Genomic DNA, 103,302 nt, shown 5'->3' on the forward strand with positions numbered 1-103,302 from the left:
GCGAACCATCAGTAGAGAGGGTACTGCCCAAACACTTGGACTGATCCACATTTTTCAGCTGTGTACCTTGGATAGAGATGGTGGCACTGGGGTATTGGAATAAGGTACTGGGTGGAATAAGACTTCCATCTAGCTGAGACTGATAAGGCCAAGGAGCTGGGATGCTTCAGAAAATCCATCAACAATGGCCTGAAGGTTATGTCATGTCTACGGGCCATCAGGGCATAGTCATCTGTGAAAAGTGCCTCAATGAGAAGTCTCTCCAGTGTCTTGGTCTTAGCGTTCTCTTCAAAGATCAAAGAGAGAGTCATCGACTTGGTAGCAAATATATATCCCCTGATCCAAGTCCCTTGTGGCATGGCGGAAGACACAGGAAAAGAACAAATTGAACAGCACTGGAGCAGGTATGCAGCCTTGTTCACTCTTGTCATAAATATAAAGGGAAGGGTAAACCCCTGTAAAATCCCTCCTGGCCAGAGGAAATCTCCTCTCACCTGTAAAGGGTTAAGAAGCTAAAGGTAACCTCGCTGGCACCTGACCAAAATGACCAATGAGGAGACAAGATACTTTCAAAAGCTGGGAGGAGGGAGAGAAACAAAGTGTATGTGTGTCTGTCTATATTCTGTCTTTGCCGGAGATAGACCAGGAATGAAGCCTTAGAACTTTTAGTAAGTAATCTAGCTAGGTATGCGTTAGATTATGATTTCTTTAAATGGCTGAGAAAAGAATTGTGCTGAATAGAATAACTATTTCTGTCTGTGTATCTTTTTGTAACTTAAGGTTTTTTGCCTAGAGGGATTCTCTATGTTTTGAATCTAATTACCCTGTAAGGTATCTACTATCCTGACTTTACAGGGGGGATCTTTTTTTTTATTTCTATTTACTTCTATTTCTATTAAAAGTCTTTTTGTAAGAAAACTGAATGCTTTTTCATTGTTCTCAGATCCAAGGGTTTGGGTCTGTGGTCACCTATGCAAATTGGTGAGGCTTTTTACCAAACCTTGTCCAGGAAGTGGGGTGCAAGGTTTTGGGAAGTATTTTGGGGGGAAAGACGTGTCCAAACAGCTCTTCCCCAGTAACCAGTATTTGTTTGGTGGTGGTAGCGGCCAATCCAAGGACAAAAGGGTGGAATATTTTGTACCTTGGGGAAGTTTTGACCTAAGCTGGTAAAGATAAGCTTAGGAGGTTTTTCATGCAGGTCCCCACATCTGTACCCTAGAGTTCAGAGTGGGGGAGGAACCTTGACAACTCTATTTGAAATTTCACATGCACGAGAAGAATCACTATTGGAGAGCACCTGCACTTTCATGTGCTCATGAAATGGATGATTATGTTGGATCATATTAAAGAAGTTCTGTATTAAAATCACAAATGAGTTTGATTCCCCATAGTTTAAATTCCAGGGTATTACTAATTAAGAGGTCTCTTGGTTTTTGGTACTGTTTCTCTCCCTCTATGTGTGAAACTGGTAAGCTGCTAATTGTGTTAGTACATTCTAAGACAGAGTCTGTTCTCAAAGCAATTCACAGAGAGAGAGACTCAAAGCAATACTCTAACAACAGAAACAGCACCCAGAAACTCCCCGCCCTTTTGTTGTATTAACAATTGTGATTAAAATAGAGATAGAGGATGTATGTGGATGGATGCTTGGTGTGGATAATAACTGAATGATCAGGGAGGTGCCAGCCTAAGAATCCAGTGTCCATTGGCTGAAGAAGGCGTCAAGTGGAAATAACCAGAGGACCCCCCCGGAGGGCAGACTGGAATCCACCCAACAGCCTCAAGAATGGGAGAACCAAAGAACAAGATAACATCTAGCAGCACGGAGCCGTCAGGAATGTGCTATCTGCTGATTGATTCAGCAACAGCATAATGAAGCAATTCCCATAGACTGACATAGGAAGAAATTCCTATAAAAATAGACTCTAAAAAGTGAGAACTTTGGGGGCTGATTCTGCAAAGCAACTTCCAGGAGCATCAGATGAGCATCTGACAAGGCCCTGCTCCCTCCTCATGTCCAGGCCACCTGGCCAGTGGCTTGGCATGAGCAACTCTAAGGCTGGTAACTATGATAACAACCTTGCAGAACCTGTGTGTGTATGTGTGTGTGTGTGTATGAATGTGTGAATAAATATGAGATTGAATGGAATGTTATAGCTATAACTAACTGCTTACTATGATAACAACCTTGCAGAACCTGTGTGTGTGTGTGTGTGTGAATGAATGTGTGAATAAATATGAGATTGAATGGAATGTTATAGCTGTAACTAACTGCTTACTATGATTCTTTCTGTATTCACAATAAATGTGGTATTTTGCCTTTTTCCCTTTAGTAAGATCCTGCTGGTTTTTAATTTATTGGTACAACAATTTGTATGAACCTTCTTGTTCATACAAATCTACACTAGAATAGAATTGTCTAGTATATCTTATTAAACACTGTTATGAGCCATCTTTTTGCAGTCTGAAAGGACAGCACAAAATGTGCTGTGGACAAAATATGCTGTATACTAGTACAAGCCCCTAGCAAACTTTTTAGTGCTGTGAAAACAAATAATAGTATACTTCAATTGCATGTGTTACCTGCCATCTGTGTTAGGCGTTTACCCCACTTTCACATGTGATTGCGGTAAAAACAGATGTTGTTAGGTCCTTGGACATTGACATGTTCCTTTCAAATATATGGCCCTATATGTCGTAAAGATGAATGTAACCGTTCTTATTGCTAATGCCACGTGGCAATCCGGTGTGTACAATACTTGGCAACTTGTGGTCGTGCTTCATCAAATCAGACTATCTGCTTCTTTATATGTCCATTTATGGAGTCTGCCCATCCTGCCGTATGGTGTATATACAGACTTTTCAAAGACTGTTCTCTCCTGCCATTAACTTCTGTAAACATATAGTATACTACAACATTTTAAAGTGTATTTTATTAACTCAATTACATCTTTATCATATTCTCAGAGGTACAATGTATCTGGTTTCTGTTTCCTCCTCTCATGATAACTGGGATTTGCCTATCAAGGAACAATGTTTCACTTTTCTTTTTTCTTTTAGTTGGTTCATCATCAGTGAGGAAGCCCCACTTAGCCATCACTGTCTTCTTTCTCAAGTAACTCAAACTCTATCTCACTGTTAACTCTTTTTCTGATAGTCTCTGGGGCCCCATATTTGACAGAGGTGTTGTTGGGATTTTTTTGGTTTCTTGGGGGGAACCATTCCAAAATGGCCCCCTTTGCAGCACTCTGGGTCTTAGAAAGTTGAGTAGTTTTTCTGCTGTGGGCAATAATGTGATGACGTCTCAATAAAATGTTCCATGCTCTTCGACATCTCAAGAGTGGTAGGTTGTGCTCTCAGAGGGCTATTATGGGGGATGTACTGTAGTTCAGGACACAATCATACTTATACCAGACTGATTTTTTGGAGTCAAATGATGGAGTAATTCCAGGTTACTGTGTGAGACTCTGAAAACAGCTGTTTTATTAAATATCTTAGACCCACAGCCAATAAAACAACCATAGATGTAAGTTTGCAAAATTGCATAATTTGTTCCCTGCTCTTGTCTTACATTGTTGAGAACTGTAACTATTATGTCAGAGCACACTGTGATTTATAGGGTATCAGGAGTAGCACTTCATCCTCAAGTGAAAATATAATTGTTTGCAAACAAGTGTTTTCTACTTATCATTTTTGTGTGTTTTAGTACTTGGAAGCTGAGGACACAAATCCGCCTCACTTATAATAGATATAAATGTAATACCATTTATTTCAATGGAGTTACTCCAGTTTTATGTTGTGGTAGCTAAATGAGAGCAGAATTTGGACCCACATCTTAGCTCTTGCAAAATTGCTGTAGCTGTGCAAAATGTTGATTATAAAACGTAGAGCTGCATGAAATACATGTTTTGAAAAGAAACATGAAGCTACATGTCAAAGGTTGCTAACATTCATAAATCCTTTGAACACGGCTTGGCCAATTTATGCTTTCTGCAACAAAATAATGAAAACTTGTTTCCTCTTTCTCTCTCATTTTTTCATTTGATTTGCAGCTCCAGCACAACTTGCCCACTAATTAGCTTGGTCAGTGCCTGAACCAGCCAGCAGAGCTTTGAATATCGGAGAAATGTGAAAGATGATCACATAATTTTAAAAAATTATAAAGCTTTTCATTTCTGGGCTACATAGGTCTTAGCAGATGCATCATTCCTGGACAATATAGGCTACTATAAGACTGAATTACTAGGTATAAATTTTACACATGATTTACTCTCAGCTCATTCATAGAGCATTTGCATGAGAATGTGTTGTCATACCTGTTGTTCTTTAGAGTATGGTAAGATCCTTGTTTTGTTCCTTTAATTGTCCTTGAGTCAGGGTTCTGGCAAGGCTTTTGGAGAATTCTTCCACTGTTTATCAAAAAATACTGTTTCTTGTAACTTTGGGTATTTCTGGGAATATGTGGGTGCAATATTAAAATAAGCTGTCTGTTGGCATTCATGCAAATTAAACTCAATTGCTTGAATGTTCATGGAAAGTAAATATGATTAGGGGACTGGAACACATGACTTATGAGGAGAGGCTGAGGGAACTGGAATTGTTTAGTCTGAGGAAGAGAAGAATGAGGGTGGATGTGATAGTTGCTTTCAACTACCTGAAAGGGGGTTCCCAAGAGGATGGATCTAGACTGTTCTCAGTGGTAGCAGATGACAGAACGAGGAGTAATGGTCTCAAGTTGCAGTGGGGGAGGTTTAGTTTGGATATTAGGAAAAACTTTTTCACTAGGAGGGTGGTGAAGCACTGGAATGGGTTACCTAGGGAGGTGGTGGAATCTCCTTCCTTAGAATTTTTTAAGGTCAGGCTTGACAAAGCCCTGGCTGGGATGATTTAGTTGGGGATCGGCCCTGCTTTGAGCAGGGGGTTGGACTAGATGACCTCCTGAGGTCCCTTCCAACCCTGATATTCTATGATTCTATGAAGGCCATAAGCATAGTCCAAGCAAATACATTTTTCAATTCACGAACACGGTTGTAGATGCTCTGGGGCTTGGTATTCACCCAGGTCTAATCGATTAAAAATAAAATCACCCCCCTTCTCTGTCCCACTGGTTAAGTTGCTTGTTAATACCTTGATTGTCTCTCACTTTGACTATTGCAACCCTCTTTCTGGCTTCACCTTTTCCTATCTTTGTTCCCTCCAGTCTATTTAGAATGAAGCATCTACAATGATCTTCTTTGCCCAGCACTCAGATCACATCACTCCCTCTTCAATTCTCTCTACTGGCTTCCTTTCACCTTCTGTACCAATTGCACATTTTTCTCTCTCATCTTCAAGGCACAACCCCTGCTTGCCTTGAAGATGAGAGAGAAATAAACTTGAAATTTCTGTCCTCTAATTTCTCATTACTCACCTTCTCATCCTCTTTTTGCTTTGCCAGTGAAACCATTCCTTTTGTATCTTCCTCCTCCTCCTCATCTTTGTAACTTCTATGCTGACCCTTATGCACTCCCTCCTAGCCCAGTGAACCAGGCACCTCTTTTGTCTTCTTCCAGATCCACCTTAATATTCCCTTATTTCCTTGAGTTCACAGATACTAGCCCTGGGCAGTAATAATTCCCTGACACCAATTCATTATTAAAATGGCAGTAAAAACGACACTCTAAATTAGCACCATCTTCTGTCTCCCAGTATATTGGGACAAAAAAATCTTTATAAAAATACAGTTCTACTGATACAGAACACTGTGGAAATGCCATCTTCCTCTTCCACAGATTTGGTCCTGGGACACCTTCAGGACCATATCTGCTGACTTGAAAGACAAGTGTAGCCCTGCAGTCATTACAGCTGAGGGAGATTGAGGTGGATTCTCTTCCTGCTTTTGCATCATCAGCAGAATAGTTTACTAAGCCTTGGTTGTGCCATTTAAAGACAGTCCTGGGTTGGCAGCAACGTGAAGCCACACCACCCTGTGGGAAGCTTTGATAGGCATTCTGCTTTGGAAAAATTACCCTTCAGAGCTCTCCTTGATGTGCAGGGCACATTGTATGGACTAATACATGGAGTCTCTATCTTTCCCACTCTGGGGCAATATGCACCTTTGGGGCTGAATGGAAGAAGCAGTCATTATGCTCCCCTGAGTGAAGGATTGTATTGTTACAAGCTTTTATACAGGACATATGCAAGTAGGGGATGAAAGCTCCTTGCCCAGTCATTTCCCACTCCCTCTTCTGCCCACACATGAGGATAAACACAATCTGGTTCGAAGTTCTGATAAGTAACACCTGTATAGCTCCCACTGAAGACAATTTAAGTTATACTGATGCCACATATGGCCTAATTTAATCTGCAAAACTTTTATTACTGGTGACAGTTCATATGAAGAAAAATCCAATTGCACTCAGATCGTAAGCTGAATTTGCAGTGACTGAGACATAATCAATGTGGAACCCTATTGTGCTTCCCCAACCCCTAGTCACTACAGGTTTTTCAGGCCAGGGCCTATGTCTTTCTTTAGTGCAGATTTATACTGGTCAGCTCTTAAAAATATTATCATTATTAATAAAATGATTTATTATTAAACTAACATTCCTAAAATTCTCACTTTAAATTTTACACCTTGAAAACTTAATATTTTGATTTAGTAACTCAAATGGGCTGTAAAAGTACAGGCAATCCCTGGGAGCCTCCTTGCAATCTGGTGTGGGTGCTGTAGGTGTATCCCACCTTAACTTCCCCAAGTAGAGCCGCAATCGATTGACTTTAACAACCCAGTGCAAGGGAAAGCCAAAGATTTTTTAACAAAATTCCATGGCCCCTTTTAATCAGATTTCCAGGACAGGAACCATTATGACAAACAGTTAATCAGGACCCTGATTCATGGCTTCCAAACATACAGTCCACACCTAAGTCTCTGAGTAAGTTTAGATTTGTCTCCTGCGAGATGTTTCAGAGTAGCAGCCATGTTAGTCTGTATCCGCAAAAAGAACAGGAGTACTTGTGGCACTTTAGAGACTAACAAATTTATTTAGCTTTCCGACGAAGTGAGCTGTAGCTCACGAAAGCTTATGCTCAAATAAATTTGTTAGTCTCCAAGGTGCCACAAGTACTCCTTCACCTGCGAGAGTAACTGCCACCCACTGTATCTGTAGCCTTCCCGGCTTCCATTTTTTTCCCTTCCCCAACCCCCTTTCTCTGGTTCCTATTCCTGTTCATAAGGACAAGGTAGGGCCTACTTAATTATCTTCATGATGCTGGCTGTAGGGTCCAGCCTGTCACTTAAAGGGGTGCCCTTTTCCCAATACACTCTTTCACACAGGAAAAAAAAATTCCTAAAGCTTCTTCTTAAAAGAAAAGGAAATCATTCCTCTTGAAATCGGCTCATGCTCTTACGCAGCAAAAGTAAATAATAAATCTACATAAATTCACATCCACCACAAGGTGGCAGTGCAGGAATGGTTTTTACTCCAGTCTCTGCTCTGGTTGAGCATGAGAAATCATTCTGCTAGGTAGAGGTAGTATTGTGCTCATTTAACTTCGCTAGATACAACTCTAAATGCCTATATAGTAATTATTTTTATTATGATTACAAATGAAAGATGCTGAGCTCCTGCCGTTCTCACTAAAACTGGCTTTGGTTCATTATATCTTTCATTTTTAAAAATGTAAAAGAAAATCTTCTGTTGCTTCTCTCTGTCTTCCCTTTTTGTCAGTCTGGGCTGTAAGTTCTTTGGGCAGGCAATTATCTCTCATGAAACAGTCAGGCAGACCTTCCAAAAGTCCCAGGTGGTGGGATGGTCCCACTTTGACCCCCCCAATTTTCCCAGTCCCAGTTGAAGTGGACCATTCCCCACATTCAGGGCTGCCAGTGGGAGGTAAGCAGTGTGCCCTGAGTCCCTGGTTTGACAGGCCGTCCAAACCAACTGGAGTTGTGATCTGGTGCACAGGGTTGCAGTGACCCTCAGGTCTGGCCCGGCAGCCCCGCTAGCTCCATCTACAGAGGGGTGGCCAGGCCGGCCCTGAGTGGCCCTGTGTCATGCTTTAGCCATTTGAATTGTTGAGAAGTATGGTAAAGTAAGAGGAGAGCACAGGCAGTGTAAGAAAAACTCCAGGTCCATTCAAAGATAAAATCAGTGCTAATGTACATCACTATCAATGTTCAGAGTAGAAGCTTCCATAAGAAGAATCAATTTGGTTGGGAAAAGAGGGGTAGGGAAGAAGGGAATTCCAGTGCTGCTGGCAATAGGAGTGAAAATTTACATTTTTAACAGATTTGTTCACCCTAATTTTTCACAATGTGCACATCATTTAAAAAAAAATGGTGGAAAACTATGCAAGTCTCAGCTCTGGCAGGCTAGTTAAATTGTATCTGCACTTAATGATTTCCCAGTCTCGTGGAAATTTCAAAAATCACCTACTTTATATAATAGCCTAACTTGGAGAATACTAAAACCACAAAGTTGTGCTTTCACAAAACTCTGTTTTTCCCCAGCTGTGTAACATATGCTTAGTGTACTATGTGCTACCCAGCAGATGTCCCTTGAGAGCACAACATTTCTTATCTGACCAACTGTTACATCTACAGGGGATTTCTAAAACATATTTTGGGGACTTTTGGAAAAGAGCTGTTAGTACAGCCTGTTTTGCCTTTTCAGAAACAGTCACAATTGAGGCAGAAAATAACACTATAACATACAGCTTGAGGAATTTTACAAACTAGGTAATGCACCAGTTAATAAGGAAAATGACATGGGGAGAGGAAGAAACTCTATACTGTTCTGCTCCTGAATTCCTTCCCTAGTGAGTGCTCAACTTGTAAATAAACCAGGACAAAAGGATTTCCAAAATGTGGATATATGCCCCTCTCTGTTTAAAAGATGATGGCGTGTTCCCACTAGTTTTCATTGTAAGCTCTCTGGGGCAGAGACCATGTTTTTGTTCTGTGTTTGTACAGCACCTAGCACAATGGGGCCTTGCTTCAGAACCAGGGCTCTTAGGTGCTGTTGCAATACAAATAAATAGTAGTAGTAATAATTTGGAGAGGATGCCTTTTCCCTTCCTGTAGGAAGCGGTTTCTCAGTACACCCATGAGCATGCCCAAACCTTTTGTTTTGTTCTCAGGGCTTGGTGGAATGTCTGATGGCTTCATTAACCTACCATCAGTCCCCAAAAGGTTCTTTCTGCTCACAGCTTCCATGTAGTATAGTATAGTGTGCATGTGTATGTCTATATTATATAAAGTGAATTTTAAGGGCTTGTGAATCTGCCGTGCTGTCAGATTCAGTTTCTAACTTAGAAACCTGAGCCACATACAGGACCTGAACAAATATAACATGTCCCTCCCTGATCAGCATCCTGAATCTTCAGACTGAAAACAAACAAAAATTGGCTTCCACTGGCTAATTAAGAGGTACCTTTGTGACTAATCTATTTGCATATTTGAATAAAGAGAAGCCTTTTCTGACTTACAGGAACAATAGAAGAAAACCATGGCTTTCAAACACAATTATGCAGAGAGATGCAAAACAGTGATATTACATAAACCTACCAAACAATGGCACAAAAGAGTTCAATATGGTAACATAAAGGAAGCATATTCAGACTCCAAAGGATTACACAGTAAGTATCTGTTCTGAATTTATAAATAAAAGCACAGGCCATGTGTTGGTACATATAATTTATCAACCCAGATGTCTTTGTGAGCAGCAAGCTATCTAACCTAGTCCTACATTAAATGTCCTTCTGGTGGGGAATTCACAGACCCAAAATCTCATTCCAGCCTAGTGCTTAGGAATAGCAGATCTATTGTATGATGGCCTGCTTGTGTCAGGAATCCAGTCCTGCAGCAGAGCTAGTCTCTGGGCAACCTAATAAGCACAGATAGCTTCTAGTAGACTGCCTGACTGGCTGTACCGCCTGACTGGTGGGAAGTCCCTCCCACAGTCCGGTCCGGTCCGGCCCAGCCCCACTGGAGCTGCCATGGCTGGGGAGAGGAGCCCTTCCGCTGGCCCCAGTGGGGAGAGGCACGTGCACTCTCCCCATCCCCAGCTCAGGTGCTGGTGTGGGGAGAGAGAGCTGGGGGGAGTCCTCTCTCCTCGCTGTAGCCCTGGGGAGAGCCTGCACCCCAAACCCCTCATCACTGGTCCGACCCTAGAGCCTGCACCCCCAGCCAGAGCCCTCACCCCCACACACTCGAACCCTCTGTCCTAGCCCTGAGCCCCCTCCCACACCCCAATTCCCTCATCCCCAACCCTACCTCAGAGCCTGTACTCCCAGATGGAGCCCGGAGCCCTCACCCCTCCCCACACCCCAACACTATTCCCAGCCCCGAGCCCCTGCCAGACTCCAAACCCCTCCGCCCTACCCCACCACATGAATTTTGTTATGTGCACTAATATGGAGGTGATGTGTCACACATCACCACCATACTGGTGCACATAACAAAATTCATTCTGCACACGGGTGGGAAAAATTAGAGGGAACACTGCTTAGTACTGACTCCTCCTCCAACCACTGGGCCTAACTGCTCATGTGCTGGTGTCCTACAACTTGAACCCATGAGCATTTCCCCTTTGGGTGTGGCTGGGCTGTGAAAAATTCAGCCAGTTTCTCTATTGATTCATCATTTGTCAGTGGTGAGCCAGTAAATCATTTAACAACTGTGCAGTTTTATTCTCCTATAGTACGCATCATTCTATCAAGATTATTGGGTGGGGGCCCTTCTTTTGGGGCCTTTCACTGAGGCCACTTTTGAGTTGCTATCAATATAGCACAAATGTTCTTCATTGTCTTGTGTGTTTTTGTATCGTTCATTCTCTTTGTGGCCTAGGTTGCAGCTAGAGAGTAGGGTCATCTTCAGCATTTAATAACTTACGTGACTTTTGTTTGTGTGTCACCCGAGCAGCTCCACTTGTCAAGGAAGCTGAAGGGTTTTGGAATCCCTTCTATCACAACGTGAAAAAGAGAGAGCCCCACCCTAATGGTATGATTTCTAAAATGTGAAGGAGATTTGAGGAAGCAGAGGAGGCAGCATTTCATTTTTCTCTGTGGTGAATCCCTCTGGCCATCACGGAAATGACACTGATAGGATCAAGTTGGAGCACAAGTCCTGCTAGCATTGTTATTTATCTCACCTGGAAGTCAGCCTTTGCGTAGCTTACAGGTCCATCCAATACTCTTTGTTGGTTTGTAACAAGAGGGAAGTCTACAGATGGGGAGGAATACAAAGTGACGATTTGAAAGAAGGAATCCAGTTGGACAAAAATGTACAGTCCACCTTAAAAATGAAAATGAGGGGGAGCAGAGTAAAGCTGTATTATCTATATCCATTATTCTGTTCGCCATGGTAGTTTACAAAAAGACAAGAACTGTAAGACATGAGGCAAAGGGGGAGGAACTGATCATGAAGAGATTTTTTTAAAAAAATAAGTAAGTAATCTTTCAAAAGGCCTTCATAAACATCAGTCTTCTCTCCTTGCACCCTCAGGCCAAGAGATGTTAGTTATTCCAAAAATCAGTCTTCATAACATGATAGATAACAAACAGTAGTAGAACTACCAATATTCATGCTCTGCTTCAGTGCTCAGCCACACTATGTTTTGCTTTCCCAGCCTCTATCCCTCTTTGTGTGTCGTTATCTGTTTAGGCCCCATACCTGCCAAACTTGCTTTGATGAATAATCCATAACGTTGACGTGAAAGGGATCCCTTGGGTTAGCCTTGCAGAGTTGGTCTGTAAGCTCTTCAGTGAGGACACCTTTTCTTTAGGGTTGCCAACTCTGACTGAAGCTATTCTGGGAGATTTTTTTCCCCCAACATGGCATAATGTTGTTTTCTTAAAATATCCTATTAAAATCTCCTGGATTGCTTTCACTAGTCACTGGGAGATCGATGCCAATTCCGGGAGACTCCAGGCCAATCCTGGAGGGTTGGCAACCCTATTTGTCTTCATAATGATTTGTACATCACCTGGCACACAGTTGGTGGAGGTACCATCCAGATAATAAATAATAACAGCACCATCCATTCTTTATTAAAACAGTACATGACATTTTTAGGAGAGGAAGTGAGAAATGATTTCTCCAGGTGAAAGGATGATTTTAGGTAGCCAGAAGTTAATAATTTGAGTTAAAATTTAGCCTAGAAATGGGGGTATATATTATACCTTAGTCCTGTGCAAAGTGGCAGGCAGTTTCTCATGCTCACAGATGTTCTGGAGTTCTGTTATGTCCTATTGAGTAGGAAATGGGGCAATTTGCTTATGAATTTTTAGAAATATTTTTGTTACATTATTTTGAGATCCATGAAATAGGTGAACTGTGAATAACATTATATAAACGTGTGATGTCTGATTTAACAGCCACTTGAAAATGGACCTATGCTTGCCCTGAAGCAATCAGAGCTCCTTTATGTGTGTGTATCATTGTGTGCTTAGTTACCTGTATCTCTGGGTGTGTACGATATAAATAAAAGCATTTATGGACTGAGCACGGTCAGTAGGCTTGGTTTTCTGGGTGAAATTCACTTGATTTTATGCCATAGAAGCCCAACAGTGTCCCTGAGCAGAGCCCCCTGCAGGGGTGTACTTATACCCATTTAGCTGAGAGTTAGGGTTCATGCAGTCTTAACTAGTCTGGCGCAAAGGGAGACATTGGCCAAGGAAGGGGCCATATGATCTATGCTTACTTGGAACCAGTAGGCTTAAACTACCAGCCAGGGGTGCAGAGAGGAAACTGTTGCTATTATAGGCCATTGGTTGGAATAATGGGTACAGAAAGACTTGAGTTGGGCAGGGCTCTGCTTTGCTGTGTGTACAAAGTCTGTTTGCTGGGGCTTTGTGCATGCTTGTGTGAATTCACCCTCTATTTATATATAGCTTGTAATCATTGTGTGAATTCTTGGGGCCTAATAATGCATCCCATTCTGTGCGTACTGAAAACCATCAGTTGTGGGGTCAAAAGCAATGCACGATCAGGTCCTTATGCTTCAGAAACCATGATTAATAATCATTCTATAAATGGACTTTATACTTCACTAGTGATTTTTGTTTCGCTCTGCCCATACCATTCTGTAATGGCATCAATGTTTCTGTTGTAATTAAAGTACTTTGTGGGGGGGAGGGGGAGAAGAGAGACTAGAAAGGAATAAAGATGAAACAAAACTACACCTGTCAAACAGCATATATGATGGTGTGAGGTGCTATAAATCTTTGGACAAGGTTTAGGAAAGCGCTAGATGACTCACTTTGGGCCCTGCCATGCGTAATATGGCAAACAGGTGGCAATAAAAACTTTATAGCACCCACAGCATCACATTATGTATAATGGTCTTAATTTTACACGGTGTAACTTTTCTTACCTTTCTAACTCCAAAAGTTTTCTAGAAATTATTCAGCGTGATTAAGTCATAACAGTAGCCCTTTTTTCAGTAACTACTCTGACAGGCTATTGGTGTGATAATTAGTCTCTAGTGGGAAGTCTCGCTGGAAATAATTTCGATACAGAAAATAAAATCACCGAAATGATTACGATACAGCTAGAGGAAATATCAAGCTGTGACTTTTTTTCTCTTAGTATCTATTTTTTTTAAATCATTCTCAGATGTATGCAAAGGCTTACATTCATACACCAATCACATTCTAATTTTGTGCATTTCATCTGGAACCTTAGCAAATATCTAGTAATTCACAATATTGTGCCACTTCCAGAGTGCTGAGATAAGTAAAATTTTCCAGCCAAACATGTGCATGCAGTTATATTATTTGACTGATTAAGAAGTTCTTAATAGCTGTTCTTCATTGTCATAAGAATATAGTAACTACCCTTTATTCATTAATTCTCTTTCCCATGCCTTTATCAGTTTTTAAAATCAGCCAGCATGAAAAGGATAACATGAGAGACAGGTTTCTTAGTCAATGTTCTGGTGGAAGTGTACATTGTATTCTTACCCTCCCGTCTCTGCCTGTAATGTACTCTCTGTACTTTTTGAGAAAATGATGCACATCTCTTAACAAATAGCAAGGGGAAATGTGAAAGTGTTCCAGGAGTAGTTCTGTAAAATATCCTGTGGCGTAGATCAAGGAACAATTAATGAGAAAACAAAGTTTCTAAAATTCAGTTTGCTGCAATTCTTTTTTTTTTTTTTTTTAAGTGGTTGTTGCAATTATAGTAAAAAGCTCTCGTGGCATTCAGTACTGCATACACACAGGCCGCAGCTATTTCATTCTAATGGGAAACAAAATTAGTTCATTTAAACTGTGTACCTGCTGACTTTTACACCCAGAGTACTCGAGAGCTTTCAATTAAGATAAGTGGTTTTCCTGTTTGTAAAATATTACTTCATTTTCCTGACTTTGATAAAAAATGTTCCCCATTCAAATGTTCCAAGCACCCAAAAAGGTAAACACACAGTTGGAAAAGAATAAAGGTCAACTCCTGGTCAGTGGTAGCAGAGGCCTTGCCCAAGTAGGACTCTGAGCACGCTGTGGCTGTGCATTGTTTCTATTATTATTCTTATTTGTCTCCATTATTAGACTCAACTAGGAAATTATAAAATTGTACACGTTTGTGGTGGGCGAGGGAAGAGATGGGGTGACTGCTAGAAAATACACTGTGATAGACAAATTGGAGAGATAAGATATGAATAAATATCGTAAATAAAATATATACAGGAGAGGCCTTTTAAACATGCACTCTTAACTGTAGATAACTAATTCCTTTGATTAGGTATTCATGGTCCAATGCTCATGGAAAACCAGAATTTGGAGACATTGACCTCCTTCAGTTTCACTTGAATCCTCCCACACTCCTATCATTGCCTGACCAGTTTCTGTTTAAGTGAAAAGGCTGAGTAATTTCATAGTGTTACTGTGTTTGTTCAAATGTTAAACTGCTTGTTTGCATTGAGACTTGGAAACGTTGTAGTGTTGCACAAAAAATTACATTGCATCTTTGAAGTCCTGGTAAATTTAATCACATTCGTGCTGCTGGCCTCTTACCTGCTTTGCACAGCTGAAGCTACCTGGACTTCAGGGGTGGATTGAGCCCTCCCAGGCATTTACACAGGCAAGATACCCATGAGTAGTACAATCGTTTTATGGAGAGAAGTGTAGTCAGTTATGATAGAAAAGCCACCCTAGTTAGCTAGGGTTTGAAATCCGGCCCAAACAAACAAAGAATTCATCAGATATTGTCTATTCTGTAATCCCAGCAACCAGTGAGAATGCTCAGCATAAATACATTGATTGGCTGTTGGAGTTGTCAGTTGGATCCTGGTCACACTATACTGACTGTTGTAACTGTTTTATTATGCTGGCTGTGCCAATGTATTGGCTTCTGAAGCTATGGCTTAGTCCAGGAATAGTATGGTGGACAGCTATTGCTGGCACCTGTATGTTCACCTCTCAATCTAGCTACTAATGTTGATGTTTATTAGTATTACAGTAGTGACTGGAGACCCCAGACAGTTCCTGTCCTGAAGAATTTACCGTCTAAACTACTCATGGATAATAACTCCCTGTGAATCTGTAGCTAGCTGAAATTAGCTTCCTGATCCAAATGGAAAGATGATCTAGTAGCCCTCATAGGGGCACTGCTGGCCTTAGATTTCAGTACTGACAAGCCAGTCAAAGCCTGAAATGGTGTGAGCAGTGGCAGCAGATGGGACTGACGGAGAAAGCTGTTAGCACCTGTCAGAAGGAAACAACATTCCTTCCTTTCCAAACTAACATCCTTTGTAAAGGCCTGATCTTGCAAGGTACTGAGCACCTGTAACACCTATTGTTTGTAATGGGAACTCATGGCATTCTGCTCCTTCCAGGTTCAGGATGTTAAGGATTTAACTGCCACACAATGTTTAGTTTACACACAAGTGGGCTTGGTCTTAATGGAAGTGGAATCACAGGTATGGGGAGGAGTCAGTCATGCAGTCAGTGTTGCTCTGTGAAGGCTTTAGAATTAGCGAGGTTTTGGAGAGGAGACTCCAGTGTAAGCCACTGAAAGAACTACAGTACCAAGCAAGAAGACCATTAACATTGGGGTTGATCCGGAGAAGCGTTGAGCTTCAGTTTCTCCTGTTGAAGACAATGGGAATAGTAGGATTAGGCCCATAGTCAGTATTTGAATTTTGAGAGAGGGTGTGTTGGGAGACTGACTGTTGTAACTGTGAGCTTTTTTTTTTTTTTTTTTGAGAGTTATTGAACAGAGGGGTTGAAACAATCTAAACTGTAGCCAGTCAGTGTAACTCAAATTTATTCCAGTTATTTAATTGGACCAATGCCAGCCTATTCTATTTGCATCCTGTGTCAATCCCGAAGTATTAGTTCCTCAATCAGGTCAGTGCCAGTGTATTCTATGGGCAAACTGTATATCCCAAAACATTTATTTCTTAATTAAGTCATTGCATGAAGTGTCTGTGTAAGTCCCACATTGTTATAACCTATATTAAGTCCTTGTATTTTTATCAGATTTAGAGGCATGGTTTCTTTGCTTGGCTACTCCTAATATCTTCTTCTTGGAATCTCAGACAGCAGTGACCAGGCAAATAATTTGCATATACTGTATCAAATGTGCAGAGCTTTGGCAGGGATGTGGGCAGATATGTCCAGTGCATTCAGCTTTGACCAGTAGTGCTCTACTAATGTAAAACATACATATGTAGATAAAATAGCCGCTATAGATTTGTCTCCAAATTCTTATAATCTGTCAGTTTTATTCAACTGGTACTTCTCTGCTATTGAGCCATAGAAAAGACCAAGAGCTACAATTTATGTTCTTTTAATTCCAAACTAGATTTCTTCTAAAACAGCAAAATGGATCTTAAAATGGCTAAAACACACTAATCAGACTAATCCTGATCAGTCTGTGTAATCCAATTTTCCCCCCTGTCACCCCCAGTCGAGATTATGGGCCAGATTTACAGCTGTACTTATTTACTCCAACTGTGAATTTGGCTCTTCATTTTCCTTCAAAAGAGCACTGATACTATAGTACTTCAGGAATTGTCTGGATTTGGATTGAATTTTAATTTTTTTGTTTTAACTTGTTTGTTTTGGTTTATTTAATTTTATTTTTATTCCGCCGTCTTTTGTAAATTGCTGTAGATCAGGATGACAAAGGATGTATCAAATAATAAGGGAAATGGGACCTGAATTCAGGAGAAAAATTGGGGCAGGGGTGTGAGGAAGAAGATATGCAAAGTTACTGAAAACAGAGATTTTGGAACTGGGATTTTGGATGGACAAAACCTGCCCACACAGATGCTATGGGGAGATGTGAATACCTGAACTGAAGGAGGGGAAGATGATGTTGTTTGATGCATCCTTTGTCATCCTGATATACAGCAAACAATACAGATTCAGCACCACTGAAATGTAGTGTCTGTTCATGTAAATTCACCGAGTTGTTTTGGAGAAAACATTCTGAAAAAATCATAATGTTTTTAGGGCTGTCAAGTGATTAAAAAAATTAATGGTGTGATTAATCGCACTGTTAAACAGTAATAGAATACCATTGATTTAAATATTTTTGGATGTTTTCTACATTTTCAAATATATTGATTTCAATTACAACACAAAATACAAAGGGTACTGTGCTCACTTTATATTTATTTTTATTACAAATATTTGCATTGTAAAAAAACAAAAGAAATAGTATTTTTCAATTCACCCAATACAAGTACTACAGTGCAATCTCTTTATAATGAAAGTTGAACTTACAAATGTAGAATTATGTACATAAAATAACTGCATTCAAAAATAAATTTTAGAGCCCGCAAGTCCACTCAGTCCTACTTCTCATTCAGCCAATCACTCAGACAAACAAGTTTGGTTACAATTTGCAAGAGATAATGCCTGCTTCTTGTTTAAATGTCACTTGAAAGTGAGAACAGGTGTTTGCATGGCTCTGTTCTAGCCAGCATCACAAGGTATTTACATGCCAGACATGCTAAAGATTCATATGTCCCTTCATGCTTCAACCACCATTCCAGGGGACATGCGTCCATGCTGATGATGGGTTCTGCTCGATAACAATCCAAAACAGTGCAGATTGATGCATGTTCATTTTTATCATCTGAGTCAGATGCCACCAGCAGAAGGTTGATTTTCTTTTTTGGTGGGTTGGGTTCTGTAGTTTCCACATCGGAATGTTGCTCTTTTAAGACTTCTGAAAGCATGTTCCACACCTCGTCCCCCTCAGGTTTTAGAAGGCACTTCAGATTCTTAAACCCTGGATCAAATGCTGTAGCTATCTTTAGAAATCTCACATTGATACCTTCTTTGCGTTTTGTCACATCCTGCAGTGAAAGTGTTCTTAAAATGGGTCATCACCTGAGACCACTATAACATGAAATATATGGCAGAATGTGGGTAAAACAGAGCAGGGGACATACATTTCACAGCCACAAATTTAATTAATGTATTTGTGATGAGCATTCCCACTGGTTGCTGACATTACAGAATAGACAATGTCTGATGAATACTTTGTTTGTTTGGGCCGGATTTCAAACCCTCGCTAGGTGGCTTTTCTATCATAACTGGCTACACTTCCCTCCATAAAACAATTGTACTACTCATGGGTATCTTGCCAGTGTAAATGCCTTGGAGGGCTCAATCCACCCCTGAAGTCCAGGTAGCTTCAGCTGTGCAAAGCAGGTAAGAGGCCAGCAGCACGAATGTGATTAAATTTACCAGGACTTCAAAGATGCAATGTAATTTTTTGTGCAACACTACGTTTCCAAGTCTCAATGCAAACAAGCAGTATGTTGAACAAACATACTAACACTATGAAATTACTCAGCCTTTTCACTTAAACAGAAACTGGTCAGGCAATGATAGGAGTGTGGGGGGATTCAAGTGAAACTGAAGGAGGTCAATGTCTCCAAATTCTGGTTTTCCATGAGCATTGGACCATGAATACCTAATCAAAGGAATTAGTTATCTACAGTTAAGAGTGCATGTTTAAAAGGCCTCTCCTGTATATATTTTATTTACGATATTTATTCATATCTTATCTCTCCAATTTGTCTATTACAGTGTATTTTCTAACAGTCACCCCATCTCCTCCCTCGCCCACCACAAACATGTACAATTTTATAATTTCCTAGTTGATTCTAATAACGGAGACAAATAAGAACAACAATAATTAAAGCATTATTTTTTTAATGAGTGTCATCAGCACGGAAGCATGTCCTCTGGAATGGTGACTGAAGCATGAAGGCGCATACAAATGTTTAGCATATCTGGCACGTAAATACCTTGCAATGCCAGCTACAAAAGGGCCAAGCAAATGCCTGTTGTCATTTTCTGGTGACATTGTAAATAAGAGGAGGGCAGCATTATCTCCTGTAAATGTAAACAATTTTGTTTGTCTTAGCAATTGGCTGAACAAGAAGTAGGACTGAGTGGACTTGTAGGCTCTGAGGTTTTACATTGTTTTGTTTTTGAGTGCAGTTATGTAAACAAAAAAATCTACAATGGTAAATTGCACTCTCACAATAAAAGAGATTGCACTACAGTACTTGTATGAGGTGAATTGAAAAATACTATTTCTTTTGTTTATCATTTTTACAGTGCAAATATTTATAATTAAAAATAATATACACTTTGATTTTTCAAATACAACACAGAATACAACATATATGAAAATGTAGAAAAACATCCAAAATATTTAATACATTTCAATTGGTATTCTATTGTTTAAAAGTTCAATTAAACCTGCGATTAATCACAATTAATTTTTTTGAGTTAATTGTGTGAGTTAACTGTGATGAATTAACAGCCCTAAATGTTTTGTTTAGACATTTTCAAAATGGAATATTTCAATGTTGTGATTTGAAATGACTTTTTGTTTCAAAATTTCCTTAAAATTTATTTTTAAAAATTCAAAAATATTTAAAAATAGTCAAAATTGAAATAAAACATGATTTTGTCACCATAAAATGTTTTGTTGGTTCTGAAATGATTTTTTTTTAGTTTGCTGAAAATTTCCAATTTTTTTCATATTTTGTTCTGACTGAATTTTTTTTTCAACTTTTTGATCTTGCTAGCAAACTGAAAAATCTATTGTTCTCCAAACTCTACTTGTCCAATACTACCGTAGTGTGTGGATTGTAGGTCTTCAGTGCATTTCACTGAGTTAATGGAAGAAGATCAGAAAAAAGACAGCTTCTTTTCTATCCAAGAATAGATCATTTTTAATTAAACACCTCCCCCACCATGAAAATAGAATAAATTGCAATATTGCCAACCCCAATGATTCAAAAAACATGAGATTTTTTAAAAAAAGGATTATAGAATTTTATGGTCTGTCTTTTGATTTTTTTAAAAACTCCTCCTGCCCTCCTCCAGCATGCATGGATGTGACAATTAGTGTTGTCCACTCTCCCAAAGGGGATTTTTGCCTCTGCTGCAGAAGCTCTCTCCCTGAAATCTGCCCAATCCTCAACTCCCAAATCATTCTGCCCCCACATCTGCTCTTCACCTCCCTCTCCCCATTCACTGCTCTGATGTTTCCAAGGGTATGTCTACACTATGAAATTAGGTTGAATTTATAGAAGTCGGTTTTTTAGAAAGTGTTTTTATACAGTCGATTGTGTGTGTCCCCACACATATGCTCTAAGTACATTTAGTCGGCGGAGTGCGTCCACAGTATCAAGGCAACTGTCGACTTCTGGAGCGTTGCACTGTGGATAGCTATCCCACAGTTCCCGCAGTCTCCGCTGCCCATTTGAATTCTGGGTTGAAATCCCAATGCCTGATGAGGCAAAAACATTGTTGCGGGTGGATCTGGGTACATATCGTCAGGCCCTCCCCTTCCCTCCCTCCCTCCATGAAAGCAACGGCAGACAATCGTTTTGTGCCTTTTCTCCTGGGTTACCCGTGCAGATGCCATACCACGGCAAGCATGGAGTCCGCTCAGCTCACCGTCACCGTTTGTCTCCTGGGTGCTGGCAGACGCGGTACTGCATTGCTACACAGCAGCAGCTCATTGCCTTTTGGCAGCAGACGGTGCAATACGACTGGTAGCCATCGTCGTCGTACTCCTGGGTGCTCTTTTAGCCGACCTCGGTGAGGTCGGTCAGGGGCGCCTGGGCAGACATGGGAGTGACTCAGCCAGGTCATTTCCCTTTTTGAGTTTCGTCTCATGGAGATTCAGTCCTGCCAGCAGTTGTACTGCACCATCTTCTGCTGAGCACCCAGGAGACGATTACGGCTAGCAGGTGTACTGCACTGTCTGCTGCCAGCCTAAGATGTATAAAGACAGATGAAGTGAATCAAAACAAGAAATAGACCAGATTTGTTTTGTATTCATTTTGTCCCCCCCACTCCCTCCATGAAATCAACGGCCTGCTAAACCCAGGGTTTTGAGTTCTATCCTTGAGGGGGCCATTCTGTTTCTCACAAAGCCACCCCCTTTGCTGATTTTAATTCCCTGGAAGCCAACCCTGTAAGCCATGTTGTCAGTCACCCCTCCTTCTGTCAAAGCAATGGCAGACAATCGTTTCGTGCCTTTTTTCAGCGCAAACGCCATAGCACTGGGAACATGGAGCCCGCTCAGATCACCGTGGCAATTATGAGCACTATAAACACCATGTGCATTATCCAGCAGGATATGAAGAACCATAACCTTGAACAAAAGCGAAACCAGGTGAGGAGGTGACTGCAGTGCGGTGACGAGAGTGGACACTGGATTCTTAGGCTGGCACCTCCTTGATCATTCAGTTATTATCCACACCAAGCCTCCATCCACATACATCCTCTATCTCTATTTTAATCACAATTATTAATTAAACGAAAGGGCGGGGAGTCTCTGGGTGCTGTTTCTGTTGTTACAGAGTATTGCTTTGAGTCTCTCTCTGCGTGAATTGCTTTGAGAACAGACTCTGTCTTAGAATGTACTAACACAATTAGCAGCTTACAAGTTTCACACATAGAGGGAGAGAAACAGTACCAAAAACCAAGAGACCTCTTAATTAGTAATACCCTGGAATTTAAACTATGGGGAATCAAACTCTGTGACTTTAATACAGAACTTCTTTAATGTGATCCAACACTTTCCCCTGCCCTGAAGCTCAAGAATACCAAAAGGAGAGCAGCCCTCACAGTTCACAAGCGAGTGGCAATAGCCCTGTGGAAGCTTGCAATGCCAGACAGCTACCGGTCAGTCGGTAATCAATTTGGAGTGGGCAAATCTACTGTGGGGGCTGCTGTGATGCAAGTAGCCAATGCAATCATTGAGCCGCTGCTATCAAGGGTAGTGACTCTGGGAAATGTGCAGGTCATAGTGGATGGCTTTGCTGCAATGGGATTCCCTAACTGTGGTGGGGTTATAGACGGAACCCATATCCCTATCTTGGCACCGGAGCACCAGGGCAGCCAGTACATAAACCGAAAGGGATACTTTTCAATGGTGCTGGAAGCATTGGTGGATCACAAGGGACGTTTCACCGACGTCAGCGTGGAATAGCTGGGAAAGGTACATGACGCTCGCACCTTCAGGAACTCTGGTCTGTATGAACATCTGCTGCAAGTGACTTACTTTCCAGACCAGAAAATAACCATTGGGGATGTTGAAATGCCTATAGTTATCCTCGGAGACCCCGGGGTACAGGTGTGGGGTAGTTGTAGCGGCACCCCCTAAATTGCATGCAGCTCATCATAGAAGCGGCATGTTTGGGGCTCTGACCCCGAGCGGGCTTTTGACTCTTTGGTTTTATGGTAGGCTTGCTTCAGCTCCTTAAGTTTCACGCGGCACTGCTGTGGGTCCCTGTGATAGCCTCTGTCCTTAATGCCCTTGGAGATTTTTTCAAATATTTTGGCATTTCGTCTTTTGGAACGGAGTTGTGGTAGCTCGGATTCATCTCTCCACACAGCGATCAGATCCAGTACCTCCCGTTTGGTCCATGCTGGAGCTCTTTCGCGATTCTGGGACTGCATGGTGACCTCTGCTGATGAGCTCGCCACGCTGGCCAAACAGGAAATGAAATTCAAAAGTTTGGGGTGCTTTTCCTGTGTACCTGGCTATTGCATCTGAGTTGAAAGTGCTGTCCAGAGCGGTCACAATGGAGCACTCTGGGATAGCTCCCAGAGGCCAATCCCTTCGAATTGCATCCACACTAACCCAAATTCGACCTGGTGATGTCGGTTTCAGCGCTAATCCCCTCGTCGGGGAGGAGTACAGAAATCGATTTTAAGAGCCCATTAAGTTGACAAAAATGGCTTCATTGTGTGGACGGGTGCAGGGTTAAATCGATCTAACGCTGCTAAATTCGACCTAAACTTGTAGTGTAGACCAGGGCTAAGACTACCTTAATAAAAAATCATCTTTGCTCAACTGTGGTAGAAGCAAAGCTTAATGCTCTTGCTATCCTGTCAGTTGAACGGGATTTACTTCACAATTTACTTTGAGGATACGATAAGTGAATTTGCGGCATCTAAAGCTCACAAGATGCCAGTTTAAAATGCAACGTTTCAATTTACGCTTATGTTTTGATGTTTATTCAGGCAGCATATAACCTGTTAATTGTCTTCAATTTTCTTTTTGTATTTATTCAGTAATATACATGACTTGCTGATTGTCAGAAGCTGGATATTTTTTTGCTTTCATTAATACCACGTTCACAAATAGGAGGCCTCCGAAAAAAACATTAGCTCCTGGCCTCCGATCTTCTTAATCCAGCCCTTAAAGACTCAGCAGACTGGCTCCAGCTGTGGTTGAAATCACATCACTCACAAAGAAATTGTCAGAGCTGGCAATGCAGACTTTGGTTCATCAAAGTTCAGGAAATAGTCAGTCAGATTATTATCCCTTCCAAGGCCCAATTTTAAAGGCCCTGAGCTCCTGTCTTAACCAAACTGATTTCCCTGCAACCTGGAGCCCATTTTTATGGTTCCATGGCTCCTCTTGTTTTGGTTTTGGTTATTCTGCCATCCCTACCTTTCCATGATGGCTTTTCTCCCCAGCTATTTCCTTAATCATGTAGGCGAGGCTTTAAATTTCTTTTGCCACTTTTGCTCCCCTACCTACAAAAAAGTAAGGGGCCACTAATACCAGCCACCCTTGAAAGATACAGATGGCAAACAAAAGGACAAAGAGACCTCCTGTTCCTACTTGTTCACTTTCCGTGTTATTTTTCACAAAGACAGCACCATTTGGCTCACTTTCTCTCATTTTATTTCCAATTCTGCCACGGAAATGCAAGAAGCAGCTGACACATTACACAGAGAGGAGCCAGAGCCTCCGCTCATGTAAACTGGCTTCTTACATGTATACCAACTGAGGATCTGGCCCATGGGCTGGTTAATTTTAAAGTATTTCATTCTGTCAGCTTTCTTCCTTAACTGAGCTCTGTCCTGTTCCAAGCTGCTCTTACATGTCTAAATATTAACACTACTGATTGCATTGATTGTCAGATCCCACCTACGCTTTAGTCCAGGCTGCATGTTTTATTAAGCTAAATAAGCATTAAGCAAAAAGCCTTGTGGTATGTACAAAATATTTAAAAGTCCTACAGTTTCTAGATTAAAATAATCTTTAATGCTTAAAGAAAAACCTACCTATTGGACAGTAATGATTAATACAAAGATTCCATTTGGCTTAAAGCTAACTAAATGCAGTAGGTTTCCATTACAAAGCAACAGCCAGCACGTTCAGATTCACAATCTGGCTGAGCCTGTTCTTCCTAAGTATTCAGCTTTTATGCTGTCCATGTCATTCAGCCCCTATTTATCAGTGCAAGAGTTAAGATCCTTTGTGATCTCACTGTTTAACCCAACCCAGGGACGGATAAGCAGCCAGGCTTTAATTGAACCGCACTTCTCAACCAGGGAGCACATTTGAAATAACTTTTTGTTATTCCAAAGGACAAACATTCATATAGTACAAGAGAAATAAATAAACTTAAAAGGAGCTCACATAACCGTGGCATCTGCCCCAAGCAAATTCACTCGTACCATTGGTTCAATAGCTGAAGAAGACCATTCCCTCTGTTGGCGTAATCCTGCTGGAAAATCTGTCTCCACCTGTCTTACCAGTCATCTATCCCACTTTCCTGGACCAATGAATTGGAGTCTGATCTTTCTGCTCTACCTGCTTATACTGATATGGTGGCTGGAATCTTGTCCCCACCGAAGCCAACGAGAGTTTTCCCATTTTACTTCCGTGCAATCAGGATTTTGTATTGTGAGCTGAAATCAGCTGCTTCTCAAATACAAGTATTTTGTTTGCCCCTTGCAAAATATGCCTGTGCAGCTCTTTGAGGATACTGACTTGTTTTTCCTTTCAGGTTTGAGGGTCTATTGTTCACGTGTAAAATACTGGTTTTTCTCAGCTAGAAGTGGTGATAATATTGTGGGGGACACAGCCAATTCCTTTAACATTGATACATTTTCACAAAAAAAGCGAATTTAGCAAGAAAGCGATAGGTCTCCCCAAGATGAGACATTTCTCCATGTCCCCTTTCAAAGATTATGTCAGCTGTTTAGTTAGCATCGATGTGATTGTGACTGTTGTACCAGATGGTCAGATACCTGTGTTGCCATGCCATATTTCCCTTCCGTTGCTGGATAATTTTGTAGTATTGTATTATATTTAAGCTTACCCCTTTCATGCATTGTATCTGTTGTGATCACGTGCATGTTTCACAGAATGGCAAAAGCCTCCTTCTGTGGGAGGTTGACAACTTGTATAATTAATGGAGTAGATCTTGCCCATTTGGGGCTTCCTGGATAAACATTCTTCAGCTAGTAGTTTGAAACATCCATGTATACAAGAAACTTCACATCATTGTCTGGGGAGGGAGGTGAGCTGCAGAGTTTTGTGGGATCCCAGTATTTATATGATTATCTCCATGCAGGAAAAATATTGCAGGTTTGGGCCAATCTGGAGAAATGATCTGAAAACTGCAAGCCACTTGTCCCACTAATGGGTTATCTTGAGAATTACAGAATTCTGAAAGAGGGAGACGGGATAAAGGACAGATAATTTACAGAAGGGTCCTTCCTCCCCCGTTCTGGTCCCCCCTCCTCCCAGGGCAGAACAGTTGGGGAATTCCTTCTAAATAAATACAGATTTCAAAGTAGGAACATACCTATGGCCTTGTTATAGTCAGCTAAAATGGAGGTAATTCAAAAGAAGATTCTCCTTTTTGGGGTGTGGGGGGGATATACTGAGTTAGTCAAACGTTAGTGGAGAAAATTAAGCCAGGTGATGCAGAAGAGGATGCAGATAACTGAACACAACTATGGTCTGCGAGGACTAAATAGGATATATCATTCAGTTCTTTGAGATGTTAAACTTTTTATATACAAGTTTGCTATTTTTATTAAAGCACTTCAGTGTTTAAAAAGGTATTTAAAGACACTGCTGGGCTAAGAGAATATATTTTTAACAAACAAACATACTTTTGTTGTTATACCTCTGATTACTACAGCAGAAAGAATGCTGTCTTTTTGTTCTGTTTGTATAGTGGCTAGCTTGGGAAATAAAAACAGTGGACAAATAGTCGTCTTCGGGGAAGCCCTCTAATGAGTCACTGCTTTTGCAGGAACTCTAGACTTATGTGCTCTGAGAGCTATAGAGGGGGTTCCTCTTCAGCAGTGGGAAAAGGGATTCAGCTCACATTACTTCCTATATCTCCAGGTCAAGGGAGGGTTGAGACCTGTTCTCAACCTTTGAGGTCTCAGTAAGTATATCAAGTATATTGGATTCCTCATGGTAACCCTACCTACAGTCCTTTCTTCATTGGCTCACTACAACCGGTTTGCTGCTGTCGATCTTCAGGATGCTTGCTTCCGTATGATGATTTTTCCCAAACCTCAGGAAGTTTCTGAGATTTGTAGTGGCAGGTCATCATTATCAATTTACAATGCTCCCTGGTGGTTTGTCCACAGCACCACATGATTACCAAATGCATGAGTGTCGTGGTGGCCTGTCTCAGGAAAATGGGAATTGATTATGAAGGGGCAAGTCAAAAGACCAGCTTCCCTGCCACATCCTATTTACTCTTTGTTCTTTTGATCAGTTGGGTCTGATTTTGAATGAAGGGAAGTCCACCTTAATACCAACTCCAGAAATAGAGTTCATTGGGTCCCCACAGGATACTATGAGTCTGAGGGCTTTCCTGCTGATCAAGAGGCTTCAGGCAATTTGTCACCTATATCTGCCCCTCCAGTATCATCTGTCAACTACAATGCACGTATGTTGGATATTGCTAGGGCATGTGGTTGCATGCACTTATGCAGTCTAGCACATGAAATTGAGTCTTTGTTCTCTTCAAGGCTGCTTGAAATTATTCTATCTCCAGAATCGTCAGTCAAAGGACAGCATGGTACGTGTACCAGCAAAAATCCTGGACTCTCTACAGTGGGGCACATATTTGCCTGCCTTCTCCAGCCACAGCTATAGTTACTGATGCCTCCGCACTGGGCTGGGGAGCACGTCTAGGAACATTGAAAGTTCAGAGTTTGTGGACAGAACAGGAAACTTCTTTTCATTTCAGTGTTCTGGAGTTTCAAGCCATTTACAATGTGTGCCAGGCCATTTGATCTTAGATTAAGGGCACAGCACTTCACATACTTACTGACAATATCACTGTAATGTATTATGTGAACAAGCCGGGAAGAGCTTGCTCCAACCAGCTTTGCCAGTAAGCAATAAAATGTTGGCACTTTTGCATCAAGGAGGACGTTGTCCCTTCAGCTGTGCGCTTACCTGGTGTTCAGAATCAGTTAGCTGACCACCTCAGCAGAGTTTTTCTGTTCCAGAATCTTGACTGGAACGACCTAAGAGTAAAATGTGGTAGGAAGAGGTGTAAACCACATCACTTTCAACTGTTCTAAACAGACTAAACAAAATATTAGATACAGGGAGCAACCTTGCATTGTAGATCTCTGATTCTATGATAGACTGGTACCCAAACACTGGGCTACAAACAAGATTGTTTAAACACTTGAAATCATATAGTGACATTCTGATGGCATTTTCTTGAAGTGATATCATCCAGCCTCAAGAGGATAATCTTTTCTGATAGCATTGGGACCAAGGCTGGGAAGAAATTATCCTATTTCTGTGACAACACATGTAACAGAAGTCTACCTTATCACCATGCCCTGCAGAGGGCATGTATCTCACGCTGGGGGACAAGGAGGGGATTTGAATAATGCGGAGGTTTGGATAATAGAGCAAAGACCCCTAGCCAGGACCTTTAGTCACAGAAATATGATGTGTCTTCAGGGAATCACAAAGGGCCAGATAGGAAGAAATGATAGTTATCTTAGGTGCCTGCACATGAACACAAGAAGCCTAGGAAACAAGCAGGAAGAATTGGAAGTCCTGTCACAGGCAAGGAACGATGTGATTAGAATAATAGAGACTTGGTGGGGTATCTCACATGACTGGAGCACTGTCATGGATGGGTCTAAACTGTTCAGGAAGGACAGGCAGGGGAGAAAAGGTGGAGCAGTTTCACTGTATGTAAGGGAGCAGTATGGTTGCTCAGAGCTCTAATATGAAACTGGAGAAAAGCCCATTGAGAGTCTTTGGGTTAAGTTTAGAGGCGAGAGCAACAAGTGTGATGTCATGGTGGGTGTCTGCTATAGACCTCCAGACCAGAAGGATGAGATAGATGAGGCTTTCTTCATACAACTAACAGAAGTTTTCAGATCACAGGCCCTGGTTCTCATGGGGGATTTCAATCACCCTGACATCTGCTGGGAGAGCAATAGAGCAGTGCGCAGACAATCCAGGAAGTTTTTGGAGAGTGTTGGGGACAACTTTCTGGTACTAGTGCTGGAGGAACCAACTAGGGACTGTGCGCCTCTTGACCTGCTGCTCACAAACAGGGAAGAATTGGCAGGGGAAGTAGAAGTGGGTGGCAACCTGGGCAGCAGTGATCATGAGATGGTCAAATTCAGGATCCTGACAAACGGAAGAAAGGAGAGCAGCAGAATGTGGACCCTGGACTTCAGAAAAGCAGACTTTGACTCCCTCAGTTAACTGATCGGCAGGATCCCCTGGGAGGCTAATAGGAGCGGGAAAGGAGTCCAGGAAAGTTGGCTGTATTTTAAAGAAGCCTTATTGAGGGCTCAGGAACAAACCATCCCGATGTGCAGAAAGAATAGCAAATATGGCAGGTGACCAGCCTGGCTTAACAGAGAAATCTTCAATGAGCTTAAACACAAAAAGGAAGCTTACAAGTAGTGGAAACTTGGACAGATGACTAGGGAGGAGTGTAAAAATATTGTTTGAGCATGCAGGGGTGTAATCAGGAAGGCCAAAGCAAAATTGGAGTTGCAGCTAGCAAGGGATGTGAAGGGTAACAAGAAGGGTTTCTACAGGTACGTTAGCAACAAGAAGAAGGTCAGGGAAAGTGTCGGTCCCTTACTGAATGGGGGAGGCAACACAGTGACAGATGATGTGGAAAAAGCTGAAGTACTCAATGCTTTTTTTGCCTCAGTCTTCACAGACAAGGTCAGCTCCCAGATTGCTGCACTGGGCAAGCACAGTATGGGGAGTAGGTGAGCAGCCTTCAGTGGTGAAAGAACAGGTTAAGGACTATTTAGAAAAGCTGGGCATGCACAACTCCATGGGTCTGAATCTAATGCATCCGAGGGTGCTGAGGGAGTTGGCAGATGTGATTGCGGAGCCATTGGCCATTATCTTTGAAAACTCATGGCGACTGGGGGAGGTCCCAGATGATTGGGAAAAGGCAAATATAGTGCCATCTTTAAAAAAGGGAAGAAAGAGAATCCAGGGAACTACAGACCAGTCAGCCTCACCTCAGTCCCTGGAAAAATCATGGAGCAGGTCCTCAAGGAATCCATTTTGAAGCAGTTGGAGGAGAGGAAGGTGATCAGGAAAGTCAGCATGGATTCACCAAGAGCAAGTCATTCCTGGACAACCTGATTGCCTTCTATGATTAGATAACTGGCTCTGTGGGTATGGGGGAAATGGTGGATGTGATATATCTTGACTTTAGCAAAGCTTTTGATACAGTCTCGCACAGTACTCTTGACAGCAGGTTAAAAAAGTATGGATTGGATGAATGGACTATAAGGTGGGTAGAAAGCTGGCTAGATCGTCGGGCTCAATGGGTAATGATCAACGGCTCGATGTCTAGTTGGCAGCCAGTATCACTCCTGGGGCACTCCGCTTATGTCCTGGGACCAGTTTTGTTAAACATCTTCATTAATGATCTGGATGATGGGTGGATTGCACTCTCAGCAAGTTCGCAGATGACGCTGTGGGGAGAGGTAGATATGCTGGCGGGTAGGGATAGCGTCTCGAGTGATCTAGACAAATTGGACGATCGGGCCAAAAAAATCTGATGAGGTTCAACAAGGACAAGTGCAGAGTCTTGCAGAAAAGGACCTGGGGATCACAGTGGACAAGAAGCTGGATATGAGTCAACAGTGTGCCCTTGTTGCCAAGAAGGCTAACAGTATATTGGGCTGCATTAGTAGGAGCATTGCCAGCAGATTGAGGGAAGTGATTATTCCCCTCTATTTGGCACTGGTGAAGCCACATCTGGAGTATTGTGTCCAGTTTTGGGCCCCCCACTACAGAAAGGATGTGGACCAATTGGAGAGAGTCCAGTGGAAGGCAACAAAAATGATTGGGGGGCTGGGGCACATGACTTATGTGGAGAGTCTGGTGGAACTGGGCTTATTTAGTCTGCAGAAGAGGAGAGTAAGGGGGGTTTGATAGCAGCCTTCAACTACCTGAAGGGGAGGTCCAAGGAGGATGGAGCTAGGCTGTCCTCAGTGGTGGCAGATGACAGAACAAGGAGTAATGGTCTCAAGTTGCAGTGCGGGAGGTCTAGGTTGGATATTAGGACAAACTATTTCACTAGGAGAGTGGGGAAGCCCTGGAATGGGTTACTTGGGAGGTGGTGTAATTTCTATCCTCTAGAGGTTTTTAAGGCCTGGCTTGACAAACCCCTGGCTGGGATGATTTAGTTGGGGTTTGTCCTGCTTTGACCAGGGGGATTGGACTAGATGACCTCCTGAGGTCTCTTCCAACCCTAATCTTCTAAACAAAATTCCTCTCTATCATAGAATCATAAAGGTTATGTCTTGTTCTGGGATGCAGTTCACCCCAATGAGGGATTGTCCCCACATGCCCTTTAACCCTAAGTTTTTTAAATGCTGCAGTTCCCTGCCTGGGATGCTCACAGTCAGTAACAGATATGCACTCTGTGTCTGCATGCATTGAAACTGTTACAGTACTCTGACATCAGCATTTTACCTCCTGCAGCAACACAATTACTCCTTAGTTTCCACCAGCTTTGGTTACCCCTGGCAAGATGACGCCCAAGTCTCCAATTTTCCCCAAACCATGTGCTCTGCAATGTCTGGTCATTTCCTGGATCATTCAAAGGAACAATAAGGTTCATTTGCTGGTCTGAAGAGACAAAATGCATAGCTTATCACTTTAACTGGATTTAACAATCACTTCAGTTCAAATACAGCACTGGGGTGTCTTGGATTATAAGTAAAACAAGTTTATGTAATTGCTGGGAGAGATTTTATGTGAGATCAAGTGTAAAGATTGAAATAATTACAAACAAATAAAGATGAAAAATGCTTTTTAATGCTAAGAGTTTTTCTAGGTATTGGGTAGGATTCTTCTCACACACTTATTCCAGCAAAATGGCTGACCATCACACTGCTCAGGATCTCTCCCCAAAGACAAAGTGCTCTTTGTCTTCTCAGATGAAAAGATAGCTAGTGGTTCTTTGCCTTTCTCTTTTATAGTCCAGTGAACCTTAGAAATGGATTCTTCTGAAGGTTCCCCCACGCCCCAAATAAAGGTCATTCAAGCTGTGAGGAAGAAGACATAGTGTGTGGTGGTGAAGGAAGTTCCATGCTGGTTTCTTCCCCCACTGTTAGCTATAATTCAAATTGATCTGTTCCTGCCTTCTCCCATGCAAATGAATGGCCACTTGACATGTGATTGCCAGTTGCCTGACACCTGGCTGGAGGTGTCAGCTTGTCTCTTGTTGGAAGAAACCTGCTTATCCACTCCCCACACTTGTCTGGTTAAACACAATTTAGTCCCACATTTCCTTCACTATTTGTATAGTCCCTTGAACATGTTTACCCTGCATACACCATGCAAGAATGTGTCATTAGTTTTCCAATTATATCTTACATGACACACATCAGATACAGTTTATGACATTAATGAAGTGGGATACACTGACCTAGTCAGGCCAGCTGAAATTCTGCCAGATATCAGGGACCCCTTTGCCCTCTGGCATTCGGATGCTCTTAGGATACAGGTTAGTTAAAACTTATTTCATTCTGAATGCTCCCTGTAGCTGGGCAAGGGGGATCATTCAACACACAAATCTAGGTTTCAATTTTCAGTTTCGCTTTGTAGTTCACCCAAAATATTAGTTTGAAGAAGGAGTGATCTCCTGTAGGTAAACAGAATACAGATTGCACAGGAAAAACCTGGAAGTAGTTTTTCCTGTTTGTTTCATAGCATGCATTTTTTCCTAAATATGTGCATGTTTGAGAAGGTCAGAAGGACTTTGGCTTCTTACATTGTCAGTTGCTAAGAAGCAGCACTGTGTCCAGGAAGGTCATTTACTTTGTGACTGATAAGGTGCAAGATATCTGGAATGGTGCTGCTATTTCGTTAAGCAGTCTGTAGAAAAAGGTACATATCAGTTGATGTGAAAAAATAAAGATTTTAAAATCTTCCTATTTTAGGAATTGGTTTTTTATGATTGTCAAACACACATTGCTCTACTTCCAGCTCACTGTGATGGCATGGGACGAGGGGAAAAATGAACTTCTTGAGGTTGTTAGTTTCTGTCTGCTAGTGACAGCAGCCCTGAACTAGGAGTATAGATGCTCCTAGCATGGGCTGAGCACAGCCTCCTACCATTAGGTAAGAGAACTGAGGGAGAGGAGGACTCCTGCTGTATAATGAAGGGGAAATAAGAAGTACCCTTTATGTAGGCAGAGCTCTTCATCTACCATTGAGGCCAAAAGCTTATTAGAATTTAAAGAAAGATTGGCCATCAGTGTGGATAATAAGAATGTTCACCATTGTTCTAGTATATTCAGTGTACTTCTGATTATCTGAATAGCATGGGGGACATGGATTTTATTCAGATAATTGGGATTCTGGATAATTGAGAGGGCAAGAGTCATTTAGCAATGGAGTGGGCTATGGTTGAGGGCTCCTCCTCTTTGCAGTCCTGGATGTGGGGTTTCTGCTCTGCCCTGTCAGGACTGCAGCCATCCCTTTGCCTTGCACCTGCATGGATCATGTGTCACTGGCCCTGCGACAGCACAGGGAGCCCTCTGCAGCTGTTCTGAGGTGGCCCTGCTCGCTCACTCCTGTGACAATGGGCTGCAAAGGGCTTTCTGTGCCGGGAACCATTCAGCAGTAGGGTGGCCTCCCTCCCCAGCAAGGGGCTTGTTTTCTTCCTCGCTGTCCTAGCTAGGGGTCTTTGCTCTATTATCTGAACCTCCGCATTATCTGAATCCCTTCCTTGTACCCCAGCATGAGATATATGCCTTCTGCAGGGCATAGTGATAAGATATCCTCTAGCTGCCTACTGCAAGATTTCTTCCATCTTCCTCTGAGCATCTGACATTGGCCTCTGTCAGAGACAGGATATTGGACTAAATGGACCACCTATATTCCCCCTGTTATGTTTTCCATACATATAGAAGAGAAAAACTTACTTACAGTCTAGATAAAAAAAAATTAATTAAGGAAAACAAAACAAAAAAGCCTAATGCAAAGTTTCTGTGCAAGAAAGGTGAGAGAAGGTCTCCCCCCTGTAAGATTTTCCATCTTGAATCTCCTCATCTGGCAAGCAGGTGTCTTAGATTTAAAAGTGTGTGCCACATATAAAATACAATCAAGTATATTGTACATATACCACCAGCACATCCTTTTCTTTCTCCCCCTCAAGAGGAAGGAATGAAGATGCTAGTGTCTCCAAGCCCAGGAACTGCCTACTTCCTGAGTTTGCATGGCGTACAAGTTGCATGGCATACATCCTGAGTTTTTTTTATACTCCAATGCAAGTAGTTAATATTCACATTTTGTTTTTGTCTAAATATAGACAATTCTAGGGGCCAAGGTCTACTCTGTTACACCTTTATAAATCTGGTGTACGAGTAATGCATTGACTTTAATAGTTATTCCTGGTTTTACTGAATTTATTTCTAGTTAGTTCAACTGTATTTCCAAATCACAACCTGTTTTTGCATGAAAGCATTTTAGGAAAAAACAGATTAGAATAATTATTATACAAAATGTTCCCCCAAAAATGTGCTGGCAAATAAAGAGAGAGAGAAGAAATTTCATTATAAACATAGCTCGGGGCTCTCATTACATGTGGAGTCAAGTGATTATAATCTGATTTTTTTTCTTCTGACCACAGAACACTCAAAGTCGTTTATGTTCCAGAACATTTCAGTGGGGGAACAGGGTGAAAGAGTCTACTATCCAGTATTTTCTCATCCTGTTTGCAGGTATTGTGTATATACTACACGTAGGAGATACCTAAAAGGAGCAGAATGACATTTACCAAGCTAAATGTAATAGGAATTCAGATATCCACAGCTTTAGGATCAACCAATTGCAATGAGATGATGAAAGGCTTTTGATTGAATTCATAAAAATGAATAATTTTTCATTGTTAAGCACTTTTTTCAACACAAGCCTATAAAATAAAATGTCATCTCCATGGCATAATCAGCTCTGAGACAGCATGCTTTATGCCATAGGAAATCCATCTTGTGTTTTCTGAATAATAATACTAGTGCATTTTTCTTACCCATAACTACAGCAGTTGAAGGTTAATCTTTCTGTACACTCAACGCTCTGTTTATTCACTTGAATTATTCATTTTTAATTTCTTTCTAATCCCTTTATATTTCAGCAGCAACAAAAAGCCCCCATGAAAGCTTTAGGCACCCTAACAATGTATTGGTTGACTGTCCAGACTCATTACAAAAATCATACATATGAAACAAATTAACTCAGCCAAACGACTAAACCAAGCCAACACAAAAGCCATTTTCATCACCAAAAATTTACTTTCAACATTCCCACAAAACCCTCTGGTATAATCTCTCTGCCTTTCTCCACAAATGGTATCATCCTTGAATAATACGTGAAATTTCACTTTTATTTGTGGTTTTCCCAATGTTGCTGTCTCGGGTAACTTCCCTCCTACATGCTTTTGAATTGTGGTTCCAGTAGTGACACGCTGTTTTACATGTGGCCATTAGCCTGTTTATATCTACATTGTCTGTATTTAAAAGTGATTTCTTGGTGCTATGCAGTGCCCAGCTTCCTGCTGTATTTTACTATTGACTTAAAGTCATTAATTTTTCATGTGCAAACTTGCATTTCACAGCTTGTTGTTGCTGACTTGAGCGGGTATCATATGATCTTATTTTTAGCTGAGCTTATTGCATCACCGCCAGTTTTCATTTTAATTTTTGTGCAGTTCCTGGTGCCTTACACATTTCTCCTAATGACTGTGAAGAATTAAGTTGTACATTATTAATATTCTTGTTTCATCACTTATTGTCTCTATAATTTTATGCTGTTCATCAGTGTGCATCAGTCGTCTGCTAGATCTTTCCAATTGTTGTTTCCACACACAAAGGCCAAAATGTACTTTTGTTCTGAAATCACTATTATTTTAGATGAAGAGGAACAACTGCAAGAAAGAATGAATGTAAAGTCACATTGGGTGAGCATGGGGTGTTTGTCTTTGTTACATGCTTCCGCAACGCTCTCTAGAAAGTAAACTGATAACTAGAGTTTTTAGAAGTATAACATTTCAGTACTCAATAGGAAAAAAAAGGCACTTATTTACTAACTATATATGTCCCATCTCTCACCATGGTATCTTCAGGATGTTGATACTCAAGTTTTGGAGAGCTTTCACAGGAATATTGCTTGTTGCATTGTGATGCCATCTGATCAAGGCCTTCTGCTGCAGCTATTGCATACGCAGACTAACCAGGGACATTTGTGGGGAGAGGAAGGATTGTCAAGTGGTGACGGAACTAGCCTGAGACCCGGTTCAATTCCCTGTTCGGCACAGATTTCCTATGTGATCTTGGGCAAGTCACTTAAGATGAAATCTTGATCCCATTGAAATCAGTGGCAAAACTCCCATTGACTTCAGTGGAGCCAGGATTTCCTCCTTGGTGTCTTTGTGCTGCCATTCCCAGCCTGTAAAATGGGGGATGATAGTGCTTCCCTACTTCAAAGGGGCAAATGTGAGGAGAAACGCATTAAAGATTTTGAAGTGCTCAGATATGGTAATGGGAGTCATATAAGTACCTTAGATAGACAACAGAGGGCTGGATGAAGAGTGGCTTCAAGACTGGGCTCTTAGGAATTGTTTTAGGGCCTGTCTTGTCATCTCTCAGTCTGGGACACCAAGGATGATGAGGGAAAAGCAGAAAAACTTATAGAATCCTCAGAGTTCTGTGGAGGATGTAGTAGACACCCTGGGAAAGAAAATATCAACACTACAGTGTAATTTGTGATCTTCATGTCCCATGAAGGATATTAGTAGTTAAAATTTGGTGGCAGTGGAAATACACTACATGCTTTAAATACAGTGACCGTGTTTCTAATGGTGTGACTAGCTTGTAGAACAGTTAGCAGAGGACTGCGAAGTAGTCTGCAGGGTCTATCACTGTTGTCATGAAAGGATATCTTTTTTTCCTGCAGACTGTTTTTACAGCAGAGTAGTGACCACCAGATGGCTGCTTAGTGAAACTTGTGAGAAATGCTGAGATACGAGTTCTCAGTAAATAGACTTAAAAAAATGCTCTGCTTTTTTCCAGAATTGCTATTACTTATGTAAATGTTTAGCTGGTGCATCACGTGTTTCAATCCCCATGTTTTTCTGAACTGGCGGAGACCACTGGATGCTATTTACATTCACAGGGTCCTGCAGTACAATCTGCCGGAGGAGAAGGAGGGCAAGAGATTATGGTCTGGTGGGATAGGAAGACTGAGATAAGATGACTAGGCACAGGAGGTCCTGGTGGGAGAATTTGGGGGTGTAGGGGAAGGAGAATGGGTTCTGGCAAGGAATGGAAAGAGAAGGAACAGGGTGAATGATTGCTGAACAACCTATTCTTTTTCAGGAGGGAAAGGGGAAGCAAAGCTGAGTCCAGCGGACTGCGTATTTTTGGAAGGGTGTAGAGCAGCAGTGGTAGGAGCATCAGCAGAAATGCTTTGGAATGATACGAAAGTTAGCTGGATTCCGGTTTGCACATCACCACTAGATTGCAGAGTCCTTATGCAGGGCAGGTAAGTGGAGCCCAGTGTCTAGGGCACTAAACTAGGATTCTATTCCCAGCCCTGCCACTGGCCTGTTGCGTGACACTTGACTGCTCTGTGCCTCAGTTTCCCCATCTGTAAAATGAAGATAATAATGCTGACCTTCTTTGCTAACTGATCTACTGATGAAAAGTGCTATATAAGAGCTACTTAGTCTTTGTTATTGGTGAGGTCAAACTCAGGATGAAGCTTGGCTTTCAGATAATACCTGCATTTGCAGGACTAGCAGTTAAACTTGGTTCAGAGTTTAAAACCAAAAGGGACTATTACATCATCTAATCTGACCTTCCATATAACACAGGCCATTACTATTTTTACTATCACTTTTCAAAGTGGAATTGCACTTCAATATAACATTAACGGTGTAGCGCATTTAACTGCTATTAAACCCACAAGCATGGAAATTTTAGGTACAGACTGAAGCTCCTAAATAGTCATTAACATAACTTGTTAATAATGTATTTTGTAGATTAAGGTACAAAAATGACTTCTAATTTTGCACCTGTGAATTTGCATACCCTGCCCCCCCCCAAAGCAAAAGAGGACACAAACAATAGAGTTTAGATGTGTATATATCAGATTTCTAAATTATGGCTATCGTGCAGTATGGGGGCAGAAAACTGTAGACCAAATTAAGAGCCTTGTGGAAGAACAGGCCCTTGTAGTTTTCCTTAAGTTAATATTTAATATTTTTGTTTATCTTTTTTTTAGCTACTGTTTGTCTTCCAAACACTTTAGTCGTGTGAAAGCAGATGTAACTAATCATCATTTGAGTGTTCAAACAAAGAACATTGCAGTGGTTTTAAAAGAGAGGCTTAAACACAACAGTATTTCACAGTGGTGGAAAAAACTGAGAACCTTATTTACTGAACACTTGAAATATTTCTCTCTTGAGACAAATGAAAGGTAGAAAAATATCAGTATACCTATGTATTTATGGATTCTTGAATAGCAATAATAAGTGAACCTAGTTCTCTCTCAGTGATTTCCTTTGTTCCTAAATATGTTCCATATTGAAACATGATTGGTAATGATGTATTAGCATAAATGTCTGAATTAGTGGGGGAAGTAATTTAAAAAAAATATTTGCTCCTTCCAAGGTTCAGTGACAGCAAAATACAATCTGTTCATGATGGCAGAATATGCCATTCACATGATCTTGAAACAGTACCAAAGTCAGTTGCAGTGCTTAATAGTTCGTGGGTTGTGGAGACTAAGCTACATAAGTCCAGGTCAGAGGTCATGCTGAAAATACTTTCTGCAAGGGACATGAAGCTACTACTTGTAAGACAGAAAGTGCATGTACTACAGAACATTTTATTTGGCACTCGGTGTGACGGTTTGGATCACAGAAACCACCTGGGGGTTGCCACCTGATGTAATCTTGGCACTTCTGCTCCTGCTTTCCTGCCCTGTCAGCTTAGGACTTCAGTGCCCTGCCTGGTTTGAGTCAGACCCAGGTCTGAACCACGTCCTCTAACCACTGTAGGCTTAATTGAAAGCAGCTTAGGAAGTGTTCCTGTCCTTGACACTCAGATGCCCAACTCCCAATGGGGTCCAAACCCTAAATAAATCCGTTATATAAATCTGTATAAGCTTTAGACAGGGTAAACTCATAAATTGTTCGCCTTCTATAACACTGATAGAGAGAGATGCACAGCTGTTCCCCCCTTCCCCAGGTATTAATACATACTCTGGGTTAATTAATAAGTAAAAAGTGATTTTATTAAATACAGAAAGTAGGATTTAAGTGGTTCCAAGTAGTAACAGATAGAACAAAGTGAATTATCAAGCAAAATGAAATAAAACACGCAAGTCTAAGTCTAGTACAATAATAAAACTGAATACAGATAAAATCTCACCAGTTCCAGTAAGCTTTCTTTTACAGAATAGTTTTCTTCTAGTCTGGGTCCAGCAATCATTCACACCCCTTGTAGTTATTGTCCTTTGTTCCAGTTTCTTTCAGGTATCTTTGGGGGTGGAGAGGCTCTTTCTTTAGCCAGCTGAAGACAAAAATGGAGGGGTCTCCCCAGGGTTTCAATAGACTTTCTCTTGTGGGTGGAAACCCCCTCCCCTCTCCTATGCAAAGTCCAGCTGCAAAGTGGAGTTTTGGAGTCACCTGGGCAAGTCACATGACCATACATGACTGAGTTCCTCACCAGCCAAGCCACATTCCTGGGAAAGCCCAGATGTGGACTGGCATCTCCAAGTTCATTGTTGGCTTAAGAGCTTCTTGATTGGGCACTTACTGAGAATAGTCTTTTCTCAGGAAGCTGACCAACTGCTCCACTAAAACGTACACAGAATCAAACAAGTATGCAGCCAATATTCATAACTTTGAATACAAAAATGATACATGCATACAAATAGGATTAATAGATTCAGTAGATCATAACCTTTACAGAGATATCTTACATGGCATATGAAGCATAAAACACATTCTAGTTATGTCATATATACATTCATAAGAATATCTCCATAAAGCCTTATGGGGGGTACTGTCACACTCGGTATCCTACATGCTAAGAAAAAGCACAAAGTGCATCAAATGTTCTTAGCCTCAAATAGACTGGGTCTACAAAAATCAGGACTACATTAATGAAGTGACATGTTTTGCTAAATCTTCAGTTTGAAGTTTTTTCATTATTTCTTTGTTTTCTTTTCCCTTTCTGAAATGGAAATTCTATGTCTTTTACATTTGTTTTGTTAGGTCTTTGGAAAAAGTGTTTTGACAATGATAGTAACACAGGAAACAGGACCCCTATCTTAAGAGAGATAAGGATTAAAGGAAATTGGAGGTTCCACTAGATTTTTCTAATTAAGAACCTGATCCTACAATTGTAATATAGATAAATGTTCTTTAATTTAGATATCTTGATTTTGGATTTATACTATATTAGGATACCTCAACTCTACCATAATTTGATAACACATAACTAATTGGTAGGAAGAGAGTGTTCAGTGAATTGGGGTGGGGGGCTTTTTAAGCAATAGTTGGAAGCAATGGTGAATGATACCTAGAGAAGTTATTTCTTTCTCTTTTGTCCTAGGGTCTGTTCTATTAACTTCATAACTAAAGGATAGATCATGAAATTATGGGCTATAGGGATCCTCAAGTGATGGAAAGACCACCAGTTGAGGTAAGCAGCCACAGCTTTCTTCCTTTTGGGAATGGGGCTTGTAGAGAACCAGCCCATCCTCCAAAATAAGTGGTGGAGGGAAGGGAGAGGGGCAGGCAGGCTTCAGAGCTGCAACTTCGAAGCACTGTCTGCACAGCTATTTATTGAGCTCTAGTGTGAGCTCCGCCAGCTTGAGTCTGTCAACCCAGGCAGGGAGGCCTCCTCCAAAATGCTGTGTAGACATATCTGAAATGGCCCTTGCAGCCTGAGATGCACTGATTCAGCTCATTCCCTACTCGCAGGGAATGTGTGGAGTCCTGGTGGATTTTAAAGTTCCTCCCTCTATGCAGAAACTCTGAGGTGTTTGGTCACTGTCTGCTATCCCTGTGGTGAATCTTCTCTTTGCCTCTGAGAATTAGGGGGGCAGGAAGGTGTAAATTACACTTACCTGCATCAGATTGAGTGAATCTGCCTCCACGGTTTTAAAACTAATTTTGTACAAGTCTATTATTTTGTTTCAATTTTGGACATGTGACTAGACTTATACATCCAACAACAGGTTTACAAAACCTTCATACCCTGCCAACAAATACAAGTTATACAAGCGGGCATGTCACAGTCTGACTTAGTGATTCAAAAGTCTTGGCAGCTGTCGTATAAACAAAGCTACTGAATCTGATTACAGCAGGCAAATCAGAACTTTTTATGTAGCTCATTTCTAATGACGGATTTAGAGAATTACGAGATAGTGAAAAATGTATCAAGATTTATAAATTAGTTATGACTTATCAAATTCAGTAAGGCTTTAGAAATGCAGTTGTAATGATTGCAGTTCAAAGTCGCGCATCATAAACCAGTCACTGATATATCCTAAATCCAAAATCAAGATTTGAAAATCAAAAACTATTTATCTATATTATAATTTGTGTTTCTGTTTTAAGATGAATATATCCATTTCCTGTGTTATAAAACACTGTCAGAGCCATTGATCAAATATATCAATTGATTGCACACTTGTTATATGTAGACCAATTTTAATGATCAGTATCCAATATTGTAGGACCAACATGGTATGTTACATATTTGATGCTGAGAATATCTTTTCAGACATCTTGACTGATTTGAAATTAAACAAGAAAAGAGAAAAAAACAAAAATAAATAAAAAGAGCCTAGCAATTAGTAACTATTAAGTAACAACCCAGTATTCAAATCACTCCTCTTTGCTTTGATGGAAGCTGTAATACTTGTAATGTAAGATGTAATACTGTAAGGTAACTCAGCCTTGAGAGAAGGATTCACTATGGCATTATTGAATGCTTTTATAAATTCATAGGAGAATTTTTCCTGGTTAGCTAGAAAGGGAATTCTAAAGCTACCTTTGCTTTAATATACATTGATGACCTTAAGCAACTGCCTATTTAATTGATAACACACCTCCTCAGCTAATGCCCTAAACATTATTTAAAGTTCAGAAGACTTTTGCCATAATGCTAGCGAGTTTACTTGCAGTTCTGTTGTAGGCTTTTTAGTTGATCTGCAGCAGTGACCACTTTGTAGCTACAGGCTTTTGCAATGTCACAACTTTTGTCTTTCACTGATCACCTTCTGCAATGATCTTGGCTCCTTGTTTTGGGGTAACAGGTTCTCTCTTCTTGGCAGTGAGGTGCCTACAAACCAGAGGTCTTTATGGCTGGCTAACTCTGACACTGGAATTTCTGTGGAGGTTTTTACTTGATTGAGGATCTGGTTTATCGGAGGTCTTGAACCTATCGTGACCATTCCTGAGCAGTGAACAGTTTTAGCTGGAGTTGAAGTCCACAAAGCTCAGCAGTTTCTTCTAACTGCATTATCTCATGCAGTGTACAGCCATATACTACAGTACAGTCATACTGTGAAACGGTGGTAACTATACCACAGTTTCATAGCATGACTGAACTTTCCATTCAGGAGATAATGTGCAATGTTATATGTAAATCCTACAGGCACTAGACTGAACTTATTGAAGTTGAGAGATGGATTTTACTTGCCCAGGACACATTAAGAACTAATATATACATTAATGTTGCTATGATGAGTCAGAAATAAGAGGAGTTTGAGCTGAAAAGTGGAATTGAAGAGTAACTAACACCCAGTGCCTCCAGGAGTGCAGGTTGAAGTATAGTGTCTCCCCCCCTTCTTCAGAGGAGAGAAAGTCTTAACTCATTCCCTTCAGGATGTCCGAACTTGTATAGTCCTTGTCCTCCCTGAATGTGAGGGTGCTTGGCTCTTGCACAGGGGTTTGAGGAATGAGGAAAGCTCCTTGCCCTTTTCTCTTTTTGCATACTACTGTGAGGATAGGCATAATCAAAACCCTAGAGTTGTGTACATTGTCTCATTACTTTGGTATGTGGGTTAATGCTAAATTAGACCCTGACTCAGGCAACCACTTAAACACAGGATTAAGCCCCATTAAAACCAGTTGGATTTAAAAACATGCCTAAAATTAAGCATGCATTGAAGTGCTGTCCTGAATCAGATTGCTTCCCTGCATAGGGATGTTAGGTCTTAATGGCCAAGCATGAGTTAATTTGTAAATATAAGTGTTTTACTGTGAATTCATTAATTAAAGTTTTAAATGTAAATAAAGTAAAATATGATTTGTTTATTTGGATACTAATAATGGTGCCCACACTGACTTGCAGCAATTAAAACAGCCATCAAAGTTAAATTCTTCAAAATAAGAGTTGAGTACAGACCCCATTCCTGTTATAATGAATTAAAAATCAAAGACCTCACTGAACAGATAGATCTTGTATTTCAACCTGAAGCATTTTAACTTAGCCATAAAATATATTATTAAATTTGGCCCTCTCAGATTCATCCTTGGAAATTAAGTTAGAATCTCTGTCTGTTTTGTCAGAGAACACTGAGCATTTTCTGAACTATCTGTCTCTAAGATATGTTTCTAAGCTAAGATACATGACACCAAGCTGAAGAAAAATTAGCAGTAGGAAAAACAACTTCAGTAGTTATCCCTGTATGTATGCAGGCAATGTTATTTTGTTGTTAAAGACATGCATTATGCTTCCAACCACAAAACTGTGCCATGGAATAGATGTATAATGGAAGAGAGATGTTTTTTCTTCTCCCAAAATCCCCTGCCTAAATAATGCTTATTTTACTGTTTACCAAAGTATTTGCCAAAATTTTTATAGTATGTTTGTTCTTATCTGCTCTTTTTAAACTCTTGACATTTCAGAAGAAATCAAGAGGCCAAATAATAGTGACTTGGTGTATTTGATTCCTTTCTAAGAACACACTCTCTCAGTGCTGGTGCCAAAGGTTCCAATTTTGACCTACGTTTTACTTTGCGTTGGTCATATTGTGCCAGTTTTTAAGCAGAACTTCCCATTGATATCAGTGATATCTGTTTGGAATCTCATTGTCATTGGCTAAATGTCTAGTTTTTAAAAGTACAAATGCTTCAAGGTTTTTTCACATATATAAATTAAAAAAATGTAATGTCAGAAGCTCAGAACTCCTCCGTAACTTGCCTTACAGCAAAAAGCCATAACTGTGTGCTGGAAAAATTGGGAAGAATTCAGATTTAATTGTTTAGTTTGTACACCACATTATAAAGGGCCTACGCAAACTTCACTAACTTGAAGAGTCATATTGGAATCAGTCAGGTTACTTGCCTGAGTAAGAGTTTCAGGACCAGGCTCAGACAGTGAGAAATTGATTTAAGAAATGGTGAAAAATACCTTAGTAGTGTACAGTTCACCCTTTTCAGTGTGTGATGTTTAAAAATGTATTTTTGTTCTGATTTGGAACAAAAACAAATATATATATTAAATCAGAACAACTGGCAATTTGGGGGAAATATTTTGACGTTTTGAATTTTGTTTTATAAGATTTGTTATTTTAATATTAGTTTTACATTGTTTCATGACATGACAGCAGTGGCAGTGCACAATATGACAACAGTTGTAATATCTTATTTTTTAATTTTATTTTTATTTTTTAAATCATAAAAGGCAGGTGCTAATGATTGAAAGATCTTATCTTTTCTAGATCAAAGCAGTTTCTGTTTGTGCTGTATTTAAACATTTTGAAACTGAACTATGACAGGAGGAGAGAGTGTCTTTTTGGCAGAGGTTCCAATGATGTCACACAGATTCACAATGCCTGTGGGGATCAGCACCTGGATGAAAAGCAGCACCTGGGTGAACCCAGGCAAAAATGAAGTGATGATGCTGGTAGGAGGGAGGAAACAGAAGAGATAGTGGAGACACTCACCTCTCCGTCCATCACGTTATCTTCTCTCCATTTGTTCATGGTAGTAAGAAGCCTTGCAGCTATCACTATCCCTGGATTTATCACTATCTCTGGATGCCCAAGTAGCAACAATGGCAAGAAATGCATGGTTTTTATCTCTAGCTTGCAAAGAAACTGCACCCCTCTCTCTCTGTCTCTCTGATGAAGATCAGGCCACAGCGATCCATGCGCTTGTCATCTCTGATTTGGATCATTATAACTTTCTGTATCTATGGATAAAGATGGACTGAATGTAGAGATGCCAAATTGTGAAGAATGAGTCACCCCAACTGCTTAGCAGGAAACGCTACCAGAAACGCATCAGACTAGTGGCCTGCATCCTCTATTGGATCCCAGCCTCTGTGACAAGTGTTTGAGACTGCTTCTCCATTCAGGATGCCTCTGAGCGAGCTGCATTTCTCTTGGACAATGCAGCTAAGGAACATATGATGAAGCTTGAAAGACCGAATTTAAGGTGCTTTCAATCAAGCTCTTATGGAACTATTGACTAAAGAGAGAGTTTTGTCCCAGCCTAATGGTTACCACAGCATATTACAAGACTCACCTTTTTTTTGTTTTTTTGCAAAAGCCTTTCCACAGTGATCAATGATAAGCAATTAAAACACCAAAGAAAGTGAGAGACCGGCAGATTGGTGCAGTGGCAACAGTGATGTAGGTGCTGTACTGATCCGGGATGGTGAAGTGAGAGCTGAGTTCTTGGATGAAGCTCTTGATTTAGAGGTCACTTTACGTCCCCATCCTCACTTATGGTCATGCACTTTTTGGGTAATGACAGAAAGGATGAGATCACGGGTACAAGCAGTGGAAATGAAGTTTCTCTGCAGGGTTGCTGGGCTTACGCTTCGAGATAGGGTGAGGGGCTTGGCTATTTGGAAGAGCCTAGTAGTAGAGCTGCTACTCTTCCGGATTGAGAGGAGCCAGCTGAGGTGGTTTGGGCTCCTGATAAGGATTCCCCTGGAGGCTTCCTTTGGAAGTTTACCGGGCATGTCCCACTGGGAGGAGGCCTTGAGGCCAACCAAGGACATGCTGGAGAGATTGTATCTCCTGGCTGGCCAGGGAATGCTGGGGAACCCCAGGAAGTGCTGGAACCTATTGTGGAGGAAAGAGAGGTCTGGTCCTCCCTACTCTCCATGCTGCCACTGTGACCCTCACCAGGAAAAGTGACATAAAAGAAAATAAAACAACAAGAAGAAAGTGAAAGTAAGGAGGAAAACAATAAACAAAGCTGCAAAACTTAGTGGCGGTGAAGAGCAGAATACATCATGGACAGTTATAGGCAAATCTTAATTATTGTATTAAGTACTCAGCTGAAGGTTGTCCTAGAAATACCTGATTGATCTGCCTTTTTTCCCTTTACGGCTGGCTCGGTCCTACTAACCATTTACCCAGTTTGGATCTTAAATACTGGGTTAAATCTTGTCTCTATATAAAGGCAATTGCCAAACTCCCATTAACTTCTGTGAGATCCAGAATTGGCCCTATATTATTTATATGGTTGTTCAATACAGCAAACTTCAACAAATTGCGGAGTATACAGTTCACCATTGTTCCTCCTTTCAAATTCCTTATATTACAGAAAGCACTGATACAGAGGCTTGTCTTTCCTTCTTCTGTATCAAATGCAGTGAAGCCAGGACAAGCTAGAAAAACTCAGTAGCTATGTTTTTTGTTATATTCTGCAGCCCTGAATACAAGCCTCACGCTGAAGAGAATTGTCCTAGATATGTGAGGAAGCACTAAAGGCCCTACTGCCAGGATAGCGCTCTGTTTTTGAGGACAATGACTTCCTTCCTCCACTGTTCAACATAACTCACAGGGACACCTCTGAATTGCCGCAAATTTTTTACGGGGCAACACTCCTACTTTAACTTCCCCTCTTAGCTAAGTGTATTTGTTTTTCATCATGAAATCTTGACAGTATTGGGCTCTGATCCAGCAGGCCAGATGGTTCAAAGAAAGTGAAGGATAATATAATATGATTTACCTTTTTTGTTACTTCTCTGGTACAAAAAAGGAACAGCTTAATGTCAGATCAACTTTGTAACTCAGAAGCTGAAGGGGACAATAAATAAATAAAAAGGTATGATTACAAAGTACAAAACAGGCAGGTAAAAAAAACGACAACAAAGCATAAGGTCCAAATAAGCTAATACCAAACAGATTTATTAAAACAAACGTTTCACTCCAATGTTTAAAGGAACATGTGAGGTATTTATTATTCTGAGTTGCAAACCAAACCAAAACCTGAATATTATCCAACTGACTGATCTTGTGTATCAAGATACTCCCACATATCGTATATTCAGAAACATATTACGGTGTGATGGTCTTCAGCATTTTTTTAAAAAAAGAACAAAATAATCTTTCTTAATGACAAAAACCATAGAAATCCAACTTTTAAAAAAAAGTTGCCCAACTTTTAAATAGCCTGTGTCATCTTAAAACTTACTTATCAAAGTTCTTTCATTCAGGACGAACCCTGTGATAAATTCAGCACTGCAGTCCACATGGCTGCTGTTATTAAGGTTATTACTAGGGTTCTATATATTCTGTGGCAACATAATTCACTTTTTGCCACAGAATTGTGCTCCTTCAGCTTTCATTTTGAAACAGATTTGTTTCTAGATGTCATGATTGGTAAGAAAAACTTGAAAATGTGATCTGAGTGCATGTGATATGAGTAGGTATTCTAAGCCAACACCTCTTAGATGTGTCAACTGCATTGTTGAATCTGAAATATAAAGATGACCTAAAGATGGCATACTGAAAATGTGGAACAGCATAAAATACATTTAGTATAAAAATAAATAACATAGGGGCTGCCATACTGATTGTGGTGTTCATTTTAATATTTAATATATTAATCTAAACCTCCTTATTACAGTTTACCTGAATTGAATGTAGGAATCTTGCTACAGAATTTTGGGTCCATGGAGTATACCAAGCTAAGACTGCTTCCATGATTTGCTATGTAGGTTACATTGCTCCATGTGCCAAGAGGTTGATTAGTTCCCAAATAGGTCCATATGAAGTTGATTTTTGGCCACATGCATCTACCTAATCTTCCCTTCCCTGGAATTTGAGTTAAAGGCTTTGCCCAGCCCATTTATTATATATGATAAAGTAGCTTTTGAGAATAACATCAGAAAATACAGTCAAAGAACTCTTCCCTTGTACGCATCTTGACGAGTGTTACCAATCTAATCCCCACACTTGCCAACAACATGCGTGCACTTCCCAAGTGACAAATGTCCTGATTCACTCTCTTCTTTTCTGAACGACGACTTATTATGAGGCAGTGGCTTTATTTCCTTTTTCTATATGGTTTGGAGCTAGCTGACAGTACTTTGCTCGGGAGTGCTTGCTAGCAACCGCAAAACAATCTTAGCCTTCATGATCCCTAAAGGCGAAGATGCAGATGGCTAGACCCAGGTTCTAAGCAGCACTTGGAAGACAGCATTCTTGGCAGCAGGACACAGGCTGTGGGACTCACTGCAAGAGATCAGGCTGAGCCCTCATATTGACTATATTCAGATCAAGGTATAGAGCAGGCTTTCATCATCTTGTGTTCTGATTACCAAAACATCTGTTTTTCTGGCCTTGACACATACAGACTTCCCCACTCACATGGATTCAGAATGCTGCTGCAAAGATCATTTTTCTAACCTGTTGCTTTGACGATGTCACCTCTCTGACTCCTTCCACTGGCTCCCCCTTTTCTACTGCATCAAATCTAAGCAACTTGTCTTCACTTTTAAGGCCCTTCCTGGCTTCCCCCCATCCATCTCTCATTCACGATCAAGATGTCATCTCCCATCTCCAATCGGACAATTGAACTCTTCTCAAGTGTGAAAGGCAGTGTGGAAGAAAGCACAAAAGGGCTTGTTTATAAACGTGACCTTCATTGCCACCTACTTATAACATTTATAAAGAAGCCCTTTTGTGCTTTCTTCCATGCTGCCTTTCACGCTTGGGAAGAGTTCCCTGTAAACATCCACAAAGCTACTTCATCTTTCTTCAGATTCCTTCTTAAAACTCTCCTTTTCTGTGATACCTACAAAAATAGTTAGGCTGCTGGTGTGCTGAGACCAAGGCATATTATGATGTCCAACATTGTCTCATGGTTTCCTTGAACTCCCCTGTCTGTCTCTCTATTCATTGGTTTTATTTTACACTTATTGTAAGCTCTTTGGAAGAGGGACTGCCTTTCTGTTCCATCTAGAATGATGGAGCCCTGGTGTGTGACAGGGGCTCCTAGGTGGTATGGTAATATTAAAAAAATAAATAATAACTAAGGCTACAATTTACTCATGGGTATTTTTGGTAAAAGTCATGAACAGGTCACGGGCAATAAACAAAAATTCACAGCTCATGACCTGTCCATGACTTATTCTAAAAATACTGGTGATTAAATCGGGAGGCGGGGGGTGGCAGCAGCACCAGCTGCCTGGAGCTGCAGGAGCAGTGGCTGCTCCAGCCAGCCAGCCAGGGACTGCTTCCTGGGGCCACCCGGAGCAGCAGCTGGCTGTTCTGGGGTCACCTGAGCAGCTGGCCCCAGAGCCAGCTGCTTGGGCAGCCCTGGGGTTGGCCACACTGGCCCCTGCAGAAGTCACGGAGGTCATGGAAAGTCTGTGACTTCTGTGACCTCCATGACAGACATAGAGCCCTAATAATAACATATGTTCTCCAAAAAGATTTAATTTCAATCAATGTTGTAAGAAAAATTATGTCCATATATCATAAATATAAAGGGAAGGGTAAACCCCTTTAAAATCCCTCCTGGCCAGAGGAAAAATCCTCTTACCTGTAAAGGGTTAAGAAGCTAAAGGTAACCTCGGTGGCACCTGACCAAAATGACCAATGAGGAGACAAGATACTTTCAAAAGTTGGGAGGAGGGAGAAAAACAAAGGGTCTGTGTCTGTCTGTATGATGCTTTGGCCGGGGACAGAATAGGAATGGAGTCTTGGAACTTAGTAAGTAATCTAGCTAGGTATGTGTTAGATTATGATTTCTTTAAATGGCTGAGAAAATAGCTGTGCTGAATAGAATGAATATTCCTGTCTGTGTGTCTTTTTTGTAACTTAAGGTTTTGCCTAGAGGGATTCTCTATGTTTTGAATCTAATTACCCTGTAAGGTATCTACCTTCCTGATTTTACAGAGGTGATTCCTTTACTTCTATTAAAAGTCTTCTTGTAAGAAAACTGAATGCTTTTTCATTGTTCTAAGATCCAAGGGTTTGTGTCTGTGGTCACCTATGCAAATTGGTGAGGATTTTTACCAAACCTTCCCCAGGAAGTGGGGTGCAAGGGTTGGGAGGATTTTGGGGGGGAAAGATGTGTCCAAACCACGTTTTCCAGTAAACCCAGATAAAGTTTGGTGGTGGCAGTGGAAATCCAAGGGTAAAATAATTTTGTACCTTGGGGAAGTTTTAACCTAAGCTGGTAAAAGTAAGCTTAGGAGGTTTTCATGCAGGTCCCCACATCTGTAACCTAGAGTTCAGAGTGGGGAAGGAACCTTGACACCATATAGTAACATTACTTTCTCATACCGAAAGAGAAAAACACCTTTTGTTTTGGACATTGTGTTTCTATACCATAGCAATAGGCACTATATAAAAGCCTAAGATAGCCTGAATGCCACCATGAGGAAAGAATGGAGGGTATCAGTTATCGTTTTATTCATTAAAAATGCTCCCATCCAAAAGCTCTAGGAACTCACCCAGAAAGAAATATATATTAGGTCTGATTATTGCACCGTAATACTGAAAAGTCATTGCAAATAATTTTCAACATATGATTGAAGTTCACTCTTAACCCTTCATTTTAGGTCTTGGCGATTAATATCTTTTGTTCTAAGATTTCTTTTTTCTTTTGGCTGAATTTTCCTACTAATATGGACCAGCTTTCTTAAAAGTAATGAGCTCTTTTGCAAAACACATTAAGTTTTGGAATGATGTCAAGACTGTTAGTTTAAGACGTTTAAGATCTTTTAAAATGGTTTAAGATCACTGCATGAAAATTAAGTTCACCATTTCTTTTTTCCATTCATCTTTCTGCCTACTGTACCTCTGTAGATCAAACAGTTTTCTTGCTCTTTGGGAGACTTCCAAACGTTGTGGGGAAGTTTTACAGGAAATCTTTCCTAAAGATATTTAGGACTTTCTCTTCCTGAGAGATAAAACCCTCATATATATTTTACTATTTTCACAAGGAACTAAACTGCTATAGATGTAATATTTGATTTTAAGCATGTCTTTTTAGTTATGACTTGGAGGCTAGCTGATTATTTTTCTCGTGAAAATTTACTTTGAGTTTGCTCAAATTTGCTACCTCATTCTCATCTTCTGAGTGCCTTCAATAAGATCCAACTTGTGATAATGCTTTAATAGTTTTCTTATTGTAAATGTGATTTTTACCAAATGATTAGATATTGCCTTGTCAACCTTCATATCTGATTGTCAGACATCAGTTGTATATGTCTATACAGGATAATTCCAATTACTCTAATTCCTATATTCTGAAAACTCTAGTTATTTGAGTCCAAAGTCTGTTCCACGTAGCCCTATGTTACTTAATAGCACTTCCGTTTATCGGAACGCCAAGTTATACTGTGTGTGTGTGTGTGTAATATAAAATTTACTTTATATACCTTATATTCCAAAAGCTGTCTCTTTTAAGTTAAAAAACATAGTCCAGAAAAACTTGTTGAACTTCGCTGATTCCCGGCTTAGAAAGACATGTACATATAAGTAACATACATTTTTAATCCTTCCCTACCTTTAGGGCCAAATTTTTTAGGAGTGCCCTGAGTCCACCTGCATAAACAATTGTGCATACACATTTGTACACTAGTTGGTTAGGAATCTAAATGGCTGTTTTTATACACAAATATATTTGATGTGTTCACAATTGCAATAGTTGCACACACATTTAGGCATGCAACTGATAATGGATCTCAGTTCTCATTTTCTGAAAACTTGCCTCCTAAATCACTGTGTGCTTCAGGTTTGGTCTCTTGATCTCTAGCAGAAAGTGAAACACTGATATTTATACAACCCATCTAACTTCTTTTTTCTTTAAAGGGCATGTTCTAATAGCGTCATCATATGCTGTGTGGGAAATTGAGATTTTGACATCTGTTGAATTGGTATCAATGTATATTGTCTATTAACAGACACATATCAAAAGTTTGGTGTATTATACTGATCAGCTGAAACAAATGAGTTACTCCTGAGCTGAGTTGGAAAACAGTAACTGTTTAATAAATTAATTAGTTAAAGATAGGCACGTTAGAAACATCCTAGCAGATCAGTCTAGTGGTCACCTAACTCAACATTTTGTCTTTGGTGGTGACCAGTTCTGGCTGCTTCAGAGAAAAGTGCAATAAATCTCATTATAAACAATTCTAGAATAAACTGCTTATAGTTATAATGCATAACTACAGGCCAATTAAGATTAGGTTGGCTTAAATCCTGAAACATGAGGGGTTATACATTTTAGCTCTGCCTCCGAAAGAAGAAGTGGGACCACTAAACACTGAGGATGGAGTGGAGGTTAAGGATAATCTAAGCATGGCCCAATATCTAAACAAATACTTTGCCTCAGTCTTTAATGAGGCTAATGAGGATCTTAGGGATAATGGTAGCATGACAAATGGGAATGAGGATATGGAGGTAGATATTACCATATCTGAGATAGAAGCGAAACTCAAACTGCTTAATGGGACTAAATCAGGGGGCTCAGATAATCTTCATCCAAGAATATTAAAGGAATTGGCACATGAAATTGCAAGCCCATTAGCAAGAATTTTTAATGAATCTGTACCGTATGGGGTTGTACCGTATGACTGGAGAATTGCTAACACAGTTCCTATTTTTAAGAAAGGGAAAAAAGTGATCTGGGTAACTACAGGCCTGTTAGTTTGACATCTGTAGTATGCAAGGTCTTGGAAAAAATTTTGAAGGAGAAAGTAGTTAAGGACATTGAGGTCAATGGTAAATGGGACAAAATACAACATGGTTTTACAAAAGGTAGATCATGCTAAACCAACCTGATCTCCTTCTTTGAGAAAGTAACAGATTTTTTAGACAAAGGAAATGCAGTGGATCTAATTTACCTAGATTTCAGTAAGGCGTTTGATACGGTGCCACTCGGGGAATTATTAGTTAAATTGGAAAAGATGGGGATCAATATGAAAATTGAAAGGTGGATAAGAAATTGGTTAAAGGGGAGACTACAGCGGGTCATACTGAAAGGTGAACTGTCAGGCTGGAGGGAGGTTACCAGTGGAGTTCCTCAGGGATTGGTTTTGGGACCAATCTTAGTTAATCTTTTTATTACTGACCTCGGCACAAGAAGTGGGAGTGTGCTAATAAAGTTTGCGGATGATACAAAGCTGGGAGGTACTGCGAATTTAGAGAAGGACTGGGATATCATACAGGAGGATCTGGATGACCTTGTAAACTGTAGTAATAGGATGAAATTTAATAGTGAGAAGTGTAAGGTCATGCATTTAGGGATTAATAACAAGAATTTTAGTTACAAGCTGGGGACGCATCAATTAGAAGTAAGGGAGGAGGAGAAGGACCTTGGAGTATTGGTTGACCACAGGATGACTATGAGCCGCCAATGTGATATGGCCGTGAAAAAAGCTAATGCAGTCTTGGGATGCAGGCGAGGTATTTCCAGTAGAGATAAGGAGGTGTTAGTACCACTATACAAGGCACTGGTGAGACCTCACCTGAAATACTGTGTGCAGTTCTGGTCTCCCATGTTTAACAAGGATGAATTCAAACTGGAACAGGTACAGAGAAGGGCTACTAGGATGATCCGAGGAATGTCTTATGAAAGGAGACTCAAGGAGCTTGGCTTGTTTAGTCTAATCAAAAGAAGGCTGAGGGGAGATATGATTGCTCTCTCTAAATATATCAGAGGGATAAATATTGGAGAGGGAGAGGAATTATTTAAGCTCAGTACCAATGTGGACACAAGAACAAATGGATATAAACTGGCCATCAGGAAGTTTAGACTTGAAATTAGACGAAGGTTTCTAACCATCAGAGGAGTGAAGCCTTCCAAGGGAAGCAGTGGGGGCAAAAGACCTATCTGGCTTCAAGATTAAACTCGATAAGTTTATGGAGGAGACGGTATGATGGGATAACATGATTTTGGCAATTAATTGATCTTTAACTATTCATGGTAAATAGGCCCAATAGCCTGTGATGGGATGTTAGATGGGGTGGGATCTGAGTTACTACAGAGAATTCTTTCCTGGGTATCTGGCTGGTGAATCTTGCCCACATGCTCAGGGTTTAGCTGATCGCCATATTTGGGGTTGGGAAGGAATTTTCCTCCAGGGCAGATTGGAAGCGTCCTTGGGGGTTTTTCACCTTCCTCTGTAGCATGGGGCACGGGTCACTTGCTGGAGGATTCTCTGCACCTTGAAGTCTTTAAACCATGATTTGAGGACTTCAATAGCTCAGACATAGGTGAGAGGTTTATTGAAGGAATGGGTGGGTGAGATTCTGTGGCCTGCATTGTGCAGGAGGTCAGACTAGATGATCATAATGGTCCCTTCTGATCTTAATATCTATGAGTCTAATTGAGGATATTATCTGTATAAATGAACAAAATATTAGACAACCTTACTAAAGTCGTGGCCTCAAAACTATCTTGTGGCAGTGAGTTCCACTGGCTTATGCACTGTAACACATCAGTTTTAATTAGCTTTAAATTTGTTGCCTTTCAGTTTCACCTTGGTCTTGTTTTATATAAAAGGTAAACAGGAGTGCCTGATAGAATAGGTCAATCTCATTTATTATTTACAGTCCTCAATCATATCCCCCTTTATTCGTCGCTTCTCCAGACTAAACCATCCCAATCTTTTCAATATTTCTTTTTTGAAATGTAGTTACCAGAGGTGAGCATAGTAATCAAGGTGATTATGTCAGAAATATATAATATGAAACTATGTAGTGTTCCAAGTATTTTTTGAACTAAATATGTTTTCAATGGTAGCTGCTAATAGCTGCATTCTTTTCAAAATCTGGCCACTTGTCTAAATTCCTGTGGTTGCTACTAGTTAGATAGGTTGAACATAGATGGGGGGGAGGGATAGCTCAGTGGTTTGAGCATTGGCCTGCTAAACCCAGGGTTGTAAGTTCAATCCTTGAGGGGGCCATTTAGGGATCTGGGCAAAAATTGGGGATTGGTCCTGCTTTGAGCAGGGGGTTGGACTAGATGACCTCCTGAGGTCCCTTCCAACCCTGATATTCTATGATTCTATGAACATATGGTTATTAATATAATTTGCTTTGTTTATAAACTACTTAAAATGAAATATTTCTAGACAAGAAAAGGAGCAAAGGATATTAGGGTTGCCTATCTACCTAATGACGCATGTTGACTATTTTAAGTTTTACAGCAGCTTTTGCCTTACCCAGGCAAGTGCTGGTAAAAACCAAATCTCCTAATATCTTATAGGCAACGTTTAAAATACTCTCTGGTAGAAGTGAAATTTATCCAGGAATTTAAATCACTGCATTGGGATATTAGTTCTTGGATTTTTATGCTACATATATAGAGGTCAGAGGCTATTTTAGGGCTCCTGTAAAGGTGTCTGGAAGATGCTGATGTTACTGGTGGGGGCCCAATTAAGGATTTGAAATAGGCTTCAAAAATGCTGAATTGCCAGTTTTGACATAGCCAGAAGGGAAAAGGAAGAAAAGAGAGGAGAGGAAGTGGGGACATGCTTGATCTTTCTCTTCCTCCTTTTCTCAGCTCTTCATTCCTTCATTCTTAGCTCTTCTTTCAAAACTCTTTTTATAAAGAAAAAATACTCGAATAGAACTTTAAATTATTTTTATTTCATTTAAAAGTACATTTTTTTTAGAAAGTTCCAAACTCACAGAATATAATTACGGGCAAAACAAATACAGGACAATGCTATATCAAAAAGACAAGTTCATTTAACAGATCCCTGTAGTTGCTCCTAGTCTTTAAAATCCATTTTTCTAATTTGTAAATAAGTGATTGGAATTTTTATTGGTTATACTCCGTTTTTAGTCTTTGAGTGCAATAAAGAAGCAGATGTGCTCAGAAACCCTTTCAAAAACAAAGATCTTTTCCTCCCTAATTACTGAGTGATTTCCTCTTCCTTCCCCCAATTATTCCATAGAAAGTACAGACTTTGGTGATTATTTGCAATAGGTCACTTTTCATTTTAAAATAGTTTATATTTTTTCACTGATACTCACACTTTAACTTTGCACTATCCTATAACTATGTTTTTTATGTCTGGCATGACTTGTGTTACTGTATAACCAAAAGGAGATGGGAAGGTGCTAGTACTATGGTAATATTTCTACAGGCAGCACAGAAAAAAGATGCAAAACATTTTTACACATGGAAAATAGACATAGGCTATTCTGTCTACTTGGTCCCATAAAAGAACCAAAAACTATTGTAAATAGACCTACAAGACATCTCTGGCTACCAGCTAATAGCAAAGTACAATCAAATTTGAGGATTGTGAGCCCAATTTGTAAACAGGAACAACTCATTAAAGAGAATGGAGTGGTGCTAGTTAACACTATTCGTAAATTTGTCCAGTATGCCTAAAACCATCTGTTCCATAGTCAGACAGTATCTTAATGAATTGTTCTCATCAGAGTTAACAGTATTATCTTCGTCCACAATTTATTACACAAATTAGATAAATATATAAAAAAGGTCCGATCATGCTCTCAATTTGTCCAAACTTACAGTGAAGTTAAGGGCCATTTTGCCCAAGTAAAGGTGGCAACATCAAAAGCTGTGAAGGTGCAAAATGTCTGGAAGATGTGCAAGTACTGTTCTTTTGGCATTCTGGAGTAACCATGTGAGCCAGCAGTGCACCATTATTCTCATCAGATGTCCTATAGTCACCTCTTGCTGCCAAATATTTAGCCATTTACTGTTCATTCATCGATTCTTTTAAGTTTTAAAAGAATTGGAAGTCAAAGTGAGAATATATTTTTGGTAACTGTTTTTACATCAATATGTAACTGCCTGTCTAGGCAGTTAATTGAATAACCAGCGCTTGGGCCCTATAAAGGTCACCAGGGCTCAATTGCACAATGGTGCTCACAAAGAGAGAAGGTGTCTTGTGGAAAGGGGAGAAGCTCCCAGAGAAACACAGGCCCCAGGGAGGAGGGCTGTGCAACCCTGAACCCAGCGGGAGAGACTACAGGCCAGAGAGGCCAGGACTGAGAGGAAAAAGCCCCAAGGAGGAGGGCTGTGTGACTTCTGAAGCCAAAGGGAGATTTTCTATTTCAAGTTTATTTGTATTTAATAAAGTAGAATCCCAGTAAGGGAATTTTGTCTTATCCCCTTTTGAGCTGTGTGATGTTCCTAAGAGTCCTGACAGAAGGGCAACTGAAGCAAGAAGTGCCTGCAGTGCTAGACTAGGTCAGGAGTGGAACAGCCTGCCACAAGCATATAATTACCAATGGGCAGAATCTGACCCTTATTACTGCATCATTGAATATCTTTTGAGCAATATGCTTATTCTACCAAATAAAGAATATTAACAGCAGCTTTTAAAATCAGAGTAAGAAATCATATTACTACACAACTGTACATTATTTCATTAAAGAGTTCAAATCATGTAACTCTTTGGACACAAACAACATTTGTCTTTTTTCAAAAAATTGTTTAAAAGACATTTTTACATTAATTTAGAGACAAGATAACAGAATAATATTTATATCCTTCCTGATTGAAAAGGAAGTGCACTATATTCTTGAAAATGAATCCCCTTGGATGCTGTAATCTTCATAACCTCTCCATTTAAAGCATCATCTTCAATAATCATTAACAGTCCTTTGGCAATTAGCGACGGGCTACAGAAAAATAAATGTTTTTCCATTTTGAAAATCAGACATGGCACAGAATACCTTCTTGGTTATCTTAGTCTGATAGCATAATGCACTGGAGATTGTGGAAAAAGTATGTACTAAACTAAGTATAAATAAAGGTTTGCATAAACACTTGCAAAATGAATCATTTACAATTTGCATAGATCTACTTCCAAGTCTTTTGGAACTATAACAGAAGTAGCAAGAGCATTTCTGGAAGGATATGGAATCATCATAATTTGGACATGCAAAAAATATACAACTGCAACTTTGCAAATGAGCCCTTCTAGGTCTAGTCATTGGTAAATACTTCAGATGTTTGGTTGCCACTTAGTTGACTATCAAAGTTCCCTGAGTGTGATAAGTACTATAGGAAAATGCTTCTCTTCACTACACGGCAGATCTCCTCTGTTATGTATTCTGTATTTGTTTCCACTGACATTAACCGGAGAGCAGTGCAAATTAGAGGAGAATTTTGCCCTCTGTAATTTGCAATAGTGACTGTAAAACTTCAGTGCTACTCAGTGAAAGCAAGTGACATCTGAAAAAGCAGGGGCAAACCAACATGGTGTTATGCTTTGAGGTACTAGTGACTGCATGAATCACAATCATCTCTGAGACTGGGTGTGAACTTATCATTCAGTTAAACTGTCAGGATGAGTTAACCACAACCTTTGCCCCACCTAAGGCAAAAGAGGATGGTGAATCCTCCCAGGAGTTTGGACTGAGTGGGCTTGAGGGGTCTGGCTGTGATTAGGTGGGAAGGAAGCGCACATAGCAATTGAGAAGGCAGAAAACTGGCAGACTCAGAGTGACAGACAGCCTGAAGGAGCAGATGAAAGCATGGTGTTTGACCCTGGAAGAGACCTGGGAAGAGATTTTTGAGTTAGAGGTGCAGGCTGAGAAGAGTGCTCCTGCTGCTGTGAGGAAAAGAAGCTGTTTCCTGCTATTTGATTCCTTTTGTGTTCAAAGACACAGGACTTTGTACATTCTTTGTAAATAAATAAGATTTCATCAAAGAAAATAAAGACTCAAAGAAAGACTCAATCAATTTCTACTTCCAACTGGAACATCCCCAGGGCCCTGACATTTGATTAGCTGCTTGGGTTGAAAAGAGACAACAAAAATAAAATGGTTCAGTTGCCTTCTCTTTTGCCTCTCGTGTAGTTTGTGCAGAAATACAGTACAGACATTGGTTACGCTGCCTTCTGTGGATCAGTTGCCTGTGGTACTACTACTTACTTTCCCTTCAGCTATAGAAGACAAAAGAATATTATGGGTAGCTTCACTTACTCCATAACACCATAGAACTTCATCATGTCTTTGATCTCATCCTTGTATTCATAATATTGTCCCATATTCTCTTCTTTATCAATAGACTGAAGAATTGGTGTGTTAACAAAACCTGGACAAATTGTATTTAGTCGCACGCCATAATTTCCCATTTGAGCCGCCATCTACAAAAGCGTCAGACACATTGTGTTCATTTTCTGCATTTTGTGAACCTTTACAAAGACTAGTAAACATGTTGCTTGACACAATCAGCAAAACTAACAGTAGCATATTAGCCCTTTATTTATCAATGGTTGATGTTGGCAAATAGCATAAGAGGGCTGTGAGGGTGGCAGACTGGGTATTGATCCTGGTCTTATTTATGGCCTTTTATGATGGGGTGTGTTTGTGTGTGTGTGTGTGTGTCTGATTATTTTATATAATTTCTGTTTTACACAAAATTGGTGCTCAAAGCAGAAATTAATTTGGTATGTGGTTGGGAGAGATCGACATGAAGAGGATAAAGGCCATAAAAAGGAGTGTCACTCACATCAATGCATACGAGTCTTGATTACATTCTAGATTTTATTCCTTAATCTATAAAGTCAGGTGAACTATTATGCTAATAGCTTCTGGACAAGACTACCTCAGGCTACAAGCAAAAATTCACCATGTACCCCAAGCTTTCTGTAGCCTTGGTATCATTACTAGCTAAAGAAATGGTGGTGGTATTGATGCTTGAATGTTTCAGGAAAAGTTTGAACAATATATTCTTTAGCAAGTCAAGACCTTGCATACACCCCATATTTTGCTGAGGATTATTCTGACAGAAATCTGAACATTTTCTTTCCTTAAAACGGGTTTGTTTGTTTTTTTAGTTTTTCTCATCAGCAATGTCAGCTACAACCATCAGCATTATTGTTGGTATAATGATATTACCTTACACAGAAGAAGCATCTGACATCCTAAAAATAACCCCAGCAAACCTTGTTTTTTTCTAATATATAAAAAATTTTCATAAGAAAACAAAATAACATGACTATCTCAAACCACACCAAATTCCAGCCCTAAACTTTTGAATATTTTCTACTCACCTCCCTCACCACAGAAAATTGGGATTCCGTCCCTTGCCCTGGAATGACTTTCTTTTTGACTGCCTGTTCACCGCTAAATTGTTTAATCTGAGGTTTACCATTTTTATTGGAGCCTTATCCAGAATCCTCTTTAGGAGCTGGCCTCCTAAATCTGGCAGAACGAACTAGAGTCCTAAAAGTTCTAATTTTCACCCGCCTGTGTCAGGCTGCACCTTCTTCTCCATTATCTGGTAAGTATTTTAAGTCCTATTGTGTTTCTCCAGTGTTTTAGTTTCTTGTGTTCATTAGGAGGTGGCGCATGCTCTCATTTTACCCAGTTTCTTTGTTGTTGGAATGATATTATAATATATTTTTTAAATCATGCAAAAAATGTAAATTATATATAGTCATGTGCAGACTATGGCCAAGGTGTGATATATGATTCCTATTCCCAAACTGATCTGGATTAGTTAACCTTAGAAGATTCGGAGGTTTGGGAAAACATTTTAAAAGTCTGGATGCTTATCCAAATATATCTCAGCTTCTTTGGGCTGGAAATTTGACTAGAAATCTCATGTGAAGAGGCTATCTTCAAATTGTGCACATAACTGGTCCATGAAAATACATGATCTTGTTATCCTCATACTTCCTTCAAGCCCTTTCCCTCTACTGGTATCTTTCCATAAATTAGACAAGAAGTTTCTTGTGACAGGGACTGCTTCTTCCTATATGTTTGTACAACACCCAGCATAGGCCCCATCCTGAATTGGAGCCTTTCATTGTTACTACCACACCAATGTTAAGTAATCAGAATACCTGAATCAGCCTTAATAATGGGGAGCACTTTTCATATTCAAATCATTCCCCCACATTTACTAATTTGTATTGTAGCACCCATTTATTACATAAATATCATCCCTAATTTGCAGATGGAGAAACTGAAATGATTTGTCCGAGGTTGTCTATTTGATTGATTGTCTTTATCCTCTCTCTATATCACCCTCATTGCCCATACACTAAGGAGAAGATTGCCCAAACCTTGTATTGATCACAAACCCCACATACAACTCCATTGTTACCTCCTTGGACACCCCTGTGAAATGAAGGAGTCTCCAGCTACCACCTTAAAAGCTTTTGTTAAAACAAAACCAAACCCCACACAGTACTTCTGTAGGCACTGGTTTGACTTGCATCGCTATAGAGAGGGAACTTGAGAAAGTAAGCATGTTCTCAAGGAACTGCTGATAGTGTTTTTGGCTCCATATACTCACAGCTATTGACCGTGTGAATCCAATTATTCCATGCTTTGTAGCACAGTACACTGGTTGGTGTGCAGCGGGCATGAGTCCTTGAAAAATGAAAAGAGTTGAATATACACATTAATAATCAACACTTGTTGAGATTATAACAAATGCACAATCAAATGTAGCAATGTACTAGTAAAATGTCTTAATTCTAGCTGTAATTATGAGGTCAAACTGGGAAAAGGACAGGGAGTAAAAGACCAGCCAAAAAAAAAACAACCCTCCAGAAAAGAACAAAAAGGCAAGAGAGAGTAAGGAGACAGGAATGGAAGCATAGGAAGAGAAGAGTATTGTTCACAGTCTAGCTGGAAGGGCATGTCGAGTGGGGTACTGCAGGGATCTGGCCTGGGTCTGGTTCTATTCAATAGCTTCATAAATTATTTGAATAATGGTTTTGAGAGGGCACTTATAAAGTTTTTGGATGATATCAGGCTGGGGAAGGGGGGTTTGCAAATGCTTTGGAGGACAGGATTAGAATTTAAAATGATCTTGACAAACCGGAAAAATGGTCTGAAATAAATAGGATGAAATTCAATGAGGACAAATGCAAAGTACTACACCTAGGCAGGAATGATCACTTACACAAATACAAAATGGGAACTGACTGCCTAGGAAGGAGTACTGCAGCACAGGATATGGGGGTTATAGTGGATCACAAACTAAATATGAGTCAACAATGTAATACCATTGCAAAAAAAGTGAACATCATTTTGGGACGTATTAACAGCAGTATTGCAAGCAAGACATGAGAAGTAATTCTTCCACTCTATTCCACACTGATAAGGCTCAACTGGAGTACTGTGTTCTATTCTAGGCACCACACCTCTGAGTTAATGATCGAAGGAGTGGCACTGGGAAACACATAAGATATCTAAGTGAAGAAGGCATGAAGATGAGAGTGAGAAAAGACAAGGAACAGTGGAGTAAAGGGTTCAAGATGGGGAGTAGGAAGAAATGAGAGCAGAGAAGCACAGGGCAGAGTTCTGAAGCACCTTAGAAGGAAGACAAGATTAAATAAGATGTAGAAGGCATCCATTTGTATTATGCTTAGTACAAATGGGCCCCATTCTCAGTTGGCCTCTCTAGTAAAATAATACATCAGTGGACAGATTCAGAAAGGGAATGATGTTCTGGGCAACAGACTAGATAGATGATTTTCATTGTGGCATTCTGTGTATGTGGGAATGGAGCAAGAGGTGTTTTAGGGAAGCCAAAGAGTGATGGGATGTAATAGCCAAGGCATGGACAAACGGTTTAGTTGTAAGGAGAGGAAGAGTTGGATTTTTCAGAGATTGTGGGGGAAAAGAACCAACATGATTAGGCTATATTTGGAAAAGAAGAGAAGCAAAATGAAGATGATGCCTAGGTTGTCTCTCTGTGTGATGGGAGTGGGGTGGGTGTGGTATTATCAGTTGCAATAGAGAAGGAAGGAAGTGGAAGAGGGCTTGGGAAGAAAGATTAGGAGTTCAGTTTTTGCCCAATTAAGTTTACATTGGCAGTAGGATAATCAAGAGATGACAGACAGACCATGAATCTATGGACTTATACTAGCAACTTCCACTATATTATAGGGATTTCAGTCACAAGGGTGCTAGCAGCCACAATGACTAAATTTATAATGCAAAGGGACTGCAAACTCCAGCTGGAAATTATATAACTTTAAGCAGCAAAGCACAGCCTGTCCTAAATTAGAGATATAAAACTCAAATACATTCCTGAAAAGAGATGTCATAAAACTTGGATACTAATGTTTGTTGTTTAGCTCTGACTAATGGAAATCACCCCAATTTAAAAAAAATCTGTTTTTTCCCTTTTGTTTTTTGTAAGTAATATCACCAACAAAGGGTGTGATTCATCACAGTGGAGAGGACACGTGCAAGGATCTATGTACGACTCAAGTCCTTAATGTGGGATTTGAATAGAGATTAAGTGGTGCATAAGGGGTGGTGTGGGCTCTCTGCTCTGGAGTCAATTTCACCCAAATGAAATAATTTTCTGTTAAGGCACAGCATTATAATTATAACACTGACATGAAAAACAATATTTCAGTGTTTAAGATATCTTTATTTCTTTATTTAAATGTTACACTGATCCAGTTAAAACAGCATTTTTATTAGCACTGTTCACCTTGGGGGGGATGAATAGTGTGTTACAATGAATGGTGGTGACTTTTAATGGTGGTGCAACTTCCCATCTCAGATTCAAAGATCCAGCCTTTGGATGCTTTTGAAAGTTGTTACAATGGATCACTGTACCCTGGCACCTCTAAAGAAAGAGCGATTGCTCTGTTTCTGAACCTCCATCTGTGACATCTCTGTAGGCAGGAGCCATAGGCCTTTCTAAACCATGTTTTTTTATGACTCTGGAGAGCTATCAATGAGTTTACTCCTATTTGGGTTTGTCCTCCAAGAGTAGAACATTTCTTACTTCCTGCAATGTAGAGTTAGCACTAGTTATCAATATTATCCATCACACCTAAGCTGTTGTTTGTTTAATACCACAATGTGCTGTAAATAACATAAATATAAAGACAATCCTAATGAATTTACAATTGAAAAGGCAGGTAGAAGACAGGATGCATTAGGAATCCAGAAGAAGGGCTTAGAGGTTATTTAAGCAAGCTACTGTTTATTTGAGAGAGAGAGAGAGAGAGAGAATAGATAAAAATCAGAAAATAAATTTAAAAAGCATACCTAGCTGAGAATGAAGTGGAAGATAGTACAACACCTCACTTAGATATCAAAAGACAGTTTCACTAACCCTACAAGTCAGAGCAATTTTTCCTTTCATTTTCTCTCTTCCTGATTTCTTGGCAAGCTGACAAAAAGGCAGCTCCTCTTGGTTTATACTCTAGTCACTTTGTTGTTAAGGTGTCCAGATCACTCGTTACCATTTTAGACGTGAAGTGAGACTTCTAACTAAATCTGTTTGTTCATTTGTGATGGTCAATAGTTTTAATTAAATTTCATGATCCACAAATTGGGAAATTAGCATTGGTGATGAAGGCTGTATGTCAGAGTTGCATTTGTTGATATTACACTTTCTTTCAGACTATTGAACAGGTTTGGTGAACACACAATTAAGCATTTCCTCCTAGGTATATTTCCCCAATGGACAGGGATTACCCACTAGGATTTGAACAAGCATCTCTTTTTAAATACTATTTATTAGCATGTAGTTGGTCTTTCATCCCCCTTTTTCCCCGTGGCTGCATTGCTAGCTATCCTGAGATAAAATTATTTTTCCAGTATAACAGACTTTTTGCCATGTTGGTTTGTGTCTGTTTTATAAAAGATGCTTATCAAAGCCTATAGGAACATGTATAACAATTATTTTTAAAAAGTGAATAATTGTTATAATTCCAACTTAAAAAGTAGAATTTCCAAGCCTCAAAACAAAACTGAATGGCCCTCCTCCTCCTCAGACAAAAAGCTGAAAAACAGAATGACCTTGCAGTATGATCTGAAGGTCAAAATCTCTTTTGGACCAACAAAGGTCTAACAAAGGAAACAAATTAAAGAGTTGATGGACCTGTAGCTGTGCTATGGGCTGAATGATGAGAGAGAGGGTTCACCAGAGGCTCTGGTTTGAATACAGTTCACTCTCCCTATGTAGACTTTATTGTAGGGGTTCTGCTTTGCAGAAGTCACTTGCTGCATTCCTTTTAGGACATTTTACAAGCAGCAAAATCAAAGTCCCTTCTGTTTCCCAGAGCTACTCCCTGATTTATGGTCAGCACAACCCTTTTTTTCTTTTCTTGTCTGAGAGTATCACAATTCTTTTTAAGGTATTGACCCTAAAATCCAAATCCTGCAACCACGCACATACGTGTTTAACTTTACTTCCACGAATCTTCCATTGAAATCACTTTATAATAGCAAAGTTCAGCATATGTAAACGTTTGCAGGATCGGGGCCTAAATTAGTGTGCTTTCTGAAATACCCAATGCATTGTCTTCTGGAGAAACATCCTATGGAAAAAGCATTATATTGGCAATTTGTGGACCCTGCACCCTGGAGTGTGGGTCACTTGCAGGGATCATCTGCATATACCTCACTTAATCATTTCCCTGCTATTGCACTCGGGCACGGGTGCACCTTGATTTCTCCTATTCACTGCCTGTGGCACATAATAGTCTAGTCTCCTGTATGCTTTAATACACTGGTCTCATTTTGGTTGTTGGGTTTAGCATGTAGGTGCTGCTGGGTGGTGTTGGTGCCTTGTGATATACAGGAGCTTAGACTGGATGATCTGGTGGTCCCTTCTAACGTTATATTCTATGACTCTAACAAGTCAGTATGTTCTTACACTAACTATTGTACCTACTTTTAAGTCCTCTGTACATATATTTTGCTTTTTCTTTTCCGAATCCAGTTGGCTCAAAGGCCCTAGTTTATACCATAGCTTCCTGAAAGCATAAAATCTGCCAAAATTACCAAACAACAAAAACCCAGCCAACAACAGAAACCCAGCCAACCCAACCATCCTCTTCAATTTTTGTTTTCAACCTTAGCAGTTGCATTTAACACTGTATGCATTTTCTCTGGGTGGGCATAAAACCAATTTATACAGAAATCACAACCCTCAAAACTATATTCTAACAGTATTCTACAAGAGGGGTTAACATGTCTTACTCTCCTTAAATGTCAAGTGATATTTATGATAATGCATTCATTTAGAAACCTATGGCAAGCTCTCTTCTATGGGACCAGTTCCGCAGCTACACACACAAAACTCCCATTGTCTGAGAGACTTAGTGGTATAACTTCCTCTTTTTATATGAATGCATAACTCCTTTGAAAGTTATCAGAAGTTTTATAGCCTTGAGAGGTAGCATGCTCTACAGAGATAAGCAGAGGGTTGGATTTTTTTTGGTTAGTAGTCAGTTCTAATCCCTCTTGTGCCAAAAACTTGCTGTGTGGCCTTAGGCAAATCAGTCTTTTGCTGCCTCTATTTCCTGACTTATACCTACCTCGCAGAGGTGTGGTAAGGAACAAGGACTTGATCCTGTAAGAATCTGCGTACTCTAGCCCAATCCAGCAAAGCACTTACTCGTAAAGAAGGTGAGGACTTTGACTTCACCTTGCAGGACTGAGCTCTAGGGCTTGAACCTTCTCTAATTAAAATCAGTGGCAAAATTCCAACAGAACTGAAGCCTAATCAGTTAGTGTGTGTACCGGACTTTGAACATAGAGTGTTATATAAGCATTAAACAACTATTCTTCTTGCATGCAATGCGAGACAAAGATGTTTGCTCTGCATAGAGCCTGTCTGATGAAAACATACTTACAGAAAATTGAAAACCAGAAGTGATAGAGAAACGTGTTTGTTAATGGTCAACAGAAGCTAAGTCTGCTGAAAAAAGGTAACTCACTCTAGTGAGTGTTAAACAGCTACTCAATGGGGAGTTTTATGTGTGCAGTCACTGCAGGACTAGAGACTTAGATAGCAAAAGAGAGTATAATCACAATACACAAACAGGAATAAAATAAAGCCTGTGTCAACTTTTTATAATCTGCTTTTTCTGATGACCTTGGAAACAATTGCTAAACTCACGCTATGTAAAAGTAAAGAAAGCAAAGTACACTTTGTTTTTTAAAGAGATAGTCATAACCTTTAGAGCATGATGATCACATTTAAAAAACATGTTCAAGTAAATAAATAAAACTTTAATTGATTAATTAAAAAGACATTTGTAAAAGCTTATCAAAACCAGAGAGGGCTGGGTTACTAGATCTTAAAAATCAAATCATGCTGTAATGCACTAGGAAAAGTTCAGGTCCTGCAAGCCTGGAGGCAAGACTCATATCAGTACTGCTGACTCAGGCCCCATAATGCAGTACTCTAAGGTTTCCCTCTTTTTATATGTTTATATGCTGTGTGAAACTGTTTAATCTTTCACTAGGGCTGATAGTCTCTTCTGTTATAAAGCAGTTGATAGTTTCGGCCTGATCCAACACTTGTTGCAGTTGATGGAAAAAATCTCATTGACTTCAATAGGCATTGGATCAGGCTGTATTATCAATGCTGAGTTAGGGCTAAATGAAGACATTTAATGGAAAAACTCGTGTGTGTGTGTATAAAACTGAGTTTAAACTCAAATAGCTCCAATGCATAATATAATTGGGGTGACTTGGTTTTCTCAGCTTGCAGATGTCCTGATATGCAGGGGAACTCTGGGCATCCAATCCACAATAATCCCTATACTCACTCAGTACCGTCTCCTCCTCTACTCTATATTCAGTCCCTCCTCATTTAATTATTTGTATTGCAGTAGCTCCTAGGACCCCTTGTTACGGACCAGGACCCCATTGTACTAGATGCTGTACATTCACAACAAAAGGATAGTCCCTGTCCAAAAGAGTTTACAATCTATATATAAAAGACAAGATTATTTTCTTACCCTCAGGTTCTCCCCACATGGTTTGAAAATATGAAGAGGGACTGGGCTAGAATCAATGCTGACAGGGTCGCTATTAATTCCTGCAAGTATTCCCTACATGTCTGCTAAGGGATGATGCCAGGAGGACCACTTCTTGTCCAGCTACTCTCTCTAGTATCAACAGAGTTAGTACAACATAATGTTCACACAATGGGCTTCCAAAGGGTTATAGGAAGGAGAGAGACAGCTGCTTTTGCTCAGCTTCCCTCTTTCTCATGGATTTTTGGCCCATTATAGAGGATTTTCTGGTACTTTCCTGCCCTCTAAATTTAATTCCTGTTGATCTATTTATGCTACAAAAATTAAACAGTTTAAAAAATAAACTCAGAATGTAAATGTTTCCTCTTTGGGTCTATAAATATTGAAGACTGTCCTTTCATACATACAGTACGCTTCAAATGCTGTTTTTGGCTTTCCAAGATAAAATATTAGTGAAGTATAATGAATTAAGCCTAGTTGATGTTCACTTAATCTACAATATTTGGTGACCTTGGAGGGAAGATTAAAAAATTAGATATTTATACCATACTCATAATTGTGGGACCTGAGACTAATTGTGCAGGAAATTACTGAGTGTACAATTACATAGCCCAACTGGGCTGGGAAAAATAGTAGCCCTTCTCTATACATTTTGGAGGTCACTGCAAGACAAGTAGATGTTGTACAGGTATGAAGAAACAACAAAAAGATCATAAAAAAGAAAGAAAAGAATAAGGAATAAATATGAATTAACTTATTTTAAAAAGTACCGGCAAGGATTTAGAAATAAGATTTTCTTACCTGCCAGAGATGAGATATTAATAATTACCCCTCCATTTCCTTTTCTCATGTATTCCAGGCCAATGTATGTTCCTCTGATCACAGAAGTCTGATTTATGAAATATAAAGGGGAAATAAATTCTAAATTTGTCCTTTTTTCTTCTTCTTCTTCTTGAACGGTGAGTCTTTTATTTATAATTTCAAGATATAACATAGATAACCCACAGCAGGTAGCATTAAAGAAGTACTGCTGCAGCTGACGTAACAATAACAGCCTGAAACAAATACTGTTTGCTTAATTATTGATATGCTATACAAGTGTTTCACTTGCAAATGAAAGTGATCAATAAATTACACTTTTCTTTGGACTTGGGATTCATTACTATTATTTATTATGCACAGATGGTGTATTTTGCACTGAAGAATATACAAGTAACTGACTGAATCCTCGAGAGATGCTGAACGCTGTAACTCTCAGGGTTCCAATAAGGAAGTGGCCAGTTAAACTGGAAAAAACTGGAAAAAACCCAACCTCTTAAAATATGAGAACATTAACTACTTTGTACTAGTTCAGTAATGTTATCTAAATTGCAAATACCAAACTGGAAGGATTTTAAAGGTGAGGTCTTTTTATACGTTTTTATTTTTCATCTATAAACTATTTTAATAGTAAATGCAGTAGATATAGTTAGCCGCACACTATAAAATTTCATGTAGAAACCATGATCCAGATCTTGCTGTACTTATACAGGAAAAACTCTGGTTCACTTTAATAGGAGTTTTGCCATGTGAGAAGATTGCACGATGAAGTCTTGTATTCTATCATACGTACTTTTTACAGTGCCCAGGAGCATGTGAGGCACTCAAGGATAAAATAATAGATATTTTTCCCCGTCGCTCATAACAAGAAATTCCAGGGAGTATATTACTGGTAAGTAAGTAGGGACAATGGACAACTATGGGAAAGTTTGCTTTATTTTTTTTTTAAACAGAACACAGATATTTCATTTTTCTTCAATATTGATGGGATCATATGTCTACATTGTATGTGACTGATGTTAAATTATTATCATCCCTTTCAAAATGAGCAGTTAGCTAAATTTGGGGTTGAGGGTTGTTCCAGTTAGAAGGAGAAATTGATGATAGTCTGATGTTTTCTTTGATGCTGTCATAAATATAAAGGGAAGGGTAAACACCTTTAAAATCCCTCCTGGCCGGAGGAAAAACCCTTTCACCTGTAAAGGGTTAAGACGCTAGGATAATCTCGCTGGCACCTGACCAAAATGACCCATGAGGAGACAAGATACTTTCAAAAGCTGGACGGGGGGAGAAACAAAAGCTCTCTCTGTCTGTGTGATGCTTTTGCCGGGGACAGAACAGGAATGGAGTCTTAGAACTTAGTAAGTAATCTAGCTAGATATGCGTTAGATTCTGATTCCTTTAAATGGCTGAGAAAATAAGCTGTGCTGAATGGAATGTAGATTCCTGGTTTTGTGTCTTTTTGTAACTTAAGGTTTTGCCTAGAGGGATTCTCTCTGTTTTGAATCTGATTACCCTGTAGGATATTTACCACCCTGATTTTACAAAGGTGATTCTTTTTACTTTTTCTTCTATTAAAATTCTTCTTTTAAGAATCTGAATGCTTTTTTCATTGTTCTTAAGATCCAAGGGTTTGGGTCTGCATTCACCTATGCAAATTGGTGAGGATTTTTATCAAACCTTCCCCAGGAAGGGGGGTGTAAGATTTGGGAGGATTTTGGGGGGAAAGAAGTTTCCAAATGGGCTCTTTCCAAATTATATCCCTGTTAGACGTTTGGTGGTGGCAGCGAAAGTCCAAGGGCAAAAGATAAAATAGTTTGTACCTTGGGGAAGTTTTAACCTAAGCTGGTAAAAGTAAGCTTAGGAGGTTTTCATGCAGGTCCCCACATCTGTACCCTAGAGTTCAGAGTGGGGAAGGAATCTTGACAGATGCAATCTTGTTTATTTACAAAATATGTACCAAGCCTGTTTTCCCTAAACACAGGAGGAACCAAAGAGGAAATATTTTCTTTGCTTTCAGGCCCAAGCCTCTTTAGTCAGCACCACACCCAAAAGTTCTAGGCTTTTTCTCAGGGCCACACTCCATATTTGTCCAGGCTGTCTCTTTCTGTCATCTTTACATTCATCCAGAATGAAAAGCAACAGTTACTACAGCAAGGTTTAGCCCAATGCACAATGGTAATATACATCCTTGTGTTTCTAATTTCTTTTACTGATGGAAAAATTGGAATCTGTAGGAAATATTGGCATATTGTTGATTTTAATCTCAAAATACACAAAAAGTCTGCAGATGAATATTGCCACAAGTTTCAAGGAAAGGGCTTTGATTAAATCTACTGCATGTGTCACCTTGGTTGATTGGTCCATCAGCCCTCACAGAGAGAGAGCCGATCACAACATGTTGTTTGTGTTGTTCTAGCCAGTTCTTCAGCCACCTGCTGGCCAGGCTGTCAATGGCACTGGACACCCGATCAGCAAAGTGCAGCGCGGCCCAGAACCCCTAAGCTCAAGCAATCCACCAGCCTCAGCGTCCCAAGTAGCTGTGATTACAGGCACATGCCACTGCACCTGGTATTACAGTATACTTAAAATTAAAAGGTTTCAGAGTAGCAGCCGTGTTAGTCTGTATCCGCAAAAAGAAAAGGAGTACAAGAACGTGTGAGGAACAGTACAGGGGAAAAATAAACATGGGGAAATAATTTTACTTTGTGTAATGACACATCCACTCCCAGTCTTTATTCAAGCCTAATTTAATGGTGTCCAGTTTGCAAATTAATTCCAATTCAGCAGTCTCTTGGAGCAAAATTGGAATTAATTTGCAAACTGGACACCATTAAATTAGGCTTGAATAAAGACTAGGAGTGGATGTGTCATGACACAAAGTAAAACTATTTCCCCATGTTTATTCCCCCCCCACACACACACTTTTCCTCACACATTCTTGTCAACTGCTGGAAATGGCCCATCTTCATTATCACTGCAAAAGATTTTCTGTTTTTTTTCCCTCTCCTGCTGGTAATAGCTCACTTTACCTGATCACTCTCGTTACAGGTGTATGGTAATACCCATTGTTTCACGTTATCTATGTATATAAAATCTCCCCACTGTATTTTCCACTGCATGCATCCGATGAAGTGAGCTGTAGCTCACAAAAGCTTATGCTCAAATAAATTTGTTAGTCTCTAAGGTGCCACAAGTACTCCTTTTCTTTTTTAAAATTAAAAATGATCTAAACCAGGTTTAGATGAAAGTTCCATAGCTCAACTATATCTTAATAATGGGATGAATATAGATACCAAATCTAAATGCTCCCAAATGTAGGGAAAGTTTCGATTTGGATTTTCAACCTAAAAGTTCTGATCCAAGGCTTTGGTTTGGACTTATTTTTATTTTAAATAAATATGTATGTGGAAACTAACAGATCTAGGGCTTGTTTTCACTATGGGGGTAAGTCGACCTAAGTTACACTACTCCAGCTACGTGAATAACATAGCTGGAGTCGACTGTAGCTTCGGTCCACTTATCCCAGTGTCTTCATGGTGCTGACTTGATGGGAGATGCTCTCCAATTGACTTCCCTAACTACTCTTGGAGAGCTGGAATACTGGGGTCAACCAGAGAGTGCTCTGCCATTGATTCAGTGTGTCTTCACTAGACCCGCTAAATCGATCCCGACTGCTTCGATTGCAGCAGCATCCATCTCCCTGTAGTGGAGACCAGCCCCTGCTATCGTCAGTGTGTCCTAAAGACAATATACAATGCCCAGTTATACAATAGGTCAAAATCTGATAGCAACCTGATAGCAACAGATAGCAATATGGGAAACTGATTTCCCTGTGCAATATGTAAGAGACTGGGCATTGCCAAAGTGTCAGCTGAGATGTTGGAAGTAAACTGAAAGCCTTTTCAGGCCACAGCACCCACTACCCATAAAAGTCGGTAACCTTTGATTTTGACCCTAGACAAGTTGTAAACTGCACACTTGTCAATCTTTAGGTTTGCAAATGCTAATACATTTTATAAATATCTTCCCTAATATTTGTGAAAATTGCTGACCTCCTCATTCTACTTTCTGTTCACAGGATCATTATGCTCATGCACTTTTCTATAAGGGCCCAATCTTATGATGTGTTTAGCAACTTCAACTCCTACTGCTGTCAATGGGAATTGAGGGTGCCTTATAGGAGCAAGGCTTATGTACTCTCTCTTATACTCCTTACAGGAACAGTATTTGATACATGTCTTCAGAGATATGTCTGTTAATAAATGTATTGTGTAGGGCTGTTTAATGTTAATTGTACTATATAACCATCAAAGGAATTATTAAAGCTATGTGCATTTATGCCTGATGGTGCTGCCCTAAGGTATAATTATTCTGGTGATAAACAGTAGCTATAATATATAAGGTGAAAGCAGCTGAACTGTTAATAGATCCATTAGTTGAGACTGGTGATGAAGAATGTTCTATTATGTTATAGGTTGCACAGAGCCCACACTAAGTCCCATAGGTAGGTCCCTACTAAATTCATGGTCCATTTTATGGTCATGAAATTTATGATTTTTAAAATCCTATGTTTTCAATTATTTAAATCTGAAATTTTATGGTGTTGTAACTGTAGGAGTTCTTAGACCTTAGTCCGCCCCATGCTTTGCTGCACATTGGGCTACCCACATTTACATCCTTGCCTGTCAACTGCCCTTCTCTCCAAATCTTCCCATTTCATGTTGAGGTGCTTGCTGTAGTTCAGAACTGTTCATTCCATGTTATTTGTGGTCTTCCTCTTTCTTCTTGCGTTTTCTGGCTTCCATTCAAGGGCGGTATTTGGTAAGTGTTCTTTTTCCATTTTCAGCACATATCCCAGCCACTGCTGTCTTCTTTTGTAGATTATTTGTGAGAGGGTGCCTTGTCCACTAATTTTTCTGACTTCATTTGTCTTCATATATCTCTATATGTTACTCCCAGTATTCTTCTCAGACATTTGTGATGAAATGCATCTAGCTTAGGAGTCCTGTAGAGGTCCTGACCCAAAATGGGGCTGTGGGGGGGTTGCAAGATTATTGTAGGGGGGCTGCGGTATTGCCACCTTTACTTCTGCACTGCAGAAGTCTCCCCCATGAAATCTGTATAGTATAGGGTAAAAGTACACAAAAGACCAGATTTCACGGGGGAGCCTAGCGTTTCTCAAACTGGGGGTTCTTTCACTCCCCTGTGAAATCTGGTCTTTTGTGCACTTTTACCTTATACTATACAAATTTCAGGGGGAGACCAGATTTCTCAGTCTGTGACGCTTTTTTCACAGCCATGAATTTGGTAGGGTCCTACCCATAGGGAATCAGATAGAGGACCTATCCTGTCCTAGAGAAGCTGCTCAGCCTGCAGGGTGGAAAGGAAGAATCCCACCTGGGATAATTAAATGAAATAAATGAATAGGAAAGGGAAATAGCTTGGAACTTTTTGAGGAAGTGCTCTTCCTCCCCCCCATCGCTTCCTTCCCTACTTCAAGGAAGTAATAGAGCCAGATGATTCCCAGACCAAGTCCCAACCACATGGCAGGGAGAACCTAGATAGTTGACTGCTTTATCAACATCACAGGATTGCAAATCTTCCTAGACTAAATTAATGCTATTAATATTTCTCGTGGCTGAAGCAAACCAGCAAGTGTTTGGAAGTGACTCTTACCTTTATACTAAACTGAGGAGAATCCTGATCCTAAATGTGAGGGTTTGTCTTCACTGCAGAGTTAACTTGGGCTCTGTCTTGAGTGTTGTCACTAACCTGGCTCACATCCACAAACAACTCCTCCCCCATGTGTAATAGAGCTTTACACCTGAGCTAGATGCCCCGTTTGGGGGTAGAAGCTAAAGCCAGAATGCTCCCCACATTTGGGGTGGTAGCCCACTCATTTTGAAATATGAACAAAGGCTAAGCCACTCGAGTGCTGATGGTCCTCCAATGCCTTCCCACAATTCCCTGCATGTGACCAGAATGACCACAATTCACTGGGAAAGAATCATAGAGTGTCTCAGCTGACTGTAATACGAAGAACCATGGGATACTGCCCTCACAAGTCCTAGTGATGCACACAAGTGAGTGCAGCACCAGAGTGGATGCAGCTGAGTGAAAACACTGGACTATGGCTTTGCATTGTGGCTGCTCACACCTGGGATAAGCCAACCCAGGGGCTCACACCCAGGTGCTGATTACTCAAGTTAACGCTGCAATGAAGACATACCCTGTAAGCAGGCCAGAAAAAGAAGCTCCTTGCAGAAAAGCATATGCTTTAAATAGAGATAGTATTTGTTTCTCCTTTGTGTTGTACTCTCTACTACTGCTGGTATGTCACTCTACAGTTTAATGCTCCCCTCATATTTTATCCCTTATGAAATGCAACTTTGAACTCCCACTTTTGGAATCAGCCAGAAACACTTCGGCTGGAGTGTTTTGGAGGAAAGTCTCCCAGATATTACTTCAAGCTACTATAAAATATGGCTGATGGAAAGCCAAACAGCCAAAGAACAACCGTCATGTTTCTGTACACCCTTGCTTCCAGTTTTGGATAATAAGGGAAAAGGAAATCTCTGAAACTACCTCCAAGCCAGCCAAGTATAAATATTTTTCTGTAATATGGCCTTCAGTGCACTGATGTAGGACTAACGGGAACATGTGAGGAGAGAAGTGTCTTCTGGTTTGGTAATTCTTATTACATACTTGAGAAAGAAATGTTGACCCTTACTCTTAATCACTGATCATTCTTAAATCAGTGCATTCATCTGTATTTTCTTTTTTTGTATTTGAAAATAAAAAGTCACTAAAAATCTGTTTCCCCCCCGCATTGTTTTAATGTATATCTGTTAATCCACTACATGCAGCAGAAATCATGTCAAAACATAAAGCATGTTGCCTTTGAAGAAGTGACTTGTGATAAATAATCCATTTACCATTGTATTCAGCAGCTTGGATGTTCTCCATAAAAATGTAAAGAACAAAGAACAGCAAACTGTTCAAATTAGAAACTGAACAGTTACTAAATGCAGGTAAAGTGAAAATTAACAAAGTTGAAACACCAGCACTTGTCCCATAGCTACCAAAACCCACTATTGGTAGCAGCTCTGAAAGTAACCTCACTGCTTGCCAACAAAACCCACCATCTCCATACTGTTGATCATAGTTTTCTTACTTAAATATACACATTGATTTATAATAAATAATGAGGACACTCATCATTACACTGTTACAGTCTGAGTATACTACCAATAAAAGCAGTTGCACTCCGACAGCTGCCAATAAAAAGTGTATTTACCATGCTACTGTCCAGCAAAGTTATAATCATGAGTGTAGAAACTTGTCTTAATGTAATATTAGTTTACTTCTGCAATCCCAATTACAGAATTGGATGACAGTAGTTCATGCATGCCAAAGCACCAAATGCTAATAAAGACAAAAGTAAATCCCTGACAGCATGCCATTATTTTGCAAAGTAAATAATTGGACACTGAGGCAAAACACCTCAATGTAGCTGTTGGAGAACTCAAATCCCTACCATATATTATGACTAATGACCCTAGTTAACATGCTGACTGGTCTTTTATGTGTAAATGACAAGCTCAAAAACAAAAGTTACAAACTTTTAGCCTCCTCTTGTAATCTTCTTCCCCCACAGTGGCTTTATAGTTTCAGCTATATTACTCTAAACAGAAAATATGGTGACATGCTGTATCTAAGCAAAGCCTAACATATTTCTCCTGGCTTTAGCAACATGCCTATTCTACATTATGTAACACTTAGATATGTTGACATACTTATCACCTTTAATTCAAATTCACATGCTATTTCTACATCATTATGAACTTCCTAGCATGATCTATAAGCACCAGTGCAAAAATGTGTCCATCTTCACTGACTACTTCAAACCTCATTATCAGCCATTACATTTGACAAATGTTTACTGTTAACTCAATATATGAGGTATTTCTAATAATCCAGGGATTCCATCTTATTGCGCTAGCTTCTTGTAGCAGTAAAACACCACATCTTCTTACCTAGAAAAACTAGTATTTCCTGCTGAGAAATGATTTCCTGCATTCCTGTAAGATTGGAGATGACTATTACATTGGTACAAAGATGAAAAGGCAACTGGTGTGTTTGGGAAAACTTGTAGACCCCTTTATCTCCTTACCTCTCCTGACACTTTTTATATAGGTGTTAAAAACAATTTACTCTATGTTAATAGAAAACAATTGATTTGGGCAAGTTCATAAAGTTACTGAACAGGTGGAATTTGAACCTTGGTTGTTTGACTTTCATATTTTCTTTGTTGCTTGATTAACATCATACTTCATGAGCTATACATAAAATAAATGAATAATATATGAGGTACCTATGAGGCTTGAAACCAAATGCTGCTGGTAAGATTTGCACTGCAGGGGGTAAAACAGCATGTTGCTGTTCTCCAGGGTGGGGTGTGTTTGGGGGAACGGTTGATCCCGTCAGGGTTTGGGCTTTAATACTACATTCTAGGAAGCTGGGTTTAAACAGTTTCTCATTACACTATAAACAATTTGCCTCTCAGTGCAGCATTTGCCTCAACATTAGTCACTGTTAGCATAAACTGAGAGTCCATAAACCAGTAAGAAACCATAAACCAGTAAGATCACATGCTTAATGTACAATTACTGAGGTAAATCTGCATACCTTTTTCTAATGTGTTCTTCCATGATCCACAATGGCATGTGAGTCACAGATATGATTATTTTCAGAGCTTGCAGATTTCTTTTTATACATATGGTCTGATCTGCTGCAATTGATTTCAGTGGGGGCAATTCTAATCACTTTAATAGAAATAGTTTTCTCTTCATGGGCCTGATCCTATCTGGAGCACTGACTTAGTATGGGAGAGTACTAGTGAGCTACTGAATTGCAAGGGTGATTTCTCTCTTATTAACTAGTAGGCTGTTGGCTTGATTCCAGAAAGGACCTAAATCTTTGCCTGTGCAATTTAATTTTTTTCAGAGAACATCATTCTAAAAAAAAAAAAAAGGGTTCATTTCATCAGTCAAGTACAAGGATATGAAATTGTGACTTTCCTTTGATGTAATCACCATTTTGAATATTGAGGAGTACTTATGGCACCTTAGAGACTAACAAGATTGAAGATTGTAACTTGCATTTTGAGTGTGTAGATGTGACTAGCTGGAGATGTCCAGGATAGAATAAGGCAACTTATTGCATGCCTCGCACCTTCTTGAAGCAACTAACACGAGTTATCAATGGTGGTTGTCAGAACAATTGATTGGATAAAAGATTTGGTTTCCCACTTTGTATCCAGGGGAAGGTGGGACTTTAACCACTTGACTGCAGCTTTGAAGCTGGTCTGGAGCTGCATGACAAAGGATTGGAAACCATATTTAAGGACAGGATCTCTCCAATTTCTTTCTCTTACTCTTACTTTTACTAGCTGATCATAGACCAAAAACTGAAGGACTGCTGGAAGCAGAAGCCAGGAGTGGCCTACTTGTCTGAGAGATGAAGGGTGAGCATGGAAAGATTATATAGGCTTTTTTTTCCCTAAAGATCTGTAATTCTTGTATGCTTTGAAAGTAAAACTTATTGTCTCTTAGAAACCCCTGTGCAAAGACTGTTCCTTACTTTATCTGGCACATAGTCCTCAAAGAGTTAAACTATAATCCAGTGCAATGGAATCTGTGGGAGTACACATAAGTGACTGGGGAAGCTCGGGTGGGTTCAGCACTGGTTTCAGGACCTAAGGCAGTTTGTGCTGTGGAGTCCCACATCACAAGGAGAGGTGCTAGACAGGAGGTAAGCACCTGAAAGTGTGGTTGGGTCCTGTTACAACAGACTGGTGACTGTACACTAAGGAGCTCAACTAGGTCTGTAAGATAATCTTTGTCTTGCATTTGGCTAGGATATTTGAATTGATGAGAGTATTAATTCAATATTCCTTACACAATCCCCAGTATGATATGTAGTTCTTAAAAGTATTTTTTATAAATAAAGGTTCCAAACACTTGACGCTATTCTAGCTTTCAGAAGAGGGGAGAGAGATTGCAGCTGAAGTGATCCCACTGGAGTTTTTATTTATGCATTGGTTTGAATGCTGGGCCATGGGTGGCATTCTAAACTCATAATCTTTAGCAGTAACTAGGGAATGGCTGACCTGCGTAGTCTCCTGTTTTTCCTGCATGCTTGAATCTCCTGGGGAACTGGAAGACTTAACAGGAAGTGGGAGAGATCATAGCAGCTAGGGGTGTGTGCTAGTAGAACATCTCATCCTCATTTCCAGTCAGAAGACCTCAGAGCATAGAGTTTATAGGATGAATGTGTGGGTAGCTGAGGAGGTGGTAGAGTACCTCATGCTATCTGTGTGAAGTTGGGATTTTTGAGTAGAGCTGAGGCTTTGGGAAGAGAAGCAACAGCAGGGCCAGCAACAATGGCAGAGCTGAGCCTCGAAATGGCCTCCATGATTCCAGCTCCCACAGAGCTGGGCAGTGGGTCTAAAATACCCCCCCAAAGAGAGAGCCAGTGGTTAGGGTGGTAGCCTGGGTCTTGGGAAACAGGAGTTCAGTTCCCTGCTTCACCCTAGATGTGTGGCATTGAGAAAGTCACTTAGTCTCTCTGTGCCTCAGTTCTCCAGCTGGGGAATAATAGCACTTTCCTAGCTCACAAGGGTGTTGTTAGGATAAATATGTTAGAGTGTGAGGTGTTTAGCTACGACAGTAATGGGGCCACATAAGTATCTTAAGTAGATAGAATCTGACAGGACTGATGAATGGACAAAGCTGTGACATGCCGCATTGAAATACACACAGCAAAACCCTGACCGATAAGACAGTAAACATATGAATGCCAAAGTGAGGGGAGCTCCCTCTCCTGCCCCATAAACGTCATTCGATGCAGTGTAGCCTGTAACTTGAGGAGTTAAAGGCATTTAAATGACCAGTAAATTTTGATTTTCCTCGAAAATATTAACCCAGTTGCCTTCAAGGGACTGTATTTATTACTAAATACATTCTGCACCAGGGTGTAAACAGGTTAAGGGAAACCCCAGAACTAGAGACTGAATCAAATGTCCTGTCAATGCTATCAATTACACCTCTTTAAACTTCAGATCCACAAAGTTGCTGAGCAAAGTGGCTTGTTTTTTTTTTGTAGCTCATATGATCAGGAGTTAGATAAGCACTCTTCCGTTCTTCTATCTGCAGGACCAAGCTATTTAAGTTCTTCGTAGGATCAAGCCCTGAGTGACTGTGACACTAGGCAGGCTTCAATTGAGAAATGGAGAAAACTTCACCAATCTCAATTATCAGACAATTTTTACCTTTGTTTGTATAAATTAGTTTATATAAATGAGACCAACAAAAACGAAAAATGACTGATTTAATGATGTCTGCTAGACTTCCTCAAGTTCTGCCCAGTAATAATGAGACTCTTGCATGCCTGAACAAATTCTATGCATGTATTTGAATTTTGCCTCTTTCTAATAACTGTTGTTACACAACTGCAATATTTGAGCTTTCTAATGCTACCAGTGAAATATATGTAAAACACTCAGTGAAATATGAGAACAAGAATTCCTAAATATATTTTATTCAAGAAATCTGACTAAATTAGTTTCCAAAACTTTAGTGGAGTAAGGCATCAGGTTTCTTCCTTCCCCTCTTAGACCCCTTCTGCTCTCAAACATACACACACTTTTTCTTAATTAATCAAGTTTAGAAATGTTTAGAAAAGGATAACTATATATTCTAAAACATTAAAAATTAAAAGCGGTGATAAATTAATTTTAAGTTTTTATTTTTAATGACAAATATTTCAGCTGAACATTTTATTCCAGCCCTGGCCTCTTTATCTTATTTGTTTATGCTCTTGTCTAATTATTATAAAGTAGTTTAACTCATAATTCTTGTTCTCACAAGTCAGAAAAGCAAATTAAGGTTTAATATGCGTGGTAAACAAAAATATTAAGAGTCTACTATCCATAATTTAAAGTAATGAACAAACATTTTCCTACCAGAATGATTCATAAATTTGAGGTTAACCCATGTAATCACTTTTTATGATATTTTATGGGTCTTTTCTAGCCCAAGACAATGTACAGCTTTACATGCATAATGTATTTGTGGCTATGACTGTGTATGTCTTCAAAGGGAAGCTGACATTGTGTCTAGAGGTTGAATAAAAATCCAAAAACTGTACAGTGGCAAGCTTAATTTGGCATTCCCTACTCACATATCATGTATGTTGAGAGATGAGAGAGTTGAATCATTATTAGATTCCCTAACTCAGTACTCCAAAACAAAGCATTTTTTCTGTCAAGATGAATGAAGCTCAATACAACTGTAATTGAAATCAGCATAGCTATTTTTGTTGACTTCAGAGGAAAATGATTTAACCCTTAGTGTGTTTTTTTTTTTTTTAGTGAAAGTACAAAGTCTTTGTAGAACTATTAAAAGGGAAACAGTTGCACTGAGTAGAGTTAATCTATGGAATTCACTGCCATGGGAATCTTTTCATTGGCTGCCACTCTTTCTACATCTCGATCAGGCTTCTTACTCTAGAAACACCTTACAGAAAGAAATTAGATAAGTGTCATGCCCAAAGTCACACAGCAAATGAATGGTTTCAGAGTAACAGCCGTGTTAGTCTGTATTCACAAAAAGAAAAGGAGTACTTATGGCACTCCGATGAAGTGAGCTGTAGCTCACGAAAGCTTATGCTCAAATAAATTGGTTAGTCTCTAAGGTGCCACAAGTACTCCTTTTCTTTATAGCAAATGAATATCGAAATTGAAAAGATAAGCAGGGATTCCCAGCTCCAAGTTCTTGATCAAACCATAAGTCAACACTCTTACTCATCCCTGTTCATCTTATGTACAGCATTCCACAATTGCCTGAGTGTATTATAGAGTTTTATTCCACTTCCTGTTAAGCACTGGATGCTGGCTACCATTTGAGTACTTGCTATGACAGCCAATGGTTTGATCCAGTGTGGCAGTTCCAGTGTTTCTATTTGCTCAGTATTGTTTTGTGCTTTTATAAAAAAATATGATTTTTGTTAAATAAAATGCTGGCTGCTTAAACTGTTAATGATGTCAAAGAAATAAAATAAAGTACATGATTCCAGTTTTAACAAATAATCATAGTTAGTGTATCCTGCTTATTTTAAATAGTTCTTTTCCATTTTAAAATATGGTTTTGTGGATGACTTTAATGCTTTTGAGAGTGATACGTTAGTTAGATCTAGGCATAATAAGAACATAAAAATGGCCATACTGGGTCACACACCACACAACAGAACCACTAACCCAGGAACCTATCCTTGCAACAAAGCCCGTTGCCAACTGTGTCCACATATCTATTCAGGGGACACCATCATAGGGCCTAATCACATCAGCCACAATATCAGAGGCTCGTTCACCTGCACATCTACCAATGTGATATATACTATCATGTGCCAGCAATGCCAGCATACTATCATGTGCCGAACTGGACGGTCTCTACGTAAAAGAATAAATAGACACAAATCAGACGTCAAGAATTATAACATTCAAAAAACAGTCGGAGAACACTTCAATCTCTTTGGTCACTCGATTACAGACCTAAAAGTGGCAATTCTTCAACAAAAAAGCTTCAAAAACAGATTCCAACAAGAGACTGCTGAATTGGAATTAATTTGCAAACTGGATACAATTAACTTAGGCTCGAATAAAGACTGGGAGTGGATGGGTCATTACACAAAGTAAAACTATTTCCCCATGTTTATTCCCCCGCCCCCCGCCACTGTTCCTCAGACGTTCTTGTCAACTGCTGGAAATGGCCCACCTTGATTATCACCACAAAAGGTTTTTTTTTCTCTCCTGCTGGTAATAGCTCACCTTAAGTAATCACTTTCATTACAATGTGTATGTAACACCCATTGTTTCATGTTCTCTGTGTATATAAATCTCCCCACTGTATTTTCCACTGAATGCATCCAATGAAGTGAGCTGTAGCTCGCGAAAGCTTATGCTCAAATAAATTTGTTAGTCTCTAAGGTACCACCAGTCCTCCTTTTCTTTTTGCGGATACAGACTAACATGGCTGCTACTCTGAAACTTCTCAGGCAAGGAGTTCCATAGGTTGACTGTGCACTGTGTGAAGAAGAACTTCCTTTTATTTGTTTAAAACCTGCTGCCCATTAATTTCATTTGGTGGCCCCTATATTATTCTTATATTATGGGAACAAGTAAATAACTTTTCCGTATTCACTTTCTCCACACCACTCATGATTTTATATACCTCTAGGAGCAATCAAACTGTAAACTATTAATTTCACTTTCAACCTATTATAATTGACGCTAGAAGTCTGGCTTAGGGAAGAGAACTTACATTCAGATCATTGCCTGGTAGCAAACCTGTATTATGTGAAAGTGCATAGCAAAGTATCTGGTTATTTATGTTTTAGGAACAAGATTTGAAACATCATATTCATACACTGCACATGACTTATCACATATGTTTTGTACTCAAACCTCTTTGTTTTTTTGACTCCACAGGAACTGTGCCTACCTCTACACTAGTGAATTTTGCGATTTAACTGCAAAGAGCCTTCCATGGAGATCACATTATGTTCTGACATATTGTGCCCAGTAATGTACCTTGTTAGGGCATGGAAGTAATATCTCAGATCCAGGTAGCAGTTTCTTGAAGGCTTTAATTAGTGTGTCTTGAAGAAACAACTGACCAGTAGTTAGGTGGCCAGCTACAACCATATATACCCTGAGTTAACTGCTAGCATACAAATAAAGGCACAGTCAATTGTGTGATGGCATAATTACAGCCTGTTTTTTAAACTTGGACCATTTGTGTCTATCTATACTGACTCTGCACCAATCTGTTGGTGTCACTCACTTCTTGTGAGACACCGTCATCAGTTCTCAATGCAAAATATCCTGGAGGTTAATCTCCTAGCATGATTCATAAGAGCTTGAAACAGGGGTGGATGAAGTAATATATATAGTTCAGTATGTTAAAAATGGTATTTGATTACAGTGCCATGGAAAAGAAAGAAAGTTTATTAAATAAGATTTAAGCTGGGGGCCCTATCCTGGGATCTCAGCTGAGCCTGTACTGAGACAGACCAGTCTGGTGCAAACACAAGTGTGGATAGACTTGTAGGAATCAAGGAGAACAAGAATGTAATTTAAACTGTAGATGTGCTGTCAGTCTGTTTTTCATGCTGATCTATTTTTTCTGTCTTTTTAAAAAAACATAATTGATTCTGCACCTATAGTATGAGCTTTCTATAACTTGCCATAGTACAGTCCATGTCACTTAAGTCTACTTTCCCTGATGTTTTTGTCAGGAACACATTGGAATTCAGTGGCATCCATCCTGAAGGGCTTGAAAGCTTCTGCAGGGCACAGTCTTAATTGATACTGACTATACTTTACTACATAAAGTAAAAAGGTCATTAAGGCCCCTAGATTTAGGTACAACTGAAATCCATAAAACTCCTGCTTGGTAGGCACCTAATTTCCATTCTAGAAGTCCCTTTAGGGGCCTAAATTTCTGCCTCTGGGCATGTGCACTGCTGACTCAGCTAGGTGGCCAGACACTTCTTATGCTTAAGACCCAGTGTGATCCTCAAACCAGGTGAAGATAGGTGTTGCCTCACCTATATTGTATGTGGGCCCTGATCCAGTAGTTAGGCATAGAGTATGCCTAACTCCACACAAAATGGGAGGGAGTGGGGAAAGGAGGCAGCCTCCTTTAGATCTGAAGTTACATGGATTAGGGCACTCACAGGTTCAGTTCTCCCCCTTGCCAGATTAGGGGATAAGAACTGAACCAGAGTTTCCCCACATCTCAGCTGAGGGCCACTGGACTATGGGATTTTCTGATGTGAGTCTCCCTATCTCTCCTGTTTAAACTGTTCCACTTTGCATTTTTAATTATTTATACATTAAGCCAGAGAGCGTGAGAATGACACTTTAGTCTGGTAGTTAGGGCACTCACCTGTTCAAATCCCTTCCCCTCAGGCAAAGAGGGAATTGAACCAGGGTCTCCTGCATCTTGGGTCAAAAGTTATAAGGAGCACGCATCTCCTCCTTGCTCCCTCCCTGCACTACTGCTTTGTGTGGAGTTCAGCCTGTGTATCATTACCACTTTTGCAAAAAATGTCCTAGGTGCTTGACTCCAGCAGAGGGTTCCCAGCTGTAGATCCTGGCCAGAGAATACACACCTTTCTCCAACCCGGGCATGTGCACCTAACTCCCTGAGTGGGGCGGGGCTTAGGACACATCCCTCTCATTGGCATCTGCCATTGGCTAGCTTAAGCAGCTCCCCACTTAGCATGCTAGCTTTTGTGGATCCCATTCTTAGGCAGCTTTCTCTCCCCATGCATTGTACAGGGAGCCTAGGCACCTAACTCAGGCTTTGTAGATTCCAGTGGTGTGGGGGGTGGGGACTAGGTGCCTAAAAGGCAGGTTTTGCAATGTCTAAGTCCCTTTGTGAATCTGAGCCTAGAAGACTAACTGTAGAAATACTTCATTTAGGACACTTTTTCGTTTTCTCTTTTGAAAGACACAACGATTTAAAAGATCACTTCAGCAATTTTGTATCAGAATCAGCATACTCAAATTACGCAAAATAACTTCTGCTGACACTTCTACCAAAATGTCTGTGGATGAATCTGTTTTTGATATTAACATATCAGTAAAAAGAGCTCAAGGAGTCTCCTCCATCAACAATCCATTGAAGAGTCCCAATGCCAACACTGACCATATGAAATGAGACAAGAAAGGAGGTGGTGAGGTTGGGCAATGAGCTTGCTCTCCACCTATACTAGCCACTAGAGCTGCCCAGCAGCATGCACTCCTTCAGGCTCCCAGAAGATATTTCCAGCTAGCCATCCTTCTGCGACTTCTGCTTTAGCATGGCCACTCTTCACCCTTTCCAGTGCACCTCTGGCTATAAAATCCATAACCTAGCCTTGTACTTTTAGATCTCTTATCTTGCTCTATTAGTTAGTTGTCAAATTCCAACAGAGTGCCCATGTGATTTGGTTCGTACTGTATGTGTTTTGATCAAATTTAAAACATCTTCATGTATAAAAAGTCATTATCCTACGAAATGATGATTGAAATTATTTTTTGCATATATATCCTTCATTGGAAGACTGACATAAAAATATCTTTCATGGCTGTAACCCCATGCAAACTCTGTATTAATCCCTCTTCCAAACTTCCTGTTGCTGTCCTGTTTGCAGGTGCAAATTACTATGTTTGGCATTCGGATTCATGGGAGTGATGTATAGAGATACACTGAATCCTAACATGGAAGCAGGTCTTTCCTAAATATTGGAATGACAGTCAGAATTTGAAAGGTCAGGGCATAAAGTAAGTCCTTCTTGACTGACAGCTCTTTTGGAGTTCAGATCTCCAAGCTATGTGGCTTGAAGATGGAACCACCCAGAAATGGTGACTGAGAAGTGAACCCCCACGTACAACATTCTTTGGCAATGGGAAGTTGGGATGGCATTGGAATGGTAGTCATGTTGGTTGTGAGTTCAATACTTGAAGGGTCCATTTAGGGATCTGGGGCAATTGGGTATTGGTCCTGCTTTGAGTAGGGGGTTTGGACTAGATGACCTCCTGAGGTCCCTTCTAACCCTGATATTCCATGTATTAGCAAACAAGTTGTGACATCATGTCATGTGAGAAACCAGGAATGCATGTTTGAAAGACCTCTTTTGCAAAAACTCACTGAATTTACATGGTTTCAGCTGGACAGCTGCTCTTAAGCTGAAAGAATGTGCTCCAACAAATGGGGAATGGTGAAAATATTTCATACGTGAAGAACTTGGAGCATATTTGTATGCCTTTAGAAAATGAAATATGTAGCCCTAGATTAAACAAATCTTTTAATAGTGGGCAACTTATTTCTCATGTGTATGCCAACTGAGCCTCAATAACAGTTGATGTGTCTTAATCATTTACATAGAAATGGACTCCAGTGAAGACTGAGACTAAAGTAGGTGTATCTTAATGTTATTGTGTATATTCCAGTTTTAAATATGGGCCAATAAGAAGTTATTTTATGTTGTTTATAAGTGATTCATCACTTGTTTATAAGTGATTCATTCTCTAATTTTTATGCACAATATTCCTATTTTCATACATGTTCGTTCACTTGGAATTTTTAGAGGCTCACTACTATTTCTAACTATCTTTTTATTCCAGGTTACCTTCTGACTGATTAGCATTTGGAGGGTTTAAACACATAACACATTTCCCCCATACATCTAATATAGAGAGCCAAAGAATAAACAATTAATGACATTAGTGGATTGTCGGTAATGTAGACCAACATAACTTTTATTGTGGTTGCTTTCAGCCTGAAATAATGGCTTTTCAGGGATCAAAGATCCTCAACCACCATGAGTGTTTTTATTCTCTATATCCCCATATCTATATTTGAAGCCATGTTTACAAGCTGCAAAGATTCAACCGGAGTGAAGAATGTGAGAAATAAGTTGTGAAGTATGAGAGGCGGAGAGCTCATGAACTTTCCATTCCTTGAGAAACTTACTTCTACAGAGTTTATTTGTAAATATTTATTTCTCTCTGCTACAAGACAACTGCTACCTTGGATAGGCTTGTCTACCAGAGGCAGCAGCCATGACTTTTCACACTTTTCACAGCTCAGTATGCTGCAGGTACCATATAGTTTGCGGGATCAGGCCTTGCATGCCATTATGTTAGTCACTAGAATATAGTAGTGTAATGTAGTATACGCTGATAAAAATAATTTAACAATACTGTTATTATAAAACATGGTTATTACCAATAATATTTGAATTTATTCTCTTTTCAGAGCTGTCTGTCTGATTACCAGTTCCAGCAGTCTGCTTTCCATCTATATGTGGAACAATCAGGGGGAAATGTTTATGTACAAATAGCAAAAGACTAGATTTAAGATCTGGTATGTGGATCTAAGGGAAGACTATTTCTCTGCATGTACAACGTGTAAAAAGTAGAGAAAAGAAAAGGAACTAAAGACCATAACCAGTAAATATTTCTCCATCATTAACATTAATAATGTACAGATACAGGACAATGAATGAGTTATCATAGCATTAATGATTCATTTTATTCTTAACTGTTAAGATATATCAGTATTTGAGATTAGTGTTACAATTATAGTACTTGCTTAGGTGCTAGTATAATTATCTGTAGTGACTCATGTATATATAGGTAGGGCCGCGCCATACACTGACCATTAATGGCTCTCATGTCACTGGAAGGTAGGGGGGTTTGAGTGTGTATATATATGTGCATGAGTGGGTTGCGGGCAATATAGGATTTTTAATGTGAAGGAACATGATGATCCATGAAAGAGACTTAACTGTAGAGCATTGGTGCATCTAAACATGATTTAAATAAAAATTGTTTGAAACACTCTTTTCAAATGGTAAATTTGTTTCTTTAGATGTTCTCCAGGAGGACATACATGTTGAGTGTAAACAAAAACCAATGAACCAAAAACACTCTCTCACAAATCCACAGCACATAATTTCCTCCTAAACTTTTCCTTAGGCATAATCAAGCACTATAGGCTGGGATTTTCAAAGAGGAAAATTAAATTAGAGTTGAGTGCCTAACTCCCTTAGGCCTCTTTGAAAATCTCACCTTTAGGTAATACAGTATGGACATTTTAAAACAGATAATGCTTACCAAATTAATTTGTATAGTGCTTTCCCAGTCCTTTTCATTATTCACTCCAGCATTATTAACCACAACATCCAGCCTTCCAAAACGTTCAATTGTTTTTTTAAAAGCACCTACAGTAAAATCCAAGGGAAAAATTCCTTAGCTGTCTTGTTTTCCATATTTTTAAATGTTACACATGGAATGCAAGGCACAATATTTGTTACCCTACCAAAGTATGTTAATTCATCATTTTTTTAAAACAGTTAACGTTAAACACATACTTTGTTAATGTTTAACAAATACAACACTTGTCTAACTATTCAACAAGTATTAACAGTAATTCTATTTAAAGACTGTTAATGGAAGTAGAATAGTACAACCTTTTCACTCAGCATCTTCTGAAATCAAGTCTTTATTGCTTGATCTTGCATTAGTTTGGGTATTCAAGCAATTCAGGATCTGATCCCATGTATCTTTTAAAGAAAAACTTTACATAGTCTGAAAAACTCATGTTTGGGTTTAAATTCAAATTATTTTAAGAATGAGTACATCCTTACTCAATGATGTAATTAATAAATATTTTAAATCTTTAAACTATCAATAATTCACCATATTCCTTGATGAATTGTACCTATTTATGAGTAATTGATGTACACCTTATATATACAGTTACTGATTTATAGCCTCTCAGATTCAATCTCATTCCTTCTATTGTTGACAAATTACCTCCACAGAGTTTCTATACATCAGACAGAATTAAAATTAATGGGCCAGATCCTCGGGACCTCTATGCTCAGCACAACCTGTGCAGGTAGGGAATTCCCAAAGTGGCTTATAGACACCTTTTGTGGTACCCTAAAGATGGCAATGTTTTCAGAATAAAAAGCTTACAACACTTTTGTGGTGCCTGTTTTTTTCAGGGTTGCAAAATAACTCAAAGACAAAAATACATTTAAAAAAGAAAGTGCAGAGATGTCTGTACTGCCAGAATCTGACTCAACAGCAATGTATGCATATTTCCCAGCAATTTAGAGTTCTTAAGGGCTTTATCATAAAACACTGAACAAGTGTCATTAACATTTTCTTTGAACAAAAGAACAGTTTTGAGTCGTGTCTCTGCGCATTTTACTTTTTATTTCCTCCAAGCATTGTTCATCACATGGAACACTTGTTCCATTGAACTGTTTGTCTGTGGCAAACATCAAACAAATACTACATAACAAACATATGTTGAATGAAAATAAATAACTTGATGAAATGAAAATCCAGACCACGTCAGATTCCCTGAAAGGTATTCTTGAGACACCAGGCCATTATGGCCAACAGAAAAGTTACAACAAATTACAAAATTACAACAGCACTGTTGCCATACCTCCTTTTCTCTGGCCACACCCTTACACTAGAATGGGTATAGCACCAACAGCATCAGGTTTGTGTCACTCAGGATTACCCTAGTTAGGGGAATCACCAGGTATTTGGCTAAGGCTGCCAGAGCAATTTTAGAAGGGGTCAGAATATGGTACAATAGTTGTTTTTAAACACAAGAGCATTGTATCATGTTAAAAACAGCAAAAAGCAAAGAATGCATTCATCTAACCTCCCTTGCCTTTCAGAGTTAATGATGATATTATCCTCCACTATAATGTTTTGATATTTAAAGGGCTCTATTTTTAGTTTCCTGTCTTTTCTGTTTTGTGTTAAGTTTATTGCCTATTTTGTTCTTCAGTCTCTGAACCTAACATTCTCTAACCATGTTTTCCTTACTTCCTTAGTGGCCCAATCCTGCACTATCAAAGTTAATTGAAATTCTTTGACTTCAGTGGGAGCAGAACTGGTCACTCAGGGAATCAATGCAGTTTTGGGGATGCAGGATCAGGCCCTTAATTTGATCTCAATTTCAGAATTTGGCTTTATGCTTCACTTGTTTTTCATCCTGCTCTCTACAGAAGCTCTTCAATAACACTGTCCTTGACACATAGCATTCAAAGTCTTCTGTCTTAAAATAACAAAAACAAAAAACTTTTGGCTTATTCTTAATGATGTGTGTATCATTCCTAGGCCTATACAAATCATCTTGACCACACTAGGAAAAAAAAGCAAATACTTTTCAACTGGTCATATTGATGTGTTGAAAAAAACGTTGATTAGTTTATGTAGTCTACTGCTGGCAACAGGTTTGTCAGTCCACAGTGATCACATCTGTTCAGGGTCCGGTCACAGGGTGGCACTACCTCTTTAAGAGGGAGCAGGGTCAGTGTACCTTGTGTCTGGTCAGATGACCAAGATTAGGCTTTAAAATAGGGTACCTGGGCTTGGGAAAGGAAGAGACCTGGTGAATTAGGGCTGGTAGACTCCCCTAAGGGGAGACAGGGAGAACCTGAAAGGAACTGTTTAGAAAAAGGTCCTCCGGAGAGAAAAGCCCTGGGTGGCTGTGCTCAGGGAACAGGACCAGGAACAACAAAACTGACAGATACACCTGTGAGAGGAGGCAGTGAGAGCCTGAGAGGTAAAGGGGTTAAAGTCTCCTGTGAGTAAAAGCCAGGGTGAGTTGAAGAACTGTTTTGTTTGTTTGGACAATAAAACTGCTGAAGAGAGACTGTCTTTGAGAGGTGGGGAGAAGGCCTGCCTTGTTACATATCCATATGAAACAAAAGAATCTAGTTAGTATTATGATAATTAGTAATTTATAATTATTGTAATTATTTTGCATATACATCCATCTCGCCAGTGTTCTTGGCACTGTACAAAATATAAAATACCACCTTCTGAAAATATAAGCACCTTAAAATAAATGAGAGGATCCAACTTAAAGGGGATATGAAAAGGAATGGAAGGTGGGCATAAATATGGACCAAGGCTGATCAGTCCAAAACTGCTTTGCAGAGAAAAAATGGTTTTAAGGTGATTTTTCAAAAGTAAGTTGGGAGAAAATAAAACCAATGTCTGTGCAGAGAGAGCTCCACACTGTTGGGCCATGCACAGCAAAAAGCATGACCATGACCTGACTGCAGATGTGACAGTGGGACCCTGAACAGTGTGCACCGTGTGGCTGCAGACTGTGTTCCTGATCCTGCAACTTGTTTCATAGGGGCAGTCACATGTCCATACAGAACTCCAGTGAAGCAACAGAGGGATTTGCCCACGCTGAACAAATTGCAGTATGAGGACCACTGTCCATAAAAAAGCTTACAGAGTAGGTAGCCATTAAGGAATTTAAAACTAACAGAGCCAATTTAAATTAATTGATCTACTTTATAGGCAACCAGTATAAAAGAGTTGGGGATAGGCGTAGTGTAGTTATGCTTGTTTATACAAGTGAACAATCAGATTGCTGCATTCTGGACAAGCTGCAAATTGCTGAAGTTTTGTGAAGAAAGAATTAAAATAATCACACATTGCTTCTGTGAAGATTATCATGTGACAAAGGTGCAATCATAGAATTTATGAGGCAGAAGAAAGAAACTATGTGTTTATATCAAGTCTGACATCTTTTTCCATGGAAAGAGCATTCACATAAGTGACCCAAGGTTTTTTTTAACCTAACTCACGATCTCTTAATGAATCTGCAAACAGTCATGGGATGTTGTGGTTATCATGAAATGTTTGTGAGATGTCTGTTGTGAAATGCTACATAAAAAAGTAAATATTATTATCCAGAGCTCAGTAGAGCAGTTTATTCCTGAATGAGGACATGCACAAAATCAAAAATCACAGGAGTTGATTGCTTTTTATCTGCAATGGTTTAAGTTAAAATTTAAAAAGCTGTATTATAAATTATTTCTTAGCTTAAAGAGCAACATTTCATCCTTGGCATTTATGGCCAGATTCTGATTTGAACAATAGCAACCTAAATTCAGACCAGTTCCATTGTACTGCTAAGTATCTGTATTGCAGATCACTCCGAGCAGAAACTTGTCACTTTCATGGTGAGAAGATGCATTTTTGAGTCTGCCAGGATGCTTTATTAAACACTTTAAATATTTTATTAAGTAAATACTCTACTTTATTAAACACTGGATTTTAAAGTTTTTAATACATTACTCATTAAATAACCCTTATCTTATGCAGAGGCTTTCATACAAAAGTATCACAAAACACTCAGTGACGTCTTTATCCTTTCTTTACTATGTGCCAAGTCCTAAAGCCAAAGGCACACACTGGTAGTAGTATTTCACATTTGCAGAGTGAGAAACAGATCCTACTTGAGTCACGCTTGTAAGGGATCGGAAATAGGCTGCCCTCCAGAAACCTTAATTGCACATTTATAGGTTCAGTAGCCCAGGTTTGTTCAGGTTGTTGCATGTTATGATAGTGTATAATGCTGACAGATTTCCCTCCTTACCTTGCAGTTGCTCCTGATCTGTAACATCGCACTGAATGAAAAGAGTCCTCTGAGCTTCAAACTGCTCATCCAGGGCAGCTTTGCTCTCCTCACCGGCTTCGAGGTTCCGATCCACGAGAGCCACCTGTGTCAGGAGGTGGTCGGGGCGATGCACGTGAGAGAGGAATGATCACAGCATTTGTAAGGCAAGGGAAATTCAGGATGGACGAGCGGACACCCCTCCCGCCAAATACCACACAGCCTTTTGCCAGCCGGGGAGGTGACGTGTCTAAGGCCCCTCTTGCTCCAACCTGCACACCCCAGCTGCACGCCCCGCGGGAAGGAAAACTGGCCCTGGGAAGGGGCACGAAGCCGGGAGAAGGACAGCAGCAGGTACCTAGAGCGTGCAAGAAAACTGGGGGAGAGGCTCTTGGCTTCCTAGAAAGCAGCAGCAGCCTCTGTGGAAGCGACCCCCTAAGAAGGTGAGAGGGGCTCCGGGATGGCGGGGTATCCCCCGGCGCCCCGCACGCAGCCCCCGGGTGGTGCGCCAGGGACACACGCGCTTACCTTCGCGCCCTCCTCCAGCAGCGCTTGGACAAAGGCTCTGCCTATGCCCTGCGCCGCGCCAGTCACCAGAGCCACCTTGCCATTCACGTGCATGCTCGCTGCTTGCTGAAGGCTGAGCGCCGCGCCGGTCTCTGTCCCTCGCCAGGGCTCGCAGGGCTCTGGGGCGCGCGCGCTCGCACTTGGTATTTATAGAGTCCCTGTCTCCTTTATCTTCCCTCACAGCCGTGCCTCCGCAGGCAGCAGGCGAGAGGGAAGTTGCCAAGCACACTGGGGATGGGGAACCTAACTCGGTGTCACCTGCCCTGTAAGTTCACTTCCTCCCTCCCCCTCCTCTGCAGTCGCTGCTGCGGCTCCTTCTCTCCTTTCCCTTCCCTTCTGCTGGGACAGCGCTGACACCCGCCCAGTGCGTGCTGCGGAGTGGCGCAGGTCATTCCTGGGCAGAGCGTCCCCGGGAGCCCCAGGTTTGACGGGGGCCAGCAGGGGCGCTTTGCACGCTCAGCTTCCCCCTCTCGCTGGTATGTTTTTTTTTTTTTTTTTTTCCAAACGAACAAAAGCCCGAGCTGCAGACTCTGGGGACAGGTCCTGCCTCTTTTCTTCCCCTTTGCGTCCGGACAAATGGCGTGAGAACAAGTGAGGGGACTTTTGATAAGGGCTGTTGGCAACTGCTCAGGTTTTATGCGTTTTGCTTGGCCCAATTCGTATCAGCAGCAGGCTAAATAATTGGAACAAGTTTCAGCTCCCGAAACAATAACAAGCGTGGAGTCCCTCCTCAGACTCCTAAATGCATTGCTGGGCCCCATCAGTTCCCCCCTCCCCCTTTTGTAACAGCTGGGGGAATCTCCTGTGTGTTCATACTTCCTCCAGGGTCATCATGTCTCTGCCATTGCTTTCTAAAAATGTTCCAGCTTATCAGGTTACTAAGGTAAATAATAAGATACTTTTTAAAAGTGTAATTAAATCTGCCATAATCTATCCATCACAAAATATGGAGCTAGGTTTTATTAAAGGACTTTATAAATAAAGTACTGTCTGCCTCTCCACAGGAGACACAGATGTCTGAAGAGTTAAAAATATAAAATTAACAACAAACCTGAAATAAAATACCTCTAAATAAATAAATTGCTCCAAAGCCAACCAAAGTAGTTTCAGTAAGAAGAGGGAAACATTGAGGCAAATTTGTGCTTGGTGTAACTTCATGTAAATCAAAGAATTTACACCAGGAGTGAATTTCTTGCATTCCTGTAGTCCCATTGACGCCAATGGGAGGTTTGGGTATTCAGACATTAAGGATTAAATCCAATATATTTTATGCTTTTAAAATATATAGATATATACAAAACCAGAATAATTTTGTAGATGCCACATACATTTCTTATATATAGAGAGGGTCTTGTACTTTGTTGTTTATGTAGGCTGAGTTGTACACCTAGCTGAGCCCCTTGGCCCTCTCCCCCACTCCTGCCCATGGTCAGAACTCTATGATTTTGGTGAAAGTCAAAAAAGCAGGCTCCAGTTTTCCCATTTTCAATCCAACATCAATCTGGGTGTGGGGTGGAATGAGGACTCTAGTTAGGGTGTTGGCTGGATTGGGGACAAGGGACCCACCTGGAGGAGCATGCTGCTGGTGTGGGGGTGAGGCGTCTGCATGGTAGTAGTTGGCCAGAGTGGTGAAATGAGGGCCCCCAGAGTTTTCCATTAAAATCTGGCCCACAGAGTGCCCGCTTGGTGCTGCAGGCAGAGGAAGATCTCTGGTGCCCTACTTTCTAACATAAGCCTCACACTAAACCCTGAGGTCTCTGTCTCACCACCATATCTGGAGTGACCAAGTGGTGGTTTTGGTGATAAACAGAAGCTATAGCACTACAGACAGGGAAATGCCATTGAGTTGAAGGTAGGGCCTCATTTTGGTTGGCCAAATATTTGAGAAGATATATTCTATTAGAATGTAAATGTAATTTTTTAAAAAGCCAAACTATTAAATTATTTTAGTACTAGTCCCGTAAATGAGAATGATGGGTGTCTTTACCTAAATTAATTTTAAAAGTCACTATTCTGGTTCCATGCAGTATATCCAATAGTATATTTTAAAAACCTCATTGCATATTTAAAAAAAAATCATTGTATGTGAGCACCACTGCACATTGGTTCTGGCAAGGGCTAATCCCGCAAGGTACTGAACGCCCTCAATCCTGGGCTTAGGCCCTAAATGAGTAAAGAAGGATTTTCGATAACAGTTGAGTATCGGTTTTGAATCATCCCTGCCCTCTCTTTGCCTGATGTAATTACAGGAAAACCATTAAACCCCCAACAGTTGGCATAATCTTTAAACAGTATAGTAGTATGGCAGCTGGGAATAAAAGCAAAACAAACACATGTGAACCCCTCCCATGCCTCACCTCTTTCAATTTTGGCAACACACACTATAAGGAGCTCTCTGTTCTATTCACTTGACTATCAGATCATACAGCAATGAATTTAGACTGTGTTTTTAATGTATGTATGTTGTGTTCTAAGGCACGGAGTATATCAGGACTGTGAGAAAGCTATTTAACAAGCTGGGATGTTTGATTAAAATTAGGAGATCAGCCTACTAGAATAACTCATTTCTGTTAGGGTTATAAGGATTTTAGTGTAATTGTAATTTATAATATTCTGTCAATCTCATTAAAGGGAAACTCACAAATAGTTCAGACCCACACTTTTACATGAATGCAAGATCTGCGTTATCCGTATTTGTTATGGTAGAGGGGGCTCTCAGAAGCCCCTTATTAAAGTCCTGTGATCCATTGGAAGGAAAGGTTGGGGTGATTTCTGTGTTTTTAAATGATGTCTCAACCTTCTCTGGTTTAAAAAAGAAGAGCATAAAGAAAACTTATTGTTTGGCTATGAAGAGGAAATAAATATTCAAAAAATAATGAATGATCAAGAAGGTTATAAGGCTACATACTGGGTCCCCTCCTCTTCTCCCTCTATACTCTGTCTTTATAGTTGACCTCATTCACAAAGATGAGTTGAAATATCTTCTTTAAGATGACTGCTCACAGATCTACTCTTCTACTCTAGGTCTGTCTACTGTCAAGCTAAAATCTTTGCCTTTCTTTCTGACTTGTAGGTATCCAGCTGTCAGTTTAACTTCAATATGCCAAAACAGAGTTCCTAACTTTCCCCTAATTTCCCCTCCTGCCTCCAAGACCTCCTTTCTCAGTTATGGTGGACATTACCACTATCTTCCCCCTGCCTCAGTGACATAATGTAGACATCTCTCTTTAGACCCACAGCTCCAGGTTATAACTTGTCATTTCTTGCTGCACTGTATCTCCAAGATCCAGCCTTTCTTCTTCATCAACATAGTTAAAACTCATCCAGACCTTCACCTTATGTCTCAGTTCCTCCAGTTCCTCCTCTCTGACCTTGAAAAATGCCATATTGCCCCACTTTGCTGCAAAGATCATTTTCCTGGCTCATCATTTTAACCGTGTCATCCCTCTCTTGGCATCCTTCCACTGGCTTTGCTTTTCCCACCATGTAGAACAGAAATGACTGTCTTTATTTTAAGGCATTGTTTATCCCCAGCCTTTCATCTTGTATACACTATCAAGATGTTGACTTCTGTCTCTGCTCTGCCAATAATTTTGATTGCTCATTTATCAAATTTTTCAAGAGACTTTGCATGTTCTTCCATGCTGTCTCTTATGCATGAAAGGAGCTTACTGTAAACAGCCTCAGCACCACTTCATTATCTTTCTTCATATCCCTCCTTAAACTTTCCTCTGCCATGATGTCTACAAAAATCTTGACAACAAATTGAATCTGATGTGCTGTGATGATTTCTAATCATGCTGTTCAGAACTGTTACATTGTTACCTTGTGCTCCCCTGTCGCTGTGTTGTATCCACTTCTTGTCTCTCATTCTATACTTAGATTGGAAACTCTGAAAAATGGACCATATTACACACTCACAATAGTAAAATGTTTACTTACTAAGGAGAAGTTTGGAGAGGTACTTCTAAAATTACATGCCCAAGGAAGCAAGTGCAGCTTCTGTGCAGTACCACAAATACCAAGATAGTCTGATGGTTTCTTAATAAGAATTTGGTTTCGTATCTATTTTAGGTACTGTACTTAAGTGACCCCCATTACTGTAATATCTGAGCACCCCACAATTTTAACATATTTATCTCCTCAACAACCCTGTGAGATAGGAAAGTACAATTATTTCCATTTTATTGCTGGGGAACTGAGGCACAGAGACTAAGTGACTTGACCAACATCACACAGGAAGTCTGGCAGAGCAGGGAATGGAACTCAGGTCTACCCAAATCTTAGACTAAGGCCCTAAGCACTGGACAATCTTTCCTCTTTAAACTGAGTCTAGCACTTTAGACCACATGGACACACTGCCAGCCATAACTAAATGACCCTAATATTCCTGGCCTTCCCTTGAGTTCTCAGTTCTTTGTCCCCAGTGACATTGTTCAGATCACTGGTAGAACTGTTTACCTCTGATTTTTATGGCTGAGGCAATGGTGTATGGTAACATGTCTTTTGGCAGATCCATGTTCCTGGTTTTACTTTCAGTTGCTGGTCTAGTGAATTAGACTGTAGTGGTTCTGACATCTCTGACAGCCCCACAACAAATAAGATTCTTTCAGAGATTATTACTAGGGTTGCAAACATCAGTTAATTATGATATCTGAAATAAAACTTAGATGAAATATTTAAATACTGTGGTGTGATAACTGCTGACTTTCTAAGTCACTGTGTAATAGAGATACCATTCAGAGTCCATACTGTCACTGAACTTTGGAATTTCAAGACTCAGCCCATTCTTTATTGCATTTGTAAATCAATAAACACCCCTATTAAAGAAGGTACAGTAGCACCACAACTGGCACTTGATCTGAAACATACCGCTTAAACTTTGGCCTTTGCTGCCTAGAGTTACACGCTTGTTTTCTTTTACTTTATTTTGGAGTTTTCAGGTAACATACAAGCTCAATGACAAAGATAAAACAAAGAAGACACTTCAACATTGCTGTTGCATGCCACTGCATACACTTGATGGAACAACAAATATGTCCTGGATCTCCATAATGTAAATAAAATCAGTCTCTGTGACCAAAAAGACAGAACTAATTTGCGTTGGTCATTATACACTTACTACAATCCACTGTCACATCGAGAACCAGGTGGTCCACCACTCTGAAGTAGGACATAAGAGGTGTGTGTCAAACCCAATCCAATATGCTGTTGCTAAAATAATCTTCTTTGTCAGTCATCTGGGGCCATAACCACCATCGCCCCTTTTTTGAATCCCTCTTTCTGCTCCCTATTGCCCTGTGTATTAAGTTTAATCTTTTTGCTCTTGCTTTCACGGCACTAGCCCAGCTTCCATCTCTAACAACTCTTGTCACAGTTTTTCCTTGGTCCCCCACTACTCCAGTGACACAAGCCTCCATGCCTTCTTGGTTTCCTCCTTGCATTCACAGCTGTGTCCCTTCTGCTATGCATGTAGTACCCTCTTTAACCCCACTTCTTTCATGTTACCTGGAAAAAAAGGTTTTGATTACCATAAAATACAAACAAACAAACAAACAAACAAAAAACCCTGAAAGACTAATCCAGGCAGCTACATAGCTTGAATAGCCAAATGGTCATGTTATTGTAACCCTTGTTCTTGAAAATGTGAACTAGAATAATTAATCTTCTAGGTTGGAAAGTTTTCATTAATTTTCCCAAAAGTCATGATTCACAGTACTCCAAGAAACCAGCCAAAGCTGGCCTTTGGGTTCTGTAAGAACCATGGCTGAAGTCCCTCCATTTCTGGGACAGTTGCAGTGGTTTAAGATTCCACTACACACACTTCTTACATAACAGTGTCCCAAAGTATCATCTCACTGCACAATGCTGTGGACATGGTGGGTGGAGGCTGTTGAAAAGTAATTTAGTAAACTAACCCAAAGATGCTAAACTGTGGTATGGATGATAATGCAGAGTCCAGTGAGCTATACTTTCCCCCTCTGTGGGGTGTATAGGGAGGGAAGAGATGATACAATGAAGCTCCCCCCCACACGCATTCTTGCACAGGGTATGGGCACAATACATTTGAGTCTGGAGACACTGTGTCTGGTCAGAACAACAGGAGGTGTAAGTCTCCAAAAGGTGCATGTAGTGGTAAAACTGTGACTCATTGCACTGGCTGGCAGAGCTGACTGAGTACCAAGGAATGTACTTGCTGCACTCATGCAAAAGGTGGTAGAATTGCTGCAGCAGAACTTGCTAGCTAGAATTATTCCTGGGGCCCTTGTTACAGCTTGGTCTTCCTTCACCACAATGTGGCAATGATACAAAAGACAAAATATTGCCCTAAAGCTGCATTTTATGTTGGAAACACTATTCATAAACAATTTATCATTAAAGGTTACTCAGGCTGTCATCTGCTTGGTTTTTTGCAGCATTTAATGTTTTTACTGGAGCTCTAGCAGATAGACACAAAACTTCCTTTTTCCCAGGACTCTTAAAATGGCAACTTTTATGAATACAGCATTCAGTTTTAATAAAAGAACATAGGAGTTGTCATATCCAATCAGGTAGTGGTCCATCTGTAGCCTGACAATAGACCGTAAACGTGGAAAAAACTCCATTAGGGACAATTATGAATTGTAACAGACTCTTTTTCCTAAACCCCACCAGTTATGCCCTAAAGCATGAGCGTTTATATTCCTCATTTTATTTGTTGTGGGAAAGGAGCTCAAACATTTACGTTTCAAAAAGAAATGAGTTAGTGTAAGTTAGTCACATTCCTTAGTTTAATGGTAAAGTTGGCATGAACAAAGGATGTATACGGACACACACATACCTTTATCTCTATTGGCATGTACACCACCGTTTGTACATGCCAATATTATGTGTTAGTTAAACATGCAACTACCACAAAGAACTATTATCAAAAATCACAAGTATGGAAGGGTATTAAGATATTCCTATACTGTTTTGATAATTAAACATTTTGGCAGGATGTTTCGAGAGGCACATAATTCTTTCTAGTTAATTTGCACCTTTCATTCAAATATATTTATAATTAGCAATACTCAAAGAACGTTTTTAGATATTCTTATCAGATTAAGCCTTTCAGCCTCCCTCTGCAAAGCAGGACACAGAAACCATCCACAATGAGGAACATAATTTTTCTTTATTGCTTTCACACGAACCCCCTTGTAAATTTTCATTAGCACTATACATCTTCTTTCCTTCCCACCTTTCTCTGCCCCAATACCTCTTCTTCCAATCACCTTTTCCCCTCTTCATTTTCCTGTGGCTTTGGATTCCACACTGCAGCTTTAGTAGGATGCAAGGCACCAGACATCAGATTGTCATGTTTTAATTCTTGTCCAAAGTGTGGGCAGAGGTGGCGGGGGAAAGAGGAGAAAGTTTCTTATAATCACTCTCTGAAACACTCATCTCTCCCCACTCAACGGTACATTGTCCTGAACATGCAAGAAGAAAGACAAGATGCAAGGGATGTGCTATAATTAGGCTGTGACTTTATTAACTCACCTGTGAAATACCCGGCAATAAGTCATATAGATCATCATCCTTTCCTTAATCATTCCCATGTATTTGAGATGGCTGCTATCAGCCCTCCCCCTTCCCAACCTGATCCCTGCCCATTGCTGGCACCCCACCACTCTCTCCTTGGATGAGGGCTAAGGAGGGTGGGAAAAGGGGGGTTAATTCTCCTCTGTACCAGACACGGGGGTGAAGCAAATTACATCAACATATTGACTATAAGCTTTGCCTGGTCAAACCAAAAGTTTGTGGCTCACCAGAAATTTCTTTCCTGCAGTTATTTATGAACTTTAGTTGTACAATTATAATATATAAGCTTGCTAAAGAGAACATAGAATGATACTGGGAACTAGAATGTTCACTAGGTGTTCATTATGCAGAGAACTTCCAAAAACTAGTGTCTACATAAATAAACTAAAAACAAAAGATATCTAATACCAGTTTAAAGATTAAAGACCTAAAGTGAATGGCACTTAATGTAATGCTATCAGTGCAGACCCTAAAGATTAAGAGGAAATTAGTAAATAACTTGGAAACCTGAAGTGTCATCATAACAACTCATAGGCTGCACACTTCTGGTTCAAGTTGTATTTTTAATCAGTTAATTCCTTAGTTATTTGTACAGAATTATGAAATAGGTACATTTTAGTAAGTAATTAAACACAGATTTATGTAGTAGTGTAGATCAATTAAGTTCTACATACCTTAAAGAAATATAACTCCTTGTATTGCCAAAGGATAAAATGAAGACTCACTAGCATCTCTGTTACAAATACCCCAATAAAATGTAGCCAAAAATGTCTGGGATTCAGGAGAACAGTTGTTATAAAAAGGATTATTATAGAATGTTATGAATTCAGAAGCCAAAAATAATTGATTATTGCCAAATACTTATAAACAATTTTTAGACTGATAAGTTGCAAATCATTATTATTGAATGAAGTTCTCAAATCAACTGTTTTTTTTCGCTAAAACACAAGATAAACTTCCATCCTCTACTCATTGGTTGTCCCAGACTTTAAGCTCCATGAAGAAATACTTCATGTTTCACCCTATAGACCTTGTCTAAATACACAAGTTGTACAACTTAACTAGGGTAACTCTCTTATGGGAAGAGGAATAGGCTATACAGGTACCAACACTTTTATAATGGTATAACTGTATCCACATTAGGGATTGTACTGGTACAACTATTTCAATAAAATTATATTGCTAATTCAAATAATTACAATGGAACAAAAATCTGTGTATAGATCAGGCCTTACTTACAAATGGTAAGATGTTGTGACTATCAAAAAGGTACTAATTAATTGCCAGTTGTGGTAGTGGAGACATTTGTGATGTGAACATTAGGAATGGACTGAGATTTCTAGCTGATTTGATTAATTGAACTGAACTATAAGATACCAATAAATATAAGAATAGCAACATTCTTCTCTGGACAACTGATTATGACTTAATAGATCTTTTCCAAATCAAACTTCTATTATTCTAAAACATACCAGCTGGTGTCACTTCTTCATAAAATTAAAGACTTCTGAAAGGGTCTTTCTCAGGTGGAGAAGTGATATCTTTGACCCCTAAATTATAATAATTAAAATCTCACTGGCATAGCAATGCTGGCATAGTGACTTTGTAATGCAATACAAAAAGATTCTGAACAGTGCCATTAAAACTAGCTTCCCAAGGTCCTTCAGAGCTCCCCACCCCCCACAAAAAATGTGGATTTAGGGCCACAATAAACTCTGTAAAATTAGTAAGAAAATGACCCACAAAGTCTAAGAGAGGCTCCTCTAGCCAAGAGAAACACTAGAGTTAAGAGCCAGAGATCTGCATAATTTGAGCTTAAAGTCCAGAACAACCAATGAGCAGAGGATAAAATTAATGGGCAGCAGGTTTAAAACAAACAAAAGGAAGTACTTCACACAATGCACGGTCAACTTGTGGAACTTGTTGCACGAGGATGTTGTGAATGTCAAAAAAAATTGGATAAGTTAATGGATCCATCGATGGGTACTAGCCAGCTCCAGGCTTTGGATATCCCTAAACCTCCGACTGCCAGAAACTGGGCCTGGGGAACAGGATAGATCACTTGATATATTGCCCTGCATATACTGTTCATTCCCTCCGAAGCATTTTGTAATTAATTATCAGGGGAGGTGGTTGAGGCACTGTTATTGTAGTTATTATGCAACAGATTAAAAAAATACATTGATTTAAAAGATGTAGTGATTACTACTCCATTTTGTAGGCTGATTGGACTGAGTGGCCTTTTAGTTATAAATGGCTTAAAAGTAAATTTTATCTCAATGGCTTTTGCTATAGTGATATTTTAACTTTTCAGTGTTAGTTTAGAGTTAAATATAGGCTTTAGCTGCAAATGCTTCTATAATGAACAGAAGCTGAAGTAATGAATATGTTCATACATGAAAGGAATAACTTCCCTCTGGAGAAAACTAATTGACTGAGATTATATTATGTTATAATGTTATGCACTTACCTTTGCAGGGCAGCCTTAGACCACATTGCAGAAACAAACAAAAAAGACAGAGCAGTTTTCCGGTTCTTTTGGGAA

General features: G+C 39.9%; 1 protein-coding gene across 1 annotated transcript; it reads right to left on the reverse strand.

The window, feature by feature from the left end:
* Nucleotides 1-55,622: 55,622 nt before the first annotated feature.
* HPGD (15-hydroxyprostaglandin dehydrogenase) lies at nt 55,623-93,904 on the reverse strand. The gene is made up of 7 exons (XM_007067067.4): nt 93,159-93,904; nt 92,613-92,736; nt 88,295-88,401; nt 68,545-68,632; nt 61,290-61,366; nt 58,967-59,130; nt 55,623-57,658 (listed from the first exon to the last, which is right to left on the reverse strand). The coding sequence occupies exons 1-7, from the start codon at nt 93,249-93,251 to the stop codon at nt 57,520-57,522; spliced, it is 792 nt and encodes a 263-aa protein (XP_007067129.1). The 5' UTR covers nt 93,252-93,904; the 3' UTR covers nt 55,623-57,519.
* Nucleotides 93,905-103,302: the final 9,398 nt, after the last annotated feature.

This window comes from Chelonia mydas, chromosome 4 (genome assembly GCF_015237465.2).
Source record: "Chelonia mydas isolate rCheMyd1 chromosome 4, rCheMyd1.pri.v2, whole genome shotgun sequence".
NCBI classification, from domain to species: Eukaryota; Metazoa; Chordata; order Testudines; family Cheloniidae; genus Chelonia; species Chelonia mydas.

Bases quoted from the DNA above. Each gene is read 5' to 3' on its own strand.
- HPGD (XM_007067067.4), bottom strand. From the start codon at position 93,251: ATGCACGTGAATGGCAAGGTGGCTCTGGTGACTGGCGCGGCGCAGGGC. The intron at 68,633-88,294 runs GTAAGCATTATC...TTCATAAATCAG, and splicing joins GCACTATACAAATTAATTTG to ACTTCTGTGATCAGAGGAAC. The intron at 61,367-68,544 runs GTAAGAAAATCT...TCATTTTTCAAG, and splicing joins TAATATCTCATCTCTGGCAG to GACTCATGCCCGCTGCACAC.